The 144,179-nt window shown below is 37.2% G+C and overlaps 3 protein-coding genes across 3 annotated transcripts; 2 read left to right on the top strand and 1 right to left on the bottom strand.

The window, feature by feature from the left end:
* Positions 1–26,495: 26,495 nt before the first annotated feature.
* Positions 26,496–67,538, bottom strand: LOC145981162 (uncharacterized). The gene is made up of 5 exons (XM_083114291.1): positions 67,493–67,538; positions 63,866–63,997; positions 48,557–48,978; positions 32,157–33,202; positions 26,496–26,533 (listed from the first exon to the last, which is right to left on the bottom strand). The coding sequence occupies exons 3-5, from the start codon at positions 48,946–48,948 to the stop codon at positions 26,496–26,498; spliced, it is 1,476 nt and encodes a 491-aa protein (XP_082970417.1). The 5' UTR covers positions 48,949–48,978; positions 63,866–63,997; positions 67,493–67,538.
* A 213-nt stretch (positions 67,539–67,751) lies between these two features.
* LOC145981300 (uncharacterized) lies at positions 67,752–98,361 on the top strand. The gene is made up of 3 exons (XM_083114490.1): positions 67,752–67,873; positions 84,527–84,963; positions 96,814–98,361. The coding sequence occupies exons 2-3, from the start codon at positions 84,557–84,559 to the stop codon at positions 98,258–98,260; spliced, it is 1,854 nt and encodes a 617-aa protein (XP_082970616.1). The 5' UTR covers positions 67,752–67,873; positions 84,527–84,556; the 3' UTR covers positions 98,261–98,361.
* Positions 98,362–115,493: 17,132 nt separating this feature from the next.
* Positions 115,494–116,213, top strand: LOC145981161 (uncharacterized). Its single transcript, XM_083114290.1, has one exon. The coding sequence runs from the start codon at positions 115,494–115,496 to the stop codon at positions 116,211–116,213; it is 720 nt and encodes a 239-aa protein (XP_082970416.1).
* The last annotated feature ends 27,966 nt before the right edge of the window (positions 116,214–144,179 follow it).

The raw sequence follows: 144,179 nt of genomic DNA, 5'->3' as shown, positions 1-144,179 counted from the left end.
TTTTTTTAATTGAAGTTACTAAGCAACAATTTCATACCATGTCCCTTTCCAATACAAGAATTTTTTTTCTTGCGCTGCTTTTTGGTCAAAAGGCTATCAATAGGCCCAAGAGATTTAAGACCTGCATAAGGTATTTGATACATAACACCCTTGGCCTTCATTGTAGGTTTATTATATACATATTCACAACCCCCACCCCAGTTTTTGTTTGGTGCTCATAGCTATGGTGGTTCCCAATGCTGCTATTTTTTCACTTAAAGAAGCATCTTTGCTTACAAATCTGCCAAATGCAGCCTCTTCTAATTTCTTGTCTGCAACATGTCTCTTGTCAAGATCAGAATATGTGTTGTATGCAATATCATGGTCTCTACAAGCAGCATCTAAGGGATTAACACCAGGATCACCTCTGTTTAATCTATGATCCAGTTTTGTGCCTGGACCACAATACTGATAGCCTGGAATGTGTAGTTCAAATGGCAGCTTGTTTATAATGTCATTAACCAAGCCCCGACCCTCAGAAATATTCCAAAATTTAGGTGGTAGAGTATTAATAATTTTTATGAGATATCCAATCCCCTTAGGGTCATTCACTATAAAATTAGACAATTTTGTGCTTATCATGTCCATAATTCCAACTTTTTCATTGTAAAAATTGTGGTTCCCAGCATTTTCCTCCCCAGCTATCACCAATAACCTATCTACAAGTTTCCTGACATCATCGACCCACACAAATTCTTTAGGCAGGGTGTTGTATTGTTTGATTCCACTGCCAGTCTTGATTTGTGACCATATGGGCTTGATTAAATTGTTGTATTTTGCCCCACTGCTCGACTTGACTCTTTTTTGTGTGGGATCATTGTTCTGGTATAGAGCATCTGATTTTATTAATATTTCTTTGTAATCCTCATAATCTTGATCTGTATAGCTGCCAGGCCTCTTCCTAGTCATCAGTTCCCATAATCCAGGTGTGCCGGTGTACTTAACAAAAGCACCTTTTTCTCCAAGTCGAGATTCTGAATATACAATTATATCATCTCCCATAAATGTTACTCTGAAATTGCCAATTCTATGTATGATGCTGCCATCAAGCTCTGTGTCAGCATATAAGCCAAAAACCATCTTTATTGTCTTTAGGTGTGGTTAAATATTTTTGAGCAAGAAGACCCAATTCAATAGGATCCTGACTAGCCTCAATCCTTCTAGGAGCAATAGGACTAGGTGTGTGAATACTTGAAAGTGGGGTGAATGGATAATCTAATATGTTTCTTGCAGCTACAGGTACAAGCTCTGTGAGCAAATTTTGATTTTGCTCTGTAACAGTTTTGATATTCTTACCTAAATTATTAATAGCATCAATTACAGGCTGTTCTGTTTGTTTGTGTTTTTCATAAATTCCACGGTTCTCTGATTTCCATCCCTTAAATCTTTTTACAAGATAATCTCTTAACTTAAGATCATCAATGATTGGCCTTTTCATGGTTATTTATTTATGTTTCAATGTCTAGAAAATTGTTGATTTTATTTCTGTATTTGCCACTATTGGGTGTTCTTGTCATATCAATTGTGACAAACCCATAACTGTCCTGGTTCCAGCACTTGCTGCAAATCTTGGAAAAATCATTGTAGCTCAAGTCCCCACCTACATATTCATCATGTATGTGTTTGAGGTTGGTATGGTCTTGATGAAACACACATATAAAATTGCTGTTGTCACGGATCAGTTGCTTGGGTATTTTTGAAAAAGTCTGTGCCAGGTAGAAGCAATCAATGTTTTTGTGCCGGCCCTGTGTAAAAAAGTTCCTAACCTTGTTTTGATTATCCAATATAATGTCATCAAACACAACAACAGAATTATCGAGACATTCATGAAGTGGCTTAACATCTGGTTCAAAAGTGGCAATATCCAATCCATCATATAGCTTCATCAGCTGCTGATATTTTAATTGTTCCAAGCTCTTAGAAAAAACATACAAGTGCCTGTTTTTCCAGTCTAACCAGTTGGGTGCCAATAAAAAATTATCAACCATTAGTGTAGTTTTACCACAAGCAGATGGCCCAACAATAAGACACCTAATATTATCAGGCAGCAAGTTGCCATTTCTCTTATTTTGTTGTTCAGGTTCTGGCAGCCTTTTTATAACATCCCAGGTGCTCATATTATTATTTTGTTTGCATCGATCCAGCTGTGTTCTGGAAGTCCTAGCCATTTGACAAGTAACTTGTTGCCTTTTCTGCGGATAATTTTTTCTATGAGATATGTGTCAGGCTGTTTAGTTTTGCTGAGCTCTTGTTCATAGAACCTGCCTTTGAGAATTTCTCCTCGGTGATCCTTTATTATATATGTGTTAAGGGTCCCGGGTTTAACTTGAACCACTGTAAATAATTCAGTGCTCCAGTTTCTTGTAAAGCCTCTCTTGAATAAGTGCTTATATTTGCTGATTCTTACTTGATCCCCCACCTTGTATTTGGCCTTTCTTGTTGTTGGCTGATATCTAGGATAATAAACAGTGCTGATCAAATTTTGCTCATCAGATGAAGTTACTTCAGAGGGTTTCATGTTGATTGTGGAATGGACCGAGTTGTTATATTTATGTATAAGTTCTGGAAGAATATTAATCCATTTATAATTACCTTGAAGTGTAAATTGTTTATACATAAGATTTTTTAGGGTTCTGTTGAATCTCTCTACAATTGAGGCTTTGAGATCACTGTAACTCGAGTAATGTTGTATTGACTGGCTTTTAATAAATTGTTGAAACACAGAATTATAAAATTCTTTGCCATTATCTGTTTGCAAATAGCGCGGTGATCTTCCACTCTGATTGATGATTGTTTTGATGGCTTCTGTAACACATGCCCCAGTCTTGGATTTGAGTGGCACAGCCCAGGCAAATTTTGAAAATGTGTCTATTACAGTGAGTAGATACTTGTAGCCCTTGTTGATTTTGTCTAAGTTTTTCAACTGCCCACTTGCCATTTCAATCAAGTCGCTTTGCCATAAATCATCTATGCTTTTTGTGACTACTGGGAGTCTCTTAAAATTATGTCGGGCTTGTCTGTGTAATTCATCAACAATAATTTTTCTAGACATAATATGTAAACAAGAATATTGCAACTATGGGGTGTTCAGCAGCTGATACTGCAGGATTTTCTAAATATAATTTGTCTCCAATTTGTATTTTAAATTCCAGAGAGCCATCATCTTCAGTATAGGCTGTTTCTAATGTATTGGGATCTGTAAAATCCTCCAATTCTACACTGGTGATTTTCACTTTGTTATCAGCATTTGTTATTGATAAGGTGGGGTAGTGGTGTGCCTGTGGCTGAAGCCAATATTTGATCTTGATTGGTCTCAATGTGCCCCCAACAAAAAATTGGTAATAAAATTGTGCAGGGGACAGCATATATATTTTACCACCTGGTGTAAATGGAGAATCATATTCTTTGTTGGGGATGCTGTACAATTCAAGAATTACTGTGTGTTTTGGATTCTCGATTATGCCTGTTATTTCTTTTTCTGCTGTGAGCAATCTGCTTGTTACAGATTCAAGGTGCTCATTGATGGTTCTAACAACATCATGGCCTGGCTTAATTTTTATGTCCACAACAAGTTTTTTGTATTGTTGCACAATTTCTTGGAGCTGGGTGGCAAAAACAGACAGAGCATTTGCTTGATTGGATTCCATGGTCCCTAGCTGTTGCTTGATATTAGCTACAATTTGTTGCAAATTTTCAACAATTGCCAATTTTGAATTTTGAGCTGTAAGATCATGGACCTGTCTTCTGATATCCTCAAACAGGGCATGCAGTTCATTAATATGTTGATTGGTTGGAAGAGTGGCCACTGTCTGTGTGAGATCTGCCTGGATATTCTTGATATCTTCTGATTTCAATATCCTATTCACTGCTCTTTTAATATTTTTAAGTTCCTGTGATGTAGGAAGATTTGATACTGTATTTTGTAAAAATTCAAGTGCCAATTTCACATTGTTTAATTCAGAAGCATCAGCCACATTTTGCATAGCATTTTGGAGCAGGGCTATATCTGCCTGAGAGGGTGTAAATTGTTGTAAAATTTCAAGTTTTGTTTGGATATCATCTATCAAGTGATGAAAATGAGACAGTTCAGATTCAGTGTTGAGGTTTTCAAGCTTTGTGATTTGTTGCTGGACACTGACAAGGGTATCTACAATCCCAGGCAATCGGGATTCTAGTACATTTGCCAAATCATTTTGCACTGCTGCTATTGTACCTTCAAGATGGGTTATGGAACTTTGAATTTTTCCAAAATCTTCATGTTTCAAGTTGCAGCTTAATATTTGCCACACTCCGAGTTATTGCATTCAAAGCATCAGAAGATGGCAAATTGTTCATAAAATTTTCAAGTGTCTCAATTTTTTCTTTAACCTCGGCTATGGCATTGTTCAGAGGGTCCAGATTAGGTATTTGGAGTGACTGAATCTGTTCCTTTAGAGTGGAAATCACTAGATCAAAATCTTCTTGTGATTTTATGCTTTTGACAATTGTTTGGAGCTGTGCCTGGACATTATTTATTTGCTCTTCCAATTGTTGTTTCAATTGCTCAGAATTGGTGGCCTGGGTCTTAAATTTGGCTTGAAGAGTTGCTACAGCTTCTTCCAAACTTTGAAAATTATCCAATGTAGCCAGGTCAGTATATTTCTGAAGCAATAATTTGAGTTCGGAATCAATTTTAAGAAGAGGGTCCATGCATTGTGATCGCAAATTTGTAATTTCTAATTGAAGACTGGCATTGAGTGTAGTTTGTAAAGCTTGTAAATCACTTCTTAATTTCTTGACTCTGACATCAAGCATCAAAATCTCATCACTGTGATCTTCATGTCTTGTATGGCCAAAAATATCATTAGGCATTTTGTTTAGTGGTTATTTATTACAGAGTATCTGATTCTTAATTCTATAAAAAAGGGTATAAGCTTGTCATAAGATCCAGGGACCTCAATATATAAGCAGTCACCAGCAGAAACAGTATATACAGTGCCAGAAACCATGTTTGAGTGCTTAATTCTATAAATATTTCTCCCTACTGAAATTTTGACATCACCCTCAGGGGTTGTAATAAATTGCAATTGCCCACCTACAGGTAATTGGTAATGATTTAAATTATTGTTAAATATGTACAATATTTTGCCTGTTTCATCATCAACATCTGTAAGTATGCTGTTCAGATGAATAATTAACAAGCCACTTAGTTTAGATATCATATCAGAAGAGGGTTGTGGTGTTGGCAGGTCCATAATACCTTGTTTTTTAAACACAAATAAGTTCATAGGCATGTTTATTTATTTCAAATCATGCTCTGGAATTGGACATTGATTCCCATTTTTCAAATCACAATGACCCCATGGTAAAGTATGAATGCCACATGATAAAATGCATCTCTTATCATCATGTGGGTCCAGAGCCACTTTTCTTACAACATTTGAAGTCAATAAGTGATACACACTCTGAATTCTGGATTCTGATGTTTTGATTAAATTCTGGGATTTGATGCAATTTTTATAATCTTCAAATTGGAGCTCTTTGTCAACAGTCACTCTGCCAATGCCCTTGGCCTTTTTGACAACAGCACTACATGTTTTAAAACTGTACATCTTGGCACTTAACCCAGCAAATTCCACAATAACATCACCAAGTGTCTCATCTTTTAACTTGCCAGGCACCTTTTTGTTGTGGTGGTGTTGAATCTTTGTATGTTCACTGGTATCAAAATATTGAAACAATTCAGGCTGGGAAATATCTTGATAAACATCTTCTGTTTTAATATCAAGAACAAGACTATCCGTATCCATGTACATCAATTTTACATTATCACCATAAAAAGGTTTCAACACATCATAATACAATATTAACATATGTAATTTGGCCAATTCCAATATTGCAGCCCCTACATAAATAGGTTTATCAAACTTAATCTTTGTTTTTTTCATGTTGAAAAGTGCCATATTTTCATCATAAATTCTTCTATAATTGAAATTAGGCTTTGCAACCAATTTTTTGCTCAGGCTGGGGTCAGTAATTATTTTAACATCGGTATGTTTTCTGACATTTTCAATTGTTTTGCCATACACAGAATTGACCATCAATTTAAACAAGGCCTTATCAAATTGGCTCTTTGCAGATGTTCGAAGCTCCGTGTTTGTATCAATATATGATTTCAACCATTTTGAGTGCCTGAACCTTAAGACTTTACCAAGTTTGGTCACTTGGACACCATGATGCATCAGGAACTGGAGGTTCTTGTAATATATGACATAGCCTTGTTTTGGCTCCAGAGTCATCATCAATTTCTTCTGTTTAGAGCCAGGTGAGCACTGAACCTCGGGAATTGGGGGCAGATCAGAAAATTTGTTGTGTAAATCATCAGGAATTGTCAGATCAACCTCTAAGAAGAGGCCATAATTACTGTCATCAAAGTCCTGAAGATCTTCAATATTGAAATCTTCAACCCATTCAAGCCCTGCATATGGCAATTTATCCATCATAGCGTGACCATAGAGGCTGTTGGCATCTACATACAGTATATAATTTGATGGCCGTGCTGGATCATAATCAGGCATATATTTGTTATTTGCTCTGGCATATCTCTGAGAACATTGCACCATCCCCCCTCTTATATCTTCCTCCATAAACAGATACTTATTTTGATCTTGGATCAGATCCAATTGCTTTTTGGTGTTTAAAAACATTGCAGCCCATGCTAGGCCCGGGGCACTGTAAAAATACACTGGATCCAGTCTACAATTTTGCATGGAAGATTTTCTGAATGCCTGCATTATATCAGCTAAGAGGGTCACATCAAGTTTTAAATATGCCATGTGATAATCACCAAATGTCTGGCATTTTAAATTGTTCCACATCAATTGGGCATGGTGATAATCTTCATCAGTGATTCCAGATCCTCTGATTTTGCTGTAAAACTCTTCTTGTGGTGGCAAAGAACACTCATCAAATTTAGAAAAATCTGTGACATAGTCATATGGATATACACCCTTCCGCCTAATTAATTTCAGGTCCTGATTTGGAAACAATGCACATGTAATTTTGAATTGATCATCAGATAATTGAGTGGCCAGTGTAGCCAGGCTAGCAGATAAAATTCTGTAAGAATCAAGAAATCTTATGTGAATAGGAACACCATTAACTTTAATTATTTTGCTAATAGCAATATATTTCTCATCATTTTCAGCTAAAATATTTAAATTCTGCTTGTCAAACCCCTCATATCTGATCAGATGATGGAAATCATAATTGGTTGCTCCATGGCAAAATATGGGGACAAATTTGGTCTCTTGATCTTAATATTACAGCTATTACACAGGGCCATTAAGAATTTACCATCTGTATGAGAGTGGTGTTTCACCTTGATATTTGTATCTGAAAATTCAGAATCACATACCGGGCATTTTTCTGCATTGTTGAAATCCTCAATCTGTTTCTCTGTTAAAGGCAACATGGGTTTTGATTTTAATAAGATATTAGATGCTATGTCACGGCACTCATTTTCTATTCTATGTGCAAATATTTTGATGGCATCTGGCCCCAAGTATGAATCTTTTTTACTAACAACACCATCCTGTACAATCACATAATAAAAGCTGGAAGGTTCATGTAGCTGGTATGGTGTAATTGAAGATTCTTCAGGATCTGGATTGCAGAATTCAAGAGGTTTGAGATTTGATTCAAAATCACAGACAATATATGCTGGGTGTTCCAACAAGGCTTCAAACTTATTGAATTTTGCTTTTTCACTTGGATTGGGCATCACCATATGAACAGGTTTATAGTTGCCACAATATTTCAGATGCTCAATTAACTTGTTTTTGGCAATTTCTGCATTTTCTTCCCGAACCCTATTTACCATTTTTTGGCCATCAAATACACATAAACATCTTCTGCACAACTTAAATATTCTATTAGATTTGTCTAGTTGTGTTCTCACTAAAGCTTCAAGATTATGTATCAGAGTGTAATGATATTTGCCATCCCCTTCAATTAAGAGCAAATCAATCGGAATAGCAGATTCATCATCAATTGTACTGATTCTGAGAGGTTCTATCAAGCAATTGCCACGGCCAGTGCAACAAATAAATACATTAATAGATAATTGTTTGCCATTGATATGCCTGGCCTTTTTTTCAAATTTATCAATATTCTGAACAGACATTGGATATTCTAAACCCTTCATTGCCTCATCGAAATTGTGTTCATGTTGTTTATAATAACTTATTCTCTGAGGATTCCTTGAAACTGGATACAAAGCAGCTAAAATACACCACAAAAAGCATTTCTCATCATTATTTTCAATATTAACCACGGCTTGTTTGTCTTTAATATTGGCAGGTAATGGCAGATATGTAGATCCTTGTAATGGGCTGAATTCAGAAATATTAACATATAACTTGTGTGGAGATCCGCATAGGCTCCATCCAGACTCTTTTGCTGCAAATTCAGAGTGTTTAATGTTCAATTGATCTATCAACCTGCTTATTATTCTGTTTGAATTTGTATTTGAATATACCGGTACAGTTTCTGTTATGTGGGGCTGTGTAAATTTTGTGCCGTTTGGTTTCTTATATTGTGTAAACAATTTGAGGGAGAGCTTATAAGAGCCATTTTGTGCATTTAGAATTGCCTGCACATCAGGATTTATAGTGTTCAAAAAATTCTTAATACCGCATCTTGGCTCTGATACAAACCGATAATCCCTAAGTTGGGCATTAAAACTGCTATGGATAGGTGGTGCATAGCGTGGCTGCTTTGCTGCTCTGGCATTAAGAGGTGCTTCATGCTTCCTTTTCAGACCAGATGTGGATGGTTGTGGGGGCAATGTTGATGACTGTGCAGAGCAAGTATCTTTATGTTTATATGTGAAATATTCCATGCTATATTTTCTATTGCATTTGGGGCATATTTTTGTGGGGGTTCTGTATTTGTCTGGGTTACAAATCTTTTGGTGTCTGGCCCAATTAGAGCTAAATATATTTTTATTGCATTGATTACAATATTTTTGACTTGGCATTTTTGTTGTTGTTTATTATATACAATTTCCTGGGCTTCAATTCAAAATTCTATGCTGGATAAAAATATCAGTTGGGTTCAGCACTGTGCTTTGTGTGTGTGTGTATGTGTGTATGTGTGTTAATATTTTTGGCTTTGGTATTTATATAAAATTTCTTGGGATTCAAATCAAAATTTTATGCTGGATAAAAATATCAGTTGGGTTCAGCACTGCAACAACACAACCTTTCTCTTCAACAGCTCTTACAATACTGGCTGATATGCAATGCAAAATCTCTTTATATACCCTAAGCACGGACCGCATTGAAACAATAAGCCAATCAGAATATAACACATCATCAAATTATGTCATAAGCAACCAATCAGAATATCTAATAATTTGTTGCAAAACATGATGCAATATAAATAAACCAGAAATAGGTCACAAGTGGACCGGAAGTAAATATGTATGGGTGGGTGTGGGTGTGTATGTATGTGTATATATGTGTGTAGGTGTGTATAGGTGTGTATGTGGGTGGGTGTGGGTGTGTATATGGGTGTGGGTAGGTGAACGTCAGTCAACGTCAGTCAACGTCAATCAACGTCAGTGAACGTCAGTGAACGTCAGTCAACGTCAGTCAACGTCAGTCAACGTCAACGTCAGGGTCAAGGTCAATATCAGGGTCAAAATCAATATCAGGGTCAAGATCAATATGTATGTGTATGTGTGTGGGTGTGGGTGGGTGTGGGTGTGTATAGGTGTGTATGTGGGTGGGTATAGGTATGTATATGGGTGTGGGTGGCTTAGTTTTAAGTGTGGCCAAAAAAAATATCAAGAGGGGCATATTTTTAACAAATTTATGGACAACAATCTCACAGAAGTGCCTTTTATAAGTGTAAGCAAATCAATCTGAAGAGGCTCTTCATTTCACAGGAAATTCCCGAGGGCATTTTTACAAAAATCTTGGATTAGAGGGGGTACTACACTTGAGCAAAAAGCTCATATGGGCATGTTGAGCTAGTTTTAAGTATAGGCAAATCTGCTTGAGGGGGGCTCTTCTTTTATCGAGCTGGTAATATCATCAATCCCACTACTATTTCGTAAAATTTTCTTGCTCGCTTCGCTTGCAGTGCCTGCTTTTCTCAGTCTCGTCAAGTTCAGTGCTGTAGCTTGGGGGCGGCGGGAGTCGGCCATTGGCGCCAAATAATCTATTTTTTTTTAAAAAAAAAAGTTGTGAAAGAGAGAATGCCTTGGCGCCATGTGATATTATTTGTTCCCTATTAAATCAATATTGTTTTAAATTGCAAAAATTGGATCTAATTTTTTTTTTCTCGCTTCGCTCGCAATATAATTGTTTTCTGTAATGTGATGTATTTAAATAATATGTTTTGTATATATGTAATGAATAAACTTTGAATACGTACATAATTTAGTGTTAGCATCTTGCATACGTATTTTGTTATTTTATGTCGCTCCATGTTGCATATGTGTAAAACATATGAAAGTTATACATGTTATATGTACAAAAAAAATATCTTCGGCATGCATTTAACATTCATTTTCTGCCATTCGAAAATACAGTTTGTTTGCTTGTTTTCAATTACTAGCTAATGTAAAATTTCTGGTGTTGAAAAAAATATTTCAAATAGTTTGTTCCAAATAAATGCTTTAGCACAGACATCTACCTCCCTTTGCGTAATACTATATGAGGATAATAACGTCTTTGATTCTACTACTACTACCACTAGTAATAATAATGCCATTATTAATGTTATTATTATTACTATTATTATTATTGGTACGTTTATCCTGGCACTTGCCCCCTCCAGACAAAAATTCGTGGTTGCGCCTCTGGCCTTACTTCCACACTCGCCTTCCATATCATCACGTAGGCAACTTTCAAAAACCTTTACACAATCCGAATTCAGTTTCTAAGTATTGTTTCATTGAGTGTAAGATAAGATTTATTAGCATTGAAATTGAAACATCGCCCGCGAGAATAATACTTTGAACATCTCGTAGGTAACCAACACGAATTAACAATTGCACAGTGTTACTTTACTTTATGTGCGTTTGTTGAGAAATTGTGCTGAAAATATAATGTACGACTTACAGGACAGACGTCTCTCCCCTTCACATCCTTTCAATCTTCTCGTCAATCAATGAGAAGAGCTGTCATGTAAATAATGCCCAAAGAAGCTATTCAATGTAAAGCATACTTATGAAAGCAAGGGAAATTTTATCAATGATTTTTGTATTATCAATATAATATGTTGTATACACGTCTATTATATTATAATTTAAAGATATCGTACAAATATAATACTATTTTGCTGGCTTTAATTTATTTTATATGTGCTTTAAAAAGCCTCGTTGGTTCAGTCGGTAAATAATCTGACTGTCACGCTGAAGACGAGGATTCTGTTCCCAGGGTGGTTGGTCTCGAGGGGGATTTTCTCAGCAACATCCTTGCATGAAAACTGTTTTCAGATTCACCAGGGGTCTAAATAAAATAGTATTTTGGGGGCCGGAACGTGATGCTAACACCACCTTCATAAATGGCCGGGATTGTGAATCATAATCCCTATATTCATTCATGCATGTTACAATGCGCAGAAGGTACTTTTGCTTTTAAAACATAGTGCATATTTAGTCGAACACCGTGGCCGTTCGGTCTAAGACGTCATGCTTTGGGATCTGGCTACGGAACGCGCAGGTTCGAGTCTCCTAGGGGAAGCGTAACAACTTTCCTTCTGAGGTTTCGGACTGTGTATGGGACAGTTGGCAACCCACCATTGTGAGGAAATTGGAGAGCTACGAATGAGTAGCGTAATCCGGTCATGGAAACTTACAAAAATGACTGGGGGTCGTCGTGCTGACCACACGTCACCACGTTGCAGGTTGGATGATCTCCCGCCTCGGCAGGTGAAAGTGAGGCCGGCATTCGGTAGGTAGGCCTTAGCCCTGTATTAGTACACATTTAAATACATGCCGCGAGAATACACATTATGAATTTTTTTTGACTCAACTCAAACATACTGCAGAAACTATTTCCATGTAGATTTAATAGCCGGCATCCGTGGCAGAGTGGTTAGCACATAGCGCTACGACGCCAAGAATCCCAGGTTCGAATCCCGGCCTGGGTATGGATATTTGTGAGTGTACATTCATCAGTTTCATCATCATGACTCATCCTCATCTTCGCAATCAGCCAAAAGTGGCAGAAAAGTGAAGTAAAATAAACCAAATTAAGAAAAAAACTAGATCTAATATTTCATATTTGTGTTGCTTGATTGAAATGGCGTTGTAAGTCCGCTTTTTGCACAGAAAGGCTAATTGGGACTGGACCTACACTTTAAAGTTGGATCCTATCCACTATGTGCCTACACCGGGTATCGAACCCGGGACCCCTTGACTACAAGGCGACGGCGCCACCACTAGGCCATCGGGGAGGCCATATTTGTGTTGCTTCACAAGACTTATTTTCTAATTGCGCACTTTATTATTAGTAAAACACATTTTATGTGTGTGTTGTATATGGTATGAAATTTAATTAGGAAAAGCGATGGATAATGTAATATTTATACAAAGTAAATTAATGTATTATGTTCTTACAGCAAATGTAACTATTACAGAATAGGAAGCCAGTGCCGAAATTAGCCGTAAGTTTTTTTTAATTCCTCGCAGTAGTAAATATTGTTACAAATAAAATCTAAAAATTTAGATCCTCAACTCAGGTGGATAAGAGACCAAATTATAATTCTCAGCTTGCATTTACCTCCCATTATTAGAAGTATCATTCGACCGAAAAGCAATCTCTGACTGTTGGCTGATAAATGTGACGTGTCTAAAATACAGAAACGTAACAGCATAATCGTTCCATTATTTTTGTTTTGTATTTGTATTGCTTTTGTTTTATTTCAAGTATAATTTACCCCTTGGCTAATCGCAAAGATGAAAATGAATGATGAATAGATGAAATGGATGAAGGGATGATCACAAATCCATGTTGATCACAAACAGTACACAGTAATACACAGATTGTTGGTTGTTGATTGTTGGATTGTTGTTTATCCCTTCGGCCCTCGACCCAAACTAGCACTACACTGATGCTCCGGAAGTTCAGCTGTCGTCAATGTCTTCAGCTTTGGACCCGAACTGGAACTAGTAGTAGACTTCGTTACTTTACGGTATTTAGTCCTTTTCATCTTCGAATCACTAGATCTTATAAAGCCACCAATGGACACTGACTGATCACTAATCGACATATGAACTGTCACACTTACCTTTAAATTCTCATTAACCGATTCTGTTGTACAGATCAACTTGGAAATTGAAGCCGCGTATTTTAACCTCATTATATTCTAGAACATTCCACAGATAAAACGATTCGTTAATGTTGCCAGTAGTTCGACTCCTTCTCTTATTCAAGAACGTTCCCTCTCGCGCTTTCCAGAGATTAAAAAAAATACAATGAATCGCCCTACGTGTGGCGCTACATTTGCTGCTTCCAAATGCTGACAAGTCTTTACATAGTGCTGCTACAACACCGAAAGCACAAAAAAGTTTTAATGCAATATTATCAACAAAAGGGTTACAGAACATTCTCCGTGTTGGCTTGGTAAGTATTTCTCTCCTTATATTATCGGCATACTATTCAAGAAAACAAAAACCTAATTTTATGTAGTGCAAACTGAAAAAAATTAAGGGGGGACTCCAGCCCCCTGATCCCACCTTGGATACGCGCTATTAACAATAACAGGGTTATAGAACATTCTGTGTCTTGCCTCGATAATTATTTCTCTGAAATTATCATCACATTATTCAAGTAGCGATGAACCTAATTTTATGTAGGGAAATTTCCTGAAGGGGGTGCTGGAGCCCCCTGATTCCCACCTTGGATACGTGCTTGACTCGATAATTATTTCTCTCCTTAAATTATCGTCACATTACTTTATTTCCCACCACAAGAAACCAAAAACCTCATTTTATCTATTGTAAACAGCAAACTTTCAAGGGGGTTCGAGCCCCCTAAGCTCCCCCTTGGATACGTGCCTGTTGCGAGTGTCCCTTCATCAATTTAAAATAAACATAACTCATCCTGTTCGTCGCAATTAGCCAAAAGTGGAAGAAGACGCTAAATAACAAAAACAAATTTATCCTCATCGTGGCGATCAACTGGAGAATCTTAAAAGTAGCGTAAAATTATTAAAGGGAAATTCCAGGACATTCAGTAAAAATTCATATCAGAATATGCCCGGACAAGAACTTTCCTTCGAATTAGACATTTAAAATAAATGCAATAGGTTAGCTGGAAAGAAAAGCCGGCAGTGGACTACAGCCTACAGGGACAAGATATCACGGATAATAATGTCTGAGAAATAAACTACGCATTGTTTTGGAATAAGTGTACTATTCTATCGCGTATTTGATCTCTTGTTGTCAAATTAAATTAACAGCTTTGGTGTATAATATCAAAAGATGCATGAAAACACAGCGTTTCATGTGCCATCTGCTACATTCTGCGCATAGCTTTCTTCCGTTCGTGTCCTCTTGGTGACGTCACAAGCTCTAGCCAATAACATGCAAGTCGCGGAGTGGCCCCCTCTGCCTTCCTCCTTTAAGGCTTTAACAGCAGCAAGTAATGCAGGAAGGTAGGCAACGCATATGGCACCCTCCAATGATTGGGTGGTATTGCCTGCCTTAACACCATAAATTTTCTTCCATTCGGAGGTCAAAAGGACAGGATGGTAAAGAGGGTCACGTGGAATGTTGTACTTCGAGTCCTTTATTTCAAATTCCTGTTCGCCATAAGCGTTAATTTGCGGGGGCAAGGGGATGATTGGCCTTCTGAAGATTTTATGTTTATTAAAACTGACAATTTAGAGGCACTTTTGTTAACCTCCTCGGACCTGAGGAGCAAAATAATAAAGTGTAATATTTATGATTTCAAATCTGTAATTTTTATTTAGCAAATAATCCTGGATGCTAAATTTATTCAGCATGTTATAAAACTCAAAGAAAACATTCAATTATTTGACAATAATTATAGCTTCATTTTCACTTGTTTTGATGTGAAAATAAGTTAGGTAAAACACACTGCAAAAATTATTTGGACTTGTTTGTAAACCTAACCGACAAAACAGTAACACAAACATTTCAGGTCGTTAGTCTTTTTCATATATGTACAAAGCAAGAATATTCACTGTCCTCCTATATAAAGGTGTAAATGAATTTAGAAAGGGGTGACAACCTAAAGTAAACTTGATTAAAGGTAAAAAATTCAATTTTTTTGCTGACCCAAGTGATATTCTAAATAGATGGAAGAACTACTTTAATGACCTTTTAAATCTTCATGTAGGAGATAAATCAGAAGTAAATGAAGTGCACACAGTAGAACCTTTTGTTGCAGAACCTAACGTGACTGGAGTTAAGGATGCTATTAAAAGGCTAAAGATTAAGAAAGCACCTGGCATTGATTTATTATCAGCTGAGTTAATTCAGTATGGTGGGAATTCGTTAATATGTCAAATTCACAAATTAGGTAATTTGTTTAATATGGAATAAAGAAGAAATTCCTCAACAGTGGAAAGAAACCATAATTGTTCCTGTGTTTAAAAAAGGTGATAAAATGAACTGCAATAATTACCGTGGAATTTCTCCACTCTCAACAACATATAAAATATTATCTAACACTCTTTTAGCAAGACTATCACCTTTATGCTAATGAAATTATAGGTGATTATCAATGTGGATTTAAACGTAACAGATCAACTACAGATCAAATTTTTCACATCAGACAGACACTTGAAAAAAAGTGGGAATATAATCAAAATGTCCAACAGCTATTCATTGATTTAAAAAAAGCATATGATTCGGTCAAAAGAGAGAAATTATATAATATATTAGTAGAGTTTGGAATAATTAAGAAGCTTGTTAGTATGATAAAAATATGCACCAGTGAAACAGAAAGTAAAATTCGTGTGGGTATTAATATGTCTGACAAATTTACAATTCATGATGGGTTAAAACAAGGAGATGCATTATCTCCTTTGCTCTTTAATTTTGCCTTAGAATATGCTGTTAGGAAGGTAAAAGAAACTAACGAAGGACTAAAATTAAACCGTGTGACTCAGTTGTTAGCATATGCAGATGATGTAGCCTTATTAGGGGATGATGTAAATACAATTAAGAATAATGCTAAAATATTTTTCAAAGCAGCTAAAGAGATAGGTTTGCAAGTTAGCAGAAGTAATAATAACAAATGAAAATGCTATTAAAGAGGAAATAAAAAGTAGGCTTAATTCAGGAAATGCATGTTACTTATCTCATCATAAACTTTTGTCGTCTCGTTGAACATCTAAGATACTAAAAGTTAAAATATACAAATCAATAATTTTGCCTGTAATATTATATGGATGTGAAACTTGGTCCCTTACATTGAAAGAGGAACATAAATTGAGAGTATTTCAAATAAGGTCCTTAGGAAAATATGTGGGCCTAAAAGGGATGAGGAGACAGGTGAGTGGAGAAGGTTACATAATTTCGAAGTACATAATTTGTATTCATGTACATATATTATGAGAATGATTAAATCAAGAAGACTTAGTTGGGCAGGCCATGTGGCACGAATGAGAGAACAAAGAAGAGTTTACGGGATTCTTGTTGGGACACCTGATGGTAAGAGACCAGTAGGAAGACCAAGACGAAGATTGAGGGATAGTGTTGAGATGAACCTAAAGGAAATTGGCAGGGATGGAAAAGAGTATATAGATCTTGCTCAGGATAAGAGCAGATGGAGGCCTGTGTTACTGCAGCCATGAACCTTCGGGTTTGTGAAGGATAGAGAGTTAGTTAGTTATCTTACCAGGGATCTATACCCTATAGTTAAGCATCCAGTTAGAATCTTCCCCCCTCAAAATCAGGGCCCAAGTTACACCAATGCCTGTTTCAACTATAGTTATGATGTGAATATCTCCAGATTTTGTGTTAGCCACAATTTTAATTATACTTGTATAGTTTGAACGTATGCAAGGGAAAACTATGAATTAAATTATAAATACATATTTTTGCTTGTTGCTTTCACTGCCTTAAACATGTTTTCTTCGAATAAAACTATTTTTTTTTATCCTCACTAAAACTTTGTGACAGTGGCGAGGTGTTGAGTGTACAGTCTTAATTAAAAGCTTATTTAAATACTTAAAATTTCATCGCATTTAAAATGTCTTATATTTGAAGAAGGGTTCCAAGATAGATACCAATTTCGCACTTAGAGAATGTGTCAGACTTGTTTATTGCGCCACGTCTGAGTGTGGCAAAAGTCTACTAAAAAAGTGAGATATAGAAGCGGACAAATTAATCAACTCTGTTTATTTCGTAGCGGATTCAATCTTGAAATTTAAATTCAGAATATTCGTAAATAATTTCAATGCTATCAAATGAATAATTTGAATTTTTCTGTTACTGCCAATTTTTCAATGCCTAACAAGATAGGTATTCGCCAAATGGTTTTATTTGTTTCTTACATATATGCATATAAACTTAGTTTTTTAACGTTGCTACTTCATCTTCTTGGATTAAATTTCGCAATGAAACTAGAAACACATCTTAAGAAATATTCGAACCAATAACCCCAGATTTCGCAGCATACAAGCTTACGCAGCTTTCAAGAAAACATATTTTGTTCAATGTTCATTATAATTTCCTCAGCAATAGGAAAAACTAGCATGTTCCCATAACTTTCCTTTCATTAACTTACAATGTGTGCTTATCATAATCGTCTAAAATGGATTAATTCGTTTCCTGCGCAGTCTCATTATTGTCGATATTATCTCAGCAGCAACATTTTAGTTACCCAGGCTAGTTCTCGAACCAAGAACCTTCGCGACACCTAACAGAGGCAGGAAGATAATGCAAATTAACCAAATAGGGGAACCTAAATCCTACATGGCTAGATTGGATTGAGTCGAAGATACAACGCGCAAGGTAACAAGAGGCGACAACCTCGAAGACGAAAATTAAATCGTTCCTAAATGCACTGAAATTCTAATGCGTTTTGAATCTATGCTACTGATCATACGACGTTGGAAAGAAATGGGTTGTAATTTACAGCACGCATTCTGAAATGAAGAAACAAGAATTTGATAGTTGAAGAACATCGTTATATATATCCACTTTTTCGTCCCCTAAATAGGTATCCTTGCAGAGTGCCCTAAGTTGCCTTCAAGGCACGAAGGGAAAATCTTCGGTATACGAGCGCAGCCTTAAGAAATATGAAGGAATACAAGGAATTTCTTGATTGCGTTGGCAACATCTGGGAAGGAGTTTGAAATGAACATCAATAAGGTACTATCGAGTAAAATTTACTCTAAAACAACATGATAGTGAACGCTTTTTGACGTAAGGAAACTATAAGGATAAATATCAGAGCGTAACTGAATCAATAGGCTCAAGAGAAAAGAAATATTCACTTGCATGGAACAAGCAAGAATGAATTAACTCTTACGAAATAGATGAAAATTTTCCTAACGATGGCAGGGGTTCTTCACTCATACAGTGGTACATTTGGAAGTGTACAAAGAGTGTTGGTTGTTTTTGGGAATGTTAGAACAGATTAAAAAAAATATCTCTTGAAAAACGAACAATCAATTTTAATTATGTGATACTTTATCTGTTAATGCAATAATTAAGCAATACTGCTCGTATTGCAAAATGATGGACAAAATATTATAGAAGTACATTTTGAACTTCATTTGAGGAATTATAAATTTTTGGTTTTACATTATTCACAATATTACAAGCTAATATCTATATATGCTATTTTATTTTTAGAAACTATTAACATGGCCGTTTCCCACATTTAGAGCCTTTTGTTTGGTTGTTTTGGTAGATTTAGTTGTTAATAATCAAGGTTACAAAAATCCCACATATAGATCACCTGGACGCAAAATTCTATCAGAAACATACATTAACAGGCTATACCACTCCATGTGGTAGCAAAAATAGGTCAAACTTTTGAGATTCGCTTTCGATCAGGAAATAATCATAGGCTTACAATTCACAACGCCTCTATTCCATTTAAAAGGCTAAGTTCTAGTAATTCTACACTTGGAAAATTTTATTAAAATATATTAGGTCCGCTACTGCTCCGATATTTTTATTATCAAAATTAAACAACTTAAAAATGTCAGTAACAATTACAATTCATCAATTCACAAGGATGTAATCATTGTGAATGATTACCTGCGAACCGATTCATATTCAATGATATACTCAAAGAATAAGACAACAATGTAATAAATGGTTACTTAGCAACGAGGGAAGTTAATGTTAAGTCTTTGTCTTAACATTAAACGTGCATGTTTGCGCTCAAGGTTAGTACATGAAACTAGGAATAAAAATAAGAACATTATAACTGTAGTAGTTGTTATTACTAAACGATGGTATGGTGACTGTTCGCAATAATTTTATTCATTAATTTAAAATTTCGGGACATAACATTTACTGTAATCAAATTTACCGCGCTTTCCAGAATTCACGAGCAAGCATGAGACTGGTGCACCAAAAATTACGTCAAAGCTTCATACTGCAACAAATTCTCGTTTATTAGGATTGTGACTAAATCACAGAAGATATTTCATGAATATTATATATTTTCAATTAACGACATCTTATTTTGCATGTGCACTACGAATTTAAGTGGTATTCTTTTGTAAAAATATCGAATATTGCGAATAGATGTTTTCCTGCATGTTGCAGCATCGGCATACATTATTTCACCTTGTGTGGAAGTGAAGTAGCAGCAATATTAAAAAATATCGACAGTCTATGCAACCAGTTTATTCGTCCCCCGTGCAGTAAAATCGGCGTGACATTTCGTCTATTGCCTAAAGAACGTCATGAATCAGAACAAGTTTCGGTGCAGATGATCCCATTTTGATTCATCAGCCGCACCAGTCCTGGAGGCCAGTGTAGAATGGTGACGTCATGGTTTAACCTAGTGAAAGCATTGGTGCACACGGATGAAATACGGAACGCTGGAGCGTGCATCAGCGGCGCACCAGTGGAATGTGGAAGACGCGAATAGTACATTACCTACTTAATCGAGGTAATATTCGCTGATTACATTTAGGTGTTCTAAATCTAACCACCCATAATATTTTGTTTGTGTTTGTGAGTGTGTGTAGGAAGATTAAATCGCTGGCTACGTCAGCAACAGGAGCTATTTGCACTCTTCATATTATTCGCGGGAAACACCTGATTTTTCAAAATGTAAAAGCAGGGCTATAAAGTGCACCTGAAAGTATTTAAAAGGATAGGGTATCCCGAGGCCTGCACAGGACCAACACGAAATGCACTATTATCCGTACCAGCTACCTGTAGACCAGGCAAACGAAAACACCTCTCTGCGCAAGTAGTGACGCGAGACGGCTCCACCAATGAAGTGAGCGAAACGGGATTGTGTAATGGGCGACGGGAGTTACCCGATTTCCTCCTTCGCTATGCAGCGTTACAAACTTTTGAAAAGGATACGTATTTTTGTCTCCAGGTCCGTACGATTGGTTTTAGAATTTCTTAGGGAAATATTAGGGTTAAAAGCTGCAAGAGCAAATTTTAACAAGTTGTGCATTTAGAGTACGGACTAAGGTCTGGTCCGTACGTCCGTACATGTACGGTCAGAACCGCACGGTTGACAACGCTGCGCTTCCACCCCTGGATTTTCCTCCTCCTCTGCCAATATGCGCGGCCCTGCTCTACAGTTAGCTGGGACAGTGTATATAGAAGGTATAGAGACATTTCAACGGGTTTTCAGATGCAGTTTAGGAAACCTGTCCTCAAGAATCTCCCAGCACCGAAGACAAAGAATTGAGGAGATTATATTTCGATCGGAGGACATGGAAACGGGCACTGTTGAGAAGAATGCACTGCACCGATAAATGGCTATAGCCCCGTCTAGTTCGCTGCTCTTTTAGACTCTCTTTGCGCTCTCGTGCTCAGTTGGTTACAAAGTGCAACACCGAGTCGTATACTTCGTTGATTTGAGTCACGTAGTGTACTTGGTGTCTGCACCGTTTGCACTGCGTACCTTAGGCTAGCTTTAGACGAAAGCATTTCTTTTAACATTCTTGCTAGCAGAAATGCTATGTAAAATGCTTCCAGAAATCATATAGCAGATGGTACTTTGCACGGAGGCATTTCATGTAAAATTTCGATAAGCTTTTGCGATTTCAATGTATAACAACACAGTAGGAAAGACACACCTATAGAAGAAATGTGGGAGAAAGTGAAGGAGAATGTAACAACAACAGCGAAAGAAATCCTACGATATCAAGAGAAAACAAAACAACAGGAATGGTTTGATACTTCATGTAAGGAAGCGATTGAATTTAGGAATAGAAAATATATATAATACCAGGATAGACCAACTAGAGGAAGAAAAGAAGTGTGTAAAGAAGCAAGAAGGGCAGCGGATAAAATCTGTAGAAGGAAAAAACGGAAATATATAAATGATAACCTCAGACAGATAGAAGAAGAATTTAAGGCAAATAATATAAAACAGGCTTTTAGAAATGTTAGATTCTTTAAAGAAGGATACAAACCAAGAACAGATCTAAACCGCAGAAGCAAGTGAGATATAGTAAGTGAAAGAAAAGAGATTATGCAAGTATGGAAATACTATTTTGAGCAGCTATTAAACCCACACCTGAACGGAGAAGATAATGTATGTGGCGTCCTGCTCAAAAAGGAGGATAATAGGAAACGCGCACAAGGGAGCCAAGATGGAAACCGGTTCAAAAACTAAGACAAGTAAATCACAAAAATGTACATTACTCCTTAACAAACCAATGAAACATGGTTGGAGTCAAGCTTTGTAAGGCTATGCAAGTAAAAACAAAAAGGGATGCATAAACAAAGAGACAGAGCCAAAGCCTGCCTCTCATACAGATCAAAGATACTTTAAACGTAGACCTAAAAATACAAAAAACTTCTTATTGTCTTTCTATGTTATAAGAAACTTTCATTATGTGTATCACTCTATACTTATTCTGTAAAGTAAACGTGTGTGCGTTGTATACGTACACAGAAATATGCATCGGCAAACGAAGGGACACAAGCACAACTTAATAAACCAGTTTCGTTGCATGTGGTGCGTGAGTACCTAATTGCCACTCAGAGAAAGCACTATATGCATAACTAAGGCTAAGAACATGAATAACTACTACCCACAACCAACTACTGATGTATTCAAGTTTATTTTATGTTGCTTTTCAATAAGAGAACAGAAATTCATTAACAAGAACAACACGTTTTATTTTTACGTAGTCGTTGTTTCAATTTTTTACAAAATGCGTAACAACTTTCTAACATGCACTTAAATCGCCGAGTAGGGACAATTTCATTTACCATTCTTGGGTATTTTAGTCTTTTGTATATTCATATCACATTAAACAGCATCATATTCAAACATCACAAAATGCAAAATATGCGCGGACTCAAATTTATGTACATGCCGCTGACAATTAAATAATTATTAGAATATTTGCATTCTTTCTAAGTCACAAAGACTAGAATGTTCTCGTAACAATTGCACTTTAGAATTCACATGTCTCATGAACAACAAATATACACTTACTCATATCAATGATTATATTTATATGAAATACTCATTAATGCTATTAATACTTGGAGGTGATTAATGGAGTTAATCGAAAATTTAGGTTAAGAAAGCTTTGCCTGTGTTGAACTACATCATACTGCCTGCATGTATTTGTTGCGTAAGCTTCACACAGAGTTTCAAAACGTTTGACAAACGCTCGGATATTTTCTCATGCATTCACTTTCAAACTTTTCTCGTTAATTCTTTTGTTTTGTAGAATAAAACGCGTGCATGCAATTATATATTATGTGTTGTACTCTTCGCAGAATTTTTAGATTTTGACACTTGAGAGAACGTTTTAATAGTTCGTGGGAACAAGGGCACGCAATAGTTTAGCTACAATTCACAGTCTATTTGCTTAGCATTTTTATCATGCAAAAAAAACAAGGGAACGAAGCATTAAGTCAAGTTCACTTTAAGTTGCACTATTTTGCACTCACCCAATTATCACTGAGTTCAAATAAGAATCAAATTTCAACGTACCGGTAAAATTCAAGTTTCCCCGAAACGCATTTCTTCAATTTTACAGGAGAAAGTACTTACCGAAAAAGAGTTTCTGTATATTCTATAAAGGTCTGGGAAGTGTTTCCTCGCCTCGCTGAAAGAATTTTAATTGAAAATCATCTATTTTTGAACATTAATGTCTCTCCGATGCACGAAACCTGTTCCATTGATGTCCTTCTACTGCGTGAACCAAATTTTGCGTCCGCTTGATGACGTAACAACCGGCCAGTGTTTCCAAACACGCGGTTTTCCTACTGTGTAACAGTAGTATAACGTAAATTAACGTATGTAACTGTGCATCATTAATACGAAGTTGTGAGAAGATGACGTGCACAGGATGCGTGGTGACATTGCACGGTGTCCAAGATCCAGTTGAAATTGTAATTCAGCATGGAATTATCAAGGAACTACAAAGTAATTGCAATTCTTCACTATTTTCGTTTGAAATTTTCGAGTCGAAATTTCCCACCGATTCCGAGCTCCGCCCCTGGGGTAATTGACCTACCGCCTCCAACTGCTAACGTGGCCCCGCCTCCACTCCGCTCCGGATACCCGGCTATTTCTATAGACTCCCTGTTAAAGGCATGTTCGAAATTGGCTGGAGTCACCTTCCCCCCCGTCCCCACAATAGTAAACTCCAGTCGAAATTTCCCACCGATTCCGGGCTCCGCCCCTGGGGTAATTGACCTACCGCCACCAACCGCTAACGCAGCCCCGCCTCCGCTCCGGCTTTTTCTATAGATTCCCTGTTAAAGGCATGTTCGAAATTGGCTGAAGTCACCTGGCCCCCTGGCCCCACAATAGTAAACTCGAATTGAAATTTCCCACCGATTCCTGGCTCTGCCCCTGGGGTAATTGACCTACGGCCCCGCCTCCGCTCCGCTCCGCCCCCCCAGCTTTTTCTATAGACTCCCTGTTAAAGGCATGTTCGAAATTGGCCGAAGTCACCTGCCCCCATGTCCCCACAATAGTAAACTAGTACCGTAGGTATTTTTCGATGAAGAAGGTTGCAACACTGCATAACCACTGATCATCGACAACGCTAGTCAAGATTTCTCCGCCATATTGCTTGTAACGCAAGCGAAAACGAACAAACAATAAATACTCGATTTATCGAAAATTGAGATTATTTGCGTGAAAAAACGACATGGCACCTTCAAGAATCCTTAGGAATGCAGAATACGTAAGTACCAATGTGAAAAAGAAGAAAATAAATAAATTCCAGCCGTTTCGGGGATACTTAACATTTAATCCTATTCCTTTCATCATAAACGTCCATGTCCTGCTAACGAAGTATTTAGATGCACGTGCATTTATGCAGATTGCATATGGCGACCCGACTTCCTCCTCAGCAATTCAACAGGTCATGCACGTTAACATGTAGGCACGTAAGCATGAACGAGCAGCTGGTGCAGTGCGTTGTTCCCAGTAACTCTATGTTCCCGGCCAAGTGTGGGGAGAAAAAACAGTTAACTATCGAAGTGCAAAGTTAGTATCGAATGGAGAAGCTAGGAGGCAGCTAAAGTCAAAAGCAAGGCAAGCAAAGCTGCCATCTGGTGGCAATTCAGAGAACTACATCAAAAAACGAGAAGCTTCAGCAAACGAGTGTAATAAATTTTGATATCCGAAGGAAATCGCAAAAATTCATTACATGTAATACCGTGCGTCCATTTCGATCTGCAGCCGAGAGATCGGGAGAAACGTGGCGGGCGGCGCTGACGGAGGTGCCGACATTTGCGGCCTGTAATGCCCGCATATTTTTATGGACATATGCAGACATTTATATAAATATTGCAAAACTAGCACTAACCTGTGTTATAAGAGTTGTTCACACACGTCTTGACACGAGTCTGTTTTCACGTAAGTGTCATACATAAAAATTCTTTGTTCTAACGTGAACCTTGCGGCTGGCATTCCAATCGTCTGACTGACACAACACACATACACACTGCAATAACACAAACAAGTAACGGCAAGTAACCAAGAATAACACTCTTACGCACAGTACGAAATTAACACGATCTTGGTTTACATCTGCCTGCCACTATATTCACAGCTCTGTAGTCGCGAAGGAACAAAAAACTTGAGCTAGGAGATTTCGGATTGCAAGGAAGCTCACGAACACCATTAGCTTTTAACGGTTCGTCTGCAGCGTAATCTTGATACAGTGTTGCACATTCGAAACCTCCAAACGATCCCCATCGACACAAAACTCTTTCAAGGATATAAACTTAAGCAGAACGTTACTGGTCAAAACTATGATTAAAATGTTTTACAGAGTATTATCTGTGGCTCTTAATATAATTTCTAAAGCGTATTTATTTGTGTATATAAGGGTGGAACTTGGAAGAAATACAGAAGAACTTTTTCGTGTTATAACACAGGTTAGTGCTTGTTTTGCAAGATGTCCACAAAAATAAGCGGGCATTACAGGCCTCAAATGTCGGCATCTCCGTCAGCGCCGCCCGCCACGTTTCTCCCGATCTCTCGGCTGCAGATCGAAATGGACGCACGGTACAAATAGAGATAAATAGAGAACAGCAAGAAAATATAGAAGTAGAAATCGAACAACCAACATAAGAACAACTTAAAAAAGTAATGGACAGACAGAAAAGGAATAAGGCACTGGGAAGAGATGGCATACTCAGTGAAACTATTCGAAAAGAGAACCGGAATTAATAAAAACAATATACCAGTTGATATATAAAATCTGGAAAGATGAACATATGCCGGAAGAATGGAAGAATAGTATTATATGCCCTATTTATAAAATGGAAGATAAATTAACATGTAACAACTACAGAGGCATATCACATCTGTCAGAAGCACAACAAATATTATCAGGACTTCTAAAAAAGAGAGATTGGAACCCTTGGCGGAAAAATGCATAGGAGAATACCAAGCAGATTTTCGAATAGGAAGATCAACAACAGACCAGATGTACACATTAAGACAGATTGCTGAGAGATGATGGGAATACAATGTTGATCTATACATGATTTTTATAGATTTTAAACAGGCATATGATAGTGTACAGAGAGGGCAATTGGCAAATATATAACGGACATTTAAAATACCAGAAATACTGATTAATCTGATTAGTCAGACAATGACAGGAACCAAAAGCCAAATTAAAATACAGAACAAACTCACAGAAGACATACTAGTGAACCAGGGATTGAAACAAAGTGACGGACTTGCTCATTTACTTGTCAATATGGTTTCAGAATATATAATAAGACAAACTAACATACACAGAAATGGCACTATAGTATCTATAACCACTCAGATAATGGCTTATGCAGACGATGTAATTATCATTTCAGGAACAATGGCTGCAGCAAATGAAACATATACTCAATTTTTAAAAAGCAGCTGAAACAGTTTGCCTACAAATAAATTTAAATAAAACAAAAATGATGATCCAGAGTCGAAAGACCAAGGCATATGCTGCAAGAAAAACAATATCAGTAGGTAATGACGATATTGACCTAGTAAAAGAATTTGTATATTTGGGAGCAAAAATACATAAAAATGGAAATGAAAGCTATGAAATCAAAAGAAGAATAAATCAGGGGGAAAAAAGTTTATTTTTCCCTATCGCCAATATTCAAAACCATGGAAGTACACAGCAACTAAAATTAAAATATATAAATCTATAATCAGACCCACATTCTTCTATGGAAGCGAGAGCTGGACGTTCAATAAGAAATCCGAGATGGACCTGGATGTTTTTCAAAGGAAAATTCTGAGAAGAATTTGGGGACCAGTAAGATACTGGGATGGATGGAGACTAAGATATAACAATGAATTGTGCCATCTATATAAGAAATTATGTATATCCCACTTTATTAAATTTAAAAGACTAGAGTGGGCAGGACATGTCCAAAGAATGGATGCACATCGCATTCTCAAGATATTGGCTTATAGTACAATAAGAGGTAGAAGATGGAGGAAGATGTGAAAGGAATGAGAAATTGGAGGAGGAAAGCATTGGACAGAGAAGCATGGAGGGCTCTATAATGGAGGCCAGGACTCGATAACTAGCTGCAGTGCCTTATTTAATTATTTGCGGCAGAGAAAAAGGCTCATGCCTTTTCTTACATAGGACAGACACGGAGAACCTTATACTACTTTCCTGAATCTTTTACTTTAGCATAATACTACATATTCTTCGATTTTGATGTAACTTGGAGCAAATAGAATCCTATGTAAGCTGAAAACTTTTACATCATATGATTATAGAAAATAAAATTTCCAAAAAAAAGGTTCAATCCCACTTGAACAGCAAGTCGAATTTCATTTATTTTTAAATTTGTAAGTTTCCAGTCAGTTCTGAGGCCTATTAATATGTTGTCAATATGTTTACTTAAAGTACACTTCAGTATTTCAATCTAAGTCTCAGGAATCATGCCTGGGATACGTTGCCTCCAATTATGAATATTTAACACAATTTTATGCATTCACGAACACAGCAAAGGTTCTTGTTTACTGAAGTCATCGTTCTTGTCAGTCTACAAAACGCGTATTGTTTAGTACAAAGGAAATGCATAGGAAGGTATGCTACATACTTTTACTTGCAGATCATGATAATGTTTTATAGATATAAGCCCCTTGCCATGTGAACAAACATGAGTTGTAAACCAATGTTTAATCATTAATTTAATTTAATCATTTACTGATTGGAAGTATTGAAGTATAATGTAAACATAAAAATAGAAGATTAAAAGAAGACTGCATATTACTCAACTTTTGAATCATTCACAACATGTATTAAGAATATAAACTATATAAGTTGTAAACTTATGAGTTCATTTTTCTTTATGTTTCCTCATCTGAAGATATACAGGGTGTTTCGTAAGTTAGTTTACAACGCTTGGGAGGTGATTGTACGAGTGAAAATAAGGTGGAAAGTTCATGTAACGAAATTCCGGAAACGGCTTTGTTGCCGAGTTATTGACGTTTGAAAACGTGGGAAACGGGGGAAAATGATTTTCCGAAGTGAATAATGGCAAAACGGGTGGAGAGAAGTCGTCGGTGTTGGGTGTTCCACTAAGAAATTGGGTACGCTCTTGTCAAAACACGCGGCAATGTCGGCGCAAGGGATTCCCCAAAGGACGCGAACGAAGACGATGACGGGAGTGGGGTGGGTGTGCGTTCTGCGTGGGCTGGTATCAACGAAAATTGGCATGTGTTGAATGGCACCAAAAAACAAAGAAAATTTCCTGAGCGAAGGGCACCATGACGTAAAAACGAAAAAAATGAACTGTCATAGGTTGCATACCCTGAAGGGCAGATGGGTGTCCGTGTGATCTGACGTTATGTACCACATTTCCCGCTAGGGGCACCAACAGTGTAGGTTTCCTCGTGAAGGAGCGCACGTGTCTGTGCCATTCGTGCTTCAGGTGCTGTGCCAGCAGCAGGTTGTTAAACATTCACGGTTGAATGGAAAGACTTGAGGTTCTTGGACAGTAGTGTTGGGCAAACATTTGACCTAGCAGTGTTACGTGTTAATTCTTAGCCACAGCCCATCGTGTTCTGTGAAGTGTACTAGTGTTAACGGCCATAAACACTTGTAGCCCGGTGTAAGGGATGGCTGCATACACGTCCCAAGAGCTGGCGGACATGCATCTGATTTATGGGGAGGCTGGAGGTAATAGCCGTGCTGCAAGGCGTCTGTACGGGGCACGTTTTCCAAATAGGGTGTTACCATCGCACACCTTATTTCAAACTGTAGACACTAGACTTCGGGAAACAGGATCAGTGTTGCCACCTCGTCGAGAAGTTGGACGACGGTTTGTGGAAGATGTGCTAACTGCAGTGATGGATCATCCAGGCACCAGTACGCGCGCACTAGCCCACGAACGAAACACCTCCCATGTGAATGTGTGGCGAGTCCTGGCAGAAGAGGGGATGCACCCGTACAAATTGAAGAAGGTGCAAGACTTTTTACCTCGGGACTTTGGCCCACGTGAGGACTTTTGCCAATGGTTTGTTCATCAAATTGAAACTATCCCCAATTTTCAGAATACGGTACTATGGACTGATGAGGCTATCTTCAGGAAAACTGGTGTGTTCAATAGTAAAAACACTCATGTGTGGGAACATGAAAATCCACATGCACTGCTAGTGGCACATCATCAGCACAGATTTGCAGCGAATGTGTGGTGCGGGATACTGCATGACCATTTGATTGGACCGTACAGTCTCCCTGTTCGCCTATGTGGTCCCACTTATCAAGCATTTCTCAGTGAGGTTTTGCCTGAACTACTAGAGGACGTGCCGTTGGCACTGAGACAAAGACTGTGGTTTCAACATGACGGTGCACACCCACATATCGATCCTAATGTGCGCCATTTCCTCAATACCGTATTCCACAACCAGTGCATTGGCAGGGGAGGGCCTGTGCCATGCCACCTCGATCGCCTGATATTACACCCCTGGATTTCTTCCTCTGGGGAGAGATGAAACGCCTCGTTTACGAAACACCTGTCGTGTCAGCCGAGGACCTCGTTACCCGTATCAATGTAGCTGCAGCATCGATAGCAGAAACGCCGGGGTTGTTGGGTCGCACTAGACAATCCTTGATTCGCCGTTGTCGCCTCTGCTTGGAAGTACATGGTGGACACTTTGAAAACCGTCTGTCATGAGGTTCCCTTCACATCTCCATTAAGCATACTGTGTGCCCTTCAGGGTATGCAACCTATGACAGTTCATTTTCTCGTTATGGTGCGCTTCGCTCAGGAAATTTTCTTTGTTTTTTGGTGCCATTCAACACCTGAAAATTTTCGTCGATAACAGCTCACACAGAACGCACACCCACCCCACTCCCGTCAACGTCTTCGTTCGCGTCATCTGGGGAATCCCTTGCGCCGACATTGCACAACATTGCCGCGTGTTTGGACAAGAGCGTACCCAATTTCTTAGTGGACCGCCCAACACCGACGACTTCTCTCCACCCGTTTTGCCATTATTCCCTTCGGAAAATCATTTTCCCACGTTTCCAAACGTCAATAACTCGGCAACAAAGCCGTTTCCGGAATTTCGTTACATGAACTTTCCACGTTATTTTCACTCGTACAATCACCTCCCAAGCGTTGTAAACGAACTTACGAAACACCGTGTATAATTCTTAACACATGATCTTGTAGGTGTAATTAGGGTCTATCCCTTATGCTAGAAGCCAGATGCCCCCTAAACTAATTGAAAAGTCATTTTTCTTGGTAATTAGTATCTACATGTTGAAGTATGAATGAGGACAGCCAGAGAACTAGCGGCTCCATGCTTAAGCTGGCTTGGTGGATGTTGATAATGAAGCAAAAATAGTAAGTTGCAGTCTGATGAAACGACCTCTCAATTAGGTGAAAGAACAAATGGACTGTGACACAAACTTCTGTACCCACATAAAAAAAGATTCCATTTTTCAAAATTATTTAGTGCACATTAAATACATACACATACCAGAACACAAAAGCCTACACAAATATGACACCTTAAGTATCTTGAATTAATTGGATTCGTAAAAAAATTATTAAATCTTGAATAGAAAATAGGCTTTTAAGTTCTATGAATTTCTGAATGTCGTCTAAGATCCTGCATCAGTGCAAATCACTTTTACATGTTGAACACACATAGGGCTTCTCTCCAGTGTGAATTATTAAATGTTTTCTAAGATCTTCCTTCTGTGCAATTGATTTATTACATGTTGAACACACATACGGATTTCCGCCAATATGAATTCTTAAATGTTTTTCAAGACCTTCCTTTCATGTAAATGATTTGTTAGACGTAGAAGACACATAGGTCTTCTCACCACAATGAATTCTTAAATGGTTTTGAAGATGTTCCTTCCGTGTAAATGATTTGTTACATGTTGAACACACATGGTGCTTTTCTCCAGTGTAATTATTAAATGTTTTCTAATATCTTCTTTCCGTGCAAATTATTTATTACTTGTTGAACACACATGGGGATTTTCTTCAGTGTGAATTCTTAAATGTTTTCCAAGATGTTCCTTCCATGTAAATGATTTGTTACATGTTGAACACACATAGGGCTACTCTCCTGTATGAACTCATAAATGTTTTTCAAGACCTTCCTTTCGATAATGATTTGTTACATGTTGAAAACACATAGGGCTTCTCTCCAGAATGAATTCTTAAATGTTTTTCAAGATATTCCTTCCGTGGAAATGATTTGTTACATGTTCAACACACATAGGGCTTATCTCCATAATGAATTCTTAAATGTTTTTCAAGATGTTCCTTTCGTGGAAATGATTTGTTCCATGTTGAATACACATGGGGCATTTCTCTAGTATGAATTCTTAAATGTTTTTCAAGACCTACCTTTTACGAAAATGATTTGCTACATGTTGAACACACATTTGGCTTCTCTCCAGTATGAATTTTTAAATGATTTTCAAGATGTTCGTTCTGTGTAAATGATTAGTTACATGTTGAACTCACATAGAGCTTCTCTCCAGTATGAATTCTTAAATGTTTTTCAAAATGTTCCTTCCGTGTAAATGATTTGTTACATGTTAAACACACATAGGACTTCTCTCCAAAATGAATTATTAAATATCTTCCAAGATGTTCCTTCTGTGTAAAAGATTTATTACATGTTGAGCACACATGGGGCTTTTCTCCAGTGTAATTATCAAATGTTTTCTAAGATCTTCCTTCGGTGCAAATTATTTATTACATGTTGAACACACATGGGGATTTTCTTCAGTATGAATTCTTAAATGTTTTCCAAGATGTTCCTTCCATGTAAATGATTTGTTACATGTTGAACGCACATACAGCTACTCTCCTGTATGAACTCTTAAATGTTTTTTAAGACCTTCCTTTCGTGTAAATGATTTGTTACATGTTGAACACACATAGGGCTTCTCTCCAGAATGAATTCTTAAATGTTTTTCAAGATGTTCCTTCCGTGTAAATGAGTTGTTACATGTTGAACACACATAGGGCTTCTCTCCAGAATGAATTCTTAAATGTTTTTCAAGACCTTCCTTTCGTGTAAATGATTTGTTACATGTTGAACACACATAGGGCTTCTCTCCAGAATGAATTCTTAAATGTTCTTCAAGATATTCCTTCCGTGTAAATGATTTGTTACATGTTGAACACACATAGGGCTTCTCTCCAAAATGAATTCGTAAATGTTTGTCAAGATGTTCCTTCCGTGTAAATGATTTGTTACATGTTGAACACACATAGGGCTTCTCTCCAGAATGAATTCTTAAATGTTTACCAAGACCATCCTTTCGTGTAAATGATTTGTTACATGTTGAACACACATAGGGCTTCTCTCCAGAATGAATTCTTAAATGTTTTTCAAGATGTCCCTTCCATGTAAATGATTTGTTACATGTTGAACACAGATAGGGCTTCTCTCCAGAATGAATTCTTAAATGTTTACCAAGACCATCCTTTCGTGTAAATGATTTGTTACATGTTGAACACACATAGGGCTTCTCTCCAGAATGAATTCTTAAATGTTTTTCAAGATGTCCCTTCCATGTAAATGATTTGTTACATGTTGAACACACATAGGGCTTCTCTCCAGAATGAATTCTTAAATGTTTTTCAAGACCTTCCTTTCGTGTAAATGATTTGTTACATGTTGAACACACATAGGGCTTCTCTCCAGAATGAATTCTTAAATGTTTTTCAAGATGTTCCTTCTGTGTAAAACATTTGTTACATGTTGAACACACATAGGGCCTCGCTTTAGAATGATTCATTAAATGATTTTCAAGACTTTCCTTCTGTATAAATAATTCCTTGCACATTGAGCACTGAAAAGATTTTGTTCTAGAATCATTTCGCATGTGAACCGAAAGTTCACATTCATCATCAAACAAATTACTTGCATCATTCAAAATGACAAAACCCTCCGAGTTTGAAGATTGTGTAGATTCTCCTTCTCTTTTAGATTCTAGAATACTTCCACTATTCTTTGTCGCAGAGCAGGATGTTGAGTCTAGTATCAAGCTGCAAAAAATAAATCCTATTTGAAGTGATTTGGGTTTTGAGTTAAAACATAAGTATCTCTAAGATATGAATGTATATCATTGAACAAATATTTTTATTGAAGAGCAAATTTAATCAATGTATATTTCAGTAATAATCTGGAAAATATATATAGTAAAGACAAGTTATGAAAGGATATCTCAGAAAAAGTGCGCTACTATCTCACATGGTTTTTAAATTTTCTTGTAACAATTTCACAACGGAAATTAGTGATTAGTAGCTACAACCTAATTATTTGAAATTTCAAATGATAAAATTATGAAGAATGAAACATTATTTCAAAATAAAAGTACTATTTGCATAACACTACAAATAACTTCAAGTACTTCACCTTTTAGAGTGATTCAATAGATGACCCAAAATTTTAATTGACTGTACCATAAAACTGTAAGGGAGTTTTACACATCATGAAGCCCCATCATTGATATATTTTTCAAAGCTTAACATTATTGGTTTAAACAATACAGAAAAGTCTATAAAAGAATAATATTTATTGGTTTTGTTTATTTTACTTTACTTTTCTGCCACATCTGGTTATCATGAAGATGAGTGATGATATGATGAAACTGATGAATGGATTCTCAAATACACCCATAGCCATGCCAGAATTCGAACCCAGGACTGTTGTAATTGTAGTGCAATGTGCTAACTACTCCGTCACGCCCAGAGGGCACCATAAATTAATAACAGGTAGAAATCAGCATTAATGCACCTTTCAGTTAGATATATGTGCAATAAATTTTCAAAGGGTGATAATTTTACATCTGGCCATATGTTAGTATATCATTTGCAACCTCCATCAGTCATGACCCATTAGCACAAATCTCCAAGGGATATCCACAATGTACATATCATTCCAAATGACTTGTAGCATCTTGGACAAAAAAGGGTTTCTTTCGAGTATGATATGCAGGATAGGACATCCTCCTGGATATCGAGAAAATTTCCTGTCCTGTATATCTAGAGGATCTCCCATTCTGGATATTTATGGAATATTCAGTATTATGTCCACATCATCATCCGTTGCCGTTTCCTGCCTCTGGCTGGCTCGGCATAGAAGTCAAGCCTCTCCATTTTTATTGATCTTGCATCACTCCTCTCTTTCTAACACTCTCCACTATCTTCTCTTTCCACCGATATCTTGGTCTCCCCCTTGGTTCTTTTCCCACTCCTTGTGTATGGAAAACTCTTACTGGTAGTCTTTCTGCATCCATCCTCTTCTGTGTCTCAACCATCTCATCTGTACCTAATCAAACCTGTCCAGAAGCTTCACCACAATAACATTTTGTCGGATCTCCCCATTCCTTATTCTATCCCTTCTAGTCTTCCCCAATATACTCCTTAAAAAAATCATCCCCACTGCCTGCATATTTCTTTTGTCCCTCTCCGTCATTGTCCAAGTCTCTTCTCCATAAGGAATTATTAGCACATAGTATGTATTATATATTATCTTCTAGCATTTCATAGGTACATCAGTGTTCCATATTAATCTTTGAATGCTTTGATATAGTCCACCACCTTTTTGTCCTCTTGTTTACCTCCACATCTATTCTTCACTTCTCTCAATTATGCTTCCTAGATATTTGACACTACCCTCAACTCTTCCATGTCCATCTCTATTCTAGGTTCATTTCTGGCTCTGTCTATTGTTGTTATTAGCACCTCGCTCTTTTCTGCACTGAATTTCATTCCTGCTCTTCTCATTTCCTCATTCCAGTTATCAAGCTGTTTCTGTACTACTTCTTCTGTGTTCCCCCATATTACCAAGTCATCAGTGAACAACAGAACCTTCATCTCTTCCTCTCCTATCTTCTTCCCCACCTGTTCGTTAATTGCATCCATTGTAATTATGAAGAGCAGTGGGGAAAGTGCACTTCCCTGTTTTTCATTATTTATACTGAACCATTCCTATCTTCCTACTGGTGCCCTTCGACAGCGCTGCACTCTACACACTATATTTTCCTCGACTCCTTTCTCTCTTCGAGCCTTCCAAACCTTTGTTTTGACCATGGTATTGAATGTCTCTTCTATATCTAGGAATGCCATAACCAAATCATTTCCATACCCGTAGTGCCTTTCCTGCATTTCCCTTCTGGTGAATATCAGATCTACCTTTGATCTGCCTCTTCTAAATCCGTATTGTTCGTCTATCATGTTCAGCTCTGTTACTTTCCTTATTCGTTTCTCTAATATTTTCTCATACACCTTTGCTAAGTGTCACATCAGTGTTATTCATCTGTCGCCCTTCTTGAATATAGGGAACTATTAGTCCAACTGTCGAATCTCTCAGAACTTCTCTCTCTCTCTCTCTCGCCACACATTCTCCTTATTTCTACATCTTCTTCTACAAACTATCCCCTTACATCCCTTAGCCTACAGCTGTCTCCAATTTCTCTTATCCTTTATCTCACTAATCCATACAATTCTTTGTTGTTCCCGTCCATCCAATTTCTTCCTTCCTCCTTTACTGCTGTTCTTGTCTTTCTTCTTTCCCATGTACTCTTTCGCGAATTTTGTGATTTAAATTTCCTAAATCCATCATTTTTTTCTGCCTCTCTAGTTCCTCGATTCCACAAAGGTGTTTCTTTCATCTTTCTTTTCTTGCTTGCCTTTCCACATACCTCTTTGGCTGCATCTACTAGCTGTTTTAAATCTTGTCTGCTTGCCTTTACACGTACCTCCTTGGCTGCATCTACTAGCTGTTTTAAATCTTGTCCAATCTGTTTCTACTCTTTTGGGTTCATCTCTTGGCACATTTATTCGCAATATTTTTTTGATATTTCTCTATTATCATCTTATACTTCAATTTCCACACACTTATCCTTATCTCTTGTTCCTTCCTACAATTTATTATTTTCCATCTCCTAGTAGTAGCCTGTGGTCACTGTCCAAGTTCTCACTGGGTATACTTTAATGGTATTCATTATTTTCTTTACTTCCTTGTTTACCAATTTATATTCTATTTCAGTCTTCTGTTCATTATTTCAACTGTATCTTGTAATTATATGGCTGTCATATTTCTTCTTAAACCAGCTATTACCTACTGACAGTCCGTTTCTCTTACAGAAGTCCAGAAGCTTTCTTCCCTCCTCATTCCTCTGTCCTCATCCATCTGATCCAAGTATTACCATATATCCTTTCCTGTCTATTCCTACTTGTGCAGTAAAATCAGCCATCAGAATCTTCCATTCCCTTCCTACATGTTCTTCCAAGTCTTCTTCAAATTCTTCTTTCTCCTCCATTGTACATCCTGTTTGTGGGGCATACACTTGAATTATTTCTATTATTTTCCCTCTTACATTCATTATTAGTTTCATTATTCTGTCCTTTACCCATTCTCTTTCCTCACTTACTCCACTTCTCCCTACAAATTCAATCTCACTTTGCCTGCCCTTTTCGATCCTTGCCCAGTACAGATTATAGTCTTTCCTCAATTTCATTTCTCTTTTTCTTTTCCATTTTGTTTCGCTCATTCCAAAGACGTCGATCGTTCTTCTATTAGATTCACAATTTCTTTAGTCCTTCCTGTCAGTGTTCCCATATTCAATTTCCAGTCCGGCTTGCTTGTTTCTTTTCTCCATTTTTTTTATATTTTCGGCTGTCGGCTAATCGGGCCTGCGACAGCCTACACCTGTGGGTTCTCAGGTACAACCTTGCTTTCCATCAGGGTTCCAACTACCTTAGCCTTTCTGGATCTCTCCAGAGCCATAACGCAGTGGAGACAAACACTTTTACAGTGGCGTTTATTTGCTATGACTCAAGGTTATCGATAGATATCTGTGGTATTTGCTGACTATGTTCAAGTCACTGGACAACCTCCACACACTGATACCCTTGCCGCCTGAATCCAGTACTGTTTATCTGGGTTTCCCCTTATTCGCAGCTCCCCCTTATATCTGAAGGTTTCACTATCCTCCACCTGTGACTCGTCCAGTAGTTGAGGCTTGCATTAATGCCATGCTATTCACAAATTAAAGTAAAATGTTTTGATACCAGTGGAATTATACTTTGATAGTGCCCAGTCTCAATTTTGTTATTTTAGGATTCAAATTCTGGGATCCAGAATCAATTCATAACTCGCAACCATGGAATGAAGCAATTGAACTGTACATACAGTATTCTTCCATCAAGCAAGTCATGCATGCATGCAGGCCAGAAGAAATTTTCTGGAGTTACAAGACCTTGTTTCACTCACCACGCATGGTTATATTGAGGGGATAGTTGCAGTGTGCTTGCCTGTGGTACTGAAGAATGTGAATTTTTGTGCATCCATGCCTACACGTGTGTGTGTTTGTGCATGTCTGACAGAGAGAGAGAGAGAGAGAGAGAGGATTGCCTCTTATCATATGTATATACAAGGCCTTTGATATGCATAAATGTAGTCCAGTAATGTTCTTTTCATATCCAAAGTACATGTAAAAAATATCAGGATAATGTACAGATTATGTCCAATTTCAGTCCAGAATATATCTTTTGCACACAATGAAATAAAAACATCCAGAAAATCCTCCAATTATGGAAACAAAGTCACACTGATATCCAAAACATGTCCAAAAGTAAAAAAAAAACATATCCTTCGTGGATATCCCCTGAGTGGACATATGGATGTTCAAAGTATATTTGGGCCTCCCTGATGGACAGTGGTAACATCGACACCATGTAATCAAGAGGTCCTGGGTTCGATACACAGTGGAGGCACTTGTGCTTTGGATCGCACTTTAAACTGTAGATCCAGTCGCAATTTCCCATACTTTGTAGAAAGTGGAGGGGATAAACACCAATCAACCAAATCAGAGGATATTCAATGGATGTCTACTGGACATTCCTGGATATCCAGGATTTTGACGCGAATATCCAGAAGATATATACTAGACACTAGTATATTTGGGTGCTGCATTTCAGTGGTTTCGAGTTTGACGATTTTGCATGTTAAGTTAAAGAGTGCAATTTTTAGGCAATAATTCCTTAGCTGCTAACACTAGCAGGGTGAAATTTTGTCAACAGATGCAGGCAACATGAACGTAAGTATTAGCCACTCATTTATATGTAAAATCATAAATCTTAATTTTGAACCAAATTTGTTCTTCTGAGACAATGCCACACTAAGCCTGGCTACACTGAATTTGTTATTTGTGTATTAATACACAAACACATATGATAGTATTATATACTCGAATGACAACACAGATTCTTTAGTGTCCATAAAAATACTTTTATACATACTTCTATTTCAATGGAAAGTGTTCAATGTTATTTAAATTGGGATCTGGCATGGGACTTAAGGATGCAAATGGTTACTCTACAAATGACCAGTATCTGACAACATGTTATATATGTCCCACATTTCAGAAAAAAAATTTACAAACTTAGGACATTTGGAATTTGGGTACATGCTCCTGTAGACTAATTGACACAAATAAAAAGTAACGATCCTGTCTCATAGTAGGAATGTGAATAGCATTCACCAAAATTTATCCATTACTTAAATAATAAGGGGGCAGCAGTTAAAGAAGGAAAACATTGCGGTTGGAAGAAATTTTCGAAATTTCTGCATGTCTTTCCAAAATATGCATTTATTACAGACTAGCTTAAGGATTTAATCAAAGACATTATTTGCAAAACTGTAATTAAGAAAAAGAAAAGAGAATGTATTGGGATTGAAAGGAATATACAGTCTAGTAGCTATTGGGATTGAAAGGAATATACAGTCTAGTAGCCACATGCCATTCCATGTGCATGTTCCGAAAGTTGCTTGAGTTTAATATGTTAAACGAGTTATGACTACTACACATTCCAGAAGGGCTTTCCTGCGATTCAGACAAGAAAGATCTTCGAAAAAACATATGGGCTCTGAGGCAAGTTAGTTGCATTGAAATCCTCTTCTTGTTGCAGAAACGCAGAAAATCATGTACTGAAAAAAACAAACCAAAGCCTCTGCAAGCTGCAAAAAGTGCTGGTCTGCTAGGATGATGAACATGAGTGAAATGTGTGATGTATAAGTGTGTTATTGGAAAGAAATAATAAATTATGCAGTATGCTAGTTCTTTCAGCAAGTATTGCAATTTTTATTTTCCCTTTTCTACATATTGTAGAAAGAGATGGTAGATTACCAAAGGTAGATACCATGGCAGGAAATTTTGTGGCAAACGTACTTTCTTGGTACATTCTTAGAAATGAGCAAGTGAAATTTGCACAAGTATTCAAGTAAAGAATGAAAATTCTTAAAATTTTTTAAAAGAGAATGTATTTAAAAGTTGGTCGAAATCTGGTTGTACAAAGATGTGCAGCTTATATATTATTTGTGTAGAGGCATGATTGTTTGCAGAATTTTTCTAGCAAGGGGCAAATGAGGGATATTTCCCTTCCCCCCATAATAGTGTTGCCTCTTGAAGAAAACCCTTTTTAAGACTGAAAATATAAGTTTCCTTTATCACCCTTCCAAAACGTTACAAAAAACTATGGCTGCCCTTGCTGGAAATTTCTACTGTTATCAGTACACAAATTCTACTGTTTCCAAATGTCTTCCACTGTGTACTGTGAAATGTACTGAAATCCTATTGTAGATCTACTGTACAGCTACTGTACTCTACAGTAGGGCTACTGTACTGAAAAAACAATGTGAATAATAATGCATAATACTTGCTATAATATATTATAAAATTATTTATTGACTCCAGGAAGAGACAAATTAATTCCTGACACCATATTTTCTGTGATTTTGGAGTGAATTGGGAAAACAGTACTGTTTTTCTAATGAATACTACTAAATTCAGATATATCTTAACAAATAACTTACTACAAATTTTCTTAAGAAATAACTCAACCTTAAAGCAGCTAGCAGTTTGAATACATGATCATTTGAGTTGATTTTTTTTTGCGTGGAATTTCCATGGTTATTATTATATCTGTGTAATGCAATTGCAGAAAGGATCCATTTTTTGATCAACATAGTTTTTCTGTGAATATAGGAAGAACAATATGTCAACTTATGTATAAAAGAGTACGTTTTTCAAACTTCCACTATGTCAACTTATGTATAAAAGAGTACGTTTCTCACATTTCTACAAGTGCATTAACCACAATAAAGCTACACACTTAAAAACTTTGTTGTGTGAACACATTCTTAAGTAGCATGTTTCACATGCTTTACAATACAATTATTTTAGTTTGTTATACGATTTTTCCATTGCATTTTCAGTTGTATAGATAAGAAAATTTACATTACTGACAAGAGTACTGTTTTCAGACAGCAATATACTGTACACAACAAAATATGTAGAAATTTTCAGCGAAAAATGCAGGCTCGACCAGGACTCGAACCCGGGTCTATACCATACTGGGCCATTGCTCTAACCACTGAGCTACCAAGCCGGTCTGGCCTCACCTGATTGTTCACTCTCGCCCTTTTAACTGCGTGGAATCGTCTCTGCCAGTGCTACCACAACGGGATCTGTTGCCTTTGAAACACAGTAGACTTCAACGTTGCCTGGTTCCTCCCAGTGTAGAGATGTTAATTACACTGATAAACAATGAAATACTCCTTTAAATAAAACTAAGTGATCTTTATGTATTCAGATGTGCTGATAACGAATATCGCATCCACTTTCCTGTATCACCTAAATTTTTTGCAGAACACCCACATTTTATAGTTTTATGGTTTCAGGTCTCCGCACCCTGTTCCGCATCTGGCTTAACGTTTGATTCCTAGCAGATGGATAAGAACCTTTTAGCGACCTTGTTTGTTTATGACTTAATATTTCGTGGAGGAAACATCTGGCAGTAGAGTAATTTCCTGTTTCTCTGTTAAAAATTTGTTCTTTTGTGGGTTAGTCTAGTCTTAACTTCCTTTCCGATAACTTCGCGAGTAGCCTTCGTGAGTAGCCGTATTTTATGTTTGTATATGTTCGTGAAATTGTGAATGTAATATTGTGTATAGTGAAGTGAAGTGTAAGTTGTATTTTAACAAAACGATAAGAGCATTCATAATTGTTTTTTTTAAAGAAATATATTATAACTCAATTAATGAGTTCGCCATGTCATGCAAATGTGTGAATAACCCGAATTTGTTTTGTTATGTTTGCGGGGAATTTACTCCGAAGTCACAGAGAAATACTATCACTCCTATAGTGAAAAAAGCATATGAGTTGTATTTTGGAAGTAAAGTAGACGAGGGAAAATGCTGGCCACCAGGTAACATTTGTTGTAATTGTTCGTGAACTTTGCGTGGTTGGCTTCATGGCACTCACAAATCAATGCCCTTCGGAAACCCTGTAATATGGACAGAACAAAAAGATCATACTACGGATTGTTACTTCTGTTTAACAAACATAGTGGGATATAGTTCTAAATCAAAACATTCTATATTTTATCCTGATGTTCCTTCAGCCAAGAAACATATGAGTCATGATTTTATACCAATTCCTAAGCCTCCTAAAGAATGGACAGTGGATAAAACAGAACCAAGCAGTGCTTCTCCAGATGAACCTGGACCCTCATATTCAAACACCGATCCAAATTTTCCTGATCCAAATATACCTCACTTTATTTCCCAATCCGAACTAAATGATCTAGTCAGAGACCTCAACCTTTCTAAAGTTCAAGCAGAATTATTAGGTTCTCGTCTCGGAGGGTGGAATTTATTACAAGATGGTGTTACGGTGTCATATCGGAAACGCCAACAATCACTGACACATTTCTTTTCTGTTAGTAATGAGTTAACTTACTGCAATGATGTAGAAGGCCTTCTGCAAGAACTTGGAAGGAGTCACAACCCAAATGAGTGGAGACTATTTTTAGATTCATCTAAGAATAGTTTAAAAGTAGTATTGTTGCATAATGGGAATATATACCCATCAGTACCCCTTGCCTATTCTTCCACCATGAAGGAAACATATGAAAATATGGATACAATATTAAAAATGATAAATTATGTAAAATATGGTTGGCAGATATGTGGAGACCTCAAAATAATTGGTATACTGTTAGGCATGCAGTCTGGGTTTACAAAATGTTGTTGCTTTCATTGCATTGGGACAGCCGGGCAAAAGATAAACATTACAACATTGTGGATTGGCCCATACGAAAAAACTTAATTCCTGGAGAGAAGAGTGTTAGGAATCACCCTCTACTTGAGAAAGACAAGATTTTGTTACCACCGTTGCATACAAAGTTAGGGCTGATGAAAAATTTTGTTAAGGCTTTGGATAAACACCTTGAGGGTTTTGGATACTTGAGAAAAACATTTCCTAAACTCAGTGAGTAAGTTAGAAGAAGGCATATTTATTGGGCTGCAAATCCGTGAGATCATTAATGATGACAACTTTGTGGAATTGCTAACAGAAAAAGAGAAATGCACATGGTTAGCTTTCAGACAAGTATGCTGTAATTTTCTTGGAAATGTGAAATCTGACAACTACAAGGAACTTGTTAAGAACTTGTTCAAGTGTTATCAGTGCATGGGGTGCAATATGTCCTTGAAAATTCACTTTTCACATTCGCATTTGGACTTCCCCCCCCCCCCCCCTAACCTGGGCACGGTTAGTGACGAGTGCGGCGAGAGATTTCACCAGGATATTTCTGTCATGGAGAAACGATATGCAGGAAAATCGGTACAGAACATGTTAGCAGACTACTGTTGGAACCTCAAGGAAGAGGTTTCTGGTGGCAGTTACAAACGGCAGAATTCAAGAAAGAAATTTTGATAATGTGAGTAAAAATGCGTTTTTTTACTTTTTTTTTTGCATGAAATTTCTTCATTGAACAGTCAAAATCGGTCCTATATATATTTTTTAATTTTTTTTATATTTCATAGTTATTCACTTCAATATTTAAATCTTATTTTATGAGCAAACAAACAAAAATAATTTCAAATTTCGATGTATTATTACAAAGGGAATTAAATTTTTATTAAAAACAAAAAATGAAAATCCAGGGAAAACGATAGGTGATACAGCATTTCTACTTTCAGATTTGGATTCAGCAGGGTCAAATTATAAATAATCACCTATTTTCGTTCCAAGGAGCAAAAAAAAGTTAATTTTGTTCATCAGTGTTACTGTAGATTAGGCACACACAGGAGATGTACTACATAGACATTTTCAGTGAAAAATGCAGGCTCACCCATGACTCGAACCTGGGTCTCTGGCATACCGTATCATTGCTCTAACCACTGAGCTACCGAGGTGATCTGGCCTCACCTGATATCTTGCCATCGCTGTTTTACCTGTGTGGACGAACAGGTTAGAGCAATGGCACAGTATGCCAGAGACCCGGGATCGAGTCCGGGACGAGCCTGCATTTTTCGCTGAAAATGTCTACATAGTACATCTCCTGTGTGTGCCTAATCTACAACAATAAAATATGTTATTTTTACAATTATATTACTAAAAAAGTTAAGAGTACAGTTCAACTTGGTTCAACTACTTAAGATAGAGGAAACAGTTGGACTACTAAAAAGAGTTAAAATCATTAGCAGTACAGTTTATCTACTGAAAACAGTAGAAACAATTGGGCTACTAAAACAATATAAAACATTAGCAGTACAGTTCATCTACTGAAAACAGTAGACAGAATTTTTCAGTAGGGTGAAATTATATGTAATGTGTATAGTACAAAGTACATGTTAACATCCATTTCTTGGAGAAAATTAATCATTGCCCCCCCCCCACCCCATGTAAGAGTTATGCGTAATGGTGTAGCACACTTCAATGCAGCTGCTGATTCCTTTTCTTTTGGTAGTTCATTATTATTAACAGACATCAGCAGCACATTTTATTGCTGCTAATCTGCTCATATAGCAGCCTTCCTATTGCCTGCCCTTCATAAATATATATAAAATCCCCACTTTTACCAGGTTAAGGAGACCAGTTACATTTATTTGATTTGTGTGTTTTGTTGTGACTTTTGGAATGCACCACAGAAGACGTATTTCAGCTGGAATGTGGCAACATAACAGAGTTGCCAGGTGCACTGAATTTTAAAATTAAGTCAAATTTTGGTGCAAAATTAAGAACTGGGACTGTTCCTGTAAATATATGGTATATATTTAGGCACATGCTGCTAGCATCTGTTGTCAAAATTTCGTCCTGTGTATAATAAGTAATCCTCCACATGTAGAACACATCACATGGAGTTGGCAATGAGGTAAGGAGATGATAAATAGTATAATATAAAAACACTCATTATATTGTGTAATGATATCTTTTGTTTGTATGCTCTGCTAGCATATTTTTTGTAGTGAATAAATAATGTTATCGCTCAGCTACTATCCATTTATATTGGTTACCTACTTACGTGGGATAGTACCCTCCTTTGTAGTGAATAGTTAGTCTTATATACACTGATAACATCTATTCGTAGCGAGTGAGTAGTCTTTTTTTTATTTCGTTGTTAGTTTTAAACAAATAAGGCAATTCACCATAAATGGCAACTTACAATCTTATTTTGGTCATAAATATTACATATTTAATATTACTGAAAATAGTTCTATGTACGACATATCTGCTACAAGCTACCAAAGATTATATAACATCATACATGTCAGTTGAAGAAGCGATTTATATATAAAAAAATACAACTACTAAACTCTTTTAGCTGGTTACCCCTTCAACAAGGCCACTGTATGGAAAGTGTTCAGCACCTGGTGAAAAGAACCCTGTTTTTATCGAACAAAAAAATGCCTCTTCTCTAACACAAACTTGTCAGAAATATGGGGCAATCGTCTAGCTCTCCCTTCCGACTAGTTTATGTAATCTCCCAATCAGCACAATTCAATCTATTTAATGCACTCCCCTGTTCTACATTGTGAATTTTGTAGATCTATTATCTATCCTAAAAAGTTCATGTTTAATTCAAAGAAAGTAAGATACAAGATTAACTGACATTCATTTTAAATCCCCACTTGAATAAGATTCATGTACAACATTAAATAGCACTTCTTTACATTTATTTCCTTCGAAGTCAATGTCAAATTTAACTTGATCAAAATAATTTACATGGTACGCCAGCAAAAAGTGCACGCAATTTCAATACACGATTCCTGATTAATATTTCTCCCATAAGAACATGACTCAATAAATCGTGACTCTATTTCTAACAACTCAAAACCCCCAACTTTAATTCTCACATTTGCTCCACTTTTCTCGGACAAGATTCAGAACATAAAAGATATATAAATATATATATATATATATATATATATATATATATATATATATATATATTTATTCATTCATTATTTTCTGCCTAATTGGCAGGTTTTTCACTGCAATCTCCAGCTTTCCCTATTCTCTGCCTTATGCTTCGTAATAGCATACGACCCAGTTAATTTAATATCATCCATAAGCTGATATGTCTCTCTTCCACGGACTTTTCCTCCTTCAACCATTCCCTCCAAGGCATCTCTTAGCAGGCAGTTCCATTTTAAGTGTCCTAACCAGTTTCTTTTCTTCTTCTTGATGGTCGCCAGTATAGTTCTTTTTTCACCAACTCTTTTCAGTATGGCTTCGTTTCTTACCTTGTCCATCCATTTTACACGCCCCATTTTTCGTCATGTCCACATTTCAAAAGCTTCGAGTCGTTTCTCTTCATTTCTTCTCAACGTCCAGGTTTCTGCACCATATATTGCTACACTCCACACAAAACATTTCACTAATCTCTTCCTTAGACCTATGTCCATGGGTCCACAAAAACATTTTTTCTTCTATTGAAAGCTTCTTTTGCTATTGCGATTCTCATTTTCACTTCTTGTTTGCAGCTCATGTCACTGCTTATAGTGCATCCCAGGTACTTGAAGCTATCCACTTGCTGGATTCTTTCACTGTTTGCTCTCACATTAATATTCTTTGGTTTCCATCCTATATCCATTGCCTTTGTCTTCTTTACATTTATCTTCATCCCATATTGCTCACAGCTGCTGTTTAACTCTTCTAACATACTATTTATGGTTATTTCATCCTCAGCGAATAATGCCATGTCATCAGCAAATCTTATGCAGTTTATTCTTCTTCCTCCCAGTTTGACACCTCCTGTGCCCTGGAAACAATTTTTCACTATATCTTCTAAATAGATATTAAACAAAGTAGGCGATCCTTGTCGTACTCCTCTTCCAATTTCACAGTCTTCTGTCTTTTCGTCTCCTGTTCTCACTTTAACTCGTTGATTCATGTATAAGTTGCTTAGAAGTCTTCTCTCTTTCCAATCTACACGAATTTTCTTCAGAATATCTGAAAGTTTAACCCAATTCACTTTATCAAAGGCGTTCTCCAGGTCTACAAATACTACAAAGACCTCCTTTCCTTTCTCTAAATATCTTTCCCCAATGGTCCTCAATAAACCAATTGCATCCCTTGCACCTCTTCCTTTCCTGAAACCAAACTGTTCTTCCTCTAACTCGCCACTGAGCTTCGAGTATAGGTGTCTGTTCAGAATTCTTAGAAGAATTTTTGGCGAGTGAGATATCAAGCTGATTGTCCAGTACTCAGAACGTTTTCTGGCATTGCTTTTCTTCTGCAGAGGTACCAAAACAGTCTCCGTGAAATCTTGTGGCCAATCCCCTTTCTCATAGATTTCATTGCATAAGTGCAGTATTTCTCTCTTTCCATCTCCCAGGCATTTGATAAGTTCAACAGGAATTTCATCAGTGCCCGTTGCTTTCCCATGCCTCATTTCTTTGAGTGCTTGCTCAAATTCTTCATTCAGGATATAGTATCCTTTCTCATCATCAGGCACGTCATCTTCATTTTCTACATTCAGACTGTCTGGACGATTATCTTTCTGGTAGAGCTCTTCAACGTACTTTCCCCACACATTCGATATTCCTTTTTTGTCTGTGATTTCACATCCTTCCTCGTCTTCTATCATCCACATTGTTTTGCATTTCTTCTTTTGAAAGCCCAAGCAGTTTACTTCACGATACATCAAGTCATACCTTCCTCTTTTTTCCAGTTCTTCAATTTCTTCACATTTTTGTTTCATCCATTGTTCTTTTGCCCTGTCAGTTTCTCTTCTTAGCTGGTTATTCAGTATCCTGTAATTATGTCGTCCCTCTTCTGTATTTACATTCTTCCATTTTCTCCGTTCCTCCATTTTTTCCAGCATAGTTTCAGTAATATATATACATAACTCCTGAGAAAAACAATTCACACATACTTACACTCACAAATACATTCCAGCTCAGTTCATTAGTTCATTCTTCTACTTTGGTTACTGCTGGGGTTTATTTATTAATTCCAACACTACATGGAACACAAATTAATTACTCCACATCAATATTATGAGCAAAAAGTCACTATAAAGATAAACTATGAATCAACAGCAGAATTAAATGCCTTCGGAGTTCTTTCATAATGAGAACATTATTCTGAAATTCTAACGGCCTCTAAATGCAATTTAAAGTAGCTGGATAGCTGAAATTACTTTTTTGCCTAAACCCGTACTAACGGTATTCCAACCCCCATTACATAATTGGGCAAATTCCACACCAGTTGGAAAAAGAGATAGCAGCTCAAGTGAAATGAATTGCTAGCCAGTTCTTTTGTGCATTCTTGCCACTTACGTAACAGTATGGGAGGAACACCAGGCTAGCACTCCCGAGAACTTCGTTGTCAAGCTGATTCTATAATCTTGAGTCTCGTTCCTGTTCTGTTCTGCACGGACAGGTCAGTTGTGGAAAGATAATAAATGTGCATGTGCAACCAAAGGTCGTCGCCAGAGGTGAGGCCTCTGCTGGCGACTTTTACAACTGGAAGGCAAATGTTACGTAATGAATTTCTCCGTGCTTTATGATGACTTACAATACTTCACTATCACCATAATTGGAGAGAGGCAGGTAGATTTTTTAATTGACTATTATCTAGTCGCCACAATTGCTGCAACACATCTCTGCGAACTAAACAACAGAGACCAACTTCCATGGTTTGTAATTTGGCAGGCCCTGGGGTACAATCCCTGGCTGGGAATGGTTGTTCTTTGTGAGTGTGCCTTCATCAATTTCAACCTATCATCACTCATCTTCACGATTAGCCAAATGTGGCAGAAAAGTGATGTAAAATGAACCAAATGAATGAATCAAAAACAACAGAAAATGTTCATACGTAAAAATATTCATAAACCAACCATATTTTGATCTTCATATGGGAGACTTGAAATTCATGCTTCATTGTTTAATTACTACATGGAAAAATTCATGCCTCTGCCCATACACAAGAAGCAATTCTGATAATGACTAAATATTCAAGTTGAGGAATATTTGAGGAAGTATAATCGAAGTATTATGGTACTCGGTTTCATTAATGTCAAAATTCTTCATGAACTCACCTTCTTGTCTCTGCAGATGGACATTCATCTTCAATTGCAAGCTCACTCTTCACATCTTCAGGCCCTACATTAACATTGTCACTCTCATTAGCTTTGCATGCAACAGCACCAAACTGTGATATGTCATCACTTGCATGGACATTTTTACTATCATCCTGTAAAAATTCAGTCATCCCAGCACCAGAGTTCAAGTATATGTGAAAGGAAGCATCCTTTGGCTCTTCGATTTCCATTTGTTCCAACTTTGGTTCAGATTTAATAACTGATGATGATGGTGGTGGCTGGCAAGTGTTTTCAGCTGACTCTTCATTTGGTTCACTCTTGATTGAACAACTTATGAACTCAGGTTCTATCTTCAGTAAGTTGGACAAAGAGAGATAGTGAAACTCCATCTGTGATGATGAGGATAAGGCACTTGCTATCTGAAAATACATTTTACACACAAACATCAGAAACAATATACAAAACATACATAAACAAGTAAAAAGATAAATTGGAAACATGTACCAAATACTGGAAAAATTCAAATTTTTGCTGCCGCGAGTGACATCTTCAGTGATATAAAAAGAAAAACTGAAGTCTTGTGAAGTTGTAAAGTGGTGGTTAGGGAGGTTTGGGAAAGTTACTCGTTTTTTTTTTTTTTAAGGAAACGGGGTCTGGTTGCTCACATATCTGATATCTAGGCCCTCTCCCATCCTTTTCGTACTGAGGTGTTTGCAGATTCGGATAGGAGAGGATGATCGCTACCCGGAAGCAATTATTGAAAGGAATATTGTAATGGTTGGTATGTGATAGTTAAGGCCAAGTGTGGATGCAGTGGCAGTTGTCGATCCTGTGGTTGAGAGTTGTGGTTGATTTCCCAAGAAAAAAGCTACCACAGATGTTGCAGGTGAGGACATTAAGGTTTGAGGTGTAGCAGGACCTTGACCTTTTGGGGTGATGGGAAAATTTGTCAGTGGAAGTATGAATTTGGAGGGTGTGAAAAGTGTAGAAATTGGAGCAGGTTTTGTTTGCACCTTGGATGCTTGCATTTATGAGCATGTAGATGTAGGTTTTGCGGTGAAAGGGTGTTCTGGAACAGGATGTTTTGAAGGTTGGGGATGGACATTTGAAAACAACACTGGTCTTGTCAGGAAAGATGTTTCTGGTTTTAGGATCATTGTGAATAATGGAGTATAGAGTGTGGCAGATTTTGTTGCGATGGGGATGATATTGGGTGATAAGTAGAGGAGAGTTGGTGGCAAGTTTCTTGGTGGGATGTATGTTGCAGTTCGGGATATTTAGTTGGAAACCATGGTGGAAGAATATCCACAGTTGATGAAGATTGGTGTAAGAAGAGGTTGTAGTTCTGTCGGGAAATGGGTCAAGTGTTGAGGTGCTGTTCTCTGAAAGCCAGAGAGAACAGGATGGCTTTATGTGTGTGGAATGGGTGGGAGCTAGAGAAATGAAGGCATCGCATGTGCTTGGTGGGTTTGACGTGTGTGGGTGTTTTCAAATTACCTTCCCCAATTTGCTCATGGGGAAAGTGATCTGGTTGGTACAGCAGGTCCAGGTGAACTTATGGAGCAGAAGCGGTTGAGTTGGTATAGGGAAGTGGATAGTAATTTATTTATTTGTTGTAAATGTTGTAATTGCGTCTTAAAGACATATGCTGAAGATGATTTGATTGATTGATTGATATGTTGTTTTAAGTCCACTTTATGCACAGTTAGGCTAATCGGGACTGGACCTACAGTTTAAAGTGGGATCCGAACCACTTGTGCCTCCAACGGGTATCGAACCTGGGACCCCTTGATTACAAGGCGACGACGCTACCACTGCGCCATCGGGGAGGCATATGCTGAAGATGAGTTCTGGATTTCGAGGGGCAGTGAGTTCCAAAGACGAGAAGTAGAAACGGTGAAAGACTTTGAATAAAAATTTGAGTTATGAAGGGGGGTGAGTAGTCGAGTTCTCCCTCGTGATCTGGTGTCAAGGCTGTGTGATTCAGAAAGCATTGAGAATCTGCTCGAGAGATAAGCCGGTTCTTCTGAACTGATTGCCCGATAGAGAAGGGTGAGGTTGTGTACCTTTTGCCGATCAATTAATTTGAGCCAATTTAGCTTTGTAAAGAAAATGGATAAATGGTCCCTATATTTCAGATTGAAAATAAAGCGGACGCAGGTGTTTTTTACTCGTTGAAGACGTTGAGCGAGATCATCTGGTAGTTCGGAATAGACAGAATCAAAGTGTGGAAAAACAAGTGCTTGCACCAGTTTGATTTTAATGCTAATCGGTAGAAAATGTTTAAGCCGAACAAGAGCGTGTAATGCAGCGAAGGCTCTTTTACTAGCTAAATTTATGTGATCTGACCGTGAGAGGTGCTGATTAAACATTACACCCAAATTTTTGGCTGTTTTACTTAATTTAATAGCTTTTCCTAAGACAATTATGGGCAGGAGGGACAAAATTTCAAACGCGGAAGGCATTGCAAACCTATAATAATAGTTTGGGTTTTCAAAGGATTTATTAGTAGCCCATGATTAGCTGACCAAGTACTGATTTTGTTCAGATCATAATTTATATCACGAATTGAATTTTCAATATTCTTTGGAGGAAAGGACAAATACAGATGAACATCATCTGCATAGATGTGATATTTGCAGTGTTTGAGTGCATCAGGAATGTGGTTAATGTACAGAGAGAAGAGGAGTGGACCGAGGACGGTTCCCTGGGGGACACCGGCGCTGATTGATCGCCACGACGATTTCTCACCAGAGTTGAAGACACATTGTTGGCGTTAATTAATATACTAACGGAACCAAGCTACGGTTGGGTCAGAGAAGTTGTACAGGGAGGATAGCTTTGATAGCAGGATGTCGTGGTCAATAGTCTGAAAAGCTTTACTAAAGTCCAGAAGTACAAGAATAGTTACTTCTTTCATGTCCATGGCGTGTCTTATGTCGTCCGTCACGTTGATGAGTGCTGTGCAGGTGCTATGGTTGTGCCAGAATACCGAGTGGAGAGGATTTATTACATTGTTTCGTGATAAGAAATTACGCGTTTGGTTACTGACAATTTGTTCCAGAGCTTTGGACAGAACCGGAAGAATACTTATCTGCCGGTGGTCGCCGAGGCTGAGAACTTTGTCTGTTTTCAGCAGAGGGCGAACCTTAGCTAGTTTCCAAATCGACGGGAATATGCCGAAGGACAGGGAGAATTTAAAAATGCCTGTTATAGGAACGAGAATGTACGGGATTTTTTTTTAATCATTAAAACAGAGATTTCGTCAATTCCCACAGCAGTGGATTTTATTTTATTGAGAGCTGACTGAACGAGTTCTGGCCGAATGAGCGAGAAGAAATATTTTGGTGTGGTGCTGTGAACGGTGGTTGAAATCGTTCGTATTGTTTCTTCCCTTACATTATTGTCGAGTGTTTGAACCTCGCTGAAGTGTCCAGAGCATGAAGATGCTGTCTCTAAAAAGGAGGCATAGGACAGGTTTTAGAGCTTGGGTCTCCAGGAACTCTTGCTTGAGTTTGCCCATGAAGAGGTTGGCATAGGAGAGGGCCATTCTACAAGGGTCACTATTTATATTTTGAGCCTTGGCAACACTGATTGAAGTTAGGCGCGATTTGACGTTTGCATGGAATCGTCTGGCATTATTGACCATAACGTACTTCAAATGTTTTGTCAGTAGCTTCATTTGTGTTCTTTATGTTGCCTTGGAGATTGCGCGACAATAAAATGGAATTAACTCATGAACATTTTCGTGCGATGATTTTTTACGATTTTCGACATGGATTATCAAGACAAGAGTGCATCGATCAACTTACTTCCACATTTGGCGATGAAGCCCCATCCTTTGCCAATGTGAAACGCTGGTATAACGAATTTAATCGTGGCCGCCACTCGCTCACCGATGAGATTCGCGAAGGTCTTCCAAAATCAGTTGTTGTTCAAGAAAACATTGATGCTGTGCAAAACCTAATACTGCAAGATCGTCATGTGACATACTGTGAGATTGAGGCAACCATAGGCATTAGTTCCACCAGCATATATAAAATATTACATGATCATTTAGCTGTGAGAAAGGTATGTTCTCGTTGGATCCCACACAATTTGACAAAAACTCAAAAAGACGCTCGCGTCAATTGGTGCAAACAAATGCTCAATAAATACAGTCGTGGTGCTTCAAAAGACGTATATAAGATTGTAACAGGTGACGAATCATGGATATATGTATATGGGCCGGAACGTAAACAGCAGTCGACTGTATGGGTGTTTCAAGATGAACCCAATCCAACAAAAGTTGTTCGCGCTCGAAGCACATCGAAACGAATGGTCGCCTGTTTTTTTCGGGAAAACTGGTCATGTGACAACTGTGCCTTTAGAGGAACATAGAACGGTCAACTCTGAATGGTACACAACAATTTGTTTGCCAGAGGTCTTCGGTCAAATACGGAAAACAAGACAATGCCAGCTGTCACACATCTCATCTAACAACCGACTTTATGAAGTCAAAAAATCGAATTGATGGTTCATCCGCCATACAGTCCTGATTTTGCACCCAATGACTTCTTCTTGTTCCCGAATGTCAAGAATAAATTGCGTGGACAACGATTTTCGTCGGCGGAAGACGCCGTTGATGCGTTCAAAAACCATATTATGGAGGTGTCTCAAGAAGATTGGAAAAACTACTTTGACAAATGGTTCTAATGAATGCAAAAGTGTATTGGCCATAAAGGAGAATACTTCGAAAAACAATAAAGCAGTTTTCAATGCCAAATTCCTGCTTTTTCATTGTTAGGCTCAAAATATAAATAGTGACTCTCCTATCAGTGGTATCAGTATCGGAAAGTATCGGTTTGAATTCATCTACCGATACCAGCCGATACTCTTCGGGCATTTCGGTCTTTCACAGGTTCTACAAAAATGGCTAGTGACACTTTTGCGAAAACTAATAATCCTGGAAATTATGTAAAATTCGAAGTTTCTTCTTCTCTTGCCCAAATTATGAAAGAAAAACTATATTTTCTGTTTAAATAACATCTATTTTAACATTCTGATGTGATTATTCAATATTCTAAAGCCAATTTATTGGTAAATTCTTGCATATAATTGGAGAAGATTATTTGGACACCAATAGTGATCAAAATTTTGAACGACATTTATTTTTGCAATTTTCAAGTATCGGTATCGGTATTGGTGGGAATCGTTAAGAGTATTGGCATTGGAATTGGTTCAGCCCTAATTTAAATATAAAAAATCATCAAAAATGACTTTTTAATAAAAATCATATTTATTTTCCCACCCTGAGAATCTGCCAGAAATCCGTCAGCCCTCATTCACCAAACCCCTCATTGCTCACTGAAAATGCAGCTTGCACTATTAACAGAGAATTCTAATATATTCATCGTATATCTGCACGATCTCCTTTCCAAAGGATACCCCACCCACTCACTCAACCTCCATGCAGTTAAGAAACAACCACCACATATATGTTTCAATATTGAAGGTTTCGTTTTGACTGACCATTCCTAACATTGAACAACTACATTAATTTCGAAAAAAAAATGTCCTCAATCTTGAAGCAACAGTAACCTGGAAGGAATGGGGGAAATCAAATGAAACTAGACTATATTGTTTATTGAAGGGAGGTTGTGCCACTGAGCTGCAAAAAAGGGGGTAGGAGAGCTTCAAGTGTATGGCAGAGATAATGGATACAATCACATCAGTTTTCAAAACACGAAGAGAACCTTCATGTGTGCACATTGCAAATAAATTATGCAATGAACTATAGCTGTCTTCATAAGAAATAAGAAATGATCATCATGCGCACAACTTATCTGTAATGAAAATCAAGAACTCGAAAGCAACAACTCAAAAAATTTCACTCTGTTTACGTACAGGAACCATTATCTTACGAACCATTAACCCCTGTCTGAAACTGACACCCTTCTATCTTCTCTAAATTTACAGGATATATCAATCGCTGGAATAGAAGAAACAATACAGAACTGTAAACCTAAAAAAAATGGCAGGGCCTGATCTTATCCCCCCTAAGTAATCAAGGGGTGTGGTGAAAGTCTAAAATATTCACTACATATACTCTTCAACCTTGTAATACAAACATCGAAATTTCCAGATAAATGGAAATTGTCACAAATTTGTTCATACCAAAAAACATCAGACAAATCTAAAATTTCAAACTACAGACCAATTGCGATACTCTCTGCATCAGCTAAACTATTAAAAAGAAACTTCACAAACACTTTTTTGCTCACGTCAAAACCAATTCTCTCCTCGCACCAGCATGGATTCGTACCAGAGAGATCTGTTGTGATGAACATCTTAGAAATCACAAACTTCATTTCCACTGAACTTGACAACAGAGGCCAGGTAGACACAGATTTCTGCAAAGCGTTCGACACTGTAAACCATGTTATTCTCTTGAAAAAATTAGTGTTCTATAACTTCTCCTCTTCCCTCATAGATAGAATGTGCTCGTATCTCAAAAACAGAAAACACTAAATTATCAAGGTTGCTGCTCCCATGAATTTATAGCTAGCTCACACGTACCTCAAGGTTCTAATCTTGGTCCCAGCTTAGAAATTCGAAGAAACTCTTATTCGCTGATGACTTAAAATCATATAGGAGCATTCACAATGAAGAAGATTACATTAAATTACAATAGGATATTGAAAATCTCAACGCATGGTGTAAAGCAAATAAAGTTAATCTAAATCATAAGAAATGCAGGGCTGTAACATTTACCCTATTGAAATCCCCAATACAGTATAAATACGGAATAGCACACACACAAATGAACAGGGCAAACTCAGTAATAGATCTTGGTGTAGTGTTCGATGATACATTATCGTTTCAGTTACACATTACAAAGACTGTTAATGACACGCATAGAAACCTGGGGTTCATTATGAGAACTGCAAAGGAATTCAATGAAAATAAAGCCCTGTCATCATTATTTAACCTATATGTTAGCCTTAAATTAGAGTACGCCTCTATAGTGTGGAGTTCACAAACCAGTAAACAAATAGATCTTATTGAAAAAGTTCAAAATAAATTCACTCGTTATATAGTTTTTAGGAAAGACGGTGTATATACAAAGGTGATACCTCCCTTGCAAACAGAAGAACGATACATCACTCCTTTTTCTTTTCAAACTTCTTAACGACAAATTGGATTCTTCCTCTCTGCTTTCAAAAATAGCTTGCTATGTCCCCCATCCAAAGTTGTGATCAAGAAAGCAACTCTTTGCAATTTCCCCGCACCCGTACAAAATCCACAAAATGGCTCCCCTGAGAAGAATGTGTATCTTGCATAATGAATGGTTAAAGAGGGGTGTACACTTAGACATATTTGCTAAATTTTCTGAGTATAAACACTATTTAATGGACAACATTCTTACTAAATTTTATTTTTTGTGCTTTCTTTCCTTTCTTTATGTATGTATATATACGCATACATATGTGAATGTAATTGTGTAAAATTTGATTCATTTTTTATCCACGGTAATATACGAGGGAGAATCAAATGAAAAGTGCAATTAAAAATATTTTTTTCTTTCTTGGCGTTTGGAAATTTGCAGACACAGTCCTTGACGTCTTTCCGAGCTGGTAGTATGAAGCAGTGCCGGTAGGTGGGGTTGGATGTCAGTAACAGCTGATTTAAAATGGCGGCACCACTACGCAGTTGCAACAAGAAGGAACAGTGTGGAGTTATTCGATTTTTATGGAGTGAAGGTGTGAAACCGGTTGATATTCATCAGAGAATGCAGACAAAGTATGGAGACGCCTGTCTGTCACAGCGGAAAGTCTAAGAATGGTGCAAGAAATTCACAGAAGGTAAGACTTTATTGACTAATGCTCCCTGTCTGGGTCAGGCTCAGCGAGTTGTGACAGAGGAGTCCATAGCCACAGCAGATCAGCTTCTTCAGGAAAACTGGCATGTCACCCTGGCTGAAATGGCTTCCTTGCTGAATATGAGCTTTGGTTCAGTACAACACATGGTGCAAGACGAACTCCGCTACAGAAAAGAATCCACCAGGTGGGTTCCTAGACAGCTGACACAGGAACTGAAAGTCTGTTGGGTTGACACATGTCAAGAGCTGCTGAGGCGTTATTAAGAGGAGGGTGAGAAATTTCTAGCTCACATTGTCACCGCGGATGAAAGTTTGGTGCACCATTTTCAACCGGAGACAAAACATGCAAGCAAAGAATGGCGACTTTCATCTTCGCCGAAACCAAAGAAGTTTCGCAGCCAGCCCTTTGCAGGGAAGTCATGTTGACTTTATTCTGGGATAAGTAAGGTCCTATTGTGGAACACTACATACCCCCCGTACGACAATGACTAGTGCCACCTACACCTACCTTCTCAAGAACCATTTGAGGCCAGTGATACACACAAAGCGAAGGGGATTGCTGATTGCATGTGTTTTGCTTCAACATGATAACGCCCATCCTCATTCTGCTCGTGCAACCATGAAAAACATCGATGACCTACGCTTCAAATGCCTACCACATCCACCATACTCACCAGATTTGGCACAATCTGATTTCCACATCTTTGGTCCATTAAAGGAGAACTTTGGAGGGCAGAGGTTCAAGTCTGATGAAGACGTCCAATTGGCGGTACACGACTGGCTACACAGTCAACCAATTTTTTTTTCCTCACGTGGTATCGAAGCACTACCTATCCGATGGTGTTAAGTGCATTGAACTGGGAGGGGACTATATAGAAAAATAATGTACAATCAAACATTATCCCTGAATTAAAATAGTGAAAAAAAAATTAATTGCCGTTTTCATTTCATTCTCCCTCATATAAGGATGATATATGTAACATCTATCTATATGTATATTTTTTTCTGAAAATGTGTATAAATACTATTTTTATGTCTATAAATACCCAAATGTAAGAAATTTACTGTGCACTGTAAAATAGCATATGTCTGTTGTGCGAAGATAATAATAAAATAAAATAGCTGTGAGTACCAGAATTAGGTGCAGAATGTACTCTGGAGCAGAGAAAGTGTAATATTGTTCACAGCTACTTCAACATTCCAGGGCAGCTGGCCCCTGTGGCAGAGTGGTTAGCACATTGTGCTATGATGCCAAGGGTCCCTGGTTTGAATCTCAGCAGGGGCATGGATGTTTCTGAGTGTCCATTCATCAATTTCATCATATCATCACTTATTTCCATCTTTGAAATTAGCACAAATGCAAAGTAAAATAAAGCAAATCAATCAATCACCAGGGTGAATGTAAGATATATTTTGTATGCTCAGATACAATGTTTAAGGCAAAAATGCTGCTTGCTTTGTTGGTACTCCGTATGAAGCAACTGACACAAAACCAGACATCATCTCACATATTGATGAAGTTATATGGTTGGGTGGACTGTCTTCAGAATTCTAAAATACAACAAAAAAATCTGGAAGTATTTTGCACCTTCGCTTGGGAAGGGAGTAGTGGATATAATTAGCGAACAAACAATATCACTTTTTGGTATTCATGTAATGAGTAAGTAAATCTGCGCAAATTGTACAGACTGCTTCAGATTATTCAAAAGTAGTTAGAAATCTCGTGCCAAAAACTAAAGTTATTTTGATAAATGAAGAAGCAATTTTACGAGAGAATTTGGTGAGACGCTCAGCCAATTGCAGCCATGAAATCAGTACATACCATAAAAGCTATTCCAGGTACATGTTTATATACCCATGAGAATGCTCTCTACCTCCTGAATTAGAAATTCATATGAATGCCTGTGGGAGCATGGAAGACTGGGCCATAGTAACACATGACGACAAACACGATACCGGTGAAGTTACAGGGAAGGTTGATAATGAATATGAGATATCCGTAATGGTTAAGAGTGGTGACACCAACCACTAGAAGTGGCCTTTGAAAACTAATAAGTTATTGTACCCATCCTCTGCAAATTAATTCCAGAAAACAATTCAACTTTCAAGATGTCAGGTATTGAAGTGTGATGCACGGGACTTGCAAACTATTTGCACTGGTGTTTCAGTGGCTTCTCTGAAATTGTAACAGTTCCATATGCTGTATGTTGAAAGTATATTTTACTTTGGAAATGTTCTTCCATAAAAATTCTTGTTCCAAATGAAGAACTCAAAATTTTGATGATGCAAGAGACAAGGTTGCGAGGTACTTCATATTTCCATATTCAACATTCAGCTAAGTAACCCTATGCTTGATAAATAAAAATAATTCAAATGTGCTAATTATATGTACCTATAAAAATGCATCCCTACCTGATGTAAAGTTTTATAGTTTTTCACTTGTAAAATGACATTTGAAGGGCTCAAGTGTAAAACATGGTTAGTGACATTTTGATCATTTCCGAGTTCATTAAGAAAAAAAGGTTATTAGAAGCTTTATTGAAGATAAATTGTTTTTGTTTTGTGTTTACCAATTTCACAAACTTCACTGAGTCCAAAACAAATTGTGTGACATGGCAATTTCACTCGAAAATTGAAGGATGGCACATTTTACTTTGTAACTGAATTACCAATATGTCACTTCCATGTTTTACACCAGAGCCCTTTCATTTTACTTTACAGATTTTTTTAAAAACATTTTCTAAATAATTATCTGTTCTTTTTTTCATGATGGTTTAGCTTGTACTCTAACTAAATACCATGAATAAAAAAAATAAAGATTGCAATGTTATTTATTTGATATCCTGGAATCTCTTTTCAGAGAATTGCCCAAATTACTTCAGATGTGGTAATGACAGAGAATTTAAAGTGTAGGGGACAGCTGGGCAGAACGGACACCATGTGACTGCAATCAACACAGAATTTCTTCAAAACCACACATGATATTTCAGAAAATTTACCTAAAATTAAGACTTTCAAAAGTGTTGAATAATTTCCATTCTTTAGGGGGGTCTGATGGTCCAAATTACGATTGTCTACTTTCCATATCATCATGGTACGAAGACATTTTTATCCTGGTTCGATTTTTATTTATGGCTATAAACATGTGCTTCGGATTTTTAGCGATTATTTACTGCATGATTCCTTGAGAATTGTTTCGCAATTCCATATATTCTTATGTGATTCTTCTCTTGCATTTAGTCATTTTATTACTGTCGTCTTGGTTAAGTAGTTAGGTTAGGCAAGTGAGGTTTAGTGATCTTAGTGTTCAAATAATATCTTAAATGCTTTTGTCGTTAGGTTATGTTGGCCAGGTTTAGTGCTCTTAGTGTTACAGTAATTTCCCTGAATGCTTTAAACATCTCGTCAAGTGGGTGCTGGTCTCAAGCACACCCTTTGAGCCTCGTGTCAGCCATATTCTGTGGAATGCATTGTCGATGGAAGGGGGGGATATTTGCGTAAGGTACCTTTTACAACTTCATTTTGCTGATAAATAAGACTTTTCAGAACTGCAAGCACTGCTAATTACTTTCAGAAAGCTTGAAATTTACTTTCACAATCATTTCCACTATTCTGCGATACTTTCCTTTCTTCCATGAAAAAAATTGCTATGTCATAGGAAGAGCACATGCTTGCGTACAGTACTTTAAACTCTTTTTTAGCCGATAAATTGCACTTTTTGGAACTCCAATGGTAATTACTTTCACCAAGGCTCAAATTTACTGCAACAATTGAAGGGGTCCACCGTATAACGTTGTAAGTGACAAAAAAGTGATTTTTCAGAAATGAGCAAAAACATTTGTAGAATACATGGGCGTTTGTTTCGAACTTTTTTTTTTAGCTAGAATGTATAGTTCGTATTGAAATAAACATAAAACCAAAAGAACAATTCATTGCAATAAGCCATTAACGTGTTAGAGAGCTTTTTACATCATGTAATGAGGTAACAACATTGTAAGTGACTGGCATTTACGTTATACCACGAACTAGTTGGTGTCGCTCAACTAGGGACGGGGCAGGAATGAAAAACGTACCACAGTATTCCTGTCAATACCTTATTATGTGATACAAGTAAATCAATAGTAGATAGAAGTACAAAAATGGTATTATAAAAGTATAACATAATGTTAAATGAGGATAATACATTTTCTTGTGGGTTAACATTTTAATTACTCAACTTCAAGTTCTTGGTAGAAGGAAACAAATTCTCGTGGAAGATACTGACACATATCATCCAAATCTTTCTTTTTGGCAGCCTTTATAGGGAGATGACCTTCCTACGGGTTGGGAAAAGCAGCCACTTTCACTGGGGGAAGATTTCTCTTGGCTGGCCCTTTGGATTGTTTGGTCAAACAGTGCATTTGCCATGGTTGTAGAACGTTGTGGGATGTTCTTCCACGTAATGTTGTCGGGTCATCATTGATGATTTGGTACCATGCATGGTCTGTAATATTATATGATTTGGTGACCAATGAATGCAAAACGATGTCCAAGTTTTTGAAATCTTCTGTACACATGACATATACGTCGAACTGGTTGGAACTCCTAGCATTAGCAATAACTTCTACCCATTGAAATGGGATATACACTTTTTTCACCTTTTTTGTTCATTCAATAATGGCAAAATCCCTATCACAGGGGAGAAATCTGTGGCCAGTAGTCATAAACTTTTGCTCAACAGTCGAAAAACACTCATTGTTGGATTAAAGCTATCATGCGCCAGCTGTTATTTTGCCCAATACATCTGTCACACCACGTCAATTTGCGTGTTTCACCTTCTCTCAGTTTGGAAAAATGTAGTTGTATAAACTACAGGATACATGATGATATCTCTGCAGACCCTCGCTTGGCTATGGTCTCGCCCCAAAAAAACATCATAGCTTTATTGTTACCCTGATTGTGGACAGCAAGATTGAAACAGGACAACTGCCTTTGATAAAATATGTTATTATGGGTCAGATTGGGACAAAATAAAACCTGCTGCAGGTCAACACATAAAACATAGTTTTCTCCATGTTCCTTGGCATTTTTCGTGTCTTCTGACAGTGGCTTATAAGCAAGATCTGCCCTCATGTGATGAAGGTTACTTTCAATGCAATTTGTCTCACTACCGCTTCATTGTCGGTTGAAATCATACGGATGAGCAAGCGGTCACAATATGCACAAGTATCGGACCGGGGCAGACCAAATTTTAGTTTAAAATCAGAATTGAAAATATCACGGTACAGATGAAGTTTTACTTTAACTTCAGGATGTTTAATGCAAAAAAGTTCCCACATTTTCCTTACATTTAGCCCTGCATCCAAACATTGTATTTTACTCTCATGCCTTGAATAATGATTTTCCTGCCGTGGGAATGAGGAAATATGTTGTTTAATAAGCTCCCTAGTCTCATCCGATGTCTTGCCTTGTTTCTTATGTAACCCTCGGTTGTCAGTCAAAGATTTATCAAACTTTATTTTATCAAGAAGTATCTGTACATGGCGAGCTGTGATTAGAGTAAGCAATGATGGTAGTATTTAAATAGATACAAAGGCGTATTTACATTACGATTTCTAAATCAACATACTGCTATTTATATTTCAATATAACTACTAATCTTCACTAAAATGGAATGTTGAAATGTGAACCAAAATATAACACATATTCGTAATAAGGAGCGTTATCCCTTTCACTTGGACACCCAAAGCGATAATACAAAAATAACATACAAAATTGGTACAAAAATATTTTGCCCAAACAAGTTTTCCCTAGGTGTAGGCAGGTACAAAGAAGAATCGCGGCAATTTTAGGATTGCTCGAATGTATGGTTCCGGAATCAAAAATGGGATGCCGACAGACAGACATATGTACAATTTTGTCTACGGACTCTACATTATTCAAGGGTAACACTGACTGGTTACAACGTTATTCTACTCACCTCTTCTGGCGTCAGTTTTCCGGGTACAGTTTTTTCTTCTTTGTTACATATGGCATGCCAGCATCTCTCAAAGCTTTCCTTTTCTTATCCTCCCAATGTGAAACATTAACTTTCCGTTTTTTACCATTATTTATGCATTTTTGATCACCCAGTGACAGAGTAATGCCCAACACAGCATCCGTTGTTTGGCTCGGTTTGGCACATACAACGTTCTTCCCGCGACAAGAGCCGAATTCCCACCCTTCTCACTTAGGTTTGCAGTGCTACCAACCTAACATATCATCAATCTAAATTTACCTCATGGGGGGGAATGTCACATACTCCGTTTTTGCCACAAAATCTCCACATTGGATGAGGGACAGGCTATACTGTATGCAGATGACACAAACATTATATTAACAGATCACTGTAAGCATGCCTTAAAAAATAAAGTAAACAACACATTGCTAAAGCTTGATAGCTTGTTTCAAGGAAATAATTTAAATCTAAATACAAGCAAAGCAAATTACATAAATTTTACAGCCTCTCAAAACAAAACGAAAAAAAAACCCACTTAAATATTAATGTTAAGTCCAAAAATACAGACTTAATGCATGCAAAAGAAACTACATTTCTGGGTATTGTTTCAGATGAACACTTGAAATTCTCAAACCACATCAACATGCTTCAACAAAAAATAATTAAATTCTGTTTTGCACTGCGTGCAAACATTACCAGCTTTTGGTCTGTCAGAAGTCTCTATGTAGCAAACTTTGAATCAGTAATAAGGTATGGAATCATGAGCTGGGGAAACAAGGCATATAGCTCCATACTGTCTAAATTACAAAAAAAGAGCACTTCAAATTGTGGCAGGCGTCAATGCAAAATAATAGTGCAGAATTCTCTTCCGTAACTTCTGCTTGCTGACAATACCCTGTTTGTATATCTATGAATGTCTGGTATACATCAAACAAAATATTAGTACTTTTGAAACCAATGAAGATATCCATAGCCTGAACACAAGAAATAAAGATAAAATTCGAATGAAGACATGCCATGCCATCTTACTCTCTACAAGAAGGGACCTAAAAACTCAACAGTTGACCAGTATAACAAGTTGCCAAGAGAGTGAAGACATGAACCAAAAGTGGAAAGGTTTACAAATAAAATCAAAGTCATGCTAATTAAACATTCATTTTACAGCATACAAGAATATACAGAGGCAACACTCATCTTTTGAATGCATATAGACATATATATTGGACAGAGTGTGGAGGACTCAAGGTCTTGTGTATGTGTAAACAGAATAAATGTTAAAAGGTATGGTTAGTTACCATAAATGCAGAGTTGCTGTTGTACATCAAACTGAAATTGTCAAGTATAATATATTTATATGCAAGGGTTATAATACACCAATATATACTTATGTGTGTATCTTATGTTAAAATTACCAAATTTATTATCATGTACTTCTATTTGACATGTCCTATGCTACAGATGTACCTACTTGTACAAAATTGTAGTCCTTGGATGCAAATAAATCATATCATATCATCATACATCACAACAAGTTTCAAAATTGCACACTTGAAAAAGTTCCAGTTGGGAGAGGCTGGACACATGTACAGGACTCCATTCACTGAAAGTTAACAGGAGAATTCCTTAGGTTAAGGGTTATTGCTATATATTGTATATATGTGTACATTAATTTGAAGTTGTCCCTTGGCTTTTTATGAAAAAGAAATATGATTTTTCAAAAATATAGCTAGAAACAAGGGTGACCACAGGGGTTTTTCATGATGTGCATGTGTCATGGGAATTTTGGGGGGGGACAAAATTGTATACCAATTCTATATATCTTCCCACAAAAATGGGGGGTGTCATTTCTTTTGATTGACTTTTTATTCATTTTTAGTTAAGGTTATTATTAACAGTTTTTCTAGCTACCTGTGGCTGTAGGTGATCACGGAATCATCACCTCTCAGTGAAATCAATTAAGGGGGGGCGAGGGGTCAGTTGCCTCTACTTTTTGCCACTTTTGCTCCTGCACTATGCTAAATTTTATCTACAAAGGGAAAGTAAACTGTCCTTGCCCCCTAGTTTTTGATTCTAATGGCCACCACTGCCACCTCTTATGCCTTTAGAATTGGTTTGGAAGGGGGGGGGGGGAGGAATCATGCTGTTCCCATTAATACAAGGTTAGTCAAGCAGACAAACTGCTAAAAATAAGGTTCAATACACTAACAATGTCAGTGAGTCTGAGCAGTTTTGTACGTTTTATGTTAGCAAACATGAAAGTGAGCCTATAGTACCTAAAGTAAACATATATTGCTTAAAGATATCTGTATATATTGTTCTGCAAATTTTTTCTGACCAAAATAATTTGAGTACATAATTCAGCATAAGGTGGGTGGGGGAAGGGGAGGTGTTCTACCTTTTTGGGGGGAGTGCATCATAGGCCTTGGAGGGGATGGGCAGGCACCCCTGGCTAGAAAATTGTTGTATTTAACTACTGATTTAATTCTACAGAAATTTTAATAAATTGTGAGCATTGAGCTAGTTGCATTTTATTTAACAGAAGTATCTTGGGTTGTCCAGTAGACATTCTGTCTACACAGCTAAAAGGATAAGATGTACCCCTTTTGCATTTTAATTATTTGGAAAAACTTGAGAAGCTTCCCACGACGTTGTTCTGAATATTTCCACAATATTTCCCGATATGCAGATATATACAATTGAAGAACAAATACACCTTATATGTTATGTTTATCATTCATCCCAAGAAGAAACACAAGAAACATATAATTATTGGTATTAGAAAATGTTAAATGTACTACGGACATAAAGTGAGGAGTATAGCTGCTTCAAAAATGCATTGGTGATGTTTGCTTAGAATGTCATAAGAGTATCTCTCGGTAGTAAAATTTACTTCTCGTGTCAAATTTCGCAAGAATTAATGCTTGCTGCAGCTTCATTAAGGTCTATCAACTTTAAACATAAGTTCAAATCCATTTACATGTTTTGAAACACTTTCTCACTTCTCTCCACACATGTAGTAAATAGCAACCAACATTCTGAAGTAAGATCATTTCTCTTGCTGGTTATGGTTTTTAGAAGCACATAAACATTTTTTTTTTATGTCATGTTTCGCGAAGTGTTCGGGCTGGTCTGTATCAGGCTATCTTAACCCTAGAACACTAACCTTATCTTAGTTACAGTGGTTACTAACCATGAGTAAAGATGACACACTGTCTACTATTAATGCTCTTAGCAAAGAATGAACTAATATTTTATATTTTGGTATTTGTATTCATAATTTAGTTACATAATACATAGTAATATAATTTACTAATATTTATTTATGACAATAATAACTATTATAAAAATATACCTATAGTATAAATGTTATGTAAATGAATATGAAATAATGGAAAAGGGAACAGTTTTGCATTCAGGTGCATGTTGGACCAATTTTCCTTTCATGATAACTGAAAAGAGGCTTGTTGCACTTGATACATTATGTTGTCGCCTTGTAATTAAGAGGTCCTGGGTTCGATACCTGGTGGAGGCAGATAGTAGTTCCGATCCCACTTTAAGCTGCAGGTCCAGTTCCGATTATCCTTTCTGTGCATAAAGTAGACTTAAAACAACAATTCAATCAATCAATACAATATCAGTAAATTTGTAAGAAAATGCTACTACCTATTATTCTTTCTTACATACTGAACATGAGTCAGTTTTACTCAAAATATGCATTCCTTTAATGCTAAACGTGAGTAAATTTTACTCACCACATTACCTACACATACTATGAGTAAACATTACTCCCTAGCTTCTATTAACAGAGCAGTGGTGCACAGACGGTAGATGACGCGAACCCCTCCCTTTGGCATCTTGTTGCCAACTATTGGCCGGAAGACAGGGGTAACCAAAAAAGTTGGGGAGTGAATATATTTTACTCATGGTTAGTGATCTAGGGTTAATAATAGGGTACTAGTTAGTTATAGCAAAAACACATTTAACTCGTTTATTTTCAAATTAATTTCATTTGTACTTACCTCATATGCATAGCGGAACATTTTTCAACTTGGGATTACGTTGTTTTTTTTTCAATGAAAAAAGCGTTATTCTTAACATTATAAGTATTTATTGGTCGTTGCTAATTGGCGGGCAAATCTTGACTCACATTGTCTATCGTCAGCTGATATGCTGTGTCGTGAGCTGATATGCAGTGTTACTAAACTTATGAACTGATAAATGCCGCACAAACTATTCACAAAACGGTTTTTAAGCGAAAATTGATCCACAAACCATTCACGGAAGGTTAGGTTAGGTTCAGTTAGGTTAGGCAAACATAGAAAATTGAACTGAAAAAAAAAAACGCTCACACGTCATCTTGTAAAACTACCGCGTAGTTGCTACACTAACACTTATTAACCGAAAAATGATGGTTTTTAGGCTAAAATTGATCCACAAATCATTCACGGAAGGTTAGGTTAGGTTCAGTTAGGTTAGTCAAACATAGAAAATTAAATTGAAAAAAAAAAACGCTCACACGTCATCTTGTAAAACTACCGCGTGGTTGCTACACTGACAGGGGATTACATAATCGAACGCACGGAACATTTGATTGACGTAGTCGACGGTAATGATGGCATGAGCTATCGTGCAACGGAGATACATGAATGTCGAAAATTACATTATTTACCGGCCGAATAAGTTGCACGAATGGAAAAACACTATTCCCAGCTTCCAAACTGGAACTCAATTCCGTAAGTACTTTCCCGTCTTTTATCCTGTAAATTTGAAGAAATGTGTTTTTGCTATATCTGACTGTTACCAATAATAGTAACATTCAAGGCATTTATTTTTAACATGAATACGTGTTATAACTTTAACATTATTCAACGAAAAACAAATGTTTGATTAAAGGAGCGCTCCCGCGCGGGTGTCCTTCGGAAACACAACAGCCAAATTGTGTTTATGTGCTTCTAAAAACAGTAAACAGTAAGAGGAATAATTCTACAATGCAAGCAGTATGTACATACAACAAAAAATATACAGTAAGACCACTTCATTCTCACTATTCAAATGTTTATTACTCAATTCTGGAATACATGCTAATATTACTTACAATTGATAGCTGGCAGTTGAGTATTTTTATGTTCCTGAAGGTAAATCCCATGTTTTATTGCAAACAAATGAATGGAAAATCCCTCTCGCTGGGTTTGAAAATCCCTCCCGCTATCCCTCTCACTGGGTTGCAACACTGCGCAGTTGTATCGCTATCGCGCTTTTCTACTTACTGGGACAGCATAATGAAACTCACGAAACGCACGGAAGCACTTATAGAACGGCCAGTTACCATAACTCGTTTAACGCGTTAAACTCGTGCGACTTTCGGAACGGGCCCTTAATGTAGACACTACTAAAGAAGGCAAGTTTATAGAAATGGAAACATAAAGAGGAAGGACTACAAAGATATTCGAAGATAAATACGTAACTGTCACCAATTGTAAGTAATATTAGTATATATTCCAGAATAGAGTAATAATAATAATTTGATTAGAGATTGATTGATTGATTTATGCACAGTAAGGCTAATCGGGTAAAATTTGACATCAGAAGGTGAATCATAGCCGCTGTAAATTTGGTAAAACTGTCAAAGCCGGGAATCGGATTTCTTCAAATTTACAGGAGAAAGTACTTACGGAATTGAGTTTCTGTGTAATTTCGGAAGGTCGTAGAAGTGTTTTCTCGCATTTTTCAATGTATTTGGCCGCTAATTCATGTATTTTTCTATAATAATCTCTGTCCGATGCACGAAAGCGGGTAAGGTACCAGTTTCATAGATCGGAGACACATTAAAATAAGATATTTTGTGTTTTGCATGGTTCGTACTTACCAATTGTGTATTGCGGAACATAGTTCAAGGTGCCATTATGCTTTTTTCATGAAAACAAACACTTTTTCTACTGAAAAAACGAATTTATCTAAGTGCTACCGAACGCACGTAATGGTGCGATATCGCTTACTTTGTGAATGATATCGCTTCTTTTGTTTTCGCATATCTGTGTTTTCCAACCTTCTTCACCGAAAAATACCTACTATCGTGTTTGTCATGTGTGCAAATTGTACATTATGCATGGGTAGGTGACGGATAGCCCCACAAACCATCCCGATAAAGTTAGGTTTGGTTAGGTTAGGCAAGCATAGTTAAAAAAAAAGGGTTGGAAACACTGACATGATTTCCCGGTCAAATAGATACCACGATGAAAGAAAATACCTCGACTAACGTTGGGAACCTTAGAGACACTCATTTCCGTAAGTTCTTTCTTCTGTAAAAATGAAGAAATGTGTCTCCGATGTATGAAACTGTTACCAAAAATTATTTTTGAGTCCAAATTTCCAACCGATTCCGGGCTCCGCCCTTGGGGTAATTGACCTACCGCTCCCAACTGCTAACACGGCCGTGCCTCCCCTCTGCTCCAGCTCCCCAGCTTTATCCCTGTTAAAGACATGTTAGAAATTGGCCGGAGTCACCCTGCCCCCAAATGAGCCCCAAACTCTTAAATTTGAAGAAATCCGTTAAATCACACAAAACTCCTTCTAGATGTTAGACAATGCTACAGGAACTTATTGCCATAAATAGTTTCTTCTGTCAAAATGAAGAAATGTGTCCGGGGAATATCAGATTAGTACCGTTGTTTTTTTCAACATAAATAACTTTTTTTCAAGTCGAAACAGTCCTCATTACTTGAAGAAAGGTTCAAATTTTGTGTGACAATGATTTCCAAAATTCTACAATAATTAGTCTTTGTGCTAGGAGAAATCATAAAACAACCGATACCGGAAAAACATTTTTCATTGTATTTACGCTATTGGAACCTAACCTAACAGACCTAACGTAACCTTGTTGGGTGACCCGGGGTAAATATTGGACAAAAATCAAACTTTTACCATAGCTCCCACATTTATGTACTTTTCTAGCCAGTACTTTTTTTGGTAATTACTATTTGATATATCTGTCAGGTACCATTGTTGAAATTTATTAATTCCTTTCAGGAGTAGAAACAAAAATAAAACTGTGTCCAAAATTTACCCCGTCCTTGGGGTAATTGTTGGACATAGTGGGGTAAATATTGGACATTAGTTATCAATGTGTTCTGCACAGCACAGAGATGAGCCATAGGGGGTAAATGCTGGACAACGGTGTGTACTATAGGTGCTGTATTTGAGGTAATTATTGAACAGCACATGACTTCTGTAAAAAATGTATAACAGTGAAATCTAGTAAAAATTAGCAACTTTTTGTTTTCTGGGCAACCTTTTAATAATTTCTAGCATATTGGTTACGTGCGTATTACTCTCTATCTATAAACAAAAATACGTTAAAAGTATTAAATTTCGTCTACTTACGTAAGTGAGTATATATTCGTTTTAAACTACGTTTTGGAAGCTTTCCTGCTTCCTTCTTCAGGTGGTCGTATTTTAGGCTCGGAACATCAAGCCACATTGGAGAAGTGTCACATGAGGATACTAGGTATGCGTGGGTAGACAAAATTAAATACTTTTAACGTATTTTTGTTAATAATTTGTGCTTTGTTCAAGTGCAAACATTGCACAAATGGTGTTTTTTAATCACACAAACTATAACAAGTTAATTTAAGCATATTGAGGTGCTGTCTGTCACCAAACTACAACTAACTAACTAAACTGATTGGTACTAATCTGATATTCCCCGGACAGATTTCTTCATTTTTACAGAAGAAACTACTTACGGTAATAAGTTCCTGTAGCATTGTCTAACATCTGGAAGGTGTTTTGTGTGATGTGGGAATGTTTCATAGCGGAAATTTAACCATTGACGCATAGCCCTACGAACCATATCCGTTAAGGTTAGGTTAGGTAGGGTCACGTATAGGTTACAATAGTTAAAAATTGGTTTAAAAAAAAAATATGCATAGCCCCACACACCATTCTCGCATAGCCCCACGAACCATTGACACATAACCCCACGAACCATTGACACATAGCCCCACAAACCATTTGCGGAAACGTACGTTCTTCAGTTACAAAAACACTTTTTTTAAAAAAAATTTGCAACTACTTTCATCAAAAAACGTGAATGCACCTTCAAGAATGTTCCGCGAAGCAGATGGGTAAGTACGAATGTCAAAAATTCACAAAACGAAAAAATTATAGGTGTCCGGGGACTATAAGATTTTTACCAACTGATTAGAACTAAATACAGTTATACCTAAAAACTAAATACATAACTTTTCAAAACTTTAAACTTTTTAGACAGCTTCTTTGTTCAAGTAGTCCTACAAACATTGCACAAATGTCTTTTAATCAAACACACTGCAACAAAGCATATTGAGATGCTATAGGCTTACACTAGGTTGTCACTTTCCACATCATCTTCAATCATTACACGATGAGACTGCGGAGTAGGGAATATTTGAAGACTAAAATTGGTAAACGCTGTAAGTGCCACAATAATTCAAACACCATTTTCCACGTTAAACTGTGAAATGTGCCATGCTTTGAAATGTGGCTGGTAGCCCTCTAAGTAGTTCAAAGGACGTGTAAAGAGGTCACTAGTGTGCACGTTCTTAAGGGCTGATGTGCGGAATGATGCAATTTCCCAACACTTTTACTTTTGACACTTACAATGTTTACCACTTTTAGTTCTCATTTCGTTCCTGAGTCTAGAGATACTTTGATTTTGATTTGGTGTTTTAAGTCAACTTTATGCACAGTAAGACTAATCGTGACTGGGGCTACAGTTTAAAGTGGGATCCGAACCACTATGTGTCTCCACCGGCTATCGAACCTGGTACCCCTTGATTAGAAGGCTACTACGCTACCACTGCACCATCGGGGAGGCACTAGAGATACTTTCAAACATTGACCTTACTTCATCATTACAAGTTATTTGAAATGGATTAACTGATACGGTTTGCACAGGACCATAAAACACATACAGTGTTTTCACAATTTCACTCTTTGGTTGCGCTGACCACCAGTACCTGTTGCAGTCCAATAATTACCCCATAGCATGTCCACCAATTACTCGCTGTGTCTAATAATTACCTTAAAACTAAACATGCATGTCATACTGTTACTGTTCATACTACAATGGTGTTTTTCAGCACAAACCACCTTCATACACATATCCAAGACTGGGCATTACAAAATTCAAGATCAAGTAAAAGAAAACAAACATATACACAATTTTGTATCATTTGAAAAGATGTTAAAACCATTTTTTTTAAAGTGCTTTGGGTTATTAATATATTTTTTGAGAAAATGTACTAATATCATCCCAATAATTAATCAGAGCATTGCTGGATATGCAATTAACAAATGTTGGTTGGTTAGATGTAATAAATTATGATACAACAGGGTTTCTGGTCCCTGTCCATAATTTACCCCGATTTTCTGTGTCCAATAATTACCCCAGGTCACCCTAGGCATTCCTCGTCTGAAATAATAAAGGAAACTGTGCGTGAACCATATGGACGCGAAGGAATGGAAAAATTGGCCGAGAAATGCATTGCTTTTAGTAGCAGGAAAAACATTTTTTATGCGCAAAAATATAATAGTAATCGGAAAAATAACACTGGAAAATGGAAGCAGAATGTACGTACTTTCGGGGGATATAAATTTTGTTTGTGTATGTAGAGGAAAAAAGCAGCCCATGTTCTGCAGTGAGACCAAACATTTTCCAGTTACGATAGTTTTCTCTCAAATAATTTTTTTAAAATGGTGTATCCTCTGTTACAATATATGTATCCCTTTCTACATCAAATCAGGAATGAGCCATACAGATCAGCAAGGTTTTGCTGATGTTTTGATTCAAAATGTATTTTTAAAGAAGTGTTGAAGAGGAGTAGCAAAATTAACACTTTTATTACAAGAGCATAATGGAGTTAATGTTTAGCATAATCACAAGAAGCTAATGATAGATTTTGAATGAGATTACACCTACTACTGTTCAACTTTTTACAACTACTAGATAACATCCAAAGGGCTTTTTCCTATTCTAACATACGTCCTATGTAAGGTTACCAGACGTCCGGTTTTTCCCGCATATATCCTACGTATTTAGCCTTATGTCCGGCATCCGGCAGGCATTTGAAAAATTTCATAAATGTCCTATATTTTGAACGTCACATAATATTATGTAGGCCACGGTGTCTCAGTCGGTAACGTGTCTGACTACCATGCTCAAGGTCACGGGTTCAATCCCCGGCCGGTTCAAATCCGGGAACTTTTTTAATGTTGGAAGCGGCCCCGGCGCCCACCCAGCATCGAATGACACGGGTACCTGGGGGAAACCCTGAGGGGTAAAGGTGGTCAGGGGAATGATGCTGATCACATCACCGCCCACTCATGACCGGATCAAGAAAGTGTGGGGCGTTACCCCCACACCCCCTATTCGCCTTCATGGCATGGTGCTGAGCACAGGGGAACACTTTACCTTTTTTTACATAATATTAATTAGGAAAATACGTACATGTTTCGTTTAACAATGGGATATCATGCAAGTTCCAAGTCCATTGCCCAAGATGAAAATAAAAGTTTGTCCTGCTAGAGAACACACAAGAATATGGAAGCAACTAATGAACAAAGTTTTGAGTCTACATTCTGATGATACTGTTCAGTGCCTGAGTAGAATTTCTAGCCTTGGGGTTTATACTGATGGAAGAAAGTGTTTCCCATTCTTATTCAATATTTTTGATTGTAAATACAGAGTTATTCAGGGTGTCTACCAGTCAAGAAAGCCATGAAAGTCAAGAAGAAGTAAAGAAATCAACAAGTAAGTCAAGAAGTCAATAAAAATCAGGAAATTATACTTGCAGTCAAGAGATTTTGCTATCACAATTACTGACTGGTTGATTTAATTTATTTTACTTCACATTTCTGCCCCTTTGGCTAATTGCGAAGATGAGGATGAATGGTGGTGAGGTAAGATGGATGAAGAAACAATCACATACACATAAGGATGACAACACAAGCCCCACATAAGATTATTCTGGCTGTGAATCCAGGTGCCAGAACCTGGCTAGTCTGCCAAATGCAGTCCAGGATGCATTAATAGATAAAGCAAGTCTAATTATTTTGTAAAATACAGCTTCAGTTTTAATCTTAACAGCCCATTTGGTAGGGGCTTTTCATTAAATATCATAGATATGTATTTTCTTATTTGCTAATTTCCAACTTTACCTAAGTAGGGATTGAATCAATAAATCTTAACTAAAACGAAAAAAAGGTCAAGAAACGTCCTGGTAAAGACAAGAATTTTAGATTTGATATTTTGGTAGATATCCTGTAATTAAACTAAAAATACCATTTCAAACTACGGTAATTGCTGAATATTTGTTAGCCATTACAGGTCATAATGCAAATGTGAGAGACTACTTTCACTACCATCAGCACAGTGGTCTCATGAGAGATTTTTTTTCACATCTGTAAAAAGTTTGGTCTCGTCAATATATTTTTGACAAAACCTGCGATTTTGAGAAAATTTTCTCTTCTGAGAAGTACCAGTTAAAACATGTAGTAGAAGTACATTCTTTAGTAGGTAAGACTCTACTTTACGTCCTTTTCCTAAGGAATATGTGTCATATCTCGTTGGAAAGCTTATTGTATAAGGAATTCAACAACGTAATCCCAAAGCGAGGAAAATTTACCTGGAGGAGGAAATCGATAAAAAACGATGTTGTCTGGATATGCGTAATTGAACGTACTGAGGAAATTTGATGATGAAGCACATATTTAGGGGTGAAATAAGTGCTAATGGAACCTAACCTAACCTCGTAAGCATACCTCGTCCCCGTGAATGGTTTGTGGCGCAACCCATGCATTGTTTTTGGAGCTAACGTGAATGGTTTGTGGGAATACCTGTTCATGGTTTTTGGGGCTAACGTGAATGGTTTGTGGGGCTATCGTGAATGGTTCATGGGGCTACCCATGAATGGTTCGTGGGGCTACCTGTGAATGGTTAGTGGGGCTATCGTGAACAGAAAGTGTAAAAAGAAAAAAATGTACTTACCCGAAGTTTTGAACGATGCACTAAATTTTTACTGGGGATAAACTTATTTTACACTATCTACAAGTTTTTGGAACCTGTTCTTTTTCATGCACCATACACACGCACAATGCACTGAGTACGCAAAGAAGCAATCGCCACGCAGAACCCAAACGAGCAAAGCACACACATTCACAATGCATACAGAAAGACGAGCCTGCAGTGTTGTTAACTTTCATCAGTTACAACCATATGGCAATAAGGATGTAAAGTAGAGTCTAGCCGTTTAGTATATTACAGTACATTTCAGAATTCGTTAAGAATTCATTTTTTAAAACTCAAAAAGTGTCATTTTTAAATGACTTTTTTATCATGTTCTGTAGAAATATGTTATTTATTGCGAATGTTTTGTGTACTACATTTTGGGACAACATGTTCTACATTTCCCTTATAGCGATCTAGTAACCCTAGTCCTACATGTACACTTGTGTATCCGAGAACATAGGAAGAAGGCCTGGGATAAAGATTGAAAGCTGATTTATTATGTTCAAACAGAGATTCTTGAATTAGGCTATATTGCATATGAGTGCTTTTGTGTAGCTGAACGGTCTTTCTTTGTCTTTGAGCTTAGCAAAGGTGCACAGTTTTGCTGCATTTTTAAGCCATGTAATATTACAATGCTAACATCAGTCATGTGTTTGGTGTACAGTTATCCCCCATGTACCTAAACATGTAACAAGAAAAGTATCAATGCGGCGAAAGACAGAGCACACTGCAGTTAGTAAGGAAGTGAGAACACATAGCTATGTTAGGGTGTACTGATTTTCTCAAGACCGTCCTTTTTTTTTTTTGTGCCTTCTAAATTAATAATAGTATATTTAGTTAGCATAGAAATACTTGTAGATTTAAAAATTTTCAAGTTTGCTTCACTCGCACATTTTGTCTTGCTGTAAAGCTTATATTTATTGCGTAGAAAGGGTCCATTGTGAAATCCTCCACCCTCGATTTCGCTAGGGATTTTTTTATTTTTTATAGGATGATTGTGTGTTTCAAATTGTGAAAAACAAAATTCTCGAGCACGGAAACAAATATTTATGTGTGTACAGCCGATTAAAGTTGCGAGGTGGAAGTCGACTTGTGGCCATGTCAATTTCATACCAGCCACCCTCCAGCCACCCGCACCTGTACCGATGGATATATAACAGTCGCTTTGGCTCCGTCGGTTTTTCAGAACTAAACAAGAAATTTCATAAAAATAGCCCCCCGATTTCGGGCTCAGCCCCTGGGGTAATTGATCTACTGTTACCATGGCCCTGCCTCTGCTATGCTCCGGCTACCCACCTTTTTCTATAGAGTCCCTTTAAAGGCAGGTACATTATGTATGTAAGGAATTTTAATATTACGAAATGTAAGTTTCGTAGCACGTAGATCTCTAGAAATTTCCTTCCACACTATTTAAATTCTTCCTTTCTTAGAAGAAACTTTATTTTGGACAAAGAAATGTGCTACAAATCAAGGGTGGAGGATTTCACGACACAGCCCTCAGAAGCAGATATTGCATGCAGTCTGTTCATGATATAACATCAAAGGTACTGAGTGGTGAATAGAAATATATGCAGGGGCATTTTGAAAGTTGAAAATAGCCCAATATTGGGGATTTGCATGTTTGATGCATAGATGAGATGATTACTGCAGCTGCGGCAAGAGAAATATATTCTCAGTGTTCATTAATATTTTAATATTATTTCACAATGCATGATGTTTTATGGTAAGAAAGTAAGAAAAAACAGTAAGTTTGAAACAGATAGGAAGGTTAATCTGTAATAGCCCAATATTGGGGATTTGCATGTTTGATGCATAGATGAGATGATTACTGCAGCTGTGGCAAGAGAAATATATTCTCAGTATTCATTAATATTTTAATATTATTTCACAATGCATGATGTTTTATGGTAAGAAAGTAAGAAAAAACAGTAAGATTGAAACAGATAGGAAGGTTAATCTGTAAAATTAAAAAGAGAAAGAACAGAAAAAAGAGAAATGACAGAGAAAATAAATGAGAAGGGAAAACCTCCGTGGTGGAGTGGTTGAATGTCGGGTGTCCTCAGGTTGAGTCCCAGCCAATGTGTGTCCATTCATGAATTCAATCATATCATCACTCATCCTCATTGTCAAAATTAACCAAAAGTGATAGAGAAAAGTCATTAAACAACAATCAAATCAAATTAGGAAGAAAACAAGTCAAATTGTGTAATATGACAGGACACATGTAAGCAGCATGACTTTTCCTTTAGCAAAGGAATGGGGTGCACTGCTATTTTAATTATAGCTGCAATGCCCCCCTCCTCTCCCCATATACATCCTTGGATGTCTTGCTTTTCTTTTTAGAACATCTGGTGGTAACCCTTAGCTATGTATTAGTGGCGAATGTGAATATGAAAGTGCCGTGTCATCAAAAGTGAACATTCCTTGCTTTGGTTCTTATGTATTTAGGCACGTCCGGGACAACTGTACACCAAGCATGTGACTGGCATCAACTTTATTATATTCTGTCATTTTTAAATAGCGGCAGAAAATTGCAGCTGATCATACAAAAAGACAAAGAGAGAACATTTTGCACTCATGATCAGTATAATTTACTTTCCATTTCATACCTTAAAGATAGTTAAAGGTTTGGAAGACACGTGCCATGTGCCTATGCCTGTTACAGAAAATGGCATGCCTAATGGATGGTCAAAAAAAAAATATGTACTTATATTCCTTTTCCTGAATGTCTGGAGTAAGGGAACGCGAACATGTTCTTGGCACATGCTGAAGGGTGTGTGCCTCTCCCAATGAACATGCGGAGGGGAGGAGAATGTGTTTTGGAAACAGCTGCCCTAATGGGAATTGGGAAATCCACCGTTTATAATACCCGGAAGGAAGCAAAACAATGGCGAGAAAAGGATGGAACATCCCTGTTGGAAACGCCGGGCAAGAAGCATCCGAAACAAGCTCAACGATTTGCAGACTTCGATGAGTTTGTGCTAGAGGCATTACGAAGGCTCATTCACAGGGAATTTGGGTTTTTTAGGGTGGCAGGTGTGAAAAAAAAATAATAATTTGTGTGTAAAGAAATAAGTTATGTACCATTTACAGGCCAACTACTGGTGTTCTTGCATTGCATTTTCTTAAAAGATAATAAACGCGCAATATTATTTATTTGTGTAAAACAACACACTGGCTCAGGGGTGCATATCCCCCAAGGCCCATGGTGCACTCCCCTCGTTTATGTCGAATTAATTACTCAATTTTTTTTTTTGTGAGTCAAAATTTGTGGAAAAATGGAATACTAGAGGTGCAACCACGAATATCGTCTGGTGGGGGCAAGTACCAGGATAGACCTACCAATAATAATAATAATAACATTTATAATGGCTTTATTATTATTATTACTGCTACTACCAGGAGTAGTAGTAGTAACAAAGATGTTATTATCCTCATATCCTCATAAATTATGCAAAGGGGGGTAGAAGTCTGTGCAAAAGCATTTGTTTGGAACAAATGATATGAAACATTTTTCAAAACCGTCAATTTCACATTAGCTAATAATGGAAAACAAGCACACAAACTGTATTTTTGAATGAAAGTAAATGAATGATAAATGCATTCCAAAGATACATGTTTAACTTTCACGGACAGCATATGATTTACACATATGCGACATAAAATAGAAAATACATATTCAAGAAGCTAACACTAAATTGTGTACATATTGAAAGTTTATTCAATACAAATATACTACACATATTATTTAAATACATTACATTACAGAAATGAAGCAGAATGCAAGCGAATTGAGTAAGAAAACTTTTAGATCCAATTCTTTGCAATTGAAAACAATATTGATTTAATTGGGTGCAAATAATTTCACTGGACGCAATGGCATTCTTTCTTTTACAACTATTTTTAGATCACTCAGCGCCTATGGCAAACTCCCTCCGCTCCTAGCTAAAGCTCTGAACTTGACGAAAACTAGTAAAGCAGATAATGCGAGCGAAGCAAGAAAGAAAATTTTACAAAATGTATTTTTATTTGCATAGAATTTGAAATCGAAGGGTAATTGCTCCTCTGTGCTCCCCTGCAGATGCCCTTGGCCGTCAAAGTTTGTCCACTTGCTACCCTAGAATTGCTGTCGAAGGTTGGGGGGTGGGGGGCAATGACCCCCTGTCCCCCTGTTTTTGCAACACGGTATAATACAGACATATTTAAGCAATATATGTTTACTTTAGATGCTTTAGGCTCACTGCTATTGTTAGTCAACCTTATTCTGCACAGTTTGTCTGCTTGACTAACCTTGGTACCACGTCCCCCCTCCATCCAAACTGATTCTAAAGACATAAGAGGTGGTGTTTCATTTCAGCCCTATCGCCGCGATCATCCACAGGTAGGTAGAAAAACTATACATAATAACCAAAACTAAAAATCAATAACAAGTCAATCAAACAATACAATCCCCCCATTTTTGTGTGAAGATATATAGAATGGGTATAAAATCCCCCCCCCAAATTCCATGATGCAGGCGCGTCATGAAACCCCCCTGTGGGCACCCCTGCACTGGCCATTGTTGAGAATAAAAAGAAATTGGCAGCAGAAAGCGTTTTGCTTTACGGCCGTTATACGGCACAGCTTTCGTTGCTTTCATCCCGCACCCTTCACCACCTAGTCTGGCCCCACCCACAAGCTTTTCACTCTGCACGTTGCTACTCCAGACATTCCAGAAAAGTTGTATAGTATGCCTCTGTGGCCACCACAATAGACCAAAGTGAATGAGAAAATGTAGTATTTATAAGTATTACATTCCTTACAACCATGCAAAGTTTCATTGAAAATTGGCTGATACTTTGCGTTAGAAATAATGATAATGATGTGTAAGAGCAGCAGTGTTGCTAGCTTATAGAAAAAATCCAAAATTTCACTTATGATATCATCCATATGAACAAATTTGCAGGCAAGTATGACAAAAACACTCCTTGAGAATATGTAATCCTCAGGCCCATTTTTCCCTGGACCTACATTGTTAAAGTGTTGTTTTGTTCTCAATATTGCATGTAAAACTGAAATGTCAGTATAAAGTGTTGGCTGAAGAGTTATAGCCAATTTTATAATATCTATTCCATAATTTTGAAAAGTAAAACAAATACATTTTCAATTCTAGCTTGTTAATAATAGTGAAAATGGAAGTAGGCAGTGGCGTAAATAACAACCCTCCAACCCCCATGGTGCAAAGGGGGTGGGAGTGCAATAAGAATGATAAATTAAGAAAGTTTTCCTTTTGGAGTTAAGATATATTTTAAAATATTTTTTTGCCCCTAGAAACAGAAACAGAAAATGTTAATTACTAGAAAAGTATAAAGTGAACTATCAGATTAGACGAAATACTTCATTTGCAAGTAGTTTAAATCATGTGGTCATTACAAGAGGTGCAACAAGTGAAATTTTGACTTTGTGAATCCCAATATTGGTTTGTATTTACAGCTTCAATTTTTATCATCCAAACCAAGTAAAACACAACTACCTTTCTGGAAAGACGGGTGATATTTCACCTCTGATTATTATTACACTAGCACTATGCCAGACAGAGAATAGAGAGATTTGGTTTATGTTATTCATCTTTATTAGATGCTATTTATTGTGAATCATGCAGGTTGTTTCCTGATAGGTTTGAATGGTGTAATGGTAAAATTAATGATTTGTAAAAATAAACAAAACAAAAAATAAATTCTTATTAAAGTTAATATCAAAAATAATCAAACAATAAAAGAACAGGAAATATGCCGAACTCACATCTTGAATGCATTTTGTATGACATAGAGCCTGCAAAAATCATAAATATGTTCTAATAATGTTGCAACAAAGTATGGATAACAAGTGTGAAACCATTAAAAGAACTTTAGATGTATTAATAACATTATCTACTTGTAATTTGGCTCTGCTGGGACATTGAGAAATTGTGACAAATGTACAAAGTACTTCTGCAATATTTTCTCAACATCATAGATTTGTAAGCGAGGTATGACTTCTTAAAACTCGTGTAAAGTTTGTCTGTTGTCTTAACCTTTCATGCCAGTTTTTGCGTGGTATACATTCACATTTGAATGTACCTAATACAGATAAACGTAGGTGTGTATTAATATTTAAAAAAAGAGAGCTTTTTTAAATGAATGCAACTGAAGGTATAGAGGGGGAGGGGGTGCAGAATGTGTTAGTTACGCTCCTGCAAGTAGGTAATGTCTAATGAATAGAATATGTAAAATGTTAAAAATGTATATGATTGTCAGAGAAGTATTTCCTGAGTTTAATGTAACTGAGCATAGATTCCATATGGCCCCTGTGTCCTTCAACCAATAATTTCACAACTTTAACCAACAAGAGAAATATGCTTGAAAAACTTCAAATTAGGAAAAGGCCATTATCATGCCCCTTGGGCCAGATGAAAAATATACCAAGATACACTGTACACAGCCTGTGTAAGTTGTGTTCATCTCAGTTCCAAGTCAGCAAGGTTCTGCCCCTGTGCAGCTGAGTTACCTAACAAATGACGAGGTTCGTTTTAGTTACCTGACATTACCCAAACACAACTTAACACCATTAACAGAATCTAGCATCCATATTATTTCTAATTACAATACGTAAACCTTTACAATGATCCAGGCCAAGGGTTGACACATACAGAGTGCCTGAAAATCTTCACCTGTACTTGAATTTCCAAGTACAGTTCATTAAAAATAAATAGCAAGTACAGCATGTGCTTCGTTGTGTTTTCTGCATCATCTGAATTGGAATAGCCGGTCTCCATAGTGTAGTAGTTAGCACATCATGCTACGATGCTAGGAGTCCTCGGTTTGAATCCTGGTCTGGGCATGAATGTCAGTGTCCATTCATCATATCATAACTTATCCCCATCCTCATAAATTAGCCAAAAGTGGCATAAAAGCAAAATGTAATGAAGCAAATCAATCAACCAATTAAATCAAATTCAAAAACATACCATTATAAAATGTTGCACTGTTGGTAGTCAAATTTTGAAATCTGCAGTGATAGCATATTATAATGTGCTGCATAGTTAGTCATAATGTTACTGGTAGAGCCTTCTTTAGGAAGTCCACTCTTTCACAAGAATTAATTATTTTTAAACCAGTTTTGTATTAATTGATACATCAAATATTCTCCCTAGTTTCTCCTTGAGCCTAAATCTATGTATGCTATGCTTATGTTTTATGATTTTCTCTCTTCATTTTCAAGTGGGTTGGCATAATATGCACCTCTAACAAATTTCAAATTAAAGCTCATTAAAAGAAGAAGAGAATGACTCCAATTCGAGCTCTCTTGGTCAAATGATTTTTGATCTACAACTGTTTAGAGATTTCAAAATGGCATCAAATTTTGCGATTTTTGACAGTCAATAACTCAAAAACTATGAGCCCAAAAAATCTTAAATTTGGCAGTTTTTGTCCTCTTGATAGGTACTATGAATAAACAAAGAATCTTAAAAATCTGAATCCTAAAGGTTCAAAAATATTTTTTTATTGGTTGATTTGACATGGAATGACCCTTATGTAGTAAACAGATATGCATCATGCTCTTTGATATAAAGTAGGTTGAGGCTACACTTTATTGAACTACCCACGTACAAATCCAAATTGATGGGTAATTTTTATAATAGCTATTTACAGGATACACATTCAGAAGATAGTACTGAATTTGAACCCAAATCTAGAAGATTGGAAGTATTACTTCCTTCTAGCAATTTTTATATTCTTTAAGTTTGGTTGGAAGATTTAGAATGGTGTCTCATATCAGAGTTTAATTTGAGATAGTTTGATTTTCCATTATTCTGTGAAATCAGAAGGTGCAAATAATATTGAAGTAGACAAGGTGAATTTATTTAAAACTGGTTGATTTAAATAACGATTTAAATCTGATGATTTTTAAAAAAAATCACTTCAAATAATTTGTAGTAATGTACATAAGGATTTTGTAGATATCGGAATCACTTTTCGTCATTTCCTACCTCTGGCTGGGTCATCATAGAAGTCAAGCCTCTCCATTTTTTCCCGGTCTTCCACAACTCCTCTCTTTCCACGGTTTTCCAATGTTATCCTATTCTTCTAACTCTGCTCTTTCCACTGACATCTTTGTCTCATCCTTGGCCTTATTCCCACTCCTTGTACATGGTAAGCTCCTATTGGTAGTATTTCTGCATCTTACCTGTGCCTCATCTATCTTGTCCTGAAGCTTCACCTCACCCACTGTCTGTGGGATCTCCTCATTCAATCCCTTCTAGTCTTCCCCAAATTCCTTAAAAATTTCCTCTCCACTGGCTGCATCTTTCTTATGTGTCTCTGTTACTTCCCTTATTATTTTCTCTAATATTTTCTCATATACCTTTGCTAAGTTGCACTAAGTGTTATTCCTCTGTAGTTTATACATTCCTTTCTGTCACCCTTCTTGAATATGAGATCTATTAGTCCCTTTGTCCAATCTCTTGGCATTTCTCTCTCTTGCCACACCGCTTTCAACACTATCCAGCCACTGCACACCAATCACTCCTGCTCCTAGTATCATTTCCACTGGCGCTTCATCTACTCTAGGTCCTCTACCTCTCTTCAGAGCTTCCTCCACTTCTTTCCATGTGAGATTCACTTTTTCCTTCACTTCATTTTCATTTCCTTTTTTCACATTCAGCCATTTCTCGAAATGATATCTCCACATTCTCCTTATTTCTTCATCCTCTTCTACAATTTTTCCCTTTTATCCCTTACCTCCCCTTTCTCTTTTTTTTCTCTCACTAATCCATATGATACTTTCTTGTTCCCATCTGCATCTTCTTGTAGCACTTTGGCCCATTCTTCCATCCACTTTCTTCTTTCCTCCTTTACTACTGTTCTTGCCTCTTTCTTCTTTTCCGCGTTCTCTTTTTATGTATTTTGTGATCTAACTTTAAACCATTTTCTAAATGCATCATTTTTGTTTTCCACTGCCTCTAGTTCTTTCATTCCACCATGGTGTTTCTTTCTTCTTTCATTTCTTCTTTCATTTCTTGCTTGTCCTACCACATACCTTTTCAGCTGCCTCTACTAATTCTGGTTTAAATCTTATGCATTCTGTTTCTACCCCTTTGGGTTCATCTCTTGGCACTTTTGTTCACAATATTTCTTGATATTTCTCTTTTATCATGTTATCCTTCAATTTCCACACTCTTATCCGTGTCTCTTGTTCCTCCCTTCTATTTTCTTTTTTCCATCTCCTCACATCTCCTACTAGTAGTAATCATTTAATGGTGTTTATTAGGCTCTAAGAAAGGAAAAGAATGGAAACAAAATATATGTACTGATGATGGGAAGCTCATAGAAAAGTAAATGTAAATGCACTTACATTTCTCTTGATTTAAATTTCAATAATTTTTTGTGCAAAAATAGCAAACATTTTGTGTAGAAAAATATACAATATACTAATTATGTTAAACTGGATATAGTGTCATTATCATTAAATTGTAAATAAACATGGCAGGTGATATTTTTCAAACTATCATTAAAAAAAATGCCAAATTCAGCTACAAAGACTATAAATATATCTTAAGTTACAATTATAGAGTACATTCAGGATGTTTTACTTTCATTGGAAGAATATTTACTGAAATTATTATAGTATCATTAACAAACTTAACAAATATTTCCATAGTAGGTTCATATATACAGTATCAGAAACAGAAAAAATGTGTATTTACATATAATTTTTTATTGCCTTAATCAAACTGTTCAAACAGGGCCATGTACTAGATAAAGCCTTGCTATATAAAAAACATATATTTTAATGTATGGTGCCACAAGCCATGCAATTAATTTCAAATGGGGTTTTAAAAAAAAGGATTAAAAAAACAACATATTTTTATATAAAAATAATGATTTTTATTCACCCTGGAAGTAGATGATAAACAGTGAAAGCAATCCATGAATGTTATGCATAATTCTAAAATCCTCAGCTTGATTGCCAGTTGACATCTTCTCTTTCAAAAGTGTGTGTGTTATTGAAATTTGTCTTCACTTTCAACACCATCTGAAGTTTGTGTGTAAAATGTCTTTTCAGATTTCAAGTGCCTCACCCTCATCATCACAGATGGAGTCTGTCGCTTTGCCCTCACTGCTGAATGTAGATCTTGACGTCATGGCGTGTTCAATAAAGAGTGAGTCCCAAGATATTCCTCTTCGTGAAGAGTCAAATGAAAACACTTGGCAGCCATCATTATCATCAGTTAATAAATCTGAACCAAAAGAGGAACAAATGAAAGTCGATGAACCAGGGAATGTTGCTGGTAGCTACTTTCACGTATATTTGCACTCTAATGCTGGAATGAGTGAATTTTTGCCAGAGGATTGTAAGGATTTGTATACGAGTGACGATATTGCACATTATGGTGCTGTTGCATTCAAAAGTAATGAGAGTGACAAAGTTAAAGTACATTCTGAAGATGTGAAGAGTGAATTCCTAGTTGAAGATGACTGTCTAACTGCAGAGACAGAAAGGTGAGTGCATGGAGTATTTTCAAATGAATACCATGATACTTTCATCAAGGGTAGAAAAATACAGGGCACCCAGTTGCCATAGTGTCTGAAAATTTTCACCAGTCACTTAGATTTTCAAATTCAGTTCTAAAAGAAATATATATTTTTACAATATCTTGAGTTCTTATGAAAAATTCCATTACTTTTTTTTTAAATAACGAGTACAGTGTTCTTTTTTATTGTTTATATGTTATCTGTATCACATGTAAAATTAAATCAGAATAATAGCTTTCTTTCACTTATTAAACACTTTTTTTTTTCATTTTCTGATTCGCTGTGTATTTCTCACGATATTTGACCATTCCGGGACTTTTGGACCACCCAGTATATAAAAATGTGTAACATTATCTTAGATGGATTTATGGCTTTCTTCAACTGCATTTGAAAAGAAAAGCAGATCTTGAGAAAAAGGGGCTAGCACCTGAATTATTTTAAGGTTTTTCTACATCTGACATTCACCATTCTCACTGAAAAATTTGTTGAACTTGAATGTTTCATTAATTCATAACTACTTTCTATACATTGAACACAATGAAGTATGGATTCCAAGTCCCCCTCCCTCCCATCTTTAAAAACAAAATATGGATGCCTGGCAAAAAGTAGCATGATGCTGTTGATCATCCATACCCCTGCAAGAGTGAAACATTTTGTTTTGAATTTTCTTTTACATGTGTATTTTCTGTTGTTTTAGTTTTCAGATATGCATTATAACAAAGTAGTGAATGGTATTATGCGGTCATGTAATGTCTGGCAACTCCGTGTGATGTGGAATGCATGTGCTGGATTACTTATTATATGTTGTATTTTAGATTGTTGTTCTCACATCAGTGACCTTACTGTGGTATGAATTCTGGTGAAGGTGAATAACATGTGTTAAAGTGCTTGATTGCTGATACTTATTCTATGTTTGTTAAAAGTGTTAGATTTAATTCTGTTAGCATTAGTCTTACTGTGCACAAAGTGGACTTAAAACACCAAATCAATCAATCAATATTGAAATTTCCATGTATTTTTTGGTTTCATGTGTGGACATAAAAGGATATTTTGCTTAAAAGCAATGCGAGAATTCTCTGGAATGCAATGAATGGGCAAATGCTTGTCACATACTATATTTATTTGCAAGAAATTCACCCAACTCTTTCAGTTACACAAGGACATGTAGTTATTGCACGAATATGGATTATATGTTGAGAAATGTTCTGAAATATGGAAATAATATGTAAAAATACCTAAAATAAGTCAAATATGAGCCAGAACCTAATATGTGTTGGGACTGAACCTACAATTTAAAGTGGAATCCAAACCACAAGCCTCCACCAAGTATCGAACCCAGGACCCCTTGAATTCTAGGTGACAACACTACCACAGTGCCATCAGGGAGGCACCAACCATGCATAACACATCCCTATTGGATAATTGCTATGCACAGAGACCTTCATTCCAGAAAATTGTTAGAAGATTCAAAATTGGCAAACTGCAATTCTTACTTTTTTTTATCAAATAATATCTTATATAACAATCAACAGAAACTTATATTAAATTTACAACAAACTTTTAATTATTTTTGTAATCATCAGTTTCATGAAAAACATTTTCTTGTGAACAATTAATCAAGCAAGTGGCCAAAATCAATAATTCGGCATAATTTTGGGGTACTAATTTTCCTTTATGCGACAGTTTTATGGGTGTAAGGATACCAAAAAACATGATTGCCATCTCAAAGTGGGAACTAATAGAAATGGCGGCCAATCCAAAATGGCGGATGTTGACAAAGCGACTATCTCTGAAACCTATGGTCTGATTTCAATGATGTTTTTTTTTTACAAATGAAGGGTTAATATGTGTTCTATATTTAATGTTACCTCTGGTTTTTTGTTAGGAGCAACCATTAAGAAGTTATTCACAGATTAGTAAAACAAATTCGTATTTTTTACTGTTAATATTATATTAATCATTAATTATTTAATAATCTAGGCACCTGAGAAGAAAATGTTCTAAACAAACATTGTAGCGTAACCACTTATCTTTAACTTGACATATTACACTTGTTGGTTGTCACCTTAGAATTCATATAAATTCAATGAATTATGAAGAGTGTGCAGCAAATTCTTCTAGCAGGATATGTCCTTAGTCCTATTTAATTACACATATTGCAACTGGTGTTGACTATTGAATAGTATATTACTGTTATATACATGCAATAACATTTCCTAAAAATAACATTAGTAATTGTTTTTGTTAGTATTGTTATAATAATAACTGTTATTATTATTATCATGATTGTTTGTTGTTGTTATTGTACTAACTAGCCATCAATCTTGTTTCAATGTTAGCCGGACCCTAAGGCCGAGCGGTTAGCCCATCGCACTGCAACTCCTAGGGCCCCAGGTTCGAATCCCACTTGGGCTTGGTAGTTTGTGAATGTCTATTCATCAATTTCATCACTCATCCCCATCTTCGCAAATTAGCCAAGAGGCACAAAACACGAAGTAAAATAAACAAAAATCAATCAATCAATATTTAAATGTTACCGATGTACATGGAACAACATTATTGATTGCTTGAAATTAAAATTTTGCATGCGTCAGCACTTAGGCCATTTGCAACCATCACATTATACGGGGACAAGTCCTTACAATGTACAAAAAATCACCCTTGCATGTCTCTAAAATCTCCTTACCCAGGGTATCAATCGAGGCTGTATTGGGGCACTCAGCACACATATGCGCAAAACACAGGACAACATGCAACCATTCAAAGGTAGCCTCCTCCTCGCTGGCTTAATGTAATAGCGTTGCCTTGTAATCAAGGGGCCCTAGTTTCGATAACCTGTCTAGGCACATAGTGGTTTCAATCCCACTTTAAATTGTAGGTCCACTCCAAATTAGCCTATCTGTGCATAAAGTGAACTTAAAAACAAAAGCTGAAATCAAACAACCCTACAAAGGATTATGCTGGCCGTAGGTTCAGACATCAGATTGCAGTTTGCACATTCCAGTTGCCGAGGTGAAGTACGTGGAAATGAGGTTAACATTTGGGTGTGTACTCTATTATTAATTACAGTCAAAATGTTTTCTTTCAAGAAAGTACAAATCTGTAAAAACAGAAGACTGACCAGAGGAGTATATTACAAGGGTGTGGGAATACATCTACCAAAAGACATAGACAGTTTTGTGCAATGCTGCTGTGAGCAGACATATTGATAGAGATAAAAGATGCGTGATTTATCGGATGAAAATTTTCTTGGCATGTGTTGAGCCAATTTTACTAATATCAAGTCCTTAAGAAGACTAGGAGCAGATGCTTCATCCTATCACCTGTTTTCTTAAAGTCCTTGCTCATCGAAGCATGCTGAGAAATGCTTGAAATGGACACTCACAGACGAATATATAATTTATATCAAGATTTGTGTTTTGTGTAACAAAGTCTGCAAATATAAGAGAATATGAAGATTAAGGGAAGCACTTACTCAAGTTGCTGAGCTTAGAGTTGATAAGAAATTGCATGGGACTGCAATTGAGATAAGCGAGAAGAAATAATATCAATCAAATGAAGGGAGATCCTAGCTGCAGAAGTATGTTATCATAAATCTTATTACTTTTCCTATAACAAACTCAGACCAGGTAAGCCCGAAAATATTGGTGAATGTAGTGAAGCAAGAAAATCTGCTTTTAAAAAGCTATGGTATTTGATTTTATCCGAGAAGATATATCCTTTAATTCAAGGGTTGAACCTCAAAGTTACTTCCTTGCAAAACAAATTTAAGTACTTACAGGATTATGATGTTCAAATAAAAGAGTCTGCAAAGAAAAGTGTCTGTTATAGCATATACCAAGAATTTGGTTCCTCCTTAATTTATTTCAGTATTTACAGTAGGGTAGGTAATCTGACTTAGGATTTGCTACTTTTAAACCATCTGAGGATGTACATCATATTAGAAGCAGCTCTTGAACTGGAAAATATTAGCTGAGAGAATGTTTAGTCCCCGAGATATAGTCGCTGGCTAAAGGCTTAGAGAACGTGTTAGCTTCTAGCCTTCACCTTCGCTCACACCTATTATCTCGCGGTGATAGAGACGACACCGGAGATTGGTAGATCTTTAATAAAAATACCATTTTCTCGTTCCACACATTAAATTCTGGGAAGGATATTCAAAAGGATTGTATCCGGTAAGGCAATTACCACTCACTCACCTTGCTCAGCCGTAAGCTTCATCTTGTCAACTCCAGTTTGATACAATCCAAGTGTACACTTTATGGTTGACAGTCGATGGTTGCAATAAGATCAATGAGAAGGGTGAAACATTGCATCTCACTCTTCTATACTCGGAGGTGTATGACCTGCAATGCTCCTGCCAAGCTGAAGCACACGTATATTATGCTGAGAAAGTGTCTTGCATACATCACTCCTGCCCTATCGTCTACAGTAATAATGAGGTAGCTTGGGAGATGATTTGCGAAAATTTTGCTAGCATTGGGGATATACCATTCCCATGCACCTGCCTAACTTTAAGACTGGTTAGACAAGGACATTTTGGCTAAGGTAGAGGGGAACTCTATTCATGAAGCTGCTAACCACATTGATTGATTGCTTTATTTTACTTTGCTTCTTGTCCCACTTTTGGCTAATTTGTGAAGATGGGGATGAGTGATTGATGTTATGATGAATGGACACTCACAAACATCCCATGCCCAGGCCAGGATTTGAACCCAGGACCCCTGGGGCTGTAGCGTTATGTGCTAGCAACTCCGCTGCAAAACACACAAAGCCGAAGTCTGGCCTCCATCATCTCAAGAGGTTTACAAGTGGCCTCCTCGATGGCGCAGTGGTAGCATCATCACCTTGTAAGCAAGGGGTACTGGGTTCAGTACCCAGTGGAGGCACATAGTGGTTCGAATCCAACTTTAAATTGTAGGTCCAGTCCTGATTAGCCTTTCTGTGCATAAAGTGTACTTAAAACACCAAATCAATCAATCAAATGAAGAGATTTACATGACTCACGTAGTCATACTTCCTAGCAATATTGCCTGGAACCTTTTAGATAGTTGCAATTTAAATTAACTAGGCTAGAAATGTGACCACACTAAACTTTTAAGAAATAGATACAGCATTGTGTATGGAAAAATTGCTCAGATTTTTTTTCAAACTATATAATCTTGCATACACGAACTGATATTGCAATACTTCCCAGCTTTCTCTGGATAGATTTTTGTGTCAAGCATGTAGAAAAAATTCTTATGGCAATAATTCTATTGACACGACAGGAAGTGCCAGCCTCACTTGACATTTCCTCTGCATGGACTACATTTCCAGAGACATGAATAATTCTTCTTTGTCACATGAAACACATTTCTTGATGGATAATATTTATTCAATTGTGGGTGTTCTAATCAAGCATTTCTCAGCATGCTTTGATGAACAAAGACTTTAAGAAAACAAGTGGTAGGATGAAGCATCTGCTTCTAGTCTTCTTAAGGACTTAATATTAGTAAAATTTTCTCAACACATCTGTTAAATCTTGCACCTTTTTACTCAATCAAAATTTATTCTTGCGGCAGCATTGTACAAACTGTCTATGTCTTTTGGTGGAGGTACTTCCCCCACATGTAATATACTTCTCTGGCTCGTCTTCTGTTTACAGATTTTTACGTCCTTGAAAGAAAACATTTCGACTGTAATAAATACTAAACAATATGCACCTATGTTATGATGTTCTTGTGAGCACACCCAAATGTTAACCTCATTTCCACGTACTTTACTTCGGCAGCTGCAATCTTGCAGTCCAACGAGGCTCTGATGCCTGAACCTACAGCCAGAATAATCCTTTGTAGGGTTGTTTGATTTCAGTTTTTGTTTTTAAGTCCAATTTATGCACGGAGGCTAATCCAGAGTGGACCTACAGTTTAAAGTGGGATCAAAACCACTATATGCCTCCACAGGGCCCCTTGATTACAAGGCGATGCCATTACATTAAGCCAGTGAGGAGGCTACCTTTGTATACTTGCATGTCGTTCTGTGTTTTGCCCATATGTGTGCTGATTGCCCCAATACAGCCTCGATTGATACCCTGGGTAAGGATATTTTAGAGACATGCCTGGTGTTTTTTTGTTGTTCATTGTGAGGGCTTGACCCCGTATAATGTGATGGTTGCAAATGGCGTAAGTGCTGACGCATACAAAATTTTAATTTCAAGCAATCAATAATGTTGTTCCATGTACATCGGTAACATTTAGACAAAGTTCATGGCTAGTTAGTACAACAACAACAACAACATGTGATGATATTATTATTATTATAACAATACTAATAATAACAATTACTATTATTATTATTATTATTATTATTAAATGTTACTGCATGTATATAACAGTAATATACTATTCAGTAGTCAATATCAGTTACAATACGTGTAATTAAATTAGACTAAAGACACATCCTGCTAGAAGAATTTGCTGCACACTCTACATAATTCATTTGTTTTATATGAATTCTAAGGCCCGCTTTAGACAAAAGCATTTTTCTCAACATTTATGCCATGACCAAAAAGCTACCGTGTAAAGTGAGAAATGTTATGGCATGTTTCGAGGCATTTCTCAAGGAGAGAACCTGCTCTATTTCCATAACATAACCAATCAGAAGCGACCTCATTATCAAGAGTGCAAATGTAATGACGGTCACGTGAGATGTAAACAATGTTAAGCTTCAAGCTTTTGAACGACAATAACTATTCAACCGAGAGGAATATCGTTTCATATTAAATGATTTTAGGTAGCGAAAATTGGCACTGATTAAATACATACTTTACTACATTTACTGTACACTTATGAAAGAATATTTTAGCTTTTTCAATTGTAAACACCGTGCACTCAGCATTGACAGTGTAACTCGACGTGCCTTTCGTGCTTTATTTATTGTTTATTGTATTTGAAACAGCTAACCGAAATGTTCCATAAAATGCTTTCGTGTAAAGTACTATTTGTTATAAAAATTTTTGGAAACATTTACGTAGCATTTAGGAGAGATGATTGAACGAAATTGATGATGGGACTCTCACAAAGAACAATGATGCACATGATGGTACTCTATGGTGAGATCGAAGGATATGAATTAATACACTCTGCCACGGAACTGGCCATATTTTATTTATCTTGAGCACCTTGTTTTTTTTACTGAAAAATTCATAGCAAACCTTATTATAAAACTCTGTAAAATGTATTTGTCTTCCCAATGGTGTAGTGGTAACGACGTCTCCTTGTTACCAAAGGGTCCCAGGTTCGGTACCAGGTGGAGGCACATGGTGGTTCGGATCCTACTTTAAACTGTAGGTCCAGTCCTAATTAGCCTATCCGTGCATAAAAGTGGACTTAAACAAAATCTCAAACTCAATTTCATCTTTGTTTTTTGACTAATTACTGGTACATGTGTAGCAAAAAGAGTGACCGATATTTACTCAGTGGATGATTGATTGATTGATTTAGTTTATTTTACTTCCCGTTTTGTGCATCTTGGCTAATTTGCAAAGATGGGGATGAGTGACATTTCAAAGTCATTTCCACAAGACATTTCAAAGTCTTATCTCAGCATCTGTCAGCGTTTACAACCTCACATACAAGTATGAAGGTCCTAAAAGCATGTGAATGTTGTAATCGGCATCATGGGTCATATATGATCCATTGGCTGTTTAAAGGTTAAGTGATATTTTGTTGGTTATTCAGTTATTGCCAAACACCGTATGTCCTGTGACCCACTGGGTCTCAGACTCCGTAAAATCCCCTCACAATACGTGAATAAAATTGACAATTCTTTCAAACACCAAAGTATTACGTTATTAAACATTATTGATGCGAACAATAAATTGTGAAATTTACATAAAGAAACATCGAGACTGTAATGTTGAAATCACATATGATTGCATTCATAACTAATGATTCCAAAATTTGTTTCTGAGATAAAAAAAACAATAAAATTATAAACAATATTATGGGGAACATATAACAACAATGAATTAGTACTACTAAGAACTTCTATGTTACAGATAAGGGCATATCTATTCCATGTGAATTGAAGTTTGCCATGATGGCATGAAAATGTTTTGGAAGTAGGACTTCACACATTTTCGATATTGTCCTATGGCAATAGTTAGAATCATGTGATTAGCACCACCCTTCAGTTGACTTTACCACTCCCTCCTCATCACTCCTAGGTATTCATTGATGAGAGGCAGAAGACAATTTTTGTGGGGGAGAAGAGATCAGCTCGAGGGAACAATCATATTGCTTAAAACCCTAAAATACCAAAGGTGTAATACATATTTGACCTAATATTTGTTTAATTATTGACTCTTTCTTGTTTTTTGGGGAATGGAATATGGTCAGTCTGGTTGACTGATGATGTCATCACCCCACTGTGGCATCCTCTGGAACCCCAGAACCACTTCAAGCAGTGTCATTGTTGGTAAAATTAATACATCAGTTCAAATATCATCCTCTGAAAGTCAATCCTGCATCTCCTATGCATTTTTCTTTGACTTTTTACTGTGCAATTTCAATTTTTAATACATAAGTACATAATATTTTCATGAAACAAATAAATGTTATTCAAATTAACAATAGACTCCAAAATTTACAGCTGTGTGAAGGAAAGCATGGGACCCATTGTGTTCACACTGTCTCATTGGTGAACTAGGAAAAAAAATATTACTAGTGTGAAAAATATACAAACATAGTGATTGCAAGTCCTAGTGAACATTACGTACACCATTAGCATTCAGTAGGCAGACATCGTTTGCATCAAATACAATGCATTTTGCAATTTGTGTTTGAGAAGTTCTTATGGTTACTACTATGTTTTATAAATCAACAAAAATTCCTAATGTACAGCTGCCTGTAGGTGTGTGTGGGATTCTAAAAAAGTCAGTACCAGGATCGGGAAAAATATTTCCAGTCCCAGTCCTGACTTCGGGTAGTGATTTTCTGAATTTTTGGGATCCAGAACTGTCTGGATATTCCAAATGGCCATTTTTGAAAGTGGTTAATTCTCAATGTTCTCTGAATGTTAAGTCTTGGAAATTGTTAGTTTTCATTCTAGAAGTGCAAGAAAGAATCACTTAAGAGAAAATAGCTTATATAATTCTAGATTTTCACAGATTTTCCATGCCAATCTCATCCTGACAAAAAAATCTCTGTACCACACACCCGTAGCTTCCTGAAAGCAACCTAGAGACCCATTGTGTCCTATGGGTATGAAGTCAATGCAAATTTGCAAACCATGGAATTTTTAAAACATAGTCTTACTAGTGGAGATAATTTTTAATAAGTATGTAGAGAAAAACATAAATTACTAACGCAATTATCATATTTTCTAGGACCTTATCATCAATTATCATGATCACTATGTTTTCAATGAATCACATAGAACAAAGTTTTGCACTACTTCTTTCAGTTGCAGATGAATGCTTTCTATTAAAGCTTCTAACAAATATTCTGTTGTCAACATAGCAGATCTCAATCAAAAAGCAGTGCATATGTTTGACTTGAAATAAAATTCCATATCATTGTTTTCATGTTTAACTATAGCTCCAAAATGTAGCTATCTGATATATTTCATTTGTGTCATGTGTTTATTATGGGATAAGAGAAAATCGTATGTGGTTTATTTACAATTTATGAAAAACAATAGACCAGTGGAGCAATAGAAAGGCCAGGTTGAAAGATCCTATGTGACAGAGAATCAGAATGTATGAACTGTTTTTATTCAGCAACGCTCATGTATTCTAGTGTAATGCATTTAGCTGGAAAATCCAAATATCACACAAGATTTATCATGGACTCCTGCCCTTACAAAAACATGAACATAAAGGTAAAAAGTATTATTTATAAAATACTCATCTCGTCGCCTTCTACAGGAGCACCTTTTCTTTTGAGATATCATGGTGTATTACTACAGGTTACAAGTACACAGCAGTGGTCGGAAGTAGTACGCTACTTGTACCATCGCTACTGTAGCTATCTACAAAATTTGTAGCGGTAGCTGTAGCGGCACTACATTTTGAAAATTGTAGCTGTAGCTCTAGTGAAGCGACAAAATTCCTGTAGTTGTAGTGAAAATTTTGCTACAACTACATTTCTTCTCTGCAATTTGAGAAGAATTTTGAATGTGAGCACAGTGTCAAAGAAATGTTCAACAATAACTCTTACTACTGCAGTAGGTTCATATAGATAAAGTCTATTACATGGAAATAGCTACAAATAATCTAGATTAAAAATATCTTGATATTGAAGATTACAATTTATACTTTATAATTTATTTCATTAGTATAGAATAAATTTAATATCCAGATAACTAAACTGAACTGCCATATATGAATATATTCTGGCTAACAGCTACGTTTTTTGAGCTGCATCACTATTACGGGGAGAAAAATGCCTAATTTGCACCACCCCAGGAACAAATCCTGTGGATATCCATTCTGTAAGAGACAGGTAAATGTCATCAATTACTGTGTAAAAAACATCTTGCAGTGCAAAAACAAGTGATCAATGGATGGACAATGACAAAGCATTGTTCAGTAGCTACGGTAACAGCATTGATCATTGTTAATACATAGGATCTCACTAGCAAGTTATTATTATTGTTACAAGAATGATGGACATATAGTTTCTGGAATTACAATTATTTTCATCATAATATTTGTTCATAAATTTAAAACTTGCAATACGTTTAGAACACTCAGGTTTACGCATGAGTTTCCTCAATATGGTTTATGATATTGTAAAAAGTATGTACAAGTTTTTTACTTTTCCGCAGAAACGATAATTTTCTTTTGTTAATATACAGTTTCAAAATGTATATATTTCTTCTACATTTTCGTTGTTCTTCTACATGTTCTGCAATTTTGCCAATCATGACAATGAGGATGATTTGTTTATTTTGTTATTCTGTTACCTAGAGTCGCTTTTGCCACTTTTGGCTAATTGTGAGAATGAGGAAGAATGGTGAATGATGATGATGATGATGATGAGCAGTGTGGGGAATGGAGGAGCAGGAGTATCCATTCTCCCAACCAGGCTTCTTTCCTAGTTTTTGTTTTGAGTACCCTTTATGCACAGATAAGCTAATCGAGACTGAATCCGAATCACTAGTGCCTCTGCCAGGTATCAAACCTTTCATTACAAGGTGACAAAATTTCCATTGTGTCTTCAGGGAAGCATTCCCAACAAGAAACTTACGTAAAGCATTGCTCCACATGTTTCTCATTTAACTGTACAAAAGAATCACCCCCCCCCCCCCCCCCCCCGCTATCTGCAATGTTAGAGCAAACGTGTAACGAATTACGGGAATTATGATAAATAACTATCTATTTTCCAGTAAGTACTGCTACCATACTAGGAGGGTCTTTTGAATACCCGGTGATTGTTTCAAGTTTTTTTCTTATGCAGAAGTAGCATAAAAGTAGGGAGTAGTGCACATGAATAGCCTAGCAAGCTACCTATAGCTGTAGCGAAGCTACATTTTTGGATGAGTAGCCAGAGCTGCAGCAAAACTACTTTTAAAATGTAGCGTTCTAATCACTGGTACACAGTACTTGAAGTTACTTTTATTGTTTCACAAGGAGTACTATTACTTGTAATTAATGTTTTATTCTTCACTAGTAGCATATCAAACATTAGAGCAAATGCAGTGTAGTTGCTAATTGGTAATATGCTTAGAGAAAACTGTAGTAAATTGCTTAAAGCTGAGTATGTCAAATGTAACTCATTTTTCTGAAATATTCGTGTTTAAATTTTCTTACTTACGTCTGTCTTCTTTCAGGTTATCACTGGAATGTCCATCAATTAGAAGTGAATTTCAACAGATAAAAATGGATAGTGATAAGGATCCATATCTTAGAGAGACGAACTTTGGTGCAAATAAGAACTCTGGATCCCAATCACTACCAATTAAATCTCCTATATGCAGCTCAAAACTGCCTACAACACTCTGCTCTGGGACAAAGAGTAGTGAAACTAATTTAGCATCTACAAGGGAAACAGAATATATTAAATCTTCAAACTCTACTGTTTGCAAAGATGGCAGCAATTTGTTTGTTCACAAATGTGAACTTGTGGTTCACATGCGAAAGCACAGTAGTGAAAAATCTTTTGTGTGTTCAACCTGTAAGAAATCATTTACACCTGAGGAAAATCATAGACGACATTTAGTATCACATACTGCAGATAAACCCTATGTGTGTTCAACTTGTAACAACTCATTTTCACTGAAACACCACCTTAGACGACACTCAATTATTCATACTGGAAATAAACCCCACGTGTGTTCAACGTGTAACAAATCATTTGCACATAGAGGGAACCTTAGAAGGCATTCAGTTATTCATACTGGAAGTAAACCCCATCTGTGTTCAACGTGTAACAAATCATTTGCAAGCAAAAGAAATCTTAAACAACATTTAGTAATTCATACTGCAGATGAACCCTATGTGTGTTCAACTTGTAACAAATCATTTGCAAATAAGGAATATCTTAGACGACATTTAGTAACTCATACTGCAGATAAATCCTATGTGTGTTCAACTTGTAACAAATCATTTACACGGAAACAAGAGCTTAGAGAACATTCAATTATTCATACTGGAAATAAACCCTATGTGTGTTCAACTTGTGACAAATCATTTGCATGGAAAGGAATTCTTAGACGACATTTAGTAATTCATACTGCAGATAAACCCTATGTGTGTTCAACTTGTAACAAATCATTTACACTGAAACAACAGCTTAGAGAACATTTAATTATTCATACTGGAAATAAACCCTATGTGTGTTCAACTTGTAACAAATCATTTGCATTGAAAGGAAATCTTAAACGACATTTAGTAATTCATACTGCAGATAAACCTTATGTGTGTTCAACTTGTAACAAATCTTTTACATGTAAAGGAAATCTTACACGACATTCAATAATTCATACTGCAGATAAACCTTATGTGTGTTCAACTTGTAACAAGTCATTTTCACGGAAACAAGACCTTGGACAACATTCAGTTATTCATACTGGAAATAAACCCCATGTGTGTTCAACTTGTAACAAATCATTTGCAAGGAAAGGAATTCTTAGACGACATTTAGTAATTCATACTGTAGATAAACCTTATGTGTGTTCAACTTGTAACAAATCATTGGCAAGCAAAAGAATTCTTAAACGACATTTAGTAATTCATACTGCAGATAAATCCTATGTGTGTTCAACTTGTAAGAAATAATTTTCACGGAAACAAGACCTTAGACAACATTCAATTATTCATATTGGAAATAAACCCCATGTGTGTTCAACTTGTAACAAATCATTTGCATGGAAAGTAAATCTTACACGACATTCAATAATTCATACTGCAGATAAACCTTATGTGTGTTCAACTTGTAACAAATCATTTTCACGGAAACAAGATCTTAGAAAACATTTTAACATATCATTTGTGAGGAAAGGAGTTGTTAGACAACATTCAATAATTCATACTGGAGATAGACCCTATGGGCTTTCAACGCGTAACGAATCATTTGCACGGAAAGGTGTTCTTTGACAACATTTGAAAATTCATTCTGGAGAGAATTGCTTTTTGTGTTCAACTTGTAAGAAATCATTTACACAAAAGAGATATCTGAGATAACTTCCTGCAATTCATGCAGGTGAGAGGCCATGTTTGTACTGAGCATGTAACAAATCATTCACAACAAATGCCAATTCTTCCAAGACATTCAAGGAATCGTACTACGGACATGCTGTGTTTGTTATAGCATTTATCTGGCTTGCAATAAATAAATGTTAATAAAAGATTTCATAGTGGAGAGAAGTTGCAGACTCAATAGCTCCTTTACTTTACTGGATTGCTGTGACACACATAACCGATATGAGTAAACTCATTCTAGACTGGCATCCAGACCTGCTCATGCCAGCCCCCCTGCCAGAATGGTTATCAAAGCATGCTACACTGCCAAAGGTCCCAGGTTTGAATCCTGGCCAGGGCATGAATGTTTGTAAGTGTCCATTCATCAATATCATCATATCATCGCTCATTACCATCTTCACATATTATCCAAAAGTGGCAAAAAAGCGAAGTAAAGTAAAACAAATCAATCCATCAGATCTGCTCATATCCACTTCTCAATAACGATCTTACTGCTCTAAAATATTTCTAAGTCCAGAAATCGTTAATGTGGCAAACCATCACTTTAGCATCAGCTGAGAATAGCAGCTTTACAAAATGCCCTGTAGTTCAACTACAAACACCGTGCTAGGATTGTTTTGTTTTTTTTCCAAATATATCGTGCTGTTTAATAACTATAAACCACCATTATAATGCCGAATAAAGAAATGTCTATTTGGAGTAATAACGTTATATATTTATCTGCACATTCCATGTTTCATCAATGGAATCCGTCATGTATCCATCACAGTTCACCATTTTCCTCACACATAGTTGATGCATTTTGGTAATTTAGGGGAAATTTTCTGACTAAATAAGTTTAGGATCTAATGAGCATGAATCTTCCTCATATAAGTTAGAAGTGCTTGTGATTAAGTTATATTGTTTTGGAATACCGTGAGTCAGAGGTCTGGCTTTGTATACCATCTGCCACTTTAATAACCATAAGATAATTATTGAGAAAAAATCCTGAATGAAGAATGTTTGTGGAAGTTTTGTAAATTGGAGAAGAGATTGGGCGAAATCCAGGACCTCATCCACACCTGAGGCCCCCCCCCCCCCACGAGGCCTCAGAACCTCCACCATAGCCATTCTCATTCCAGAAAACCCAACACCTCCACTTTTTACATACTGCCCAAAATTCACAATAGTAGCCTCCCTGGCAGACCCATCAGCTACAACTACAACACACCCACAGAAAGAATCTCAGCCTTTGTCGTCTCCAACTTCCAAATCTTATGAAAGCTCTGCCTTTACCCCCATGATACCAACCACTTACTTAAGAAAATAAACATCCTCCCACCATTGCCTACAGGCACCATCCTTGCCACCATTTAAGTAACTTCCCTCTTAGGGACACTGTTAGGGAACGTGAGGCCCTGTGCGAACTATATCCGCAAGGCCCTTGTATTATGTAATGTTAAAATATCAACCACATCTGTTTCTCGTAAAGTTCTTCTCTAACACCAACCTGGTTGTTAGAATTGTGTAATTATTACTTATTGTAGTGCGGATTCGCAGTATCACTGTTTAGCATCAATAAAATTTAATATTTGTCAAAACCAGTTTTCCTTAATGACTGCTGATTCAGACTTTATTTTAGCGATACAAGCCCTAGAAAGAAAATATTTCATCCTGTGTGTTCGCAGCCATGGACTGTAAACTTACCTTTGTTGTTATGTATTTTTTCTGCCCAAAAAAGGCACTAAATACGGAAAGGGGATCATGACAGCCACCCTAGGGGGTGGGAACTCAGACATTCACCTAAGGACTTGTGCTCCAGGGGACACCGCGCTAGAAAAAAATATAGTTTGTGTGCATTTTTTTTACGAGTTTATAGGATGCTGGTGCTTCCAATTAAGTAACTAATCTGACATAGCCTGCATTCGTATCTTATTTTGACATACTTAAACATATCCAAAATTACTAAAATCATAATCAAAGTAGGTAGTATTCCAAATGTTTGTATCAAAAATATTTGCTATATTGTTTGTTTCATGCTGGAAATGTTTAAGAAATATACAAAGGAGAAAAAAGGCAAAGAATGAAATATGATAAATATTATTTTGATGAAAAAATGAAAATTCACTACAGTGTCAAAATTCAATGAAAAGAAAGGAAAAGAATTACAATTATGTTATTGGTTATGATTAAATATTGCTACTGGTGCCTCCCCGATGGCAAAGTGCTAGCGTCGTCACCTTGTAATCAAGGGGTCCCATGTTCGGTATCGGGTGGAGGCACATAGTGGTTCGGATCCCACTTTAAACTGTAGGTCCAGTCCGAATTAGCCTTACTGTGCACAAAGGAACTTGAAACACCAAATCAACCAAACAACCAATATTGCTGCTTTTTATTTAAAGTAACAATATGATATTGAACATTTCTGGTCTTGCAATTAAATATAATGAAAGTCATACTAGGGGTACATCATATTGATTGATTGATTGATTGATCAGAATCAAATTCTGAACTATTTAAAACTAACGGCCACTCACCTGGATCTAACAGCAGAGACGATCTGTCACCTGGGTCAGAAGATGAACATGAAACATACTACTCCTCGCAGTTAGTTCCTATATTTTACACCTGGTTCACAGATGAGCTACATTTAAGGTCATTGCTGCCACTGCTACACACGACTTGGACTCTATCACGAACACACTCCGTTACACCACCATCAACACTAACACTACATAGAATCCTTGACGTTAAGTGTATCTACATTATTTCCGTTTATCATGGCGAAATTTTAAATGGAGACCATACACACTACTATGTCAAACATGAATGACTTGAAATTTGTTGACACTTTGGCACAGTTGTAAAATCTGGAAACGTTCCTTCTCTGGGAGGGTGTGAGAGGCAATATAAATAAGGCACTCATATCTCCAGATCTTTACTTCCATTTCATCTGCGGGGGAATATGCCGACCCAAGGTCCTTTTACCTGCACACCACCTGCCCTGTGAATCCTGTTTCTGAAGCCCCTTTTTTGAAATGGATGGAGTTGTAAAGCTTGATGTCAGATGGGGGGGGGGGGGGGCGCATAAGAAAACACAGTACAGCCCTGATTAGATAGTGAAATAATTTTGTGTAAATTTTTTTGTTTAATTCGTGTGTTCTTTATGATTCTTATTTCATATCTAAGTTTGAGTCTTAAATATTGTCTGTCATCAAGTACAGTAAAACGCAATATTAAAAAACTGATACTGTTTTTACTTGTTTCCTTCCGACGAGAAGTTGCGAAAAATTATTGAGATAGCAAATTTGATGAGGCAAATTCCAAATATGCTGTTCAATTTTTAACGAGAGTGCTATACAAGCACTATTTACGATGTGAAGTGCTTGGAATATCACCAAATAAAGACTAAATATTGACGCCAATCCTGTGTTGCGAATTGCTTGCCTAAAAAATCGGGAAATTACTATACATGCAGAAAAGCTCAAACGAAAACACAATGAAAATGAATTCTTGTAAACTGGAGTTTGAGTAAATACTGTAGTCACATTTCAGTGCATAAAAGTGACAGGCAAATTATTGATTGTGCCAGCAATGGGACTGCTCTCAAACTATAGTTATGGTCACTTTTCTTATTTTATGTCACTTTTCTGCCTCTTTAGTTAAATCGTAACGATGAGCATGAATGAAGCTTATAAAAATTGAGGAAGGGACATTCACAAAGAAACATCCAAGACCACTCCAGGTTTCGAGTGAGTGTATTTTTGAGAATTTGATACTTGAATAGTAGGAATTTAAAAAATGAATAACTGGAGTGGGACAAATGAACTGAACTTTTCTATAATTTAGAAATTCTTCACAGTATTGCTGCTACAAACAAATCCGTGGCGCAGGAGCCATCTTAGGGGCACAGCCTGCCAATTCACTTTTCTTTGGGTGAATCTTGATGAGGCCATCGAAACCCATCGCTGCTATTTTCTGGCTTTCCAGAGTCGAGACGCGAGTCCGCTATTGCTTCTTTTCAAATGATGCTCGGTTAATACCGAAATTTTGAGTGTTCGTACTGGGAATCGAACCTGGGCAGGCCACTCGCACCATACTCTAGACAGCTAACCAGTAGACTTCGTGGGATCCCTCTTCACAGTAATAGGTACGATTAAATTTATTTCTTTAATATAAAATAACTTTCCCGTAATTTCTGCTGACTACAAATTCTCAAAAACAAAAGCCTTACGTGCTTTGCACTAATGGAGTATCAAACTCTCAGTAGACGGTTTCATCTTGCCATCAAAAACACCCAGTTGCGGTTGTAAACATGAGGAGTTGTAGCAAAGAGCACAACGGACCTTCAAATCTTTGATGCTAACTCTTGTTTTTGTCTTTTCGCAGAGCGGCACACCCTAAAATTTGTTGGGCCTGTTTCCAGACAAATAACCATATTATGATGGTCGAACATTAGGCAGGAAATCAGGGAAAGTTGGAGTCACAAATGGGTCGTTGTTCCTTATCGGCAAATATTCACTGGTGGTTTGACATGAAAACAGGACAGAGTTGTCCGTTACCAGAAATAGAGCTTTGTTATGACACATTTTTTCTTTTAACAACAATTGTTTCTCTTCTGTTCGAGGGTAATTGCGCTTGCACGAAAAATGATCAAAAATGATGGAAGCGCAAAGCCCTGGGTGGTGACATGCGTCACACACCCTTACAGGTGGCCCATTTTGCTCTACACCAACATACCTCACTCCCATGACCTCCGCTCCATGGAATCCTTCCTCAGTATCAGACCAAAACCCCACAACCCCAGCACTAATATCCTGATCCACTCAGCCCCTTGTCCTCACGTACAACCACTTCACCTTCGAGGACAAGCACTACCTTCTAGCCCGAGGTACGGCCAGCCGTGGGTACCAGAATGGTCCCATCCTGTGCCAACCTTTCCAAGGGCAAACTCGAACAAGCGTTTCTGTAGACTGTTCCTCTGGCTCCGTTACATGGATCACATCTTCATGCTCTGGACACATGGAGAGACATCCATATTCACCTTCCTAGACCAACTTAATGAGTTCTGCTTCATGAAGTTCACCTGGACCCACTCCGCCAACCAAATCACCTTCCAATCCTGGATTTGGATGTGCACATCATGGAAGATGATTTGGAAACTTTATTCATGTCAAACCTACCAATCGTATGCAATACTTACACTTGTCCAGTTCCTATCTATTCCACACCAAGAGAGCTATCCCATTCACCCTGGCCCTCAGAGGTCAACACTTCATCTACCTCCTGACAGAACTACATCCTATGCCTGCACCAAGGCTTGGTCAACCGTGGATATCCTTTCATCCTTTCACACTGGTCACCAAACAAATATTCCAAGCTGCTTCCTACACCTCCACCAAGAAACCTGCCACCAATCAACACCTCAACAAAATCAGACCCACTCTGTAATCCCTCCTTCCCATCCTCCACAGTGATCCTGACACCAGAAACATCTTTCCTTACAGGCCCAGTGTTATTTTCAAAGGCCCCCCCCCCAACCTCCAAAACATCCTTGTTCACCATACTCCACCAACGTACAATAAACTATCCTCTTGCCCACAAATGCAAGTGCCCAAGGTGCAAAACCTGCTCCATTATTGTCACTTCCCACACACTCCAGATTCACACTTTTACTCGCAAATTCACCCTCTGCCATAAAGGAACATGCCACACCTCTAACTTCATTTACATCCTCATCTGCAATATCTGTGGTCATTTCTACCTGAATATCGACAGCTCTCAATCTCCGAACCAACAAACACCGCTCCTCCGCCCAAAACCTGGACTTCACTGTTGCTGTCATGCCAACTACCATAATGTCCCCTTTGATGACTGCTTCCCGATAGGAATCATACACCCCTTACCCCAATCCACTAACACCTCAGTACGTAAAGGATGAGAGAGACCCTACATATTAGCCACGAGTGCAAACACATTTCCTTACCTTCCATCTTTGGTATCTTGCATTAGGAGTGAAGAAAGAAAGAGGTGTATTACTTTGAAACAACCTCTGTTTGTGTGTGTGTATAAAAGTAAAGTTTCCTGTGCATATAGCATCATGCCATGAAGACACATTTTAGATGATGTGGGGGTAGGGCCCCACACATTCTTGATCTTGGCCATTTTAGAAATGATGTGACCAGCAACACACTTTGACCGCCTTCACTCCCCAGGGTTGCCCCAAGCTATCCATTGATTTGAGACTTGGATAGCCCCAGAGCATAAAGCATGCGGGGAAAAAGTCGGAAAAATCCCGACCGTAGATCATCCAACCGGGAATCGAACTTGGGTCTCCTGCATGGCAGTCAGACACCCTATCCATTAGACCATCACAACAATTAAATTATGCACGTACATGCTCAAGATGTCCTATTTGCTGGATACGTACAAACCCACACACATATGCGTGCGAGTGATTAAATGGAACTACGAGGCTTGTCAGGAAAGTAAAGATACAAACACATTTGCACGTTAGGGGGAAAATGTGTACCAAAGTGGTCAACACTAGGGATGGCCAAACGGATCCGGATCCAAAAGTTACGGATCTGGATCCGGATCCGAAAATTCCGGATCCGGATCCAGGTCTGCAAGTTTCGTATCTGGATCCGGATCCGAGAGTTCCGGATCCGCGGATCCGGATCCGGGTCTGAAAGTTTTGGATCTGGATCCGGATCCGAGAGTTCTGGATCCACGGATCCGAGTCTGAAAGTTTCGGATCTGGATCCGGATCCGAAAGTTCCTGATCTGGATCCGGGTCCGAAAGATTCAGATCTGGATCCGGATCCGGATCCGAGAGTTGCGTATCTCAATCCCATTATAATATTACCACACCTTAAAAGGTATTATGATCTTCGATTACAAAGCAATTTTCGTTAGTTCTACAAGAATTTTTTTCAAGTGTTGTTCCTAAAATACTTTGCTACGCATCGGCTAACACACTCGTGCAGACATGTCAGAGGTGATTTTGTAATTGCCATTGAAACGAATATGTATTCATTCGAATGTATTGGAAATGAAAACACACATAAATGTGAGACATTCCATTCCAGGATGAAACCTTTAACACATATAACAAGATAGAAATGTTATACAAAAATTATACAATTGTTCTACAGTTACAGTTCTACATATTAAAATAAAACATTATAATATATGCAGTGTTAAATAATTACAAAGTGTAAGACTAACAATGGAGGTTATCTAAGTATCCCCCTCCGATTTCCATGAAACTTGGCAGTATAGTGGGGCCAAAAGGAAGAATTACGTGTTTTTTGTTTCAGCTAAAAAACGGTTTTAGGGGGCAAAACCCCCTCAAATGTCAAGATGAGGACAAATTGAAGTGAGGATCTGACCCCTGTGTCCCTCCGATTTCCATAAAACTTGGCAGGTGTATAGTGGGGTCCAATGAAAGAAATACGTTTTTTTTGTTTCAGCTAAAAAACTGGTTTAGGGGGCAAAACCCCCTCAAATGTCAATATGAGGACAAATTTAAGTGGGAATTTGACTTATGTGTCCCCCTCCGATTTCCATGAAACTTGGCAGGTAAGTATAAACGGGCCCAAATGAAGAAATACGTGTTTTCTTGTTTCGGCAAAAATATTGTTCTAGGGGGCAACCTCCTTTCAAATGTCAAGATGAGGACAAATTGAAGTGGGTATCTGGCCCCTGTGTTCCCCTCCGATTTCCATGAAACGTGGCAGGTGTATAGAGGGGCCCAAAGGAAGAAATACGTGTTTTTTTTTGTTTCGGCTAAAAAAACTGTTTTAGGGGGCAAAACCCGCCTCAAATGTTACGATGAGGACAAATTGACGTGAGGATCATCTGACCCCTGTGTCCCCCTCCGATTCTCATGAAATTTGACAGGTGTATAGAGAGGTCGTATGTCTCCTGTTTCTTCCTATGCCATATTTACGTGGTTTCGGGGTCAGATCCCCTCTTCAATTTCTCCTAATCTTGACATTTGAGGGGGGGGGAATGAAAACACACATAAATGTGAGACATTCCATTCCAGGATGAAACCTTTAACACATAGAAGATAGAAATGTTATACAAAAATTATACAATTGTTCTACAGTTACAGTTCTACAAATTAAAATAAAAAAGTTCTGGATCTGGATTTCGGATCCGCTAGGATCCGGATCTGGCCATCCCTACTATACACCTGCCACGTTTCATGGAAATCGGAGGGGAACACAGGGGTCAGATCCCCACTTCAATTTGTCCTCATCTTGACATTTGAGAGGTGGTTGCCCCCTAGAACAAATTTTTTGCCGAAACAAAAAAACACGTATTTCTTCATTTGGGCCCTGCAAGTTTCATGGAAATCGGAGGGGGAGACTTAGACCTCCCTTGTAAGTGTATTAATTAATTACAAATCGCGCACGCGCACACACACACTATATATATATATATATATATATGTGTGTGTGTGTATGTATATTATATATATATATATATATGTATATTAGCAGGTAACAATATGTTATAAGCACATTCTTACTTTCCAAAGAAGCGCATGTGAGATGGCAAAACGGATCCGGATCCGAAAGTTCTGGATCCGGATCCGAAAATTCTGGATCCGGATCCGAAAGTTCTGGATACGGATCCGAAAGTTCTGGATCCGGATCCGAAAGTTCTGGATCCGGATCCGAAAGTACCGGATCCGAAAATTCCGGATCTGAAAATTCCGGATCCGAAAAATTTTAGGATCCGGAACCAACCGGATCCGGATTTCGGATCCGCTAGGATCCGGATCTGGCCATCCCTAGTCAACACTGGCAGTAACCTTGATCCATACGACGAGATTGGGAGTGAGCCGTTATTGCTGTGCTGAGTCCGCGAGGAACATGCGCGGGAAATTGCAGCGGCAGTACCAGATCACGCCAGGTGTGAAGTGCACACCGTGGTCAGGTTTTTGCAGGAATAAAGAAAGCGTCCATCGGAGATCCATCGAGATACAGTGACTGTGTCCGGGAACTTTATGAATCGGCAAAATGTGGCAAAGTGGTGCCGTGCCTTCACAGAAGGCAGTGTGATATTCATGATGATGAGAGGAGTGGGAAGCCGTTCGTGATCACTGACGACATTCATAATTGAATTGAAGCAGAGGTTCATGTGAACAGGCAGGTGACAATTAGAGAATTGTGTGTGATGTTTCCTGACGTTTCAAGAAACACTATTCATAAAGTTGTGAGTGTGTTAGGATAGAGAAGTTGTGTGCACGCTGGGTCCCAAAAAAGTTGACTGACGAAAACAAAACCAAACGACTGGAATACGCACCGGAATTTCTTACACGCTATGCAGAAAAGGGAGATGCATTCCTGGACTCCATAGTGACAGCTGATGAAACATACGCCTGAATCCAAGCAGCAGTCATTGAAGTGGCGCCATACCCATTCTCCAAAAGCCAAAAAATTCAAAACCTCACTCTCAACCCGCAAGCTGATGGCAACCGTTTTCTGTGATCGTCACGGCATCCTCCTGTTGGAATTCATGTCTCCTGGAAGAATGATTAATGCTGAAACCTACTGCCTGACTTTGAAACATCTTTGACGTGTAATTTAAATCAAACGGAGGTGCATGTTGTCACGTGGAATACGCTTTATTCCTTACAACGCCCGGCCCCATTCAGCGAATGTCACCAAGGATGTGCTTGCACATTTTCAATAAGACATCGTACGTCCTTTAACATCCGCCATACAGCCCCGACCTCGCACCCAGCGATTACCATCTGTTCCTCTACCTAAAGAAACATCTCGGTGGAAAACACTTTGAGAACGTCGATGAGGTCGGAGAAGAAGTCACAAATTGGTTCCAGATGGAGGCGGCGGATTTTGACGATTCTGGGATACAAAAACGTGTTCCATGTTTGAACAAATGTTTGGGCAATGGTGGCACTTATGTGGAGAAGTAGCCTCTGTACCAGTGTATCCAGTGTAGCATTAGTTGCATGCAATACATTTCTTGTATATCTTATTTTTCGTTTGTATCTTTACATTCCTGGCAAGCCTCGTAATATGTTAGATGGCAAAAAATAATTATCACATGCTGTTTTTATAGATCTTTAAAGAATTCCTGCAATGGGAATTTCTTAAATACAACAAGGTAAATAATATAAAAGCGTGAAGATGTATATTATGTACCAGAAACATGAATAAAACACATTCGAGTGTGTTGTCCTGTGTTATGTAATGAGTGTCCCTTTACAGTGAGTGTTGATTTTAGTTGAGATAAGTGGCTGGTCACCGCATAATATGACGAGTGGAAATAGCCTAAGAGCTCACGCGCACAAATAGTGTATTTCATTCAATCATTCATTGAAAATACTCAAGTCTTCACATATTTTATTACAATTAAAGATTCTTGATTGTGTGCAATTTGTTTGCAAGAAAATTTCCAGCGGAAAGTAACTGTAAAAGTAATGTACAGTTACTTTTGGAGCCCAGGTAACTGCGTTACTAAGTTACTTTTTAAAATGAGCAACTGTAAATCTGTTAAGGCCGAATCACGCAGAACTGGATTTCCGATGCGAATCCCGGCTGAACTGGCTACCTGGGTGAAATCATGGCCACTTACGAGACGTCAAAAAGCCTCTCTTTTAGAACTTACACATGCCCGTTGTGTTGGATTAAGTGTTTTAAAAGTTGCATTCGGCTTATTTCTTGTTCAAGATTTTAACTCTTGACATCGTAGAATAATGTTACCAAAAACAATTATACGCATTCTATATTGTTACCTAAGAAAGAGGTTCTTTCCAAACGCAATTTTGAGGTGCACGTTGTTGTGTTCTTTTTTGTACGTACACAGATTCCCTGCTCAGCGTTTCAATCCTTACTTAATTCTGTTAAAACCAGGGTTGTTAAAGGCCCAGGAATTTTAAATAAATTCAATTCCGGTCCAGGAAAGAAAATCAGCAGACGTAAATGGGTTCTGGACCATAAAGAACCTTTTTATCTGCAAAGTATTTCAATTCGGTCCAGGAACTTTTTTCCGGATCAATTTAAATATGGTCTAAGAACCTTTTCCCCGGCTCAATTTAAACACGGTCCAGGAACGTCTTTTTCAGGATCAATTTAAACACGGTCCAGGAACCTTTTTTCCGTATCAATTTAAATACGGTCCAGGAACCTCTTTTCAATGAAACTCTACGCAACTTGGAGCGAATTTAATTTGTTAGAGTAAAAAGGTTCCTGTCCTGCAGCGGGACCCAGTAGAACCCATTAGAATTTATGGCTTCCTGACACTCAACAACCCTGGTTAAAACCTCAATCATTTTCCCCGCTGGCATTCTTTGCTTAATATAGTAGGAAATCGTGGCATAGTTACTGCAGAAGTGGACCTACACGAAACTACGAAGTTTGGGCCTCACACGTCACTATAATCTGCCTGCAACTTTAACAAAAACATAACTCACGAAAATTCATTGCTGTAGCCAACCTTCTTGGCGGAGTGGTTAGAATAGCGCACTGCGATGCCAGGGGTTCCGGGTTCAAATCCCGGCCTAGGAATGGGCGTTCTTTGTGATTTTCCTTTCATGAATTTCATCATATTATTACTCATCCTCATCTTCGCAATTAGCCAAAAGTGGCAGAAAGCAAAGTAAAACAAACAAAATCAACAATCAACAAATCCATTACTGTCTTCCGGCATTTTACCTCGGGGGGCCTTATCGTATGGCCTTATGATGATGTGGTTGAAATTTCGGGTGCGTCAGCACTTCGGCTATTTTGCACCCGTCACATTATGCGGGGTGCAACCCCTTACCATAACATAACTGTAATCTCGGATGACTAAAATATTCTTACTTAGGTTAAAAGCTGAGGCTGCTAAGGCACACTGCGCAGTGGTAGGGTCGTCGCCTTGTAATCAAGGGGTCCTGGTTTCGATACCCGGAGGAGGCACATGGTGGTTCAGATTCCACTTTAAACTGCAGGTGTAGTACCGATTAGCCTTAACGTGCATAAGGTAGACTAAAAACACCAAGTCAATATTATAAAGGGACACTCAGCACACGTAAGGACAAAACACAAGAGAACACACACACAGCTCTACAAATATGTATTATTCTGGTCGTAGGTCCAGACGCTAGAGTCTCGTTAGTCTGCCAAATACAGTCCACGGTGGACTATGTGGAAGTGCGGTTGACAATTGGGTGTACTGCGTCTAAGGATCACCCCTTACACCCCAGCCTTAAGAAAGAAAATGTTGAGTTGATTAAGGTGATATGTATATATTTTCACAACACAGCCTCTCCGGTTTCCAATGTCGGTTTTCTTCTCAACAGGCCGTCGAAACTTATTTTGGAGTGGGGTCAGATTTGCAAATTAACCAACCCATTTTTACAATCTCATTTCCCCATATACATATGCATACACACACATACACATATATATATATATATATATATATATATATATATATATATATATATATATATATATATAACGGACATGCATTTCTGACAAGGCTGCTACGAATTGATGCTCTATTGATTATATTGATTTATTTAATGTCTTTTGTCCTTGCTGTTAGCTAGACAGTAAAGGAGGAAGGAAATGAAAAGTAAATATCTCCTTTCGTAGATGCTTAATTGTATCTCGATAGTTTCCATGTTTTTTACACGCAGGGCTCGAAATGGAAATCTTCACGAAACTGAACACTTTACCTTCATTAACATGGTGTTTTCTTTCTTTCTTTTTGTCTGACTCTGGATTACTACAGCGACGAGATTAGCGACTAGTAAAATGATGCACTGTATACTTGTTAACATTAAAATATTTACATATTAAATAACAAATATGCAAACTACGTATTTTGGACGCAAGTCTTCTGAAATTTTCTTCCCCTGTTAAAATTTAAACAGACGGAAATTGTGAATGGTAGTCAGCTTGCCCAACCAGGATTTTTTTACAAATTCAATGCACGTATTCTTAATAATGCATATTAAAAGAACCAATTTGTGCAAGTGGAAGATATTTCCATTGTTATTTTGCGTATGATCATTGGATTTATTCTTCAGAACGTCAACAATATAGTGTCCCAAAATAGTGTTTACACTCTTTGAATATTAATAACAGAGACACTATTAAAGATAACTTGATTGGCCTTTTTTAAGCTGCAATATCTACGTTGAGTGTTAGTGTGAGTTGCTTATCAAAAGAGGCATTTTGGAGTGTGTTTGAGTAGACAGATAGAAACAGATGCAGATGAAACCTTTATTGCTCAGTGTAGTAGGCTGTCCTCAAATTATCTCTCCATAGTTATTTTTATTTTTAGTGTTATTAGAGTATTATTCAAATTGTTATAACAATATGCAAACGAGAATCCACAAAAACAGTATTAACAAGAAACATACAATAACATGATGTACTGTATCCCTTACGTTCCAATGCAATCATTAAAATACGCTTTCATATTTTAAAAATGCCTTCTCTATTAACTGTATCGTAATTGCCTTATTTATGCAATGTCACTATATCATCATCATCAGTATTCTACTGTCAATATCATTTTTACAGAAGTTAAATGGTTTCATTCACACATTTAATGGAAATATGGTGTTCGCTTAACGTTTTACGAAACAGCATATTCCGTCTGAACATTTTTGGATTAAAGTAGGGTGGGAAATTGTTATAGATGGTAGGGGGAGGGAAGCTAGATATTTTGGTGCCCTAGGCAGGATTGCTGTTTGTTTTCCTACGCATGGTGACCTCCCAAAGGAAGTATCTAGCAGTCACTTCATCCTTTGAAAATCTTCAGTGGGAACAAGGGTCGAATAACATGTTGTATGTTCCCTTCTCCCCTTATCTCTGCCAGGGGCAAATTTCTCTGTGGTATATTCTGTCTTCCTTGTCTTAAAGAAAAAGACTTTGAACTTCAGCCCACTTAGCCTACTCTCGCTACGAGCCTGACTGGGAGTTTCTTAATTTTACACACAGACACAGGCACATGCAAATATAGATGGGTGGATTCTTACTCATACGGCTTCCCCGATAACGTAATGGTAACGTCGTCAAACATTCATTGTTATGCAGTTCCTTAAGTTCTTATATTGCTCCCATGTGTTATTATTAATATTATTTGAACTACGTACACGCTTTCCATTAAATTAGGCCACACAGAATATGCACTACGTACGTAGATTTTCAGCAAAAAATACAGACTCGACCAAGACTCGAAGCCGGGTTTCTGGCATACCGTGCCATTGCTCTACCAATTTTTTCTTCATTTTTTTATTAAAGGAGTAGTATCCCCTGTTTTTTCACCTTTTCCTCAATCTTTCATTTCTCGGCTTATCTCAGTTTTCTTTTTTTTCTCATTTCCACAAACACAAATATTCATGCCTTACCCGGGATTCGAACCCGGAACCCCTGGCATCGTAGCTCGCTGTGCTAACAACTCAACCACCGCTGAACTACCGAGCCGGCCTGGCTTCGCCTGATTTTTTGCTGGCACTTTTCGTATAAATATTTTCACAAATCAACGATAAACTGTTTGGAGAAATCACTTTGTTATTAAATCACTATACGACGCACGGTTTTAGAAGCGATATCGGGCGGAGCCACGCAGAGGGTGCGCGTGGCGACAAGCCAATGGCAGGAGTACAACGCTGTACAGTTAGGAAACTGCGGCGTGCAACTTTAAACGCCGTGTTATGTATTTTTCTTGCGTGCAAGAAGTTTTCATAAAACTCGCCATTTTAAGGCTCATCATAAGATGGGGCACGAAATTTTTAACCTGGCTGTCCAAGTCCTATGAATTTCCGTCTCCTACAGCCGGAGTTATCGTTTCTCGAAGAAACACAAGATACAACACGTCTGCACACACTAACAACGATAGTGGCGCAGGAGGGTACAAAATTCAGCCTCCCATATGAGTATGCGTGTGTGTTTGGAGATTCCAATTACACTGCTTTGGTTTATATCTCTCATGTATTATAGGAAAATTACAAGCTTAGGTGTTACGTGTAACTAAATATTTATTTTAGATTCTCATGTGTACTTTATAACTGTCAAAAATATTTTCAACCATATTCGTGTATTATTGGGTGTATTTTGTTGTCTGAATATCAAAGTGCATTTACTTTTATTTTGAGTGTAACGCTGTTACACTATTTTCAGCTAAAGATATGAACCTATTTTGTATGCGAATATACTTGTAAATAATATTGCTTTCTTGGGTTGATTGATTTATTGGTATTACGTGCTAGGTGTGTCAATTCTTGGGTCCTTTGATGTTTTATATTATACGTTGTGCAGCACTTTACAGTAATGACAAGTACTACCATCTCTGAGGACTAAAATGATTTTATGGAGGCAACATCTGTAGCTGTATATGTGTATGCATACGTATATACAAAATGCAGAATAGCATAACCTTGCAGAGAATTACATGGGCCGTAGGTTTAGACAACAGAGCCTCCCAGTTCTGTCAGTTTGTAGTACGGTAGGTGGGGTGATTTCTGATGGCCTTGCCAGAAGAAAATCTCATACGAAAATTCTAAGGCGAGGAGAACCCCAACCATTTATGCACAGAACTAAATGTATTACAACACAGAAGAGATATACTTAGTGTATGTCCACGCGTGAGAGCATTGCTACCTCTCAAAACTGAATCTAGGTACCTTAGGTATGTGGTTACATTATCGACAGTCTTCGCAAGGGCTATATGAAACTCAGTGGCGTATGCTGAGTCTAAAAACCTGAGCTATCTCAAATGACACCTAGTCCAAGGCTATGGAGGAAGGGAGAATACTAGACACATTCTTGACGTTTTCAAGAAAGCAACGTTGCCATCCCAACGGTAGTCAGGTTGAAAACTTATAAAAATTCAGGTTGCCAACTCCTAACAATTCAGGTTGCCAACTCCTAAGAATTCAGGTTCCCAACTCCTAATAATTCAGGTTGCCAACTTCAGAATCGCCATTATCTTCTCTTTCAAATCGGCTCAATTCACACAGATTCTAAGAGATGTCTCTTCAGTAATTTACTTTCTAGGCTTGAATCTTCGCAGATAGCCTAGGTAGCCTGGAATATACGCCCCTGATGAAACTGTACAAGTATTGCTTTCGCCAGAAGTGGTCCATGAGCGATTTCTGAAATAAATAATTCAATTTAGGTCAGGATGATCTATTTTGCAAAATGTGTTGATATTTGAGAAATCTGATAGCTTATGCTTGCATCGATCGAGGAACACATTTTGCTAGAAAATTTATATTGACAATGAAATAATTGTTTTAACATCATGTAACAGCTAGCACCTAGCTGATAGGTGTTATTTTGCGTGCATTCGCGCATAGTCTCAACCAGATTTTTTAACGGAGGTCAGACTGCTGAAATATTATTTTGAATGTCAAAAGTGCTTGGAAAATTGGGCAAATTAATTACAAATCAACACTCTTAAAGAAAATTAATGCCAAAGAGGGATTTATGACCACCATAACACCCCTTTCCAATTGTTATTTGTTCATTTAGAATCTGAATTTTATCTACTCCCTCTGTCCTATAATTATAGTCCGGTATGCCAAAATGGTAGTACAGGAATTACAGACGAAGAGGCAGATGGAAAGCACACGCATGAGGAAAGGCTCAGTAGATCAGTCTTCAAGATTGTGAAGAGGAACAACGTGACCTTATCGCAACGAGCAATAAATACCGCCCAGACGATTACCAAAAGAGGGCGTTGGGTTGCAACACACCAGTGTGGCACTGTATGCAAACCGGTCTAGGAAGGCACGCTGCAAATCGTTATTAGAGAACTCCTTCAGTGAGTATGTGTGAGAAGAAGAGCCATGAACACACAACCCATGATAGGAAGCGACAGGGGTAGCAAGAACCTTACGGACAGTGAACGACAGGCAGTGTACGAGTTTCTGTTGGAAAACAGTACGGCTGGTGTATTGAAGAAAGGTGCCGTGACAAGTGCGGCCGAGAAATTTCATGTAAGTACGAGAACAGCACGTCGAATTTGGCAACAGGGGCGGCAATCGTTGAAAAATGGGGCCATTTGTGCTACGGTTGCATCTCGGATGAAAGGCAAAGTCGGACCAAAGAAGAAGGATCTCGCCCTACAACGACTACAGCACCTATCGCTGCGAAAGCGGAAGAATATTCGTTCAATGACAGTGGCGCTAAACGTTGCTAAGAGTACCCTACACAGGCGTGTGAAGGCAGGAGAGATCAGAGTGCATACGAATGCGCTGAAGCCATTATTGACCGATAGCAACAATACGGAACGTCTAAAATTTGCCTCGTCAATGGTGAATCCTATCACAGTCGCTTGTCCTGAAAGCGGAAATCCGAAGTTCAACATGATGATGGAGACAGTTCATGTGGATGAAAAATGGTTTTACCTGATGAAGGACGGTCAGAATTTGTACTTACAGCCCAACGAATCAGACACGCAGCGAACATGTAAAAGCAAATCGTTTATTCCAAGATCATATTTCTGGTTGCCGTCGCCCGGCCTTGTTGTGATCCTGGTCGCAAGCAGTGGTTTAATGGTAAGTTAGGCATTTGGCCGTTCGTCAGTAAGGAACCTGCCAAGAGTAACAGCAGGAATCGTCCTGCTGGTACAATGGTCACCAAACCATTAACTGTTACCAAAGATGTTTACCGGGACATGCTCATCAACAAGTTAATCCCAACAATAGATGCACAATGGCCTCGTGGACTGCGCGCAGGGATAATCCAGGTGTCCGTTCAGCAGGACAATGCACATCCGCATATCGTTCCCAATGACCGCGCCTGGATGGATGCTGCAGCGGCCAGTGGAATCACTTTGGATCTCGTATGCAAACCGCCAAACAGTCCGGACATGAATGTTTTATATCTGGGGTAGTTCCGGGCAATTCAGTCTCTCCACCATCAGGCAGCTCCACAAACTATTGATGAGTTGATCGCCGCCGTTGAAACATCTTTCTCTGATCTGACACGCGAAAAGCTCAACAACGTCTTTCTCACTTTGCAGTCCTATCTCATTGAAATTATGCGCGTCCAAGGTTGGAATAACTACAGGATTCCCCATATGTAAAAAGCACACTTGAACTGCCGCAACGTCCTGCCATCCGCTTGGAATGTCCTCGGAACATTTACGACGAGGCTACAGCAGCACTGCAGCACTAGATCTAGCTCGTTGATGGGATGACAACCTTCTTGGACCAACAATCTCTTTCGTCTTGATGTTTTGTTTTGTCAAACTTCTTGGTCACTTTGTATTGATTCTGGATTGATTACTTTTTATTTATATTCTTTTGGATACTTGATAGGCCAATTTGTACTGATTCTTGAGTAATAAAGTTGTATGACTCATTCCCGTGTTTCATTTTCTTCTTCTGTATACACCAATGTCACAGTTTGAATATCGGACAATTATTATGGGACAACAAACAAAGGTGTACCGGATAATAATTATGGGACAGAGGGAGTATTTAATAGTGCCTCCCCGATGGCGTAGTGGTAGCGTCCTTGCCTTGTAATTAAAGGATCCCGGGTTCGATACCCACTAGAGGCACATAGTCGTTCGGATTCCACTTTAAACTGTAGGTCCAGTCCCAGTTAGTCTATTGTGCATAAAGTGTACTTAAAACATCAAATCAATCAATTATCTATTTAATACTGACATCAACCCGTAACTAGTTAGATGATCTTCCGCCTCGGGTGAGTGAGTGAGTAGGATCAGATGGAATTGAAGCAAGCGGTCGATATGTGGGCTTGGGCCTTCAATGGACTGTTGCTTCTCGGGTTATGTAAGGTATCAAGAGGGCAGATCAAAGCTTTTGGACGATAAACTCAAAAGTGAAGTTATAAAAGAGTTCAGAGGCACCAAGTGGGTAAAGTAACATTCAGAGAAAGGAAGTAAAGAAGAAGGGACGTCACATGATTCTTGGGCGTTTGCAACTTACGTAGGACTTAATATACTAGAAACTGTAACCAGAGGCAGCGGGCACACGAAGCAAAGGAGGACACAGAAAACCTAGAGTTTCCATTTCCTCGATGAAATAAAGAACCTCAATTGGCTGAAAGTAACTTTTGGTAAGAAGACCTTAAATGGTTTCTGTTGTTAGAGGGAGTGAGTTGATATAAATTGAGAAGGAACAGAATAAAATGTAAATATAGACTGTGTCGTCTGCTATATTTAGATAGGTTGTTTTATATTATTGATTATATTGTGCTTGGAGTTTGTAACATGAAGTGTAAATGAGTGATGTTGTAGGTTCCTTCTTGCCAAAGTAACGTATACTACTACACCTTCTTATATAACGCACATAATGAGGCCTACAACATCGTTTATACTGTCTCCAGAACTTATAAATTACTTCTAAAAAGATTGCCGTTATGTGATTATGCTACTTCAGGCACTATTATCCACATATTGCGATAATTAATATTCGTTAGTTCTCTGGAGATATTATATATATCTGTTTATTATAATTAACTTGGTTTTTCTCGCCTGTTAAATCCTGACATTTCTACTTACCACATCCTGAAAAGAGACATGGAATTTCAGTTTAGGACTTTAATTTCAGCGAAAGAAAAATATTTTTTATTTCATGGTGTATGGCACAATGAATCTGTTTGCAGTATGAAAATGAACTTTATTGAATTTCGAATTTTTGCAAGTATATTGAAACACTATAATATTAGAAACCACTCGCCTGTTCCTTCGCTTATAATAGTGTAATAATACTTGTTCTCTCTCATGCAACATTTGGACAATATCTTCGTCCATATATCTTTTACTGAATTCCATAGAAATACAATATTCTAACAATGGTTTGGCGGGAAACCATATTGTTATGTGGATTATCTATAAATTGCGTGGATTGGCTCCTAATATTCCATTCTGCCTCATGTAAAACTTATGACAAAAATTTTGAAAAGTGGTCAAGAAAAGGCTCTGTGCGTTTAAATAATTTTAAAGTTTTTGAAAATTTTATGAGTAGATTCAATGTAGTTATCTCTCGTTGGGATAGTCGGTGCTGTAAGTTAAGTTGAGTATGTGAGTAAAAGAAAGTCACACGCTGTTTTTATCAAGGTTTGATTGGAGGTATAGAAAATTTTGGAATAAGAAACTTGGCTCACAGTGAAACTTTTGCAGGAGAATCTGAATCGGAATATTATTCACTGGTTTCATTGAAACCTGAATTTACAGAGCTACGTAACTCCGTAGGCACAGATTCCTCCAGTAGAGAAGAAAAAATTGTCAACCTGAGAAGTAGGAAAAGTTTCATATAGATATGACATTGAAAAACCAAAGCTATTAGTCAGGATGGAAAATTAGAGGATGGATTTAATATTCAAAATAGCAATAGATTCCAGTGCGAGTATGGATATTACACATTGACCTCACTTAAATATTTGAAGCATTAAACCTCCAGTTCTTCTCAAGTTTCCCAAATTGAATGGACTTATCATTCATGTGACTCCCGTAAAATTTTTGGAGAAGTTTGATGGAACATTATATTGTTATGGGCTTGCCGAGGACCACCACCTAAAATATGTCCGTAAACATATGACAGAAAATACAGCAATGTAGTTTGTAGAAAGAAAGGAAAACATATCTACCTATGCAGATATAAGAATAAATGTGTGTTCGATTTGGAAGATTAGAGGTGGTATAGTTCTTGTGTGGTGAAGATTCTCAAAGCACCGTACTCAATAACTCTGGTCAAGAGCGTCCTCTGGTTCTTTTTTAAGAATTTTACGTCATTAAGGCCAGTGCAAATAATAGCACAGCTTAGTATTTTTCTATCATATAATTTTTAAAAAAAATATTTTTAAATGTGTGATATGTATAATCTATATCGGGATCTTGAAATTGCCTAGACTATTGTCTATATCCTTTTGTCGTTCATTTGGAATTGAGTTCGTCAGATAATCAATCAGTCCAACCATGTCACAATGATCCATGTAGTCTTCTTCGCCGTCAGTGAGAGGAGAAACCTGGCACGACTCATATAATCGGCCACTAAATTTATTCGCCCAGGGCGATGTAAAATCTGGCATTTTAAACGGGAGAGCCTACCCGAAATGTCCTTTGCTTGTTGCGGCCAAGATGCACCGGAACTGTCTACAAGAGCTGTAAAGAATATATCCGTCAACTACTGACGCAAATGGAGGATGGAAAACAGAAGGTAATGCATTTCGTCTTGACAAATACTGTAAACAATCTGCAGCAACAGCTCACTGGCCGAGCCAAGATTTTTCCTTTCATTGTTGGGGTCAGGTACAACGTGAAAAAGAACTAAGTCGAATCCCAGCTGTCATGCGCAACAATGTAATTCAATGAGCACATTGGTATCAACATGTAGAACTCTTTATCTCTTTATGCTTTTATTTTGAACGTTAGTGAACCGTGAATTTTAGTAAATATATTTACGTACTTTAGAACTGAAACTAATTATAATGGTGTAATAACAGGTGCTCTCCATACTGCAACTTTGGACAATATCTTGGCTTGCATACCGTTAATTAAATGCAATTATAATACAATACCCAAACCATAGACTCTGGGAAGAGGAGGATCTACTGGAACATCAAATGTTAAAGATAATTCGAGACAGCTTTTTGCAGTTCTACATACTCAGACTGTTTAATTTGGCATTGACCTGCGGTTTTCATATATTATTTAGCTAGTACGCAATATGGTAACACAAGTGATCGAATCCCAGTTCCCTTGCATAGAGGACAAAACATTGTCACTATATTTAAGGAGGAGGTCATTTTCGAAATTAACTCTCATCTGAATAACAATTACAATCAAGTTCTAACTCGATTCATGGGGAGAATTATGAGACAGTGATCGAATTAAATAAGAGAGAAAAGTTAAAGGGAATTATAATCTGAGAAGTACTATTATATTCGTATTTAAAGCTAGAAATCGAAAATAATCCTAAGAGAGGGTCACAATACCAGTGGGATCAGAAAAGTAACAATACAGATAAACATATTAATGTCTTTACATGTGGTCAGATGTTTAATTAATTTCGAAAAGATTCGCAGCCCTAGTGAGTACTTGTATTCGTTTGAATGTGTAATAGAGTTCACTTAATGCATAATACGTATATACCATTAAGAGTTTATTAATTTAATTGGTATGAGTAAAATAATCAGATATCGACAGTTTCCTTTAAGTGTTTAGATATGCTTTAGAACACGTTAAGATTAATACGTTATGTCCTATTATGAGTTTTATATAAATTCGGTCCAATTTCTCCCAAATTTATGAATAATGTATGATTTTTAGAAGTACAGGTATTTTACAATACAGTAAAACCTCGTTAATCCGGACTAATGGGGAGGATAAGTTGACCGGTTTAACGAAAGTCCGGTTTAACTGAAATAACCTAAAATAACAGCAGAAAGTGTATTAAAACTCCGTTAAGACACTTTTATTATGGTGTATTCAAAGGGCATAGGTCTGTACGACCACGTATTATAGTGACCAGAGTTTTACGAGAATATGCCGAGGGCATCCCTGTGTCAATGCAGCTTCTTCCCGAAAGTCTGTGGGAAACAGAATTTCCTCAGCAGTTGACTGCTTCTTTTTGGCAGTTCTCCCATGGACGTTGGATGTACATATTCTTAGCCGTTACGAGGAAATATGACGAATGCGATTATTGACTTCTAGTGACATTTAAAACCTTGCATTCTGCTTTTTTTCCCATTTTCCTGTCTATATTAAGCGAAGTCCAGCTTATCGGTGTCCGGATTAACGAGGTTTTACTGTATATCTAAAATATATAAATATTAGTTAATTAGATGTAATAGGTGCTCTCTCTATATATAGCTATGTGGTTATTCAAGAATTACCTGAAGGTATCTGATGTACGTTAAGATTATTGAAAATTAGAATAAAATGTCTAGTGTTGATTAAGATATATGAATGACCTAATGGACGTTAGCAAAAGTGAAACCAATATTTTGGGCGATTCTCAGATTCGAACCACGGTTAGCCAGCGCGGAGAATCAAAGGGTTCTATATAATACTTTTAAATAGTTTAAGCTTGTAGTATGTAAGACACAGATCCGAGATGAACTCCATATATCCGAATTTGTGACAGAAGGTAGATAAAGGTGGACCACCAAATTAAAATTCTATTCCGGTGTAGATGAATGACAACAAGGTCTCGAGAACAAAAGAAATTATGATTCTCCAATCAGAAAGAAGGGTCGGGTATTTTTCAGAGCAGGTTTTGGTCAAAGTATGTAATTTAATTAATATTCAGCTCAGGTTTGCACCAGAGTGCAGAATGCCTTATCATTAGTTCTACCAACGTTCGTTTTACAGAACAAAGTATGATTACGCTGTGGTGCGAAACTTCTGAGCATTGAACTAAGTTGAGTTCACAGGTGTTTCAGAACCGATTTTTGCCAAAGTTGTTCGAGGAAGTAACATTGCGAGGAACCAAACAACAAAGGATAGTGGAACTAATCAGTGAAGAGGGAGTGGTCCTTCATAATATTTCACCATGTTTCATTCGGTGATGCCACAAGTATTTTCTCAGAGAACGACATGATATTGAACAATGAAATGAGTATATTATTTGACAGATGATGTATTTCAAGCGTATTGGTTTATAAGTATCAAATCTTTAGTTCCACTAGTGAACTTACTTTATGTGTTACTTATGTGTAGTCTATGTCTTGTTTTAATCAATTTTTGGGTAAACCCGAGTTTATCTCAACAAGGCTCTTACTTTTTGTAAATCCTTTTGTGCGCTTATTTTGCCTCAAATGAGGGGAATATATCGATTTAGGCAAGAGTTTTCTTATTGTTATTATATGTTGAACACTCAAAGTGTACTTGGTAAATTTCTAAATGATTATTTAATTGGGATTTTATTCTTATTTATTGACTTACATTTAATTTGCTAAAGTTCCGAAAGTAAAAAGATTGTTTATCAGTTCAATTTTTCAACGACACTATTGAATAATAATTTTGGCTAAAATATAACATGAATGAATTATTATTTATATATATTTATAAGGTCCGGAGAACCGGGTGGCCACTAAGTAAGCCCTCTTCAACCAATCAAGTGACCTGGGAACTGTTCGTCCAACCAATGCCTGACACAACACGTAGTGCGGAGGCGCGCCGTTATGCTGGAAATAGGATGATAGTTCGCCGTCTGGTTTCGTCAATGAGGGGAACACATCTTCCTGGAGAATATTCAGATATCTCTCCCCATTCAGGTTGCCATGAATGAAGACAGGTCTCACAATTCGGGTGTTCCTTATCCCAAACCACACCATTACCTTTGCCGCACCGACTTCCTTACAAGGATCCGTCCACGATGAGTTGGTATCTGACCAATAAAGATGATTCTACTTATTTACCTCACCGTTCACGAATAATATGGCCTCGTAGCTAAACAGAACACTTTTCGGGAACTAGGTATCCTCGTTGCAACTAGCAAAGCCCAGTCTGCAAACTGCAACCGCCTGTCTGGGTCATCCTGAGTTAAGAAGTGCTGCATTTGAATTTTGTAGGGATGCCACTTGTTAGATGCAACACACGGAGTATGGACTTCTGACTCCTGACACTGAAGTCAAACGCCGGGTACTACGTTTCGGGCTCTTGACCAAGGATGCCACGATTGTCGTTGCCGTTTCTTCGTCGGTAGCTGTTCTCGGCCGTCCACTACGTTCTCTGTCGGACACGGATCCCGTCTCCTTAAACTTTTGCATTACACGCAACACTGTGGTATGTGAGACGTCTCTCTCTGGATGACAGCAATCTTCTGCAATGACCTTGGCACTGTGCTCTCCACTTATAACAACAATTTCGATCCGTTCTAGGACGGTTAGAGCCATGTTAGATCACCTGGAACAAATAAATACCAACCCATTACATTACGCCAAATGTGAACTTCAACTATGAAAATATCCTCACCAAATAACGTTAGGAGAAGTAACTGCATATTCATATTTCTGAGAAAACACACATGTAAAATGGTATGTTACATGACACCATTCCCAATTAAAAGTCTGGATGTAATTCCAAGGTGGCGGCTTCCAAGATGGCCGCCATGATACACACTAGCCCCATCTGGCGTGCCACCACCTCAATTACCCATATCTGAAATTTCATCGCCCTCCGTCAAGTAGTTTTCAAATTAAAAGAGTAGTGCCGGACTTTTGCCTCACCCTGTAGCATGGTTGAAAATAAAGGATAAGAAATAGAATATTTCATTTCTGGCAAAAAACAGTGCATTCATTTCTGAATGTAAAACGATCCACACCCCAGGTCATTAAGCTCTCCTTTGTCTGTAATCAGGAAATCAAAATGGCAGTCATGGTGAAAATTTTAATTTCTGAACTCTGTTACTTCATTTGGGTTATTATTTAATGCAATTGGTTGTCTAAAATTATATTACGGAAATAAGAAATTTACGCATGTATTGCACATATTAATATTCGCTGGCAAAATGTAGATCTTACCTCTATTCCTTTTTTTAACATTATTTTTCAGCTTTCTTCATTCCTACCATCTCTACTTACCTAGTCGTGAACAGAGATTTGGAATTTCAGGTTAGATCTTTCATTTCAGCGTAATGTAAAGAATATTTTACATTATGTATTATATCACACTATATACCTTTGTACTTTGATTCTGAACTTAGTGAACTGTGAATTTATTTACATACTTTAGAATTAAAACTAATTGGCCATATACAGTATTTGCATATAATGGTGCAATAATAGTGTCTCCATACTGCAAGTTTAGACAATATCTTGACTTACATATCTTCGTTCATTAAATGCAAATTGAAATCCAATACCCAAAGTAAAGCCACTGGAAAGACGAGGATCTACTGTAACATTAAATGTTAAAGATAATTCGAAACAGTTTGTTGCACTTCGTACATACTGAGACCGTTTAATGTGGCTATGACCTACGGTTTGATACATGATCTTAGCTAGTAGGCAATATGGTAACACCAGCAGTGACGGCGATTAGGAAGGAGCTATTGCCTCCACTTTTTGTATCTTTTGCTCCCGCATTATGCTAAACCTTACGTACCAAGGGAAAGTAAACTGTTCTCCCCCGCAGTTTTGGCACTTTGCTCCCCGCTTTTGGAACCCAATCGGTGCCACTGAACACCACTGATGGAATCCCTGTCCCCTTGCTTGCAGGACAAAATATTATCACTATATTCGTGGAGGAGGCCATTTTCGTAATAAACTAGCATCTGAATAACATCTAAAATCAAGTTCTAACTCGATTCATGGGAAAACTTATGAGACAGTGCTCGACATAAACACGCCAGTAAAGTAAATATTTTAAATGGAGGGTGTTTGCCTTTCTCCTGAAAATTTCAGGGACTGAAATGGAAAATAATTTCAACGAAGTCAGAAACTCATTGTACACTGATGAAACTGAATCTTAAGTAGTATTTAATTTCCGTGCATCTTTTAACAGGTAGTTCATTCTTAGACAGTGTCCATATTTCTACAGCTTTTAGTTGTTCTTCCTTGCATCTTTGTAACGTACCGGTTTCTGCACCACACAACGCTACACTTCACACAAAAAACTTCTTTAGTCACTTTCTTAGTTCATTGTCCAAAAGTCCATATAAACACTTCTTAATTTACTAAAGGATTCTTGTGCCACTGCTATTCTCAATTTCCCTTACTGATTACAGCTCATGTAGGAATTCTCAAGTCAATTACATTTGGTCTCTCCCTTGTATCTGCTGTTCTGCTTGTAAAGCCATGTCGTTCGCAAATTTTATATGTTTGATTCTTCTTCTTTCTATTATTACCCTTCTCGCTTCATTCTGAAGAAAGTTCTTTACCAATTCTTCGAAGTGGATGTCGAATATTGTAGGTGGTGTGCAACAGAATCCTCGTCCTCTAATTTCACTTTCCTCTGTAATTTCTTCTATTCTCAATTTAACTAATTGTTTCATGTACAGATTGATGAGTCTCTCCTGTTTCCAATCTACACCAAACCTTTGAATATCTCCTCTGCTGAAAATTCTGTCTACTGTTCTCACTAGATCAATTGAAACATCTACTGCGATCAAATTTTGAAATAGATATAAATAAATATTGTTAATCAGGAGGAATTGAAAGTTATTTTACAGCAAATATGTTAATCGAAAAACACTACATACCATATAAAATATAAAATTGAAGGGAAAATTTTCACTTGTAGTCCTTCTACTCTACGTGTACTGTAGCTGTACATTAGACCAGCGAAAAGTGATTAATAGAAAATCATTTGGTTTCAGTAAATTTTAGGGAACACAATAAGGTACAATTGAAAACAATAGATTTTTCTACTGAAAACAGCAAACATTTTCAGCAGGGCTGTAATTTCAAATAGAACCACAGCGTTAGTGCTCACCTGTTTGTCTGTTTATATGTAATGCAAGTCACTTGCTTCACAAGAATTTCTCAACATTTAAAACATACTTTCCTATTCTATGTTCATGACACATATTTAACTTTTATTGCTAAATACTATGTAGTTTTAATCAGCTTAATGCTGTAAACATTACACAAAATACTATTTATTGAGTTTCAGCAAGTATTAGATACTTCTGTATATTATAATTAGGTTTAATTTTGAAAATTGTTCTCTACTTACAGCTATCTGAAAGGAGTGATGGAATTTCAAGTTAGAAATTAATTTTCAGAATATGAAAGAAAATAACTTATATAGTGCGTTATGTAGCTTATTGTATCAAATTTTATTTAGAATGTGAAACGTTAGTGATTTGTGAATTTTACCAACTACATTTAAACACTCTCAATTCAAAACCCATTTACTGGATACATCGCTTACAATAATGCAATGGTATGCTTTTTCATCCCGTAACTTTGGACAACACCTAGATTCGTATTACTTTCATTAGAAGCAATTGCAATACAATAACCAATATTAATGTTAAAATTTAAGAGAAAGAATCTCTTGTGCCGTTATACACAGACTGTCTAATTGAATAGGTCACTGAGTCAACATTGTAACCAACAAAAAAATCAGGAGACATAAATAGTTTCTCAGATAATATATAGGGTGTATCAAAAAAATGTTCCATATGAAAGTACCGTGCGTTCATTTCGATCTTCAGCCGAGAGATCGGGAGAAGCGTGGCGGGCGGGGCTGACGGAAATGCCGACATTTGCGGCCTTTAATGCCCACTTATTTTTATGGACATATGCAGATATTTATATAAATATTACAAAACGAGCACTAACCTGTGTTATAAGAATTGTTCAAAGTGATGTCCATTTACATTCACACATTCCTGGCATCGTTTGATGAAATTTTGATACACACGCTAAAGTTCTTCTTCCGTAATTCTTCCAAGTTCTGCCCTTATATTGTCTATTAGTTCGTCGATGCCTTGAGAATTATTTCGGTAGACTCTAGTGTTTAAGGTTCCCCACAAATAATAGTCACATACGGTAAGATCTGGCGAACGTGGAGGCCATAAACCTCTATAAATTATTCTGTCATCAAACACCTTCCTTATAGCGTCCAAAGAATCAGCGGCGGTATGGGCTGTGGCCGAATCTTGTTGAAAATACCCATATTGTCTCTCATTATCTGATAACAACTGAAAAAACGGCGCGAGTATTTGTGTGCGGTACCTCTCTGAATTTATTGTGTCTTCAAAAAATATAGGCCCTATTATTCTTTTTGCAATTACAGCACACCACACACCAATTTTTGCATCATGTAACGGAACTTCGTTTATTTTTCGGGGATTTTCAGTGCTCCAGTATCTATTGTTCTGTGAACAAACATGACCACGCAAGTGAAACCATGTCTCATCCAAAAAAAATATTAACTGTGGATCAACAATATCATATACAATATTCTGCGAAACCCAATTACAGAAATTTACGCTACTTACGTTGTCAGGGGCCGTAATTCTTGCACTATAGAAACTCTGTACGGTTTTAATTTTAGTAGATTAGTGGCTGTATGTGCTGATGATTTTGACACGCCCATCTCCTGTGAAACACGGCGTAGAGGTTTGTTTGGAGAACGTTCTAACCCTGCACCAATTTCATCGAGTTTTGCTTCGGTTAGAATCCGTCGTTTTTGCTTAGGTGTTTTACAATTTAACGATCCAGTTTCTCATAATTTAAGGACAAGATGTTTAACCCTATCTCTATGTGGAGGTGAAACGCCTGGGAATTTCTGTACAAAGTGCTTACAAACGTCTCGACATGAGTCTGTTTTCACGTAAGTGTCATACATAAAAATTCTTTGTTCTACGAGGAGGGGCTGATAAGTTCTCGGCCTGACCCCCTTCCGCACATGTCATCCTAAAATCATGCATTGCATTTGAACCATTGATCTTATGGAAGTTTAAGTGCAAGCTGGGATGATCGTATCGCTAAAGGTTTTTCCTTTACAGGCCATTGATTGAAGCATGGTGCAGCCAAATGTGGAATTTACCAAGGAGGAGTTGCGGGGTGTCATGAAGTTCTTCTTCCTGTAACAGAAGTCGCCGAAGGAAATCCATGGTTCCATGCTAGACACATTGGGTGTCTAGCATGCACCATTTCTTCTTTACTACACTGTGAAGAAATGATGCTCAAACATTAAGCGTGGTGATTTTTCCACAGAAGATGGTGAAAGGTGTGGGAGGCCAGTGTCAGTGTCAACTTTGGAAAAAGTGGATGAGGTTTATGACCTGATTTTGAGTAACAGACGAATTTGACTTCAAGCGACAGCTGAGACCTTGCACATATCCAAAGAATGTGTCTTATCAATAATCCATGATCAGTTGGACATGCACAAGCTTTCCGCGAAATGGGTGCCCAAACGTTTGAACGCCGATGAGAAACGCAAACATGTGGCATCTTCTCAGGTGATTTTGCGGTATTTTGCGAACTCTAAGGACGATTTTTTGAATCGGCTTGTTACCCAGAATGAAAGTTGGTTCCACTACTTTGATCCTGAAACGAAACAGCAATCATGCGAGTGGCGCCACTCAGGATCTCCCAGGCCAGAAAAGTTCAAAGCACAGAGGTCCGCAGGTCTGCTTGCCTCAATATTCTGGAATAAGGATGGTGTTTTGTTATCAGAATACCTTCCAAAGGGACAAACCATAACATCAGAGTATTACTGCAGTCTTCTGTCTAAGTTAAAGGACCTATTAAAGAAAAGCGCCAGGGAAAATTGAGAAGAAGTGTGTTGTTTCTGCAGGACAATGCTCCCGTTCACAAGGCTCTGGAAGAACATTGAATTTTCTGGAGGACCTAGGGTTTCAGTGCATTGACCATCCCCCTTACTCATAAGACCTTGCGCCCTCTGATTATTATTTCTTCCCTAGACTGAAAAAAGTTCTGAAAGGACATAAATTTAGAAGTGATAACGAGGTTATAGCAGCTGCCGAACAGTTTTTTTTTTTTTGCAGACCAGGAGAAATCTTTTTTTTTGGAGGGGTTAGAGAAGTTGGAGCAACAAAGTGCCAAGTGTGTAGACTTTCGGGGAGAATACGTTGAATAACCTGAAACTTTCGTGCCTGTAGCTAAAGTCCTTCTGGGTCGGGCCGAGAACTTATCAGCCTCCCCTCGTAACGTGAACCTTGCGGCTGGCATTCCAATCGTCTCACTGACACAACACACATACACACTGCAATAACACAAACCAGTAACGGCAAGTAACGAAGAATAACACTCTTGCGTACAGTACGAAATTAACGCGCTCTTGGTTTACATCTGGTCGCTACTATATTCACAGCTGTGTTTTCATATAGTCGCGAAAGAACAAAAAACTCGAGCTCGGAGATTTCGGATTGCAAGGAAGCTCACGAAAACAATTGACTTTTAACGGTTTCGTCTGCAGCGTAATCTTGATACAGTGTTGCACATTTGAAACCTCCAAACGATCCCCATCGACACAAAACTCTTTCAAGGATATAAACTTAAGCAGGACGTTACTGGTCAAAACTTTGATTAAAATGTTTTATTATGCGTGGCTCTTAACAACGTTTCTAAAGCGTATTTATTTGTGTGATGAATTACAGAAGAACTTTTGTGTGTTATAACACAGGTTAGTGCTCGTTTTGCAATATTTATATAAATGTCTGCATATGTCCATAAAAATAAGTGGGCATTACAGGCCGCAAATGTCGGCATCTCCGTCAGCGCCGCCCGCCACGCTTCTCCCGATCTCTCGGCTGAAGATCGAAATGAACACACGGTATAATAGTATTGTGGGGGGCAAGTCACCTACCCTACATTGAAACCAACCCGCCATCCCCGGGGGTGGGGCCGTGGGTAACCTTGAAACGTTAAAAGGGAACCCCAATTTTTTATAGCAGATTCGAATTGGACGTCCGAAAATACGTAGGTTTTGTCGGACACATTTTGTTCCACTCATGATAGAAAGATGGCGCACTAAGCGCAACGTTTTGGGTGTGCGGCTGGCAAGTGTCACTTTTCTCGTTGGTGCGTAACATCGGCAATTTTCGATTATTTTTACATGTCACGCCCTTCCCAATCCAACCCCTATGTGTGCCAGGGGTTTGAACGGCATTTGTACTGTCACTATTCATCTTAGCGACCCTGAAAACTATGGATTCCACACTAATATCGATCGTTTTCGATTATTTTTTCATGTTCCCCTTCCCACTCCTACCCTTAGGTGTGCCAGGGATATCTTACCCCAACAGTATTTCTTTCCAGATCGCAAGTGACATGTGTACTAAGTTTGGTTGAAATTGCTCCAGGCGTTCGAGAGTTATGCTGGAACAAACACACAAATATCCATTTTTATATATTTGATTTTGAATTGATAAGATTGTATTTTAAGCGACCAGCTTGCCAAGCGACTGTTCCAATTCTTACTGTTGTGCAGCCACTGCAATCCTTTGTGACCCGTATAAATTTTGAACTTTCGTCCTTTAAGAAAAACTGAAAAAAACTTTGATTCCAAGTAAAATCGCATGTATAGAGAAATGGAGTTCGTTGTTTCGTCCGGCTGGCATATTGGATAACATGAACATCTCGACCAAAATTATGAAAAAGTACGCAGCCAAATCTTTTAGCACAAGCATCCGGTTGTAAACAAAACTCATTTGAAAAATCAGGCAGCGACAGGGCAGGTGCAATAATCAGTTCCCGTTTCATCAACTCAAAAGCCTCATCTTCTAAATGTGTCCACTGAAACTTCATATCTTCGGACAGAATCTGACACAGGAGCTCGACTTTCACAGCGAAATTGCCAATATATTTCCTTCTCAAACCAGCGAGTCCTAAATTTTCGAACATCTTTTCTACATCTCGGTCCAGGAAATTTTAAATTAGCATCACTCTTTTTCGGATCTACTCGGATGGCATCCCCTGAAACAATGTGACCCACATATAAAATCTCGGACTGACCAGATCATATTTTTTAGTTTTACGGTCATTCCGATTTCCTTCAATCTAGACAAAGCATAATTAACATGATGAAAATGCATCTGCAGATTACTGTCGAAAACTAACAAGTCACATATGTATTGAGTTAAGAAGGTCCGAATATGGAGTGCATCGCCTACACAAACACTAAAACTGCATTTGCAAGACCAAAAGGCATCTTTGCAAACATCCATTGACGACCTTTGTAGGAAAACGCCGTGTACCGCTGACACTCATGCTTAACTGGAATCTGAAGATACCCGGAATACTTTGCACCTTTGAACTTCTGGAGAGCTTCGTCTTTTGGTTCAAATGAACTCTTGGGAACAATAACCAGCTTGCTGAGAGATCTAAAACCAAATCATGGTCTTGCTGTACCGTCTGGCTTATCTACCACAATGAGAGGATTTAAATAAGGCGAGTTACATGGCACAATAACACTCCAATCCATTCATTTTTGCAGTATAGTTTCCAATTTCTCTCCTTTTGCAACAGGAATTGGATATCGTCTCTGGCTCACTGGAACATTACTCATTAATTCATTAAGCCTTTGGCTGTGGTAGGCCTTTCTGAAAACACCTTCTTATGAGCCAGGAAATTTTATAGAGTTTGGCTTTTTGTTCTATGCTCAGCAACAGACTAGAGTCAATCTTCTTTTTTATATCTTCGGGGGGAGTGGTCCACTTGTCATAGCTAGCTTCAAATTTCCGGATGCTCATCTGCTTATCTACGGAACTATCCTCTTCGAGCTTATTTTCAATCGACTCTCTTTCCACCTTTAAATATAATTTCCTATGTTTAAGATTGATTTCCGCCTCATATTTTTGCAGAAACGTGTAACCCAAAAGCAAATCTTAACAATGCAGATTTACATTGGAATGGCGCTCTTATCAATTTCCAGCATAATATTACGTTTGCTAACAACTCTAGTGCGACTTTTCCGAGCAAAGTACACGAGTCTAACTTTAGGTACAGATTTCAACGTAGCACCGGGTAAATTTTTCTTAATTCTTGTCCAAACATTTAAACTCATCACTGAGACCTCCGCCGCAGTGTCGACTATACAGGTTATATCTACATTTGCCACAGGAGCCTTAATTTCTGGGACTCTCACTGAATTTTTACACTGAATGGCTTGCCTTAATGTACGTCTAAATTTATTTTCCTCATGATTTATTACAAGTATCATTTACTTATCTTCATCACCAAAATGGGAAAGGTTTCTTTTTGCCCCCAGTTTTAACCCGAGACTGCCTGACATAAGGGGACGTTTCTATGCTAGGCGTGGAATAAAATCCCGCACCAGATCCAGATTAGATCCGCTGTCTCAACCGTAGCTCCTCGTTAATTCCACACTACGCTCTTGTTCAGTGCTGGGATATATTTCAACAATGTCTGACTGCACGCCATTGCTCGCCATTTGAGTCCTCTGAGAATCATTGCTATCTGCCGGTGGAGAGAACCGTTGTCTTGGCGAGGAAAAATCATCGTTAGGATATGGTCTATCGTAAGAATTACCTCTGGGTGCTGAATACTATCGTCTTGATCTAAACTGACGCTGCTGACGGTAACGATTTCCATTTCTGAGGTCTGAACTTCGAACTTGGTTTTGCCGCTGAACTAAGCAAACCCTAAATGTTCATTGGACATCTCTGCTGTTTTGTTGAGCTCCATTATCTCGTCTCCATGTAGACCGCTAAGTATCTTGTTCATCTGTTTGCTCATATCTCTTAACAAAATCTGCTAAAAGATCCACGGTGTTCGGAGCATGAGCCAAGCACAATTGCTTTAGTAGGCAGAGTACTCTCTTTGGCTTCTGTTGAAGCAAAATGCTTCTTCAACTCTTCAGAAATCTGAGTAAGTGCGGAAATTATTTTTATGGAAATAAAACAAGTAATAGGCGTCTCCAGTTAACAAAAGTGGAATAATTTTAAGCCTTTATTGTTGAGGAATCTGTAGATTTTCAAGGCTAGTACTTAATTATTTTAAATATATTTCAGCTGATGTAGCTACAATATTGCCATCTAACGTTCTCATGGAATTTATATCTGCCATCCTAGGAGTTACACCAGTGTGTACAATGCGTGAAGGAGGCTCTCTTCTGTTCCTTCTGCTGAGAGAAGTTGATTCACTGTCCGCAAAGCTGGATACGTTCATCTTCTTATATCTCCTTTTCCTTTCGGTTTTTCTTTGCTGGTTTGTGGCTTCATCTGTAAAGATGGAAGAAAATGTCAATCTTTCAGAACCTTCATCTACACGGTGGATTCGAGAATGATCAGACTTCATTTGGGTCTATAGCCTATTCAGCGAGACAGAATACAATTTCAATACAGATATGACCAACATCTGAAGAAAATTTGTCTTGTTTAGTTAGAAGAGTTTTCATCCATTCTACGTCAGTATTTCTGTATCCCTCTGTTTCTTTTATATTCTCGTCAAATTTCTCTGTCATTTTCTTCTTAATGGTATCACCTCTTCAAACTGCTACTTCAAACTTCCTGAAACTCGGTGATGTCCTTGCGGAAGTTTCCCTGCGATTGTTCGACCACTTCTCTTAACAGGACAATTTATTTCTGCACGTTCGATTCCACATGTTGGGAGTTTGTTTCACATGTCTGATGCAAATTAACGATCTCTGTTTGCAAGCTTTATTTTATTTTGTGTTGATTTTCTACCATTTCTGCAGTCAAACTCACCAGTCTCGGTCCTATCTCGAAAGCAGATGATTCTGTGAGCTTAGAATAAGCCTGTGAAAACGTCTATTCTAAGCGCCATTCTACTTCCACCAGATTTCTACCACTTTCCCCTAAATATAACTGCAAATTGCGTTCCAACGTGGCTACATTCTCCTGAATATTATATTCCAGACTTCTACAGTTTTCTTCCATCATTGCTTCCAGATTGCTGGAATTTTCTCTAATGTTTTCCTGATTTTTTTTTGTTCCAAAGCACTGTAGTTTTCTTGGATCTTGGTTGCTTCTTCATCAAGGATGCAACTTTAGTAATAAAACCACATCTTGATACCCACTATTTCTAGATTCTATACAAGTTCCAAATTGACCTATGAAAAACATGGAGAGGAGTAGTGTAATTGATGATATTACTGGGACAAGAAATGATGAGGTCTTGCCTGTACTAAAATTAGGTCAAAATGCCTATAAAAGTTTATTGCTCAAGTGTCCTCCTCTATCAAATTTAAGATTTTTGTACAAGAAAAGTTTTTCAGAAAGGATGAAATATTTTTGACTGAATATAAATACTTAAAAACTAAGGCAAAAGAAGTCTATAAAAATCTTATTGCTACTGTGTATATAACCTACGATTTTTGTAAAAAAGCTTCTGAGAATGGATGGCTCTTTTTTTAGATTAATTTGGCAACAGCTGTATCTGTCAGATTGTTATTCATAAGCTTGTTAAAAATATATCTTTTTCGATACTATTTTGGCTTCACTTAAAACTAATCCAATAAGCTCATAAGAGTTTTTTTTGATTATACAGTAGTACACTGTAATATAATCTTAAATATTTGTTCAAAATATTTTTGTACTATTATGTTAATATGTTGACCTGGAATGTTTTGAATATTTTAATTAAGGACCAAGCTCAACTGATATATCTAATACTAAGACAAAGTAATATGCAGAGGTTTTCTAGAATTGCTCAGTGACTCTCTCATTTCTTACATCATAAACATATGATTTTTCACCTATAAGAATAACACTACATATTGTGTCATCAGGGAGTGTATCATGGAATTCACCGATAATTTTAATGTTTGTCCTGTCCTTAACCACAACCTGTTTCCTCTTTGAGGTGTTGAAAACAAACATGGGCCTCTGTGCTTTGAATTCATCTGGTGAGTAATACAAGTCAGTATTCCCAATTGTGACTCTTTTGTATGCTGTAAATGCTTCATATAATTTAAGGAAATCATCCTTGGACATGTTTAAATTATAAGTTTCTCTAGGAAACACCTCATTTCTGCCATTTTTAAGATATATGTTTTTGATGTTGCAGCTATCAAACTTACTTGAATTTTTTTCTTGGTTATTGTGTCTTCCAGTCTGAAACAGTACCACCACAAAATCTGGCATGTCATATTGTATACTGGAGAATGAGTTTGTATCATCAAATTCATAATAGCTACAGTGGCAGACTTCTGGACACATTGATATGTATAAAATTGTAAAGCACCTGTGGATTTTTTATTATATCTGCTTTGTATTTAAGAGCATAACTGGCTTCATATTCAACTACTGGAATTCTTAGCTCCATAGTCTGAATAAGGCATTTGCCTTCATCAGGTAGGGTATTAGGCAGAGCTGCCCCAGTAGAGTTTAATGTACTGTACCTCATTAAAGCATTATTATCATTGGCAGCTCTTCTAAATGTAATTCTTAAACCACCCTTCCACATAATATCTTTGTAATCTGAGAAGAATCCTGGCAACAGGCGCATAGGAAACAGTACTGTGTGGCTCTTAGATATTATTTTATCACCAGCCTCAAATCCACCTATTTTGTAGTAAGAAGCCTCGGTTTTGGATAATTTTAGTGTGGCCAAAGCTGTAGAGGTAATACCAGGATAGTCCACTCTGTTTATAACAACACCATGTTTTCTGATCTCAATTTCAGAGAACAGATGTGGCACAAAATTGTCTACCAGTCTTATATTTGAGTTAGCTGGATAATCTTTACCATCGAGCTTGACAACATAAAATTTGATGTATAGGTCTGCTCTGTGAGGGTGTATAAAGCCATCTCCTACATCAAGACCAACCTCAATCTCTGTGTTGGCTTGATTTAAATTTGCAAAAGTCCTCCGGTTTGTGGGGAATGATTGTAGCTCATAACTCTCAATATTTTCAATTTTATTTATTTATTTATTTATTTATTTTTGTATGTATTTTTATTTAAATATTAATTTCTATGATAGCAGTTGTTGTGGCTCCTGCAAAATCAACTAATTCTTCTTTTTCATTAGTGACCATCAACTCAATATAATCTATTCTATTATGGCACACAGGAAAATATAATGTTGGTGATGGAGTGTAGATGATTGGCTCCATGAATTCAGAGTTAGGTTTGAATGTTGCAATGATACCAGTTTGTTTGTGAGTTCCTATGCCATCTGATTTGGTGATCATACCCTCAGCCACATTACAGTGAATATTCAGAGTCTCTATGGCTAAGAACTTAGGTATATTAATAGCAGTGTGTTTAATGGCTGGTTCAAGTTTTGTGTTGTTTTGGAATCCTAATAGCTCTCCTATAGTACCCAGATCTACTGTCTCTGTAGCAGACACAATCTCTACTCTGTGAGTGACAGAATTTTGAGTTAACACTATACCTCTAGGTAACTGAGCATTTAGAGTGGACAGATTATACTGCCCTGGAGTGATGACAATTTTTTGGTCACCAACTGTGATTGTGTTGTTGTGGTGTGTAATATTAGGGATCAAGTACATGCCATAGAATGCTCTAAGAGCTATTGTTTTGGGATATACTATATCATCATGTAATCTGAGCTTCAATATTGAATTTTGGCTGGTGAGATGGAATACTCCCATGAGGTTTTAGATACCACATTGATTGGTCTAAGTGTGCTCCCAACAAAAAAAAACTGGTAATAAAATTGTGCAGGGGACAGCATATACAGTTTGCCACCTGGTGTAAATGGTGAATCATATTCTTTGTTGGGGATACTGTACAATTCAAGAATTACTGTGTACTTAGGATTCTCAATTAGGCCAGTTATTTCTTTTTCTGCTGTAAGCAATCTACTCATTACAGATTCAAGATGCTCATTGATAGTCCTATCAACATCATCATGGCCTGGCTTGATCTTTATGTCCACAACAAGTTTTTTGTATTGTTGCACAATTTCTTGAAGCTGAGTGGCAAAAACAGACAGAGCATTTGCTTGGTTGGATTCCATGGTTCCTAGCTGTTGCTTGATGTTGGCTACAATTTGCTGTAGATTTTCAACAACTGCCAATTTTGAACTTTGAGTTGTAAGATCATGAACTTGTCTTCTGATATCCTCAAACAGAGCATTCAGTTCATTAATATGTTGATTAGTTGGTAGAGTGGCCACTGTCTGAGTAAGCTGTTTGATCTCTGTCTGGATATTCTTGATATCTTCTGATTTCAGTATGCGATTCACTGCTCTCTTAATATTTTTAAGTTCCTGTGATGTAGGCAGATTTGCTACAGTATTCTGCTAAGGCTCAAGGGCCAATTTCACATCATTTAATTCAGAAGCATCAACCACACTACGCATATCATCTTGGAGCAAGGTTATGTCTGCCTGAGTAGGTGTTGATTGTAGTAAAATTTCAAGTTTTGTTTGGATATCATCGATCAAGTGATGAAAATGAAATAGCTCAGATTCAGTGTTGAGGTTTTCAAGTTTGGTGATCTGTTGCTGGACACTAACAAGAGTGTCTACAATACCAGGTAAGCGAGATTGTAGAGTTTCTTGTATATTTGTCAGATCATTTTGTACTGCTGGTATGGTACCCTCAAGGTGGGTTATGGTACTCTGAATTTTTCCAAAATATTCATATGTATCGAGTTGCAGTTTGATGTTGGCAACACTACGAGTTATAGCACTTAGAGCATCAGAAGATGGTAGGTTTGTTCATAAAAGTTTCAAGTGTCTCAATTTTTTCTTTAACCTCGGCTATGGCATTGTTCAAGGGGTCCAGATTAGGTATCTGTAGTGATTGAATTTGTTCTTCTAGAGTGGAAATTACTAGATCAAAATCTTCTTGTGACTTTATACTTTTGACAATTGTTTGGAGCTGTGTTTGGACACTACTAATCTGCTCTTCTAGTTGCTGTTTCAATTGCTCAGAGTTGGTAGCCTGAGTCTTTAATTTGGCTTGAAGAGCTGTTACAGCTTCCTCTAAACTTTGAAAATTATCCAATGTTGCCAAGTCAGTATATTTTTGAAGCAATAATTTAAGTTCTGAATCAATTTTAAGAAAAGGGTCCATGCATTGTGATTGTAAATTAGTAATTTCTAGTTGAAGACTAGCATTGAGTGTGGTTTGTAAAGATTGTAAATCACTTCTTAATTTTTTAACTCTGACGTCAAGCATCAGAATCTCATCACTGTGATCTTCATGCCTTGTATGGCCAAATATATCATTAGGCATTTTTTTTGTTTTAGTGGTTATTTATTATAAAATATCTAATTCTTAATTCTATAAAAGAAGGTATAAGCTTGTCATAATATCCCGGAACCTCAATATATAAACAGTCACCGGCAGAGACAGTATATACAGTGCCAGAAACCATGTTTGAGTGCTTAATTCTATAAATATTTCTCCCTACTGAAACTTTGACATCACCCTCGGGAGTTGTAATAAATTGTAATTGACCACCTATAGGTAATTGGTAATAGTTTAAGTTATTGTTAAATATGTATAATGTTTTACCTGTTTTATCATCAACATCTGTAAGTATGCTATTTAGATGAATAATTAACAAACCTCTTAGTTTAGATATTATATGAGGAGAAGGTGCTGGTGTTGGCAAGTCCATAATAGCTTTTTTTAATCCAAATAAATTCATTGGCATGTTTATTTATTTCAAATCATGCTCTGTGATTGGGCATTGATTACCACTTATCAAGTCACAATGCCCCCATGGTAGAGTATGTATGCCACATGATAAAATGCATCTCTTATCATCATGTGGGTCCAGAGCTATTTTTCTTACATTAATAGTAGTTAACAAGTGATCCACACTCTGGATTCTGTTTTCTGATGTTCTGATTAACTTCTGTAACTCGAGACAATCTTCATAATCTTCAAATTCAAGCTCTTTGTCTACAGTATCTCTACCAATGCCCTTAGCTTTTTTGGCAACAGCACCACTACATGTTTTAAAACTATACATTTTAGCTCTTAACCCAGCAAATCCTACAATAACATCGCCACGGGTCTCATCTTTTAACTTGCCAGGCACCTTTTTGTTGTGGGGTTGAATTTTTGAATGTTCACTGGTATCAAAATATTTAATTAATTCAGGATGTGATATATCTTCATAAACATCTTCTGTTTGAATATCAAGAATAAAACTATCTCTGTCCATGTACATTAATTTTATACTATTACCATAAAAAGGTTTCAATACATCATAATAAAGTTTTAACATATGTAATTTGGCCAATTCTAATATCACAGCTCCTACATAAATAGGTTTATCAAACTTAATTTTTGTTGTTTTTTTCATATTAGAAAGTGCCATATTCTCATCATAAATTCTTCTATAATTAAAATCAGGTTTGCCACTAATTTTTTGCTCCGGCTGGGGTCGGTAACTAATTTAACATCAGTATGTTTTCTAACATTTTCTATAGTTTTGCCATACACTGAATTGACCATTAATTTAAACAAAGTTTTATCAAATTGGCTCACTGCAGATGTTCGAAGCTCGGTGTTCGTATCAATATATGGCTTTAACCATCTTGAGTGCCTAAACCTCAAGACTTTGCCAACATTGGTCACTTGAACACCGTGATGCATCAGGAACTGGAGGTTCTTGTAATATATTACATTACCCTGTTTTGGTTCCAGAGTCATCATTAGCTTCTTCTGTTTAGAGTTAGGTGAACACTCAACCTCAGAAATTGGGGGCAGATCAGAAAACTTGTTGTGTAAATTATCAGGATATGTCAGATCAACCTCTAAGAACAGGCCATAGTGACTGTCATCAAATTCCTGAAGATCCCCAATACTAAAATTTTCAACCCACTCAAGCCCTGCATATGGCAGTTTATCCATCATAGCATGACCATACAAGCTGTTGGCATCCACATAAAGTATAAAATTTGATGGCAGTGCTGGATCATAATTTGGAATATATTTGTTATTTGCTCTAGCATATCTCTGAGAACATTCCACCAAGCCTCCTCGTATACATTGTTCCATAAACAAATACATGTCCTGATCTTGGATTAAATTCAATTGCATTTTAGTATTCAAAAACATTGCAGACCATGCTAGGCCTGCAGCACTATAGAAATACATTGGATCCAGCTTATAATTTTCTATTGAAGATTTTCTAAATGCCTGAAGTATATCGGCTAAGAGAGTTACATCAAGTTTTAAGTATGCCTTATGATAATCACCAAATGTCTGGCATTTTAAGTTGTCCCACATCAACTTGGCATGGTGATAATCTTCATCAGTGATTTCGGATGCCCTGAGTTTACTGTAGAATGCTTCTTTTGGTGGCAGAGTACACTCATCAAATTTAGAAAAATCTGTAACATAGTCATATGGGTATACACCTTTTCGCCTAATTAATTTCAAGTCCTGATTTGGAAACGTGTCACAAGTAATTTTAAATTGATTATCAGATAATTGACTGGCTAGAGTAGCCAAGCTAGCCGACAAAATTCTGTATGAATCAAGAAATCTTAAGTGAATAGGAACACCATTAACTTTAATTTTCTTGCTAATAGCTATATATTTCTCATCATTTTCTGCTAAAATATTTAAATTCTGCTTGTTAAACCCCTCGTACCTGATCAAATGATGAAAATCATAATTGGATGCACCATGGCAAAATATTGGGACACATTTTGGTCTCTGGATCTTAACATTACAACTATTACACAGAGCTATTAAGAATTTACCATTTGTATGGGAATGGTGTTTCACCTTAATATTTGTATCTGAAAATTTAAAATCACATACCGGACATTTTTCTGTATTGTTGAAATTTTGAATCTGTTCTTCTGTTAAAGGCATCATAGGTTTTGATTTTAATAAAATATTAGATGATATGTCATAGCACTCATTTTCTATTCTATGTGCAAATTCTTTCATAGCATTTTGTCCCATGTATAATTGTGGTTCACTAGCAACACCATCCCGTATAACTATATAACAAAAACTAGAAGGTTCATGTAACTGGTATGATGTAATTGAAGATTCATCAGGATCTGGGTTGCAGAATGCAAGAGGTTTGAGGTTTGATTCAAAATCACAAACTATATATGCTGGGTGTTCCAACAAAGCTTCAATTTTTTTGAATTTGGCATTTTCATTTGGATTAGGCATCACCATATAAACAGGTTTATGGTTGCCACAATATTTTAAATGTTCAACTAACTTGTTTTTAGCAACTTCTGTATTCACTTCACTAACCCCATTTACCATTTTTTTACCATCAAATACAGTTAAACATCTTCGGCACAATTTAAATATTGTTTTAGATTTATTTATTTGTTTTCTTACTAAAGCTTCAAGATTATGTATCAAAGTGTAATGGTATGTGCTATCTCCTTCAATTAAAAGAAAATCAATTGGAATAGCAAAATCATCATCAAGTGTACTAATTCTGAGAGGTTCTATCAAGAAATTCCCAGCACCAGTAGAACAAATAAATACATTAATAGATAATGGTTTACCATTGATATCTCTGGTCTTTTTTTCAAATTTATCAATATTTTGAACAGACATTGGATATTTTAAGCCCTCCATTGCATCATCAAAATTATGTTCATATTGTTTATAATAAGTTATTCTCTCAGGATGATTTAAAACTGGATACAAAGCAGCTAAAATACACCACAAAAAACATTTCTCATCATTATTTTCTAATGTTAACTACGGCTTTTTTGTTTTTAATATTGGCAGGTAATGGCACGTATGTAGAACCTTGCAATGGGCTAAATTTAGAAATATTAATATATAACTTGTGTGGAGTTCCACATAAACTCCATCCTGATTCTTAGCAGCAAACTCAGAGTGTTTAATAATCAATTGCTCTATTAACCTGCTTATTATTTTGTCTAAATTTGTATTTGAATATATAGCTACAGTTTCTGTTATATGGGGGTGTGTAAATTTTGTTCCATTTAATTTCTTATATTGTGTAAATAATTTGAAAGATAATTTATAAGAGCTATTTTGTTTATTTAGAATATCCTGCACATCAGAATTTATTTTATTCAAGAAATTCTTAATATCACATTTTGGCTTTGATATAAAACGGTAATCTTTTAGTTGGTTATTAAAACTGCTTTGAATAGGTGCATAACGTGGCTTTTTTGTTGGTTTATGATTAACAGGTGTTTCAAGTATTCTTTTTAGACCAGATGAAGATGTAGATGGTTGTACATAACAAATATTTTTATGTGTATATTTGAAATATTTCATGTTATATTTTCTATGGCATTTTGGGCATATTATTGTAGGTGTTCTACATTTGTCTGGATTACAATTCTTTTGGTGCCTAGCCCAATTAGAGATAGATATATTTTTATTGCATTGATTACAATATTTCTGATTTGGCATTTTTGTTATTAGTTATAAGATTTTTTGAGGTTTAAATTAAAACTTTATACTTAATATAAAATATTAATTGAGTTTAATAATATGCTTTGTATATTTAATATGTTAATATTTTTTATTAATAATAGTTTATTATATAAGATTTCTTGGGGTTTAAATTGAAATTCTATATTTAATATAAAATATCAATTATGTTTAGCAATATGTTTTGTTTACTTAGTGTATATATTTAGTGTGTAGGTATTTTTTTATCCTAGGTTTATTATATACAATTTTTTGGGGTTCAAATCAAAATTCTATACTTAATAAATGACAAGTTGTAAAAACGAATAGCCTACACGAACGAAAATAGAATAAGTATTGATCCACAGAAGCAGTGACCTACAGAGTCACTCACCTAGTACAATTGCATGTCTGCAAGGACATGTCGTGATGTGCGTGTAGGATAATGACCTAATGCCATGTGAAAAGACTCAACAAATGAAAATACCCACAGGGTAGTTGCAAGCTAGTAGCTGTGACAGCGTAGGCAATATTAAAATGCACCCAAGATAAAAATACCTACGAAGGTGGCTTGGTAGCTGCTGTGTCAGCGTAAGTAATATTAAAATGCACCCAAGATAAAAATACCTACGTGCTCGCTATATCTACCAAACTGGGGGACTCAACAAATAAAAATACCCACGCGAAACCAAACAGAGTACTGCAACAACATATCTATATTCTTCAACCACTCTCACAATATTAACTGATATGTAAACTCTTCAAACATTTATACATAGACGGCTCTGATGTCAACCTATACCTAACAAAATACAGCGATATAAGAAGTGTCGAAAGAGACATATTTTTAACAAGCTTATGAATAACAATCTGACAGATACAGCTGTAGCCAAATTAATCTAAAAAAAGAATCATCCTTTCTCAGAAGCTTTTTTACAAAAATCGTAGGTTATATATTCACAGTAGCAATAAGATTTTTATAGACATTTTTTGCCTTAGTTTTTAAGTATATATTCAGTCAAAAATACCTCATCCTTTCTGAAAAACTTTTCTTGTACAAAAATCTTAAATTTGATAGAGGAGGACACTTGAGCAATAAACTTTTATAGGCATTTTGACCTAATTTTAGTACAGGCAAGACTTCATCATTTCTTGTCCCAGTAATATCATCAATTACACTACTGAGAGGCAGCGCTCGAATAAAATATCTAGAATAATATCACATAATTCTGAGATTGTGGAGGTGTTTCCATCCAGTGTGGTATACTATAGAGTAACCACAACTTGGTGTTGTGAGCCGTATGTTTAAGGTCATTATCTTGGGTGAAGATGTATCCTTCGGATAGACCTATATCCTGCACACTTTTGGGAAGGTGGGACTTCAGGATGTTGATGTATGCTTTGTGATCCATGATACCTTCCACAAAACACAGATCGCCAACACCACTGGCACTCATGCACTCCCATACAATTATCGAATCTCCAACATGTTTCACAGTCGGTGTTAGATTCTCCTCAACCAGTTTTTCGCTCTTCTTTCACCACACCATGACCCGTCCATCTGACTTGAATAGATTAAATTTACTTTCATCTGTGAATATAACTCTCTTCCATTAGTCATAGGTGTTATTTTTGTGTACTTTGGCGTAGTCGGTCCTTTTCTGTCTGTTGCGTTTGCTGATGTACGGTTTTCTACGGGCAGTTCATCCCCGATACCCACCTTGGTGGAGAACACTTCTTACTGTTTCTGCTGAGACTATTTTACCAGTTTCATTTGCAACCTCAA

The sequence above is a fragment of the Lepisma saccharinum genome, chromosome 29 (assembly GCF_977018435.1).
Source record: "Lepisma saccharinum chromosome 29, izLepSacc3.1, whole genome shotgun sequence".
Lineage (NCBI taxonomy): Eukaryota > Metazoa > Arthropoda > Insecta > Zygentoma > Lepismatidae > Lepisma > Lepisma saccharinum.
The sequence above is the reverse complement of the archived record's forward strand: the minus strand, read 5'-3'. Positions and strand labels throughout refer to the sequence as shown.

What these genes read in the sequence shown, in the direction of transcription:
- LOC145981162 (XM_083114291.1), bottom strand. Translation starts at nt 48,948, where the DNA reads ATGGAGTTTCACTATCTCTCTTTGTCCAACTTACTGAAGATAGAACCT. An exon ending in CCATCTGCAGAGACAAGAAG is followed by an intron (nt 33,203 to 48,556) that starts GTGAGTTCATGA and finishes TATTTTTTGCAG; the next exon opens with CTTGATACTAGACTCAACAT. An exon ending in GCCCTATGTGTGTTCAACAT is followed by an intron (nt 26,534 to 32,156) that starts GTAACAACTCAT and finishes CATTTGCTGCAG; the next exon opens with CCATTGTTCCTGAAATGATA.
- LOC145981300 (XM_083114490.1), top strand. Translation starts at nt 84,557, where the DNA reads ATGGAGTCTGTCGCTTTGCCCTCACTGCTGAATGTAGATCTTGACGTC. An exon ending in CTAACTGCAGAGACAGAAAG is followed by an intron (nt 84,964 to 96,813) that starts GTGAGTGCATGG and finishes GTCTTCTTTCAG; the next exon opens with GTTATCACTGGAATGTCCAT.
- LOC145981161 (XM_083114290.1), top strand. Translation starts at nt 115,494, where the DNA reads ATGAACACACAACCCATGATAGGAAGCGACAGGGGTAGCAAGAACCTT.